At 44.2% G+C, this 135,308-nt stretch overlaps 1 protein-coding gene across 2 annotated transcripts; it reads left to right on the forward strand.

The window, feature by feature from the left end:
- The first annotated feature begins 21,810 nt into the window (after nt 1-21,810).
- Nucleotides 21,811-118,375, forward strand: Osbpl6 (oxysterol binding protein like 6). 2 transcript variants are annotated; one of them, XM_032903530.1, is made up of 25 exons: nt 46,098-46,252; nt 61,412-61,504; nt 67,092-67,214; nt 69,598-69,651; nt 70,654-70,767; nt 70,875-71,045; nt 75,490-75,622; nt 78,392-78,495; nt 79,260-79,352; nt 83,297-83,371; nt 87,947-88,112; nt 91,034-91,167; nt 91,920-91,943; nt 99,442-99,549; nt 101,323-101,460; nt 106,251-106,338; nt 106,794-107,047; nt 107,951-108,088; nt 108,564-108,627; nt 110,459-110,537; nt 112,254-112,398; nt 113,513-113,657; nt 115,203-115,329; nt 116,516-116,638; nt 117,671-118,375. In XM_032903530.1, the coding sequence occupies exons 1-25, from the start codon at nt 46,151-46,153 to the stop codon at nt 117,777-117,779; spliced, it is 2,904 nt and encodes a 967-aa protein (XP_032759421.1). In that variant the 5' UTR covers nt 46,098-46,150; the 3' UTR covers nt 117,780-118,375. The 2 variants fall into 2 exon arrangements, with proteins under 2 accessions (XP_032759420.1, XP_032759421.1); XM_032903529.1 differs by lacking the exons at nt 69,598-69,651; nt 70,654-70,767; nt 70,875-71,045; ... (17 more) ...; nt 116,516-116,638; nt 117,671-118,375 and adding an exon at nt 21,811-22,387 and having other exon boundaries at nt 46,001-46,252; nt 67,092-68,040.
- Nucleotides 118,376-135,308: the final 16,933 nt, after the last annotated feature.

Genomic DNA, 135,308 nt, shown 5'->3' on the forward strand with positions numbered 1-135,308 from the left:
TCCAGGGTCTTACCCATCACTTAGTGGGGCTAGAGCTTAATTTAGTCGGTTTTATCAAATAAAAAATACGAGGTATTAAATTAAATTTTAATTTTAGACAATCATTTTTGCAATACATGCTGAGTATTAATGAAGACATTTAAGCTATAGTAAACAACACATAAATGAATACCAGACTGTCAGAATATCCAGATAGCTCCTACTTTGCTTTCTTTTTTTTTTTTTAACCCCCTCTCACTTTGTAACCCTGACTGTCTTGAACCTTGAGTGTAGAGTGTAGAAGAGGCTGACCATGAACTCAGAGACCGCCTCTATCTCCTGAACACTGACTTTTGCCTTTTTTTTTTTTTTTTGGACTATCAAGAGCAGGTCCCTGAATGAATGCAAGCTCTGTATTTGAACAGTATTGACTAAAGGTCTGTATAGTCTTGATATAATAATGTCACACGTCTGCCCATGGCAGAGTGCTCACCCAGCATTTCTGAAACCATGGGTCTGATTCCTAGAGTCCCCAGTTATCACCCCAAAGTGTTTCCTGTAGCTGGAACGTCTACACTTAGCTGCGTAAACGGATGGGATGGCTGTAGGTTCTTCCTTGTGAAATTATCTGTTCATATTTCCCGCATTGAAGTCCATCTTGGCTGGTACGAGCTTTTCAAAATTGTCTTCCACACAGCGCCTTAATCTTTTAAGATCGTCTCCTGTGAACATCGTTTAGATAGGTTTTGCTTTTGCTTTAGAATACCTTTCTTTTGAGGAGGAACAGAGTCGTCCCACATAGCGTAGGTTGGCCTTGAACTCAAGATTTCCTTGCCTGAACTTCCTGAATGCTGGGAGCACCACCATGCCCGACTTAACTTGCTAATCCTATTAGAGGCACACGAGATTAAAAGTTGAGGAGAACGAGTTACTGGTGAATAGAACACACTGGTTCCCAGATCCCAGCACCCTCTGAAGTAGCATATTAAAAAAATACTAGGGGGGTACTGGTGTCTTTACACTGCACTCCCAAGTGACTATGGAAAGGCATGGTGTTGTTCAATATGTTCAATCATTGTTCAGTTTTCTGGAGCAAAACTTCTCAAGGAGCTAGTCCTGTGTCATCAACACCATCGTCCTTACCCCAAGGGGTTTGCTTGAGATTTGGTACAGCTGTTAACTTCGGGGTTATCTTCATTTCTTGCCCCTCACCATGGTTTGTCTTCATAGCACAGTGTGTCATTAGGTTATAGGTTTTAAGGAATGCCAGGAACAAACTTTGTGAAGAGAAGTGACTTGGGGAGGGAAGTAATAGAGAAATGGCGATTCCAAATCTTACTGTATTTCCTTCCAACTCTGGCCGTTCATTTCAACAGTGCTTGCTTTCATTGTTTCTCAATGGTAGTGTATTAGGGTTTGAAGTGACCTTGGAATTCATTCGCGTCTTAGTGCTCTTGCTGTTCAAGGTTTGCCCTTGATATTTGTGAGGTTTGTGCTACAGGAGGGGACAGATGTGCATCTGGGATAGACAGTGAAGAAGCTTTGCTCCTGCTCCCGTCTCCTGACTCGGGCGAGAACACAGACAATAGTGTATTCCGTGGGCTGACAGACACCCGCTCCTCTTTGAAGGCATGGAGGTTGCAAAGCCCTGTGATGAATTAGAAGAACAGAGTAAGAGATGATGCTCCTAGAGAACACCACACATGACCTCTTAGAGGGAAGAGCCCTTCCGTGGCTGGGGCATGTGAGACTGTAGAGGAAGTAGGACTTAGAATGTAACTTTATGATTTTGTGGACCTGGAAGGCCAAGACTGTTAAGAGGGTGATAGCTGGAGTGGGGGCTTTGGCTGGCAGCCTCGAAATGTCTTGTCGTTCCCAGGCCTTTGTGCGGTACTCTGTAATCTCTTTTATAACAGCACAGGAGCAAGCAGTGGACAACTTCAAACACCTTTTGTTTAGTAACTTTCCGAAGAGCAGCTCAGATGGTCTTGGGCAAATCCTGGTGCGGGGGTGTTGAGCCTGAGCATCTTAGGGAAGTCATGTGGAAAAGAATGAATGGGACATTTGGAGCATCGTAGGAAGGAACCATTCATAGGATCGTTTCATAACAGAGCTGAAGGGCCAGGTCAGAGTCATGGTACAAAGACCATGCTCCCCCAGACTGGACCGGGAGAGCTGAATACTGCAAGCGGGCGCTTGGTGCAGCTGTTGTTGGAAGAAGACAAGGCAGAAGAATTGATGCAAGTGTGTGTGCATGTGTGTGTGTGTGTGTGTGTGTGTGTGTGTGTGTGTGTGTGTGTGTGTGTGTGTAAGATTTTGAACTAGAAGGTTCATGTTTGAAATATTGACCTTAAACTTGAATGCTTATTCGGTTTAAAACTAAGGCAACAGTAGCACACCAGGCAGCCCTGCCAGAACCCCACTGTATTTTGTGGTTTTTGCACCTGATTAAGATTAACCAACCAAACAAGTTTTTAAAACATAAAGGATGGGCCACGTGTTTACTTTGTCTGGGTTTCTTTGAATTGAAATTGTGTGTGCCTTAGTTTTGGGGCCAAATATCCAGCACTCCCATTTCCAGTTGTTAATCCAGCCCTGTTAAGAATTTAATGTCTCTTATCCCTAATGTGATTTGAAAATACGGATCATGACCATTATTTTGACTAGCCGAGCTTTGGTGGGTTTTATGAGGGCCGATTCTTAATTACAAGCTGCAGTTTATTCGTCTGACTTAAAATCCTGAGCACCGGCTTTCTTCCGGAGTGTGCTTTTAGGCACCGCCTCCTGCCTATCAAGTGTGTTGTATGAGCGAAGATTATGAACTCTGCTGAAAGCATACATGTTTGCATTATTAGGAAGTTATGGTACAAGAAACATGCTCCCCATGACCGGAAGATGAATCACACAGTACACTTCATAAGGAAACATAGGTACCATCGCCACCATCCATATTTCTGACATATGTTCTATTGCTGTGTTCTAAGCAGGGGTAACTGAAAAGTAGATGGACACTGTGAATACTGGAAAACAACATCTGTGATATCTTCAGACATGGACCCTGGTCCAATACAAATCTTCACTGGTATGAATTTGCTGTATTTATATAATGCTTTATTTTTTTTTTTATATCCTCATTGACCCATTCGATTCCTAATATGAACCTAGGACTGTTCCAAGGGAGATGCACCAGAATTCATTATCTCAGATTTGTATGTAAATGAAATGAGTTCAGAAAGGTAACGTGTGGCCTAGGGAACCGATGACTGTTAAGGGGTAGAGAGAGGAGTAAGCCGTGGAGTTTTTGTTTGGTGCTGGGATCAAGCTCAGGATCTCACGTACACGTGATAGGCGAGTGCTCTGTTACTGAGTGGTATCGCCAACCCTTTAAAGTTTCAAGAAACCCTTTGATGATGGAAACCTTCTGATATAAAAGTGTAACAATAGGGGTTGGGGATTTAGCTCAGTGGTAGAGCGCTTGCCTAGCAAGCGCAAGGCCCTGGGTTCAGTCCCCAGCTCCGAAAAAAAAAGAGAAGAAAAAAACAAACAAACAAACAAAAGTGTAACAATACAGTCAACCTGTCCCTTAGCTGCAGCATTTCTGAGTCTATGCTGCTATGAATTACCTGTATGTGTTTACCTTCTCTCACTCCACTCAACGATGGCAATTTTCAAGATGGTTTATTAAAAGTAGTTTTATTATGAAGCACATTAACCTTGGCTGGGTAAGTTTTGCACATGGCCACACCCGTGGAGATTGCTCCACGTCCTGTGAGTTCTGCCGTCCCCAGAGAGTCCCTCATGGTCTTTCTAACTCATTTCTGCCTCTTTAGTGCTGTCTTGATTTTTTTTTTCCACTTGAGACAAACTGCTTGGTCGTGCCCGTCCCATGAATGTTGTGAGCTTTTGGCTTGCAGCTTCTTTTGTTCAGTGCAGCATCCCTGGAGCGTCAGTCTTTGGACCCAAGTTCAGTGCTGTTTGTTGAATGTAGCGCTCCATCTGTCCTCATCTCGTAGATGCAGAAAGATGATTTCATGGGTGGTGAGAGAGGGCACTCAGCCCGTCCTTGCCAGGGCCCACTTTGAGAGATTGGCCATTTTCTTGATGGAGACTCAGTCAGTCTGTGCAGTGACCGTTGATTCTGTTTGAAAGGCTCCTGGAGGAGATGTCATGCCACAAAATAATTTGCCTGTAGCTCGGTGAGTCATGGCTTCAAAGAGAGGATCACCACCTTTGTCCTTATCGATTGCCCTTAAGGTTGCTGCCTGTGTGCTTCAGAAGTGTCTTGCTCAAATTCCCTTGGAAAGGGTACAGATACTTTAAGGTCAAGCACCATAAATTACAGCATCCAGAAAGCCATTTACCTGTCTCCTCCTTCTTAGTAGTATTACACAATGGCTTAGTTTGCTAATTATGTGGAGGAAAAATGATCAAAATAGTGGCTGCATTACTGTATCCTGAGCTTGAGTTTAATTTAATTTTGTTTAATTTAAAAGAAATGGGCGAGGACTCAGCAGTAGAATTAGATCTGATGTTTCTCTTTGTAGGGAATTTTGTTTGGAATTCTTCAAGTCAATTATCTCTGTTTTAGCTGGAGAAAGTAGAATTACTCTTACGTTTAGCGTTTAGAGCAGAAATATATAAGAGCATGTACAAGAAATACTCACGGGCAGGGCAGTGAACCCAGGGATGAACATGTTCATACATGCCACGGGCTCCTTTGGCAGGGAGCAGTTTTCTTTCCAAGGAAGCTCACATATTAATACTGATGAGTTTCTTTAACTATGTGTACAGGAGAGCCCAAAGAGCAAACTTAACTCTTACTGTATACCCCTTTCTGCTTGCAGAACGTTCGAGTCCAGTTTGTTTCCCCGTATGCATTTGTTGAGGTTGTGAGCATTCTGGTAGCATCAGTCGCCTCCTGCCAGCAAGTGACGGTCTAGGCCCTGATCCCCTTTGTTGATTAGGAGTTGCAAACTGGTAAACTTTTAATTGAAACGTCCTTCTACTCTTTTGGCGCTAAGAATATTTCTGTAAGCAATAACCATTTTTGCATCACGGCCTCAGTTACCTGGGGGAGATGGTGTGTAATCAAGACAGCAAGAGAAATACTTTTCAGAATGAGTCATCTGACTGGCCTCCTCTAAAGTTGAGCAGTCATATTTTTTAGATCATAAAACTTACAGGTTTGCATGTGTTTGAAGTGTTTTGATCCTTCTTAGTCTTTTTAATGACTAAATTGTTTCATTTCTATAGGAGTATCTTCTATCCATCTCTAACTGATATGTATGTATATATATATGTGCATTATTGTTTGTGGTAAATACACATCTGTGTATCTTTCCATTTATCTTTCTATCCAGTGTCTTTTTATTATTTCATGACGTAGTATTCCCAGCACTCACTACTAGTGTGTGATAGGCAGGTGCTCTTCTCTCCCTCTATCTTTTGTCCCCAGACCTGGAATTGGCCATTTATTTAAGATGTGCTGATTCTTTTGATGGCAGTAGCTTTTCAGACAGGAGTCTGAAATGCCAGGCATGAGGTGTGGTGGTCACAACATTTTTTTCTAGCTCTTTTCGGAGGACAAAGTTAGCAAATGTTACCTTGAAGCAAACTGTTTACCAGTTCATACTGATGCCCCTGATTCAAACAGAAGAATATAACTTTTTAAAAATTTAAATGAATCTGTTTTCTTTAGCTCCAACCATCTTTCTTTTTTTTTTTTTTTCTTTTTTTCGGAGCTGGGGACCGAACCCAGGGCCTTGCGCTTCCTAGGCAAGCGCTCTACCAGTGAGCTAAATCCCCAACCCAGCTCCAACCATCTTTATTCTTTTCCTTTCATGTCCTAAATGCTGGCTGTTAACGACACCTTTATTTGTATTTTTTTTGGGGGGGTGGGTATAAGCAGCATTCACATTAGAGACTGATGCTTACCTTATCTGGGGTAGAACAAATCTTGCTGATGGCAGAATGGCAAGCCAGCCGCGGTGATGCATGCTCATAATCTCAGCACTAGGGAGACTGAGGCAAGGAAATGGCAGTTTGAGGCTGAGCTACATCATGAGGTCCTGCCTCAACAATGAGGCAAAATAAATAAATCAGAATGCTGCTTTTTGAGAATTCTTGATAGGAAAGCTAAAGCTTTCTATGTTGATCTAGGTTATGGTCACATAGCCATATGTGTTTATAAAACATCCCCATATCTACCTAAGAATGGCTTAGAATATTATTCTTCAAGTGTTATAATTCACTAGAATAATTGAAGAAGAGATTCGTGAGAACTAACCAAAGAACAATTAGTTTAAAGTGAGTAGGGGAAACAGTCAAGGACCAGGAGGTCATAAGGACATAATTATAATTATAAAATTGTAAGAGATGTAGCTGCCAAGGGATCTTGGAATAGTGCATATTCTATTTTTCCGTGCTTACCTTTGTCCTTTTACAAAAGTTACATTTGAACAAGTACGAATTGAGAGCGGTTCAGCAAGGTGAAATTCAAGAACTAGTCACTGGCTGCTGAGTGCAGGGCTGGCTGCAGGCCTTGATGCAGAATATTTTGTATGAAGTGAAGAGATCAGAAAGCAGATGGCAGATTCTCATGGGGAATTCGGTGTCGAGCGAGTATCAGCTTTGTTTGACTGTTCTGCAGTTGCTTTCTCAGTTTGAGCAGGGTTTGTTTGTTTTTTTATTACTTTAGAGAAAATATTGCATGTCTAGAAATGAGATCATCAGACTGGGGATACAAGACAACAGTAACTGACTATAAGCGCCCTCCCGCTCATGATAGTTCCCTTCCTTTATGGGTAAGCAAGCTCTGGGCCATTATCTTGGCCTGACCAAGACATTGTTGTTCTTTAAGGAAATGGAATATGTGAGACATTTTGACTTAGTTTTTAAAATCAAGCCAAGTGGGAACACATGTATTCCATACGTAATTAATAACCGAAGTGAACCTTACATGGGTGTGATGTGGATAGTTGGAGATGCGGATCAGAATCATTTTGCTGACTTGATAGTGAAATTCAAAATGAAATGCAGAGGCGAATTAATTTGGAGGATTGCTTGTTACAGCCTTTCTCGTTCTACTTTTAAGAGGCCAGTCTCGAGGGATGTTGGCTTTTTTTTTTTTAAATGAGTATGTTAAACATGTTTTGAACTGTTTTGAATATTAAAATTACCATCAAACATATTTCAAAGAAATGAATTTTTATTAGGAGATGGAAAATTACCAGCACGTTAGTATTGTATAAAAATGCTAGTAAGCGTCACGTTGTCCTTAGTGTTCAGAATCTGTCTCCGAGGGAAGCCGTTTCATGAATGAAAACAAGTGAAATCTGAGGATCCACTCCGCTTACTTAACCTAAAATTTATTTTTAAAGAGAAGGAAGGGCTGCTAACATTTTGTAATAAAAACACTGAAATGCTTTGCGGCGAACGAGCTGAATTCCTTTAAATATTCTAACAGCAAACAGCTTAATGGCTTCCCTCTTTAGGACGCTGGGGTCCCATGGAGATCTGTAAGGGGGAAGCTGAGAGCGGTTGAGTTTCTAAAAGTGCCTGCTTACAGGTAGTGTCTGGGCAGCGGCAGCTACGTTCGCTGTCCCTGAGCTCTTCGTTTAATGTCAGTGTCAGAGGACAGAAGTTCACATGGATGTCCGTCGCTTGCAACTGTATGTCTAACATATCAAATATCAAGATATGTCTAAGCTGGATTGCTAGTTTTGAAAATGCAGGAGGTGGCTAAGGAACCCAGTAAGGGTTTAAAGTTCACAGGTGAAGAAAGTGTGTCCGGTTCCATGTAGTGCCCAACCCCCATGCCCTGAACGTCATTAATCCTTGTCCATACCTCTAGCATGGACTCCCTCCTGAGACAGGGTGCTAACGTGATGTGAGGCGAGAAGAACACGCAGAAAAGACCGTCGCAGCCCTCTAGCAGCCTGGCATCCTTGGTTTACAGATAAAGACCAAACCTCATGACACAGTTTCAAATGGCAGTCAAGGGTAGCTATTAGTCTGAGTCAACAGAAAATTGTAAACTTATACAAAACATTTGATTCCCCCTCCAATCTTTTCATAACTCGATTGCATGATTCTCAAGCTTGAGCTTTGTGTACTCTGCTGCAGTGTCAGGACTGGACTTATCTGTCTGACATGAACTCGGGGAGCTGTCTGCAACAGGTCCCCTCGTTAGGATCACAGTTGGACTGGAACCTGGGATTCCGGCCTCACTGTCTTGGTGAGTTCCCGCTTCTTTGCTCAGGAAGATCTTCCAGTTCTGCAAGTCATCTAACCAGGGGGAAGTAACGCCCAGAGGCATGAGAAGTAAATTGCGATTGCTGGACTTGAAGCCTCATCTTCTTATGCAAATGTCAGAGCTGATCGTTATAATTCACGCAACCCTGTCTCTTCAGCATCTCCTAGCGTTGGTGCATGAGTCTCCACGCATTCCTCCAGGTACACTGGGTTAGGCAGCATAGCCCTTTGCGTGCACCACACGTTTCCTAGTAAGGTTGGAAACAATTTTGGCTCAGATGAGAATAATGAGGTTGCATTTAGCAAGTGGGCCTCTCATCAGCTTAGTAGGAAACAGGACCAAACTATAACCAGACTCCAGGCGGCATGACTATAAACTATTTGGATTATGGGGGCCCCATTCTACATGAAAATTAGCATCGCCTTCAACATGGTAATAATGGAGGTGATGGATTCAGTGCATAGGGGTGCTTGCCCTCTATGCTGCACTCTCAGGTCCCTCGTAATAACTGTGCCCCTTCCAAGGGCTCCTTGGCTTTTGCATTAGGAATTGCCGATACAGACTTCAGAGACAGCTCAAAGGAGACCATCAGGATAACAGGGGTTTTTCACCAATTTCTCTTAGAGTTTTATACTAACCTTTGCTTCCATTAACATGTGCCTGTTTTTCTAAAATGACTAAATGCAAGGTTAAAGTGTGTCCAAGATCCTTAATTTTACTTTTATTTTAGGTTCCATTTCCAGGCCTGCATAATTGTCCCTCGGCTACGGTAGAGGTCACTGACTCTCTGATGGTGGCTTTGCATTGGAAAGCCCTGGCCAGCCCTTGGGCGCATGGCAGCCTTTTGGTATTGAAAGGACTCTGGCATGAGACGCTCTGCCGTCAGTTGGCTCAAGTCTGACAAGGCGGAGGCACGGACTCCATTCTGAAGCCTCCCACCTCTTTCTCATTCTTGCTCCCCACTTTCTCCTTCCCTTCCTCCCCGCTTCCTTGCTTTGTTCTGCTGGAATGCCCTTGCTGGCATACTCCATGAACACCATGTAGCCTCGAGAGGCTTAGACTAATGGATGAGCCGTATGCCAAAGAGAGTTCCCCGATCTCTAATCGCCAACTGATAAGTGCTATGGTTGGAATGTAGATGCCATGAGACTGGCTAACAGAAGAATCTGGCCCAGCCTGCAGAATCGGAGCGTTTCCCTTGAGAACTGCCAGTGAGAGAATTGAAGGTAACCAGATTGGAGAAAACAAAAATAGCAAAGCAAAACAAAACAAACAAAATAAAATTCCAATACAGAGTGAGTTCCAGGACCTCCCGGGCTGTACAGAAAGAGAAAACCTGTCTTGATAAACAGCAGCAGCAACAACAACAACAATGGACATAGAAATTAACCATACGACAAATAAAAGAGGGATTTTTCAGTCAGATAAAATAGAAAATGCTTAGAAGTATAGATTAGATTATATGGTATGGGATCAGGCCAAGAGAAGCAAAGGCAGATCACTCCAAAGTTTGAAGGGTCTATTGGGGACATCGATTGTCAGCCCTGAGCACCACATTGAGACTAGTGAGGTGTCATAGTCCTGTGTGTGTATTTCTGATTTTCATGGAATAATACAAACCATGTGGGCCTTACTGACTGAGTTAGTTACTTTTCTGTCACTGTGATAAAACACCACAGTCAGTACAACTTAAGGAGGAAAGTGTTTATTTGGGCTTACGGTTCCAGAGAGATAAGAATCTGTGGTGGGGCAGTAGAGGAGGCACGGCAACCAGAGGCAGGCATGGCAGCCGGAGATGCAAGCTGAGAACTCACGTCTTGAATCTCAAGGACAAAGAACATAATTTTGCCACTGTTATGAGTTGTAATGCAAATATCTGATACGTGATCCTTATGAAAGGGTCGTTTGACCCCACCAAAGGTATTACAACCGACAGATCTAAAGTATTTCTGGTACAATGGAGGGTTTTATCAATGCCTCTCACCATCTGACCCCCCTCTCCCAAGTAATTGCCATTTTTACTGCTGTAATAACACATTCATTTAGTCTGTCTTTGAGGTTCATTTAAATGGAAACATCCAATAAAAACAGAAAACTTTATTTACTTATTTTCGTATATATGTATTTTACCCTCATGAATGTCTGTATACCACATATGTACCTGGTACCCACAGAGGACAGAAGAGGGCATCAGATCCCCTGGCTCTGAAATTCCAGCTGATTGTGAGTCACCATGGGAGGGGGGCTGGGAATAAAGCCTGGGTTCTCTAGAAGATCAGCCAGTGCTCCTAACCACAGAACCCTCTCTCCAGCCCCACCATGGTCTTTTTAGGCTGAGATGAAGCTTTGATGTTACTTGTTTATATTGCTGGGATGGTTTGCATGTGCTTGGGCCAGGGAGTGGCACGATTAGGAGGTGTAGCCCTGTTGGAGTAGGTGTGTCACTGTGGGTGTGGGCTTCAAGACCCTAGTCCTAGCTGGCTGGAAGTGAGTATTCTGATAGCAGCCTTCAGACGAAGATGTAGAACTCTCAGCTCCTCCTGCACCATGCCTGCATGGACACTGCCATGTTCCTGCCTATGATGATACTGGGCTGACCCTCTGAACCTGTAAACCAGCCCCAATTAAATGTTGTCCTTATAAGAGTTGCCTTGGTCATGGTGTCTGTTCATAGCAGTAAAACCCAACTGTGGCAATTGCCTTCACTAATACACATATCGGGAAGGCACTCATAATTTCTGTGGATTGCTACTTTGTTTAAATATTCAATAATGTCCACAACATTCTGCTCATTCATATTTTTAAATATAGATATGTATTCAGTCTCATAACCAGAACACTTGAAGCAGAGTCATGCTGGATAAGTACAGTGGCTCAGAGGTGGCCTCAAATGATCTCTCTCTCTCTCTCTCTCTCTCTCTCTCTCTCTCTCTCTCTCTCTCTCTCTCTCTCCCCTCCTTCTCCTCCTCCTCCTCCTCCTCCTCCTCCTCCTCCTCCTCCTCCTCCTCCTTCTTCTCTCTCTCTCTCTCTCTCTCTCTCTCTCTCTCTCTCTCTCTCTCTCTCTCCTGTCATCCCCAGTGTGCCTTCCATCTTGGGACTTGTCAGCATTGTCCTACAGTGGCCCCCAGTGCTTGCACATGAACCTCACGGAACCTCAGTTTTAGCCTGTGGGTCGGGAGACATTGCCCTTTTGAGATGAATCCATATTGCTCCGTGCAGCTCCTGCTGCTTTACATATGCGTATCAAGAGACTGTGTTATAGCTCTGTCATTTAACTCTGCAGAGCTGTGTTCCTGTATATCATATAGGGTATAAATGAGGAATCAATAGATGGATATGATGCAAGAGGTGGCTGTGATGGTGGCGTGCCCAGTGCATGCTACGGTCATAAAATCTCACTAGTAGACACACCTTTCCCAAGGCCGCACAAGTAGAGTGATCAGAAGTGAAATTAGGTTTCACTTTGTATCTGAGTCTCACAAAAGTTGGCTGTTTGACACGGAACTTTTCAGTGATTTTTTTTTTTTACATGTAATTTTTCTGAGTTGTCAAACTCATCAGCCAAAATTGCATGGTTTTTGTAGACGTGCTAGGTCTTACTTTTGAAAGTCAAAGGTTTTAACCTCATCTCTGTTGACCTGTATAGAACGTCTGAGTTGCTGGCTTTGGACCATGTGTTATGGGTAGCCTGTTAACTCTCCTTGAGCATGTGCTCCAAGAGAACGGTCATTCCGCAATTCCATCGCTATAGCACTGTAGAGCATGCAAACAGTATAGTGTGTGTGTGTGTGTGTGTGTGTGTGTGTGTGTGTGTGTGTAGCCTATTATTGTTCCTATGCCCATTATGAAGAAAACAGGAGAGCTTAAGTCAAGCATAAACTGAGACAGTTAAGACATATAGTTAACAGGAGTGGTTTGAGGCTGCTGCCCCTTCAACAGCCTGCCTTGAGGTGAACCTTGTAAGTAGGGGTACACCTGAACACTAAAGAGTATAGTATAGTAAACACATGAGCTAGCAGTTGATTCATTTATATCACATGCATGCCCTGTGCCTAATTACAAGCTGCACTTTTGAGTGTCAGCACCCTCGAGCCTGCGTAGACCATCATCCCGTAAGCACATGAGTGACACATTGTACCCTGACTTTCCCATGGCTCAACACCAACCAGATTATCCTTACATGACAGTGTTGTGCCAGGAAGCATTTGTGACCCCCAGAAAACCACCACGGAGCTGATTCTGATGCAGTCGAGTTAGGGTCTTTATTTACAAGCTTGGGCCACACTGCATTCTCAGACCTTGGAATGGGAGGGTACAGCCGGAGCTCTTAAGGGGACAAGGCTTTATAGGAGTGGTGAGCAAGCGCCTGGCAACTATCTACTTGAATAACTATCGTACACTGATGGGTGGGTGCTCTGAAGCAAGACCTCGTACAATCACCAACAATCATAAAATGTCTGAAAGAACATCTGAAACAATCAGACTGATCTTTGATTAACTGTTGCTAGGAAGCAGCTAGGGACTAACTCTGGCCAGAGACAAGCCATGGGGGGCCACCCTGGTATGTGGGTGTAGCTTGGGTTCTTGAGCTTTTTTTTCTTCTTAAGATGGAGGCTGGTCCCATGATGGAGTAGTTTCGTCCTCTCAACAGGATCCTATCTGTAATCTCTAAAGTCACTAAACCCCATTCTGTTGATAAAGAAACTGAGGAGCAGCAGAGAAGAACCTCCCCTGGGTTTCGTAGCTGAAAGCGTCCACACTGGAATTTCTGTGTCATTGTCGTTGTCATCGTCGCCATCGTTATTGTTTAACTCCCAAGCCCATGTGCTCCTCTCGTCATACTCTGGGCTTCTGCTTACACCCCGGACTGGCTCTCCTTCATAGACTCCCCCACAGACTTGTTCCTTATCAGTTTATAGCATCAAATTAAATTTCCTGAACAGCTTTGCATTGTAATGGACGGCATTGTTCACTGCCCGAGATTCTTTCACGTTGATTCGATTCTATTGCTCCCGCAATGTGTCTTAATACAGGAAGCTTAGTCATAAGAATCCCAGCATGCCAGATTTAGTCGTTAAATTTTGATGTAGTAGAGTGAGGAAAAAAAAATAACTGTGGAAACCAGATAGGAAACCTAGACAAAGAGAGGTGCAGCTGGCCAGGGAAATGGGACAGTTTGAAATAATGACATCTAAGTAGCTGAATAATAAAGAGATGGACGTAGAGATTTGGCTAAGATTATTCAGTTAAGACATATATGAAAAATATCACCGATTGGGCCACTTTATGCTCCCTTTGTATCGATCATACAATTTCAAACCTAGCATAACTCATAATCTTGCCACTAGATGGTGTCTACCGAATATATAAGTTTTAACATTATCGTTACCTCAGCTGGCATGGGGCAGACATGTTTATAATTTAAGCAACGGCTGTATGATGCTCTAAAGGCTCACTCAGAAGACGTAAGGGTCTCCTGACTCGTCCGAGGATTCTGTTGTCACTGCAGGAATCCAAGTGGCATGAGGGGTGTCATCTCAGAGACTGAACATCCCAAATGTCATTGACACGAAAGCTGCTCCAGCTGGATCACCCAGCGGAACATTTCCTGTCACTGCAACTCTCAGTCAGGAAGTACTGAAACCATCCACGTTTCCATGTGAATTCGGGGCCTGAGTCGTCTACTGTGGCTTAGTTTGGACTTGGGAAATTCTCTCAGACCCGAGAGTGCGTGTTAAACTCATTTATGTCATAGTTTGTGGAGGGAGAGGGCAGCGAGATATGGGTGGAGGACCGAGACAGTGGGAAGCGGGCCCGGGATCTGGCAAGTGCACAACCCTGGAGCCTCACAGAAGAGTGAAGCTGGTCTCCATGTGGCAACCCAGTAGTCACATCAGTAAGTGCCCAGGGGCCATGTTAGGACCACCGGGCGCTGCCCAGGGAGTGTCAGGCAGCCAAGGTGCAAAAGCTTTCTCGTTAGTCTTTGTTTCAGCACTGGTGGGCCTCGTGGCATGCCAAAGTCATGGACTTTTCACATCTGGAATAATTCAGGCACGTTAAATATGATGATTGGAACGATCATTTGTACACCCAAGTCTTGAGATCGCTTTATTGGAAGCCCAGAGGCAAGCAGCATTTTGAGTCTATGTTGGTGAAAAGAGAAAACTGTTTCCTGTGACTTCTCTAACTTGGGGGGCGGTGTGCTTATCCGTTACATTAATGAGGAAGACACTTTTTAATAGACCACTGAGTTGCAGGCAAATGTTTGATGAATACAGTGACTAATGTAAACCTTTCCCTTGTTCATGAAAAGACAAATTTTGAAAAGCCAGGGTTTATTTGAATTTCATTCTGTTGTATGTGCGTGGCTGTTTTGCCTGCATATGTATGTCTCTGCACACTGTGTGAACGCAGTGCCTGGAGGACTGAAGAGGGCATCAGAGTCTTTAGAACTGGAGATAGAGAGACGGTTGTATGCCACTGTGCGGATGCTGGCAATCAGACCTGGGTTGTCCAGAAGAGCAATCAGTGCACCTAACCACTGAGCCGCACAGCCACCTCACATATACTTTTGAAGGAAGCTTCTTCAGCAAAGGTCTGAAGGCATGTGGTTGTGCCTGTGATTGTGCCTGTGACGTAAATGATCACTCACGATGAACAATGTCGGCGCCTTTCTTGCATATTCAACGAGAAGTCTGAGTGCCCGTGGTGCGGATGGATTTCCAGAGAAGGAGCAGATGTGGACACAGCTCTAAAGAGGAAGCTGGGTATGCCAGTCTTGATCAAGAGGCACTCTGAGTCCAAGGGGACCGAGCAGGGATTATAAAACTCAAGAATCTGGAAAAGGGAATCTGCTGGGGAATGATTTCACACCGTATGGTGTGAAATAACGTTTAAGATGGATGCACACTTTGGAGCTGTGAGAGGAAGCCATCTAGGCAGAGGAAACACAGAGTGGGCAGAGAGCAGATATGATCAGGGTAATTGTAGGAAGCTTGATGTGCTTGAAGCTTTTATGATGTGTCTCAGATAAGGCTGGAACACAGCCGGGCTTGGGGCATGTGCTGGGGGACTCCAGTAGGAGGCTGAGAACAGAGCCGTTTCTCCTCTCCTAGGTGCAGTTTTAACCCTGATATTGATGGTCAGAGCATAATTGCACTAAGTGAGAACACAGTGTTCCTTTTGGCAGTCCCTCAGGGAACAAAATACTGTTCATTCAACAGAAGTAGTCAAGGTGTGGGTCACAGTGGTCTTTCAGACCAAACATTTTGACAGAAGCTGCTGCATCTGCCTTGTTCGAACAGTTCACACAGAACTCAGCCATTGCATACTCTTTAGCGTATCTTGATTTCTCTTTGCTTGGGTGATTTTAGAATTGATTCCCGCTCCCCTCTTTGGTCAGGTGTGTGTACTCAGGACTAATTCTCCCTTTCCCTGGCATCAGATGAGGATTTGTTTGTAGGCTGAGTCATTAAGGGCCCTTGTGTTTCTCCTCGGCTTCCTGTTTACGCTCCTCCTTTTGAATTGGTCTGGTTGTAGGCAAGGGGAAAAGCTATTGATTTTCTTCTGTCTGAGAAAGAGCAGCCCTTTCCCGTTTAAAGGAGTTGTGTTACCGAACCCATGGTGTGCATTGGGATAATTCTCCCGTTGATATTTTTAGCTGTGGAAGGTTAGAGAAATACTTTCAGTCAGTAAAGATTTTAGTGGAAAGGGCCATTGTTAGGATTGTACCTAAATGATTCTGTTGACTAACGCTTAAGATGCATGTGGGTAAAGCCAGTTTATTTTGATCTGCAAAGATCCCCTGCAACCTGTAGTTTCTGCTTTTAATAAGCTGTAAGAACGTGGCACTTACTGAGTTTTAAGTGTTTCACATATGAATCAATTCAGTTCTCAGACCATCTTAACAGGTTAAGGGTGCCTTGGCGTTCCTTTATAGATTGTGAGGTACTGAGAAGCCCTGTAAATTACTGAGTCATGTTACTGGTAATTGGCAGAACTAGGATTTGAACTAACTACAGTTTGGCAGTAGAATTTTTAGCCCTATCTCATTTAAATCCACATACTAGTAAACATGTCTCTAGGCTTCATTAAGTACAGCATGTACCTAGATATTTTTGACTGTAATGTGTAGTCTGAAGCTTTGAATATGGGAAATTTTAGACTGTTGAACCATATAGTTGGAGGAAATCTACTTAGCATTTCCTTTGTGGTTCATCTATTCTCTTTTAAAGTTACCCCAGACTTCCTGTCTCCTTGAATCTGTCTGTCCCTTGTTTTAAAATGTTATTTTATTCCATGTATACTGAATGTTTTGCCTGTTTCTGTACCCCACGTGCATGCAAGGTGCCAAGGGACACCAGGAAGGACATCAGTTCCCTTGGAGCTAAGTTACAGATGGTTATGCATCACCATGTGGTTGCTGGGAACTGAACCCGGATCCTCTGGAAGGGCAGCCAGTCCTCTTAACCACCGAACCATCTCTCCAGCCCCTTGTTTGCCCTTTTATCCATCGCTAGCAGTGAACATTTCCTTTGGAAGAATTGTCTTCTCACTTTATCAAACTATGCACGTTATGGAGTGGAGATAAAAAACAAACAAACAAACAAAGAAACAAACATCACCCCTAGGTTGACAAACTGAGTGTCTGTCAGCCGAGGATTAACCACTGTTCTTCCACAGGGCATTTGCTTGTTTGTTTGTTTTGAGACATCGGCTTGGGCTAGCCCTGAACTCGTGATCCCCCTGCCTTAGCTTTCTGAGAGCTGAGATTACAGGTGTCTGCCACCACACCCAGCTTGTTCGGTCACTGTGGCTGCATTGTTATTGGAACCTAGCCATGACCATGCCTTTGCAGTTTCTGTTTGTCTGCATCCTCAAAGGCATGGGCTTGAAGAGCTGAATGACGTAGTAGACTGTTTGGCTCGCACAACTTAAAAGACTCACGGATCCGAAGGTTGTTTACAGAGAAAATCTGCTGACTAGCTCTAGAGGATGCACCGTCACAAGACCGGAGGATGTCTGGAGCATGTGCACTGTGCTTTATAGCTAATGAGATTATCAATGGCTTTGTAACATTTCATTCAACTGAACTGCTGAGCACTTTCTGTAATGTTTATTTTGAGATGTAAGATAGAAGTTAAGGAGGAAATAATAACGTTTTCGACTCCCTTAAGTAATCTATAGCCAGAATTCCGATCTGAATTTGTGACAAGAGTAACAAAATTGGGGGGGGGTCATTTGATATTTAATAGGGCAAGATTATTTTTCTACTTGGTCTTTAGGATCTGGAAAACATGAAGCCCCTTCCCCTCTAATAGAGAAACATAATTCTGGATGAAGTTAGATGCAAACGAGAAAAAAAGTTGGAAGAATTGGCTAGCTTGTGGACATAGAAAGGATTGAGGAGAGGTGCCTTCGTGTTGAGTGAACTGTGTGTGCCTTATGTATCGAACCATCAAACCCTTGGGTTCTGCATCTGCAGAGTCCATGAGCTGGGTTGCATCCCGGCACCACAGAAATGAAGCAGTGGGGAAGCAGTGGGGGAGGGGGACGAAGTCAGTGAGGATACAGCCTGCGACTCCCCTCTCAGCTGTTAAGATCTCCTGTCCCTCTGTCCTACACCCCAGAGCTTCCATTTCCCATCTGGTTTGCTCCTTTGGCCTTCTGAGACCATCTGCTATCTCTTCATCCACATAGCTGTTGGGTCTGCCTTCCTGAAGCAGGGTCGTGGGATCCTCTGCTCTGAATTCCACTCCTGTACTTTTTAGCTTGCCCAGTAAAATGCATCTTTCACGGTTACTTACAACCTGTGTGGTCCCCAGCCTCCTGTGCCGCCCCTCCCCACTCCCCTGCCTTCCACTTCTGAGAAGCAGCAAGTCCTGGACGGCTTCTCTTATCAGCCCTTAATTTTTCTGTGCTGTTCACACTGGTCACGCTGCGTGAAGTGTTGTCCATTCATCCCTGCCTGTCTGTTCCTGCTAAAGTGTACCACTCTTCGAATGCCTCTTTTTTACTATTATTATTTTTGTAACTTTCTCTGTCTTCTCGTTCAGCCCCGCATACAAATTCCCAGCTAGAATTTGCATTTCCGTGCCATGAATATCACAACACATTTTCTGCTTTGTAGCTTAAAAAGATTATCCGCCCGCCTTGTCCTGTGATCTGAAGTTAAGTTCTTTTTCACTTCTAACTCCTCTTCCTTCTGTGGCTTTTTCTATAAATAACTACACACGGAGACTTACTACTGAGTGGGTCAGTGAGTAGTATTTAATGGCAGATGGGAAAGCTGTGGTGTGTTCTTCAGTTGGTGAATTTTAACTCCTGGGATACATAGTTACATTAATTTCCTAGCTACATCTCAGCAAAGCCTACCTGTTAGGTAAAAGTTACAGGATTTGTGTTTTTCATCTCTGGGAAATCACCATTTATTTCCATTAAAGTTACTGGATTGTTTACTAGTGTGGAAACCCTTTGGTAGGTGGAGAAAGGATTTGTTTCTTTTTTTAAAAAAAAAAAATTTATTTAATGTATATGAGTACACTGTCCTCAGACACACCAGAAGAGGGCATCAGATCCCATTACAGATGGTTGTGAGCCACCATGTGGTCCTAGTTGAACTCAAGACCTCTGGGAGAGCAGTCAGTGCTCTTAACCCCTGAGCCACCTCTCCAGCCAGGGATTTAAGTTTCTTATCAAGACCCTGCTGTGGTAGAAAAAGCAACATGTTGATCTTATCCCCTGGTTTCAGTTGGTGGTGCATCAGACAAAGCTACATAGCCAAGTAAGGTCTTGTAGATTGTCTAGGGGGAAGCAAGACAGGATGTTTACATTGAGACCAATGTGTCCTTGTGGAAGTAAAGCGGACATTGAGCTAAAACCCATGACCGCACGTTTAGAGAAAGCAGTCAGAGTCGCAAGTGTCCTCATTTTGTAGTGAAATGAACTTGGCCTGTAGATAACTGTGTGAAGCCCTTTCCTGCCGACGGTGATGGTCGATCGTTCTAACTGTTTTTATGAAACTTCCCTTTGTTATTTCTCAGAGTGATGGATCCTCCTTTCCCTAGTCTCCTTGTGTTGTGTTCGCTTGCCTAGTAGTTTCATGGTACCGTCTAGTCTTTGATGGAGTTCATCTCTATCCCTGACCGGTGCAAATGAGAGATAAGAAGAGTGGAGAATATACCGGACAAGGACACGATGTCTGGTGGGCAGAGTGCAGGCTGTGGGAGGATTAGTCACTGGGCTAAAGGGACGATGCTCATCCTTGGCTTCCTGAATGAGCCGCTCAGAATCATTGCCAAGTCACCAAACTCCTTGATGGGATCTCCCAGAGACTCCTACTTGAGTATCGGTTGGTGTGGGAGATTTTGATCAAATCAGCCTTTCAACCTTTAAAACTTACAGTTAATGACAGTCTCAGGAGGGAGGTGTTGGGAGCCCTTTGGTACCACAGAAGTTGTTATTAAATTAGAAAATGATTCCTCCTGTCAGTGTCGGTAGATAAAAAGCAAATAGGCTGTTCTTGTTAAAGCATCCGTTGGGATCTGCTTGTATAAAGAACCAGTCTTGTCTCTGCCTTTGGCATATTTCTTACCTGAGCTTTAAGAATTAATCTCCCACAGGTGCTCTCACAAGGAGCAACCAGACTCAAATGCTCTAGACTTCTCACCTTTGGACTTCTGCCCTGTGTGCACTTTCTGTGCACATTGAGACTGTGGGCAGGGCCTTAAAATAAAGTCGACTTGTCACTTAGTGAATAATTTAAAAAATAAAATAAAACAAGGTATTAGAATCTTGGGGATTTAGAATGCAGATGTTACCGGATAGCTCTGGCTGTTCTTGTTAATTAATATGTATGACCATAATAGCCATTCATTTGTGGCTCTCAGAGCTGTTTGTTTATGTCTGAAGTGTGCAACAGTTTTAACCCAGAGGGCTCAGTCTCCTGGAAGGTCACAGCAGATGTCTACATGAACGCTAGTAACAGTCTCAAAACAAGCCAGAGCACCTCCATCTTGGCACTGCCCAACAGTACAAAAGCCTGCCCTTATCACAATGGACAATGATAGATTTCATGCCTGTATAAGGCACATGCAGATTAAAACCTGGTAACTTTCCATTTTGAACTCTGGACCATGCTGTGTATGTGTTGGGGTGTGGGTGGAGTATTTAAGAGCTGCTCCCTGCTTCTGAGAGTGTACTCTCAGAACAGAAGTCACTCCGAGACCAGGGTGACCTCACAGGAGGAGAATAGATCAAAAGCCCCAGGGGAGGGGAGGGGGGAAAATCAATGAATTATCCAGGGACTGAGACTTAGAGTGAGATTTTGAAGGGCGCATTGGCCAAGAGGATAGGAGAAGGAAATGGAGAAATGGGAAAGTGTTCCTTGGGCCCAGGTCTGTTTTGCACAGACTGAGAGGATTCATAGAGGATGTGGGGAAGAAGGAATGTTCTTAGTTGGGGGCCCCGAGACTCACTCTGCATCACCCTCTTCTCTGCTGAATTTTAGTGGTGGGATGGAGGGAAGGGTCAGAAACCCTGTCTGTATCACATGATCCTCTCTACTTCTTGACTATTCCACTTTTGGGACAATAAGAAGTCGGAAGGAATGTCTAGGAAGAAGATGGGGTAGGGGAGAGGAAGAGGAAACTGCCACATAGCCCAGGACTCTATATACTTGACAGAATCCATCACTGACAAAGGCCAGGAGAAGGCGGCTAGTAGAGTTTCTACTCTGAAAATTTAGATCTCACCATCTGCCTACAATTAATTATGTGAGATGAAAGGGCATGAGTGGAATCCTGTGTGCCAATAAATAAATAAATAAATAAATAAATAAATAAATAAATAAATAAATAAATTGCCATGCCTCTCACAGGAACAATCTTGGTGGCTATCAACCATACTCCGTTCTTGCCGTCAGCGTCATCTACTGCTAAGTTTGCTTAGATCTACAAAGCATAGCACATATAATAGATTTATTTTTGATGCAGGGGATGGAGAGAACTTTGCAAGAAATGCTTTGGGGCAGAAAGATATTAAGCAATCAAGAGGAACATGGTGGCTCCCTGTAATGCCAACACTTAGGAAGCTGAGGCAGGAGGATCTGCAGAAGTTCCAGGCCAATGTGGACTGCAGAATAAGACCCTGTCTTACCCCCACTCGCCCTTAAAAAAAGAATAACCAGTCTACCCATAGCATTGAGGGTGGGCAGGGCTCTTTTGAAGTTAGAGTAGGCCATGGTCTGTTAGAAAGGGGATAGGGACTCACTTTCAAATAATTAAACCCCCAAAATAGTTTTTTTTTCATTTCCTTTCCTTTCCCCCAAGACAAGGTTTTACTCTACAACCCAGGCTGACCTCTAAATCAAAATTCTCCTGTCTCAGCCTCCCAGGAACTAGGAGGACGGATGTGGATCACAGCATCTAGCTTGATGAATACTTTTAGTGCTGTGTTGTGAAGAAATGAACTTGCCAGAGAGGGGTCTGTGGCTTGAGGGGAAGGCCTGCCTTTGTGTTTCAGGGTCAGAGGGTACCTGGTGTCTGTGATAGTACCGTCCGGAGCAGTGGGTCTACTCTTGAAAGGCAAATTGGAGACGACCCCTGGGTCTTATCAGGAGATTAACGAGCTCACTTGACGATCTCGGTTCACGTCTGTTATCTCTACAGCACTGCCTAGTATTTATTCAGGTTTCGTCAGGAAGCTGAGCTTGCTTCTAGACAATGGACTACTGGACTTTGTCCTCACTGAGAGTATTCGCTGTGTCACCTGAAGGGTTCTACTCAAGACTCTGGGCAGCGTGCAGGTGTGAATCAGCAATGCGAACACTGGGGAGGTCAGCGGTCACGTCTTCGCAGTCGGCTAAGACGGAGCTGAGGCAGTAAAGGCCAAAATGGCTGTCCATCCAAGCCTCCTCATCCAGAGAGCTGTGAGGAGGCATCTTTCTGAGGGTCACTTGGACATTCTGTGGAAACGCCCTGTGTGATTGTCCTTGTTCTTTTCCAGGTTCTTACTGGGAAGCCAATAAAAGAAGACAGTTAAGGCACCAGCAGTGCCAACGGGGCTGACAAACTGCAGCAAAAGGACAGAGGCCAGGCCACTGAGAAGCAGTTGTAATGGTACAGCCAAGCTAGAAGACTCTGACACGAGGCAAAGGTGAGTGTGAAGAACACACACGTCCAGCAAATGCAGGGTGGGTCAGGCAGTCTGAATAACACCAACAGTAACGGCGCGTCACCACGCCATAGCGAGGGGCTTCTTTATAACCTCTTGTGTATCCGATCTTAAAATAGTGCATCAAAATCCAACGTGTAGTCATCTCAGGAAAAAGTTCCCTTTGGCTTTCTTCTAAAGGAAAGGACATACATGTTCAAAAGTGTTGGTTAACTTTTATATTTCTATCTACAATATTATGGGGAAGCAAGACACTACCCTTCACTTCTTGAGTGTCAGCTTCCAGACCTCAGTATAAACATGGCTGCAGTGTTACCTATGGTTTCCTTATATGGTTGCATGCAGATAGCACTGTATGAGCACACGTACATTTCTGGTTTTTGTTTTGTTTTGTTTTGTAAAGAGACTTGGTTCTGCTTTTGCCCATGAGACTAAAACGACGAGTCCAGAGCCAGCCGCCATTTGATATATTAGGCCGTGTGAGTTTGACCTTCAACCTTTGGACACCCCCCTCCCCCGCGCCGTCCATATCCACAGCACGCTGCCTTCCCCGTGTGGAAGGCTGTGGTGCTAGTGCTTGCCCTTGGGGGAGGTTTGCATGCTGCATACCCTCCACTCGCACTTTCTTATTCTGGGTGCAGGCAGCAGCTATGGTAGCAATGATGATGATGATGTAGACATTTGTGATCTGCAGAGCGTTAACATGGATTATAATACCGCTCTGCTAGTTCCTTCTTGGGAGCTTAGGATCCAAAGCTAGGAATAGTGTAATCATATAATGTGAGGAGCTTTCTGCTCATAGGCACATCAGTTCAAATGACAGCTTGCAAACTAATAGGACGCAGGTCAATTTTTAGACCATGATTTCATATATAATTTTTTTTTTAAAAAATCAGTTTACTACATATAATAACCACTTCCCGTAAAAAGTCAGAAAACCTCTATTAGAAAAATGCACAATGTGATCTCGTTACCACCCTAATGATTACTATCGGATAGTCTTTAGCCTTCCATCAATATTTAATCAACTAGTTCTACAGATCGATGGTACCTGCCAGGCATTTACTTGAAAGCCAGGCTGTTTAAGAGCTCTGCATTTTTTCTCTTTCTTCGCGTGAGCTCACGTCTGTGAACTTCAACACAGCTGATTGTCTTTTTTCTCTGCCATTATTTTAATGTTTGCTATTTTATATCAAACATGAGCTTTGAGAAGAATACCCTTAGGGACTTACTAAATTTACCTGGAGAAAAGAAAGCCAAGGTACGATGGCCCACTGATCTGGAGAGATGATTAGCCCAGGGATGCAGCCTCAGTTGTTTTATTTACACACGGTGTTGGCATCTTTTTGTTTGTCTTTGTTTTTGATTTTTTTGAGATGCGGTTTCTCTGGGTAGCCCTGGCTGACCTGGAATTTACTCTGTGGACCAGGCTGTCCTTGAATTCAGAGATGCGCCTGCCTCTGCCTACCACTTGCTGAGATTAAAGGTGTATGACCCAACCACCAGCTCAGTGTTGTCATCTTAAAGTTGGGTATTTTATGACGTAAGAGTTCCATTATTGGATTTAATTGTCACGCTACCAGGATGTAGAAGCAACTCATTGATCTAATTCTTCTTTGAATGACTTCTGTAGGGAGTGAGAGTCCATTTTCTAGCTGGCACATCTGGGCTTAGGGGTGATTCAGTGAGCAATTTGCTGTGCCCTTTATCTGTACAACAATGTAACAGTGAGAGATATTGCCACCAGAATGCACAGTGTGATGCATTTAGTCAAGACTTGCCCCCCAACTTGATCAATATCCTGTTGAAAATTGAAATTCATTCAGCAATACTTCTGTTAATTCGAATTGGTCTCAACTGTGGGTCTTTGCTGTGGAATCCTTTTACTGTGAGTCATTGTGGGCAGAGCACTTCCCTGCCCACATTAGCTAAACGCAGAGGTGGAAGACTGAGGTGCTCTCAAAGCAAGGCTGAAAGAAAGAAAGAAAGAAAGAAAGAAAGAAAGAAAGAAAGAAAGAAAGAAAGGAAGGAAGGAAGGAAGGAAGGAAGGAAGAGAGAAGAAGGAGGGAAAGAAGGGAGGAAGGAAGAAAGGGAGGGAGGGAGGAGGGAGGAGGGAGAAGGGAAGAGGGAGGAAGGGAGGATAGATATAGATAGATAGATAGATAGATAGATAGATAGATAGATAGATAGATAGATAGATAGATAGATAGAAGTTTCTCCATGACTCATTTTGATTCTGTCTCTTAAACCGATTTTAGAACTAGGCTGTTCATTTTCAAATATTGACACAATAAGGGAAGAATAGGACTATACTTTTGAATGTAGCTTGGGGTCAGGGTGCTAGCCCATTTCTTAAGTCAGTGTGTCTACTAGAACTCGACTGCATGCACAAGCGAAATGCCTGCGAGTTCTCTTAACTATCAGGTTTAGATTTATGGAGATAAGGTACTTGGGTGTTTGTTTCCACATGTTGGCTGAACAGCGACTTAACTAGACAAGGAACAGACTCTGTCAGGGGAGACTCAGGCCTGGGGAGATGATTCAGTTGGTAAGGTAGGTGTTGTATAAGTAGAGGGACCTGGGTTCAGATACCCAGCAATGCATGTAGAAACTGGCTCTTCACATCTGGATCCTAGCTCTGGAGAGGCAGCGCCTGGACAAGCAGTGATCTCTGGCTCAGTGAGAGGCCTGTCTCAAAGGTTCACGTTTTGTTTTTTTTTTTGTTTTTGTTTTGTTTTTTTTTTTTTCCGGAGCTGGGGACCGAACCCAGGGCCTTGGGCTTCCTAGGCAAGCGCTCTACCACTGAGCTAAATCCCCAACCCCAGGTTCACGTTTTTTAACAGAGAAACAAAACTTAATTCATTTGATTTTTTTTATTCATTTGATTAATTAGTCTCTTGACTTTTCTTTAGGATACCCCTCTCCCCTTTTTTCAAGCCCTTCTCTTATTAAAGAAGCTGAACTACCTGGACAATAGAATGTTCCAGGTACCGAATTCAGCTGTTGTAACTTTTTACTCTGTAATCTAAATTTATTACAACTCGGACGTGAGATCTTGGTTGGATTCAGAGACGGGAGCTCTGCCTCTCCCATGGCGTATGCCTCGGGTCACGCCTCCTGGGAGGTGCGTAGGGCTGGGCTGACGCTGCAGCTTCAGGGAGAATATCCCGGCCTGCCACTGTGATCAGGTTTTGTCAACCTACAGATTTTACTTACCGAGATTTTTTTTGCCTGAATACATCATTCCATTAGCACTGGTAAAAGTGGTGACTCTTCCTTCCCACTTAGCATTTCTTCCATACCTACTTTTGGGATTCATTAACAAAACCCTTCTCTCCTGGCTAATGGTTGCTGACCCTGAAGTAGTGTATTAAGGAACAACAGGATAGGGACTTCGATTTTTTTCCCTTATAACTGACAATTTCAAAATTGCATCAGTTTCTTCCAAGGTAAGAAATGGATGATTTTTTTTTTTTTACTAAAAAATGGTTTTTGGTTTTTTTGTTTTGTTTTGTTTTTGCATTTTTAGGGAGAGTTCTTTCTTTTCAAAAGCGTAATAGCAAATTAACGGATTTTTGGTATTGTTATATCGATATATATCAATACATATTTGATCTGTCGAAGTGTTTGCTGTTAGTGATGACCTCCGTTGATGATGCTTTGTTCTTTGGCGCTCTTCAGGTTGGCTCCCACGTGTATGGATGCAAACAGGAGCCTGTTACACCAAGCCACACTGAACTCTCTCATGCACAGCACACTCAGCACAAACCAGTCCCAGCCCACAGCGAGTCCAGAGCATCCCGGAAACACACTTGATAGCTTAGCTTCCTTGGCTTTATTTTTTGTTGCCTCAACTTCTCTTGAGTGTGTGCACTCACTGTTCCTAGGAACCTTGGTTCCCCACTCCAATAGAGGGATCAGAGGAGAGCCTTACCTAATCTGTGCTAATACTTAGGCTGAGCCCAGAGTGTTTCTTTCCCTGTTCTAACCGTACCTAGGCCAAGGCCTGAAAGTTTCTGGTCTCTGTACAACGAATCTTCCAAGCCGACAAATTCAATCTGACTTCTCTCAGCTTCTGACTGAATTTCTCTGCTTAGCCTCATGCTAGCTTTAGTAATCATTTCTAACCTGGCTTCTTCTCATTCTCTGGTTCATTCTGTCTTTGCATGTGTCTACCTTGTTCTTCTGCAATCTGTCTCTGTAAAACTGTCACGGTAAAACTGCCACACACAAACACAAGCCACTCCACACATCTCCCTTCCCCTGTCCCCCCTCTCTCTCATCACCTCTTTTTCCTGTACTGTTCTTGTGTGCGTTGGACATGTCTGATCTCTGACTCATTCTGTCAAATTTTTCTCTGATTCATCACTTTGGCCACTAGCAAATGCATACATTAAAATTAAGAATTTGTATGGGTTTTCTTGAGTGAGTATTGTGGAATTTTAATACATTTTAATTATATATTTCTTTCCATTGTATAGTATTTGGTTCAAAATAATATGAAATAATTAGCTTATTTTTGTTATATAAAACAGTTACAAATTAATAATCTTAGCCTTAAGTGACTAATCATTGCTCTCCTTTTTTGTAGAGGAAGAAGTTTATTGTAAGAGTAGTTTTTTTTTTTAAACATTTGTTAGCATTATGAGTGCTTTCAAATTTATATATGGAGTCAGGAGATGAATTTTCCCTTCAACCCCCTTTTGGTGTTAATATTGAACGTGTTTTTGGCACTGAGAGTTATTCTATTAAATCTTTAGTTTGACAGAGAATTTTAGGTGTTTAAACTCACTGCATCCTAACCTGGGGATGTTCCAGGAGGGACAGCAGGCTCCTTGGACTCTTGGGATCAGCTTGTGCCATATTGGATGCATTTGTTAGTGTCCACTCACCCTCATGGGTCAGCTCCAAAGCGAAGAAAGAGTCATTCTCCAAGTGTAGTAAAGAATTATAAACTGTCCCACGTTCACCCCCATGTTTGTTTTCAACTGATAAATCAATAATTTAGTTGGTTTTTCTGGAATGATTATCTCTCCTTTGGATCAGTCAGGTGATCAAGAGTTTTGATTCCTAGACACATTTTATCCCGTTTGATGGTGGGAAAATACAGGATTCACAGAAAGCACAGGGAAAGTAGTCCTTGTTTCATGCTCTTTTCATTCTTTCTCCAACCTGGCAGTTCATTCCTTGACCTTTCCTCTCAGAGGCCGGCAGTGGGAGTGAGGAGAGGGGTCGATGCCTCATTCACCCGCCGCCTTGTCATCGTTTAATTGGCCTTCTCATGTTCCCTTGTTCTGAATCACAGCAGTGTCCGATATTTGCAGATCTTTTTTAATACACTTTTTTACAGAGAATGATTCATGTTTTAATTATTCTAATTTGGAGCGTTATTTAAACTTTATGTCATTGACTTGGCGTATCGAATGAGTAACCAGGAAATACTGTTCGAGTGAACCAACACAGAAGCACAGGCTGACTGAAAGAGAGGGCGTTCAGTGCAGCCGTTCTAAGTGGCGCTCCTGTGAGCGATGACGCTGTGACTAACACGCAGGCTTCCTGCGGTTCCGCTGTGTACGACTGGTAACAGAAGGTTAGACTGTGAGAACTGCGAGTCATCTCAATGGATGCATCTTTTATTATGCATCCCCTAGTACACACACACACACACACACACACACACACACGCGCGCGCACACACACACACACACACACACACACACACACACCACGATTTACTCATCCTTGTAAGCATCCATTCTTTCTTTCATTTTTACCAAAGATTACCGAGTATTTCAAGCACTGTTCTGGATCCGGGGGCTGTGACAGAAGCATCGAGAGGACAAGAATTGAAGCTACTGAGGGTAGACAGTAAGCTGGCGCCCCGGGGCGTAACCACTGAGTCAGGTGCTGTGGGGGAGGTGAAAACAGTACTGAGCTAGAACATGGCAGGTGCTGTGCGCATTCAGAGCTCGTGTTAGAACTGAGAGCTAGACGGCACTTTGCTGACTAAATATTCATACTTCTGAAATTGGGAAGCGTGGTAGAGTTTTTACTTCGACAGTAACCTGCAGGCGTGGCGTTTGAGTTTATTTCAGTTTCTGAAGACCTGGTGAAAGCTGGAGCATGTCCTGGGAGACGGGTACGTGGAATGTTCTGGAATGCTCTTGAAGCTTTCCTGCAAATCCAAAGTTGCTCCAAAATAAAACACTTAAAAAGAAAAATTCAAGCGAAGAGATGCCAAATTTTTATATCAAATCAAGTCGAGTGTACCTCAGGTTTACATACATGAAGAAGCCACATGTACACCGGAAGGTTGAGGAGAGGATGGTGGTGGATGTTGGGAACTTGTTATTATTGATTTCTAGATTTGGGTCCCATTGTTCACTAGAGAGAGTCTATTTCCTTTTTTTAATGATCTATTTATTGTTTTTTAAGTATGTATGTCAATATATATGTGTACATGTGTATATGTATGTGTGTATGTACGTGCATATGTATGTATGTATACTATATGTATGCAGTGTCTGAGGTGATCTGGCTGCTGGGAATTGAACTCTATCAGCAAGTTGGGGGTTTTACCCCCTTTTGCACAGACATTTGTTTTGTTTTGTTTTTTGAGACAGTTTCTCTTTCTGGCTGCCCTGGAACTCTCTAGTCAGACCAGGATGGACTCAAACTCAAAAACCTACCTGCCTCTGCTTCCTGAGTGCTGGGATTAAAGGTGTGTGCCACCATTCCCAGCTAGAACATCCTTTTCTCAACAATTTAACCCCCCCCTTTTTTTTCCAATTTCACTTTATTTTATTCACATAATTTAACGAGTACATTTTCAAAACTTTCCCATGAATATGGTTCTTATGGTTGGTTGTAAGAACTTGCTGCACCCTTAGATATAAAGTGTAAAGACGCCCACCCCATCAGGGCCAGCTCTGCTGTGCAGCCCAGGCAAGGTGCAGGGCTGTTCTCCAGAGAGCTGCAGCCTTTGAGGGGCTGGGCCAGCTCTCCTGCTTTCATGACCTCAGGGACAGCTCTTCTGTCTGTGGGAAATAATAATGAAGTCTTCAAGGAAAAAAAAAAAGAATTACCAGCATTCACCTAGACATCATGGCCAAGATTTCCTGATTTAGTTTGTATTTTCCTTAATTTTTTTCCTGTTGTCTACACTGGGTTGGAATAAATGTATTGGTTTATTCCAGGAATATTCTTACCTCACAAAATTTTAAACTAATCAAAAGACAAACAGGTTTTGGAACTAAGCATCTTTGAACAGGTATATTTTCGGATGTTATTTCAAAGGCAGAGGTAAAGCAAGGGGAGCAGTGTTTATGTTCCATTCAAATAATAATGCATGTCATTCTCTCCTTCCACCATGTATGTCAGAGGTCAAACCAGATTGTCAGGCTTGGGCCCAGGTGCTCTTACCCACTGAGGCTTCTCTCTGGTGTCCAGTTCATGTATTTTTCTAAGCACAGTTGTGGTGTGTGTGTGTGTGTGTGTGTGTGTGTGTGTGTGTGTGTGTGTGTGTGTGTGTTTTATTTTTAAATACTATGTTGGAGAAGATAGAAAAATCTGATATTGGCAGGAAAAATTAAAACCGTAACCCGTTCCATAAGTGAATCACTCGCCGTCACCCGGCTGCGCCCCATCCTCAGAGGTTCTTATTCATGAGCCTGGATGAGCTGAGGAACTTGCATCGCTGGGGTGTGCTCGGTCGGGTACCATATTTGTCCTGTGCTGCAGACGCTTTGTGGCAGGCACACGTGCTGTTTCCCGAACTTTGGGGTTTGAGGGAAAGTAGCCCTTTCATCCCGATTCAGCATCAAGTGACATTTCAAACTGTCCCTGAGCTGCTTCTGTCACTGTCTCTGTGACAGGATATTCTCATGGCCGAATCGTGCTCTTACCACTTTAAAACATGTATTTCAATTTTTCAATTGATCAAATAAATAAAATATACTTCCAGCTCCCAAATTCTGTGGCTATTGTCTAGTCTTCTGGCTCCTAGGGGATTTTAACTTGAGGAAAAATTCATTCCCCTTCTGCACTGTCAAAGGAAACCTATAGATTTATTGTAATTTCCTTAAAGCTCCAATGGCAATTGTCTCAAAAATAGAAAAAGAAAACCCTAAGATTTAGGCAGAAGCACAGAGGACTTTGGATTGCAAAGATAATCCCTAGCTAAAACAAAACAAACCGAAATGAAAAGGACGCAAGAGTCCGACTCGCTGATTTTAAGCCAGATTACAGAGATGTAATAGCAGAAATAGCATAGTCTTGGCACAAAGCAAGACACTTAGATTAATAGAATAGGATAAAAGACTCGGAGTTGGGCCTACACAATAATAACCACCTATTTTTTTCTTTTACAAAGATGCCCTAAACAGATAGCCTCTCTGTGGTGGTAATGGCCCCCATAGGCCCATGAATACTTGGTCTCCAGTTGATGGAACTATTTGGGAAGGATTGGGATTTATGACCACACTGGAGTTGGTGTGTCACTAGGGGCAGGCCTTCGAGGTTTTAAAATACTACACCATTGCTAGTTCCTGCCCCCTGGTGCTTTTGGATCAGATGTGAGCTCCCAGCTGCTACGCCAGCACCATCCTGCATCCCTGTTGTCTTGCTCCACACCATGATGGTTTGGGACTCACCCTCTGAAACTGTGAGCCCCAAATAAAGTCTTTCCTTTTTAAATTGTCTTGATCATGGCACTTATTCACAGCAATAAAAAAAAGTAACCGAGACATTCTTCAACAAATGGAGAGCTGTGTGAGCAAAAATGAGCTGGACCTATATCTTCCATCAAATATATAAATATCAATTCAGAATGAATCAGAGCTGACAGTTCTGTGGGGGGAAAACACTTGAAGATGAAGGCCCAGGGAAGGTTTTCTTGGAAAGGATTACAGAAGCTCAGGAAATAAAGCCAGGATATGCATGGAATTAAAGCAGGTCTACACAGCAAAGGAAACGATCAATCAACAGAAGAGACAGCTTTCAGGATGGAAGAAAATGCTATCTTTACATTAGACAGAGGATGATTACATAGACTGAAAGAACTGAAAAACCAAACACTAAAAAATCCAAACAACCCGACCTATAAATGGGCCAATGAAACAACAGCTCTTAAGAGGTTAAGTACAGATGGCCATAAATATATGGATGTTCAACAGCCATAGCCATCAGGGAGATGCAAATTAGAACTCCTTTAAAATTCCATTTCAACCCAGTTAGAATGACTGCCAGCCACAAAACAAACAGCAACAAATGCTGGCAAAGATGTGGGCTCCCTTGTAAACTACTGGTGGGAATGTGAGTTGTGCAGCCACTGCAGAGCTCAGTGTGCAGGTTCTTCCCTAGAGTACAAGTAGGGCTAACACATAACCAGCACACACCCAAAGGAATCTAGGCCATGCTGTGAAGAGACACCATGACCAAGAAAGCACGCATAGAGGAAGACATTTAATTGGGGCTGGCTTCCAGTTTTAGAGGTTCAGCCCATGATCATCCATGCAGGAAGCATGGCAGCATCCAGGCAGACACGGTGCTGGAGAAGGAGGTGAGAGTTCTCCATCTTGATCCATGGGCAGCAGAGGGGACCGTGTTCCACACTGGGTGGAGCTTGAGCATATATAAGACCTCAAACTCTGCCTCCGCAGTGACACACTTCTCCAACAGAAGCACACCTCTACTCCCAGTAAGGCTACTCCCTATGGGGCAAGCATTCAAACACATGAGTCTATGGGGGGCACACCTATTCGAACCTCATACCTCACAGGCGCCTACATACCATGCTTATTGTAGCAATCATGACAACTAAGTCATGGAATCAGCCCGGGTGTCTATCAGTAGATGAGCACATAAAGAAAGTGAGGTCCACAGTGCAGTTATAGTCAGCCGTAAAGAAGAGTGAAATCATGCTTTCTTCTAGGAGCTAGCTTTGACTGGAGGTCATCATTCTCACTGAAATAAATCAGATATATATGTGTGTGTATATATACATATACATATATATATACATACACACACACACACACACACACACACACACACACACACACACACACGAGAGAGAGAGAGAGATATAGTACTTGTAGGCTTAGGATTCCAGCAATTGCAGAGGCAGAATGATCACAAGCCCACGACAGCCAGGGATGTATACTAAGACCCCATTTCAAATAACAAGGACAACAACAAAAGAAGAACAAAGAATAAGAAGACACATCTTCCATGTTTCCTCTCATTTGTAATTCCCTACAGTTCTTCATAGGTACCATTCATGAGCACGTATATACGTGAGGCCTCACAATGAGAATGCAGAAGGGAGGCTTGGCAGTGGAGAGAGTGAGGCGGGACTTTGAAAGCGGGCAACAGGAAGTGCATCAGTATCCGCAGGGCACGTACCATACTGTAGGATGCCCAGCACTGTGATGATTATACACCAATAAAAATAGTTTAAAACTTTTAAAACCTCACTATTATTTGTAATTAGTTTCAAAATGAAGTCAATTCTCTTTGTAGCTTGCCAGCGTCTCTGCGGCATCTGTGTAGAATATGCCTTTTAACTACTTCACTGCTTCTCTTTCCCACAAAATCTCTTCAGTTCAGCCAGGCACGGAGTTCTCTGGACTGCTCAGCATCGTCCTGGAGATGCAGGATCACGTCATGCCCCACTGGCAGAGGCAGGCAGGAGATTGAGCCTTTTAGGATTTAGTTCGTTTGAATGATAGCTTACTATAGGGCCAGCATTGTGCCAACCTCATTCACACATAACCAAACTACCAGAGCTCCATTCTTTTCCTCTTTGGTGATATCTCAAGTTTTGATCATAAAATAACCTTTAAGGTTTTCGTTTTGTTTTGTTTGGGGGACATTTGTTTGTCTGGTTTGGTTTTCATGTTTCTGAGACAGTCTCATTAGATAATCCCAGGCTCACTCAGTCACTACTGTAGCCTAGGCTAGTTTCAAACTAGCAACAGTTCTACCTCAGCCTCCCAAGTGCTAGGATTACAGGTGAGTACCATCAGACTCAGCTTAAAATAACCACAATTAATGTGGTATTTGATCGTTCTTTTGTCTTTTATTGATGTTTAGATCATATTTCTAATGCAAGTTGGGATTACTTTCATAATCCATGAGGTTTTTTTAAATGTAGAAATAAAATGGCAGTGCAAGATATATGGACAGTATAGTGCCATGCAGACTGCACCCCACCATGAATAATTTCAGGGGTACCTCTAAAGCCTGAGTTGAGGGGATCACACAGTAGTAACTCAGCACTAAGTAGGCACAAAGGTTACCATTCCCTCAGTTAAATGAGTTCATGAGGCTGAGAGATGCGGGCCCTTGTAGTAGACCTCATATGCCAGCCCTATATCCCTGACCAAACAGTAGAGAACGGTAATCAAAAACGAACATTCATGCTGACTCCCCAACTTAGCACTGGAGACGCCATGACATGTGCATAACAATCAGCACAAATCTTGTCATTCTAGAAGGGTGGCAGTTTCTCAGAATCCTGACCACGAAATGTCTGTGATTAAGCAAGATGACGGGCAGCAAATTAGCAGGTGGCAGGTGCCACAGTTCCATTCAGCCGGGCTAATCTATCAGCCTGATGCTGTCATGTGTTCCTGGTTCCTCGTGGGTAACTCAGCACGAGAAAGGATAAAACCTAATAATGCCCTGAGGCCCCTTGGGTTCCATTAGTAGCCTGGCAGCTCTTTTTTTAGGAGTTTTCTCTTGGGAAGGTTGAACTCTGTAGTCTTTTTTCTCCAATGACTTCTGAACAGATATGGAACCGGAGTTATAATTCAGTTGAGCCGTTTCGAGCCATCCTCAAGCTGATGCAGTAATATGGAGGAATTGACGTGAGAGTGGTTATCTGCAGACAGCTTGTGTGCACAGTCAACTGTGCTTAATGGGTTTAATGGAGGAGCTGGAATCTAACTGACGTACGTGATAAGCTCAGTGCACATCCTGGGTGGTGTTCGTGGCTCATGACGTATAGCCACGGTGACAAAAATCATATTGCCTCTTCCCTCAGGGGTCAGATAAACAGAGAGCAGAACATGCGTGGGGACATGTGGAAATGGGGACAGGACGCAGGCAAGTCTAATAGGAAAGATTGCATGATGATGAAACCTGGCTACAAAGCCGTGTGAAATAGTACCTGTGTGGTATAAGGGAGCGTAGCTGACATTCTGTGTGTGTGTGAGGGGGGTGATGATCTCACACACACATCACATCACGTGTAATTTACAAATTCTAAGTATGACGTGTCGTGGCACTGAGTGAATTCACACTCACCATCCATCCCCAGACTGTTTTCATTTTCAAAATTAGAATTAGAGACTCAGCCTGGTAAGCATTAGCTCTGTTTCCCTCCCGTGTTCTGAAAAGCCCAGTAACCGCCACACCTGGTTTCTCTCTCACTGGGATGACTCTGGATCTCTGGTAGCCATGGGATCATGCAGCATCTGCCCTGTTGGCTATGGCATGTTTCGTGTAGCATGATGACTTCTGGGCTCATTCTCCATTGTGACAACTATTCTTGGTTGTCAGTTTGACTCTATCTGCAAGGAACTACAACTTGGATATGGAGGGCAAACCTAGGAGAGATTTTCTGCTTGACTTGAAGTGGCTGAATCCACTTCTAGTTCAGACTTTTGAGGTAGGAAGACACACACCAGTTGATCTGGATCTTGAGATGAGGCGGGGTTTGGGGGGAGAGGCACAGCCCTTTAATTCTGATCTTGAGGAGGGAAGACACTCGCCTTTAATCCAAATCTCCAGGCACACCCTCTGATGGAATTCTAAGGACCTAGAAGATGTCCTTTTGCTCTTTGCCTGCTTGCACTCGACTTGCTAGCACATCCATTCCTTCACTGGCATTGAGGCCTACTTCTTTGGAATTCCAGTGTTTACAGAAGACCAACTGAGACTCCTAACCTATGGGACTGAGCAATGATTAGATTCTTGGACTTTGTATTCACAGCTGGCTATTGTCGGAGTGGTTGGACTTCAACCTGTAAGTCAAATGAGAGAGAGAGAGAGAGAGAGAGAGAGAGAGAGAGAGAGAGAGAGAGAGAGAGAGAGAGATTTTGAGAGAGAGAGATTGAGATTCATTTCAAAAGTTCTATGACTCTAGAGAACACTTATTAATACATCAATGTTGTCATGTGTGATGGTTTGTATATGCTTGGGCCAGGGAGTGGCACTATTAGGAGGTGTGGCCTTGTTGGAGTAGGTGTGTCACTGTGGGTATGGGCTTCAAGACCCTAGTCCTAGCTGGCTGGAAGCGAGTATTCTGATAGCAGCCTTCAGATGAAGATGTAGAACTCTCAGCTCCTCCTGCACCATGCCTGCCTGGATGCTGCCATGCTCTCACCTTGATGATAATGGACTGAACCTCTGAATCTGTAAGCCAAACCCAATTAAATGTCATTGATAAGGCCTTGATCATGGTGTCTGCTCGCTCACAGCAGTAAAACCCTAACTAAGACATTTCGCGTGTTAGAATTTCCTTTCTCTTTAAGGCTAAGTATATTCCATTCTATGAACACCCCATACTTTCTTTGTCTATGCCTGTGTCAGTGGATATTAAGGTTGTTTCTACATTTTGAGATTTGTGACACTGGATATGAGTGTACAGTGTGTTGCAGCCATCAGTTCTTGGGGGGGGGGGTCCCCTTACCTACAAATCAAACTATTCACGTGGTAACAGTGCTTAAAAATGTTTAAGGAATAGTTGAACCATTTGATTTCTACAGCAGCTATGCCATTTTTATTTCTGTCAGCAGGGTGCAAAGGATACTCGAGAGAGATTCATAACTTTAGTCCCATCAGCAACCCTCAGCTCCAAGTGGAGAACGGTTGTTTTGACGGAAAATTCCTTCAGAAAATAGGACACCTTCAAGGCCACCTGCTGCTTGAGTAAGAATTCATACAAACTTGACAAGAATTTATGAATTTTAAGGTTTCAGAGTAGAGGGGAAAGTTTTTGTTTCCTGTTTTTGCCTGTTCCCATCATCAGGAACTGTTTCTCAGAATTCTTTTTCCTGTTGAAATGCACACTGTGGCATTGTTCAGTTCTCCCTCTTAACGCGCTAGCAAAGGTCAAAAGCCAGTGATGAATGAAAAGTGACAGACCAGCCTTGAAAATTAGTGGCCAGGGGATGGTAACAGAGTGGCCCAAGTCAGAAGGGCCTGTGGTCCATGCGCCAAGCAGAGTCATTGTCCTGTGATGCCATTATGTTAAATACGACATGGTTTCTGTTCTCAAGGTTTTCTCGGCTTAACCAGATAGCAGTCGGTATTCGTCAGGGTTCTCTAAAGTCACAGAGCTTTTGGAATGCCTCTCTATATTAAAGGAACTTACTGTAATGATTTACAGTCCGCAGTCTGCAACTACACCACCAGCGGGCAGCTGTGAATGGAAATCCAAGAATCTAGCAGTTGCTCAGTGCACGAGGCTGGGTGTTTCAGCTGCTCTTCTGCAGTAGCTGGAATCCTGAAGTAGGGTTCCAACAGATGCGCTGGCAAGTAAGTGCAAGCAGGCGGAGAAGAGTGAGTCTTCCTTCTTCCGATGTCCTTACCTAGGCCTCCTGTAGAAGGTGTGGCTGAGATTAAAGGTGTGTGCCTCATGCCTGGATTTGGAACTTGCTCTGTCCCAGGCTGGCCTGGAATTCAGAGATTGCTTGCCTCAGTCTCCTGAGACTAAAGGCGTCTATTACCTTGCCTAGACCTGAGGTTTTCATGTCACAATGCCTCAAGATCTAAATCAACAGCATGTCCCATGTCAAGATTCAGGTCAGACGCGTGTGTCTTGGAGCCTCAGGATCTGTATCATAAGTGTGCCCTCCATTTCTGGATTGTAGTGCAGTACAGATGTAGGCAAGGAGACAACCAGGAAAAGCCCTCAAACAGTCCTTTCAAAAAGGTGAGTTCCTATAGAGGCTCTAATAGCAAGCAGATGGACACCAGAACTGAGCATTCACAGACTTCCTAGGCCCCGGTTTCCTCATTTACACATTAAAAGTGCAGTGTTCCTCCCTGAGAGAAGAAGGTGTTGGGCAGTCACCTCACGGGTGGTCAGAGCCTGTCACTCCCTTCACTGCCTTTCCCTTGATGTGACAGAGAAAACTCATGGAAGGAGGTGGTCTTCTCTTTTAAAGTTTCTGACCTCAATTTTTTTTTCTTTAATATTATTCAGTTGCTTCAAGCATGGGATCTGAGTATGTTTTCTTGGGTTTTGTTCTTCTGTTGTTTTGTTTTTGGAGACAACAGAGTTTCTCTGTGTACCCCTGGCTGTCCTGGAACACGCTCACTTTGTACACCAGGGTGGCCTTGAACTCACTGACTTCCAATGCTAGAATTCAGGGCATGGGCCAACAACGCCCAGCCTCTGTTGTTGTTTGGAGACAAGGCTGGCCAGGAACTCACTATGTAAACTATGCTGGCCTCAAGCTCAGGGACATCTACCTGCTTTTGCCTCCCAAGTGTGGGCTTAAAGGTGTGCATCACCACACCTGCCTGTTCTCTGTTTTATCTTGAGATAAGTTGCCTTGTAGCCCAGTCTAGCCTCAAACCTGCAAATCTCTGAATGATTCAATTGCTACTGTGCTCAGCCCCAGGAAAAACTTTCTTTGTGTTATTTTTAACTCATTGAGAAATGTTTAAAAGGCAATGTATGCTTTGTTGATTATAAAACTTACAGCCATCTAGAGAAGGATTGTCTGGGGGAAGGGTCTCAGAGGTGGTTTAAAGTAAGAAGTCCTTCTGAATTCTCCCCATCCTAGTACTAAGATCCTGCTTAGCTTCTGAGATCAGGGGAGACTGGGTACATCCAGGGTAGCGTGGTCATAGATGCCTCCGCGTCTCCCTGACAATTATTTGAATTGTCACAAATTTCACCTCAAGTAGAAAAATTAAATTAGATTGAAAAGAAAATACAATGATTAGATTTAGGGCCATTGGCCCACTTAATAATGCATTAGTTCAAATTACAGTTTTCAGATAAATACAACATACTGTAACTTCCCAGAGATTTGTTATTACAAAATGACATATTTAAGATAGTGTTCAGAGACATCCACACGAACAATCACAAAGGAATAATTAGAACAACGACCATGTAGATCTTTGGGGGCTGACAGTGGTTAGAAGGACTAGAAGCTATGTAGGTGTGATGGCATATGATGAATCCCAGCACACAGAGACTTCTGCAGGAGGCTCTGGAGTTCCAGTCTAGCCTGGGCTACAAAATGAGACCCTATCTGAAAGCCCCAAACCAAACCATAACAACCAAACGGAGAGGCAATGTAAGATAAGGGAAGAGAAAGCCTTTGTTCTTTAGCCTTTTTACTTCAGGGAAGCCATTCATAGAGTGGAACGAGGAATTCGTTTCCTTACTGGGTCAGATCTGTTTGGTTATTTATGTTACTTCCTTTGGGAAATCTTCCATTCTCTGTCTACTTTGTTATCATTTTTACCTTATTGATTTGCAGGAACTTTTTAGGTATTAAATACACTAAACCTTTGTCAAATTAATATTTTTTTTCTAGTTGGCTTTACACTGCCTTAGATCATTTAGTTCCCAAATAAAAAATACAGAACCTTCATATTTATAATAATTCTTTTTTTGTTTTTTTTTCATCTTTATTAACTTGAGTATTTCTTATTTACATTTCGATTGTTATTCCCCTTCCCGGTTTCCAGGCCAACATTCTCCTAACCCCTTCCTCTCCCCTTCTCTATGGGTGTTCCCCTCCCCATCCTCCCCCCATTACTGCCCTCCCCCCAACAATCACGTTCCCTGGGGGTTCAGTCTTGGCAGGACCAAGGGCTTCCCCTTCCACTGGTGCTCTTACTAGGCTTATAATAATTCTTACAGGCACTAGTGCTAGGCAGACCCCAACCCAGTAGGCTGTTCTGTCCACTTTCCTGTCGGTAATACCGAGATATCACTTGCCACGTTCAGCCTGGGCTGCTCCTACTCCAGCTGGCCAGCTCCCATGGCCCTGCTGTCAGGATCCACCTTCTCCATGGTAACTTCTTCCTTCTTCCTGCTCTCTCCTCGAAGTCTCTGCCTCAGACCCCCAGGCCTGGGCATCAAAGTTCTGCCTACCTCTCATCGCCCATTTTTATGAACCAATGGTTTTAAATTGTGGAGCAATCTTTGCATTAATAAAGCTGGCATATGTGAGAATTCACTCATCCTGGGTCAACTAGACCTTGGGATACAGAAGTGAACATTACATAGCGAACAGATCAAATCTTGACGTGGGGTGAGGGGTTCAACTACCATTATTAATAAGTTAGTTTTCTACTCCAGCGCGACTCATGTTTATCTAAAGCTTTTTTCCTGACGTTTTTATGGGACTTATTTTACCTTTAAAAGTTTGAGTCTCTCACAGTATATTTGGCTCGAAGCAAGACATTCAGCTTTTTTTTTTTTCCTGATAGCTTGATAGCTCGTTGAAAATAGTATTCTCACTGATTTTTTTGTTGGGGGGTGGAAGGATCTTAGCTTTATTCCACTGCTCTGCCTGCATGCCCCGAGCTGCTTACTAGTTTGGATGTGTGGCTGACTAGAGTTTTTCTTATTTTTTAGAATAATTTTCTTCCTTTGTCTTACATGTTAGCTTTTGCACGTGGACTTTAGAATATTCCTATTATGATTCTGGAAGGTTTATATTAAGGTGTATCAACGTGTGGCCAACCAAAGGTTTTATAGTGTTTAGTTCAGTTTGAGAGCGAATCTAAATGTAAAAATCCAGATTCTTGCTCTCATCTTCTTCGCTTCCCCCCGCTTTATTCTTTCCCAGCCCTCCAAATTTGAAAGCCCAGAGCTGAGAATACAGCTCAGAACAGAGCGCTTGCCTGGTATGTGCAAAGCCCCGTATTCTGTTCCCAGCTCCTGTACCCCCATAACAAACACAAATATGAAGGCTGCACACAGCACCTGGCTGCGGTGTCCTGGAACACATCCCTCACTTTCCTTCTGAGCGGACACACTGTGGGTCCCTGTGCGGCAATGTTCGCACGCTGCAACCACAGCCGGCTGTCTCGTACCTTCTGGTCTCGCTTGAATTGTTCATACAAAGAGGAGTGTGCGAGCATTGCCTCGTGCTGGTGCTGAGGTCATTAACTGAGTGTTTGTACAGCAGTCAGAACAAAGCTGAGACATGGAAAATGCATAGTGGTAATGGCCACTTCTGGGAATCCGTATGTGTACTCGAGAGATCGCTCCTGGAGGTCCTATATAAAGGTATGGCTTTTTATGCCCTTCTGAATTGTCTTGTTTGGGGAAACTTTGGTTTTGAGACCGGATCTAATTTCAGCCTAGGATGACCTAAAACTCATTGTATAGCTCAGATGACCTCAAACTCATGGCAATTCTCCTGCCTCTTGAGTATTTGGAGTACAGGTGTGTGCCACCATACCGTGCTTTGAATTCCATCTTTTAACCACACACACAGCCTCTCCCTACCCCGGCAATACTGAGGACTGAACCTTGGGCCCCATGCCTGCTTGGCAAGCACTCTACCTCTGCATTGCAGTCTCAGCCCTTGAATTCAGTGTTTACACAGAGAATGCTCCTTAATTTCCAGCACTGCATGCTTTGGGTTTCTTTCTGTGTGTGTCAGTGGGTGTGTACTATGTGTGTGTCCATGGAAGCCATCAGCAGATGGGTGAGTGTGTACTGTGTGTGTGCTGATGGAAGCCAACAGTGTGTGTGTGTGTGTGTGTGTGTGTATGTGTGTGTGTGTGCGTGTGTGTGCGTGTGCACCAATGGTGGCCAGAGGTCAGTGTGAAGCTGTCTTCCTCTGTGTCTTATTTTGAAACAAGGTCTCTCACTGAACTGGAAGCTCATAGTCACACGCTAGAGTGGACCACTAAACCCCAAGTAATTCCTGCCTCTGCCCTCTGGCACTGGGATTGCACAGCATACCTGCCTTCTGCGTGGGTAGATCCTGCTGCCTGCACAGCAGATGTCTGACTCACTGAGCATGCTCCCCGGCCCTGTTTGAGCATTTCAGATGGACAGTTGTGCTATGCCACGCACTGGCAAGCACGTTAAGCAGGCAAACTCCAACATCAGTGAGTTGATGTCAACAAGAACAGTTTCACCATTTGCTGTTAAGCCTGCGCTGGATTGGTCGACTTTGCGTGTGGGGGTTTGTTTTGTTTATATGTTTTTACAGAAATACCACCAACTTCTAAGGACATAGTCTTACATTTCCTAGCAGCTTTCAATATTGGTAATGGATTCTAGATGAATGGACTTTGAGTCTACTAGGAGGGTTCTAGAATATTTTATTCTGACTTAGTCTTATTAATAAGCTTGTTATAAACTGTAACCATGGTTTCTCGGATCTGTTTTTCGCTTTATTCATTTATTTTATCTGCCTGTAGCTCTCTCTCCTTGTTATTGGTTAGTCAGCACCCTTTTGTTAATTTAAAGAAACGACCCCTGACTTGTTAATTGAATTATTTAAGAATACTCAGTTATGTATTCATTCTCTGGATATCTCTTCTAATTTTGTAAGCTTACAAGTGCAGGGCATTTGCTTTTATCCGATCACGTTTAGGTGTGTGAATGGCTAAGGCCGTACTTACACAGGGAAGTCACGCCACCGTATGGACAGATGGAGGAGGCTGGGGGTAGAGGGCAGGGGCGAGTGCTGTGGGTTCTGACTTTTATGTTTCCAAGTAATCTTTAGTATCATCTCTCGTTTTCTTCAGCCTAAGAGGTGCTTAGAAAAGCGTGCTTTCAGAGCCCGTTCTCGCTCTTACACTGTGATTAATTTTTAATTTATTGAATTGCTTCCCACAGTGCTATCTAAATTCAGTAATTTCATTGGGGTCTTGTTTTTGAATTATTTTTCTACCTTGTTTTCCTGTTAAAGTGTGATCAAATTTTCATGTTTGGAAACATTTTGGAAATCATTCAGCCATTGCTCAGGTCGTTGTTATCTGTAGATCTGGATGAATTCACTCCTGCTCACCCCTTTATCTCCTGGACCTTTTGTTTGCAGGAGGAGTTCTTCAATTTTGTTTCGTTTTTTCCTTCCTTCCGTCCTTCCTTCCTACCTTCCTTCCTGCATCCCCCTAACTTTTTTTTTTCATTCTGTCTATTTCTTTTTTTGGTAACCAATTCTAGCATCTTTTCTTTTTTTCTTTTATTGAAAATATTTATTTCCTCAGATAATATATAAACTGACAATGGTTTCTCCTAGTTTCTCCCCATCTCTCCTCCCATCTGGGTCCATCCCCTTTCTGTCTCTCATTAGAAAACAAATGGACTGCTAAGGGATAACAGTAAAATATAACAGGATAAAGTGTGTTTGCTGAAGAACCATGCTGCATTACATTACATCCTTTTAATTAATTAATTTAATACATTAATTAATTAATTAATTTAATACATTACATCCTTTTAATTACAAAATTCCAGTTCTGATGCCATAGCTTCAAGGTCTTAAACTGTATCCCATTGTCCCCAAACCTTAGCTCTGTCGAAGACGCTGCTCTTCTTAAGTTTTGTGAAAAGACTTGTGTTCTTCTGCAGCTCCCTCCTTTTATTTTAAATAAACTTTCTATTTTCTTTATGTATATTGATTAATTTTTCAAAGATGTTTGAGACATACACAAGAGAGAGAGAGAGAGAGAGAGAGAGAGAGAGAGAGAGACTTTGATTTTGTTTTCTTTATATGCGTCCTGATCTTTGCCAATAGATTATTTGTGTCAATTATATTTGGTTCACACTCAGATTTGCCTTTTCAAATTCATCCCGCTGGAATTTTGTTTGGTCCGATCCTCTGCTGGTTTTGAACTGACTCCGCTGCAACAACTAAGGATAACCCTTGTTAATATTTTTTTTATTCTATTTTAACCAAACAATGATAGGAACACTCAGTAGTATGCTGCTTTAAGTCAATAATATATCATCTAAGCGTTTCGTATTTTTCTTTATATTTATAATGAAATTATTCAGGTCAGATTTCCTTCATCTCTCTCAGGGAGCTGATTTCACATAGCACGCACCTGAGGAGGGCCATTTGACTTCCTTTGAACAAGGCATTTGAGTGGCACTGACTGTCATCTCTCTTATCTGCAACACTGTTAGACTCTGTCAAGGCTGTGCGCTCCTCTTTCATGGGGTCTGCTGCTCTGTCGGGCACAGTGCAGGGATTCTGAGTACTTGTATTCCCAGCCTGAAGGATGTGTGGATCAGCAGGCAAGGAGCCCGATGCTTACTCACACAGCAGCAGTGAGCTCAGGCTAAGTCCTTTCCTTTCAAATGCTTTTTTGGTCACATATAATTTGTGATGCCTATGAACAAGTTCTGCAGGTTTCCCTGATTTGGTCCTTGAGTCATAAATTATATAAATCTGAATTGTTTATCCCTCGGTGTAAATACATGCAAAAGCCACAGCACTTTATAATGCTTTCCCTCCTACATGCATGAGGGGAAAATGGGAGAAAGATGAGGGTTTCTGCTCTCATATTACTGTTATTTTCAGTTATAGTGGGGTTTTTTGCTGAATATAATAATTGTGTTGGTGATGCCTTTAAAGTGTAAGATCTTGGGTTTATACCACTGTTTAGGCAGTTTCTGAAAATGTGCTTCACTGGAAATGAAATAAATCATTCTTAGGTCGTAGTAAATTCTACACTTCAGGAATAAAGAACTCAGAACAGAATTTAAAATTCCTTTTGCAATGCATTAAAAATAGAGGAGCTACTCAAACCTTTGACTGATGCCTGGTTAGAATGAGATGTAAAAACCATTTGAAATTGATATTGGATACTTGAAATGCTTTTGTTGGGGGGCACTTTCTGTCCAAGTGAAACATTCCTTCCTGATAGAGGTTCCTTAAGATCCATGAAGTAAATAAAACTTACAAGTCTCAGGAAGTTCCTGCAGCTTACAAGATTCACCAGGCCCTTCCTCAAGGTTATGTCAGCAGTAACCTTCGTGAGGAGAGGAGACTCCCATCAGCCAAGATGCCTGGAAGCTGTACAGGGTGCTGGAGGGATCTAGTTTTCATAAACGTCATCCATGCTAGGATGGGCTTTTCGGGGGTGCAGTTGCTTTGGGTTGGTCATTTGCCTTTATGTAACTCCTCACCCATACTCCTGCCAGTAACCCCAGTAAACTCAGTTTACTTTTGACCTATCATCAGTTCCTTAGCTGAGGTGAGTTGTTCAGATAAACCTTGAAAAGTCCCACAACAGCTTTTGTTTAAAAACAAAAGAGATTCCAGACTTATAGATATCAACAATAACCTCATAATCTGATCTTGGGATGTGTTTAATTATTCATCCCTTGGCTTTCTTTTTCTTGAATATTTGCATTCATAATACAGTCAGACTGAGCATGGGCCCTTTTGTTGCAAAAAAAGTTATCCTGGAAATGCCATGTTAAATTAAAATAAGATATTAGCAATAGTATTAATGAAGACAGACAGATATGTAGATAAGTAGGTAGGTAGATTATAGATAAATAACAGATGGATGGATAGATGGATGGATGGGAACAGAAGAAGAAAGAAAAGGAGGGAACAGGAGAGGTGGGGAAGGAAGGAGGGGGGAGGTGTGTCAGAGACTAACAGAGGGCCTGAAACTTGGATTGAATTTACTTCTGAGTGGATAATGGTTTAATAAGTTGGGCCTTTCAGCCTCGTCCCCTGGGGCCCTTGAACACATCACAGAGCTGCCATACTTTTGGCTCAAGTGTTAGCATCTACTTGTAAAATATCTTGGAATGGAAAACAAAGTACTTTGAATCCAGGATCTAAATAGCCTTCTCACTTTCCTGCTTCCAGGCACCAGGGATTGGCTTCAGGGTCTTCATTCACACTTATTAGATTGCCTTCCTTGAATAGATTAGACAATCATCTTGTCAGATGCTGGCTTATTTAACTGCCTTTTGCCAGTCAAAGATGAAATCTCACTGCCGTTGAACAAAAGAGCTTTTGGCCCTTTGAATTCGTGATTTACAAAGGCTAATTTTGCTCTGAGACTTAGTGTTATAATTTGGATGCTAAGCAGGAAATTTAAAATTCTAAGAAAGCATTACAAATTTCAGTCATCAGAATACCCAGGTTTGCAGGTTCATAAAAGAAATAATTCTCTTAATTGTTGAGATTGTTCTCTTTGAGCTAATAATTAATTAACTAAATTAATCTGGGTTCAGATTGAACCCCGAACCTTGCTCCTCCTTGACATGGGCTCTACCACTGAGCTACCTGCCCCGCCCAAGGGATTGCTCTTTGATTATTGTCTGTAAATAGGTGATCACTAAAATTCTAGTGAACACATTCAGGTTCATGCGATTTGTTGGCATAATCTTAGAAATTCAATGCCTGCGGGCATCTACCAAATTCCGTACACACACAGAAATTTCAGAATCCGTGTGCGAATCATCCTAAGGATCTGTACCACCACCAATCACAGCTTGCGTCTCCAGCCCAGAGGTCTCAGAGCCCCAGACCTGCACTCCTAAGTGTGCCTTCTTCCCTCCGTAAATGCAGATTAATTCCCCCCTAATACGGTGATTGCTTTTTCTATTTGCTTTGTTTATAGGAAGTTTGGACACATCATCAGTGGCCAGAGCTTTCCGAGTCTCGTCCGATCCGAGGGAGATGGACTGAAGCCACAGACTGTCTGGTTCTTTGGGAGTTGGAAGGAGGATTGGGATGATCTCACGTGCACATCCCTAGACTAATTGCAACCATGAGTTCAGACGAGAAGGGCATATCCCCTGCTCATAAAACATCCACTCCGACCCATAGAAGTGCCTTGTCGTCAACATCTTCTCAGAGGGAAAGCAGACAGGTAGGAGAAGGTTTTAGTGTTTTTTTTTTAATCGTTTTCTGCCAACAGAGCCCCATTTGGATGGCATGGATGGCTGAGCCTGAAGGTTTGCTGTGAAGTGCTTGTGCCACAGGTCACTCCCTTATTTTGTGTAGCTGTGCTTGATAGTGAGAAGCTGTTACACTGGCTTCTCTGTCTTGTTTTGTTCTGGGTGTTGTTGTTGTTGTTGTTGTTGTTGTTGTTGTTGTTGTTGTTTTGGATTTTCTGGGGGAAGGGAGAGGGATGGACTTTGGGAGTGCAGACCATAGCATGGAGCAGGGTTTCTCCAGGAAGCCTGGTGACCTCCTCACTGTGGGCATCTGGCTGTGGAGCCAGCATCAGGACCATCAAGACTGTGATGTTCAGGTCTCTCTTCATGGACGTGCAAAAGGACCCCAGGACCATCAGGAGACTTTCTGTAAGACTGACAGTGCTCTACAAGCCCTAACCCCTGAGAGGCTCTGTGGAACCTGGGCTCTGTCACACTCAATAATTTGTAAGCAAATAAAATCGTAGTATCCGGGAACTGTGAGCAGCATGGATTGAACAGTTTTTAAAGGCAGCAGTGGAAGCGAGGTGTCGGAACTTAATTATGGTAGAAAACACCTACTGTCTCCTCTGATCCTGTCTGTAAAGTTCCTTTTGTTGGCAATTGCTGCGTTCATGTTTTGGGGACCACCTTGCTGTCAGGGTTGTGTGGGGATCCGTCATATAAATGCTGGCCACTGACAGAACAGTGAGTGGTATTTCGGCGAGCACAGATAGGATTAATGGTTTCCCATAACAGTGTGTCTTGTGGTAGTAATTTGTGGAAATTTACAAGTACGTTGTCAACCTTTTATGGGACTTTTCCTTTGTGAATTTTTTTTTTTTTTTTTTGCTTTTCCTTTTTTGTTTTCGTATCTCACGTGCCTGGTTGGTCTGGAACTTTTTGTAGACCAGTCTGGTCTCGAACTGTCAGCCTCCGGGTGTTAGCAACTACAGGTGTTAGCCATGGTGCCAGACTGTGCATCAGCCACCAGTAATTCTCATTGTACATGCATTTTAAATGGATAACTCAGATATGGATTCACAGCAGTGGGAATGCATTTCTGTGGGTGCCATTGAGAGAACCCCCAACCTCACAGCCCTCTGAGCACACCCCTGCCAGTTACAGTGAGAAATTCTGGGGCAGCCTGTACAAGCCGGTGATTTCTTATGTGTATATTTTTGACAGACCCTAATGCAGATATCTCTCGTACATGGTCCTGGGAAGTTTTTAAGGATACCCATGTACTATGTCAGAAGTACTTCTGTCATTAACTAAGCCTGTGATTGCCGGCTGCTCTATTATTTAGTGCTATGCATTTGTCGATTCTCGTAGACTCGGAGTACTGTGAATGAGAACGCTTTGTGCACAGATGCCCTCTGTATTGGCAAGTCCACCCTCTGCCTCTCTGTTCTTTCCTGTTAAGGACTCTCCATTTTTCTCTTCCTCCGAGCATTTAAACTGAGAAATCGTAAGCCCGCATGGCCTTCGTGGTTGCTAAGGGGCAGGAAGGGATTGATCCAGCTCACCCTGGAGACCTGTAGTAAATAAAAGAAAGACTAATGACTGCTACAGAAACAGCTGTCAGGCCTTGTTGATCTGCCTGCTGCACCTGCGCTCCAGGCTTTGTATGCAAAAGACCAGGGACACAGGAGACCCTGGCCTGGAACCTAAAGGTAGAAAGGATGACGTCTGGTGGGCTTGTGAGTGGAAAGTCCAGTGATGAAAAGAAGGTGCGTAAACTGATCATGAATTTTAGACAATAGACACTATACCAAAAAAAGGCTGCTTTTGTTTGTTTGTTTTGGGACAGGGTACCACTATGCCACATGCCTTTAACCCCAGCATTCTGGAAGCTGAGGCAGGCAGAGCTCTATGAGTTCAAGACCAGCCTGGTCTACATACCGAGCTCCATGCTAGTATTAATTTTTCCAGGTGCCTACTAATTGTGAAGGTGACAGTTTACTTTTGTCCCTATGTATCTCAACAGGTGGAAACACTCCCAAAGACATTCTTCTCTCCTTGCTTACTGACTGCTATTTTGTATCTATACATCTCCCTCAAAGAGGAGGATGATCAGGAATAAAGACAGATCCCTCTCCCCCTTGTCTCAGTCACTACCTAAAACTCACTGTAAATGTCGAGAACGTGGAAGTTTGACATGTGCAGTGGTGTGGTGTGGTACTTCTTACATGCATCTATGTAGTATAAGGACCCAGAGAAAGTGTCATAAATTGGTCTTCGCTCGATCTTCTCTTCCTCCTGGTTGTGAGCCTTGTCTTTAATGGCTGAGCCATCATCTCTCCAGCCCCTGATCTGACTGGCATCTATGCAGATACTGCTGTGTCGCACAGTCCACCTGTCTTTCTCCTAGTCACATGAGTGAACGATATAGCACACAGCAGAGAATGCAGTAGTCCTTTAATGCACCTTATTTAGTTCACAGGTTCTAGGTGCAAACTGCTGAAGGTCTGCTTAAACATTTCTGCTTAGACGTCCCACTCTCGGACTCTGACATAATCCAACATGTGTAAACCAGTTTGCTATCCTCGGTGACGTGGCATTTACCCTATGCCTTTCTCCTTGGCTTCACGCGCAGTCCATAGAATTAACTCCATAGATTGTATTCTTCCTGTAGAGTATCATTTCCTTTCCTTCCTACTGTCCACTCCCCAGCCCAGACTCTGGCCACCTCTCTCAGCCACTGCTAAGGTCACTGGCCTCACCAGCACCTTCAGGACCTCATCATTTCAAATTCCTTGAATATGGCAAAGTCATGAAACCCTCCAGTGGCTTCCTGTTCCCCACACAGGTAAAGCCAGATTTCCTTAGAGGTTGGATGTCCAGAGGAGACTGTAGTCTGGTGCAGCCCCATTGCACAGCACTTACATCGCCTGCTGTAATTCGGAACTCTGCCCCATTTGTATCTCTTTCTGTCTCTGCCCCATCTTCCCCCTGAGCAGAGTCCTACCCCCGCCCACTCCCACGCTCGAATACTCCATTGGGATCAAAGACTGGCTCATGGGACATTCTCACTGGCCATTCAGAATGACTTCCCTGTCTCCTCCACTGACCTTGTCACGAGGATTTTGGTGGTTTGCTTTGTTGATCTGCCTGTTGACTTTCATCGTGTCGTAAACTTTTCTAAGCGGTGTTTTTGAAGACCCACATTGATATTAGTCTTGTCCTTTTTTTAATTACAAATTTTCTACGCCAGATTTATTTGCCTTCCTCTCTCTTCTTCCAGGATAAATAAAACAGAGAACATCTGTGCAGAGTAGCACTTGGCTTCCTTTCCTGCCTCTCAGTGCTGTAGTGCAGCAGATGAAGGATGAAAGGCGCTGGGGACATAAAGAGACACAGTGTCTGGGCTTTTGCTAAGTGTTTCCTGCTCCAGTGAAAGGATCAGGGCTCCACTTAGTCCTTAAGAAGCTTGAAGCCGGGGTTGGGGATTTGGCTCAGTGGTAGAGCGCTTGCCTAGGAAGCGCAAGGTCCTGGGTTCGGTCCCCAGCCCCCCCCCAAAAAAAGAAGCTTGAAGCCTTCTGTACCTTCTCTGCTAGAAGTTCTCCTCCACTCTGTTGCTAGATGGTAGGACACCTAATGCAATTGCCTCTGTGTGTGTGTGTGTGTGTGTGTGTGTGTGTTCAGCCATATCTCACAAGTGTCACCAGATAAGCATGCCGTGAGACTTAAAAATGCCAAAAAGATTAACAATGGAGTTTATTAGACATCTAAGGCTTTCTCATAAGCGAACCTTCTGCAAATAAAACTTGACCCTGGAGGTGTATGGAAATAAAGGTTTTTCTTATTAAGTAATGAGAGAAATGCTAAACAAAATTTCCTTGGTGCTGTAGTAAGGTTACTGTTAAGTTCTGAAATAAAACCTCTAGATAGTCGAACACTTCTAGTAGATCTCAAAACTTCTTTTTCTTAGAAAAAGCACCCAGATTCTTATAAACTGAAAGACATAAAGCCCCTGTGCCCTGATCAGTAGTGGCTTCTAGTTTAGATGGGGGCATTTTCTACCCGATCAGCCAGAGTCCTTATCTGTCAGTTATCTCAGTATTTATTCTTATGGACTGCCTGGTTCCTGAAAGATCTGAAATTTGTGGTCTTTGACCCGGATGTCAGTAGGCCTGTTAAGTAACTTACTTAGGGAGATCCCCCATGATGCTAATGGATCTTAAGGGGTCCCAAACCAAATTTTTCATTCTCCTCTCAAAGCTGCCTCTGTCCAGTTTCCTCCTCAGGAAATAATGATTCTCATTTCTATGGATCTATCCCGACTCCTGGAAATATCTATCACTCATCTGATTCCCACCAACAGAGACCACTGAAGATTTTCCTTCCCCTGGGGTCTGGCAGCCGCTTTCCCCTCCATTCTGGTCTGAGCCGCCACGTTTCCTCGTCTGGATTGTTTGCCGCAACTTGGTCTTCTGGTTTCTACCCTTCTCCCATCACACGGGGCATTCTTTACAGGATAATCAGAATGTTCCCTTGGAAAACCCTTCTCCACCCAGCCCTGTAGGAAGTATGTATGTATAGAGATGTTTGTATGACTAGGTTCTCATGTGAGTATGCATGTGGACTTTCGGTGCAGGCATACATGTATGTTTCCATGCGTGTGGATGGAGGTCAGGGGTCAATGCCGAGTGTCTTCCTCTGCTGCCCCACACCTCAGTTTTTGAGACAGGGTCTCTCACTGAACCTGAAGCTCACTGATTGGCTAGACTGGCTGGCCAGCGAGCTTCAGGGATGTGCTTTTGGCCTCTCCCAGCATTGGGATAACAGCCACAGGGCGGGGAACTTATTCTGCTGTAGCTCAGAACTGAGAACCAAGAGTTTCGTGCTTCTACAACAAGCCCCTGATCAACAGAATCCTTAGATTAGCTACCTTTCTTGTTGCTAAAACAAAATCCCTGACAAGAGGCAAGGTAAGAGGAGAAGGGTTTATCTTGACTTACCGTTGTAGGGGAAGAGTTTGTTATGCAGAGAGGAATGGAAGGTGCTCTTCAGCTTCTCTCTATCAAAGACTCCATGGATGGGATGGTGCTGCCCACAGCAGAGTGTCCTTCCTTCTTCACTTAATCCTCTGAACACCCTTTAACAGGCCTGTAAATGATTCTAACTCCAGTCACACCGACGGCGAACACTAGCCGTCACATATGAGCATCCAGAATTTTCTTGTGTATTTTCAAGAGCAGAATATTTCAAAACCAACAGGAGCCCTTTCAGTTGGTGCCGAGTGGTGATGTTTGAGGCCATCCCCAGCAGTGAGCCAGCAGGGCTACACGCTGCTCTAACCGGGTTCTCAGTAAGACTCTGTCCAATAGCTGAACCAGCACCTTCTGCCTCTGTGGAAAGGCTCCTAGAACCTAAATGTACTGGGTTTTCATAGCATAGGTTTTCCTCTTGGACAGACAGAATGATAAAAACATCTTCCTTTTTATATGTGAATGTGTTGGAAAATGTCTCTTCTGACTATGTCCTTGGAGCATCTTCCGTGAGGAAGCCAACTTTCTACTGGCAAACATAGGATGCCTCTTTTATAAATATGAATCTTGTTTCCATCATTCAGTTGTGCAAAATATAATGTTATCTCAAGCTTACAAATGTTCTAATCAAAAATATTAACATTTGTGTGGGATCATGTATGAAGGTGTGTGTGTGTGTGTGTGTGTGTGTGTGTGTGTGTGTGTGTGTGTGTGTGTAGGTACATGCCTATGTTACTGTGCGACATGTGTGGAGGCCTGAGATCAGCCTCAGGTGCTTTCCTTGGGAGCCAAGCATCTTGATTTAGGAGACAAGATCTCTCCCTGGAAATTGGGGCTCCCTGATTAGGCTATGCTGGCTGGACAGTAGGCCCGGGACACCCTCCTGTCTCTGCCTCCCAGCACTGGGATTACAAGTGCACACCACGCTGCTAAGCTCTTCTCATGGGTACTGGGAATCAGTCACAGGCCACCATGCTTGCACAGTGATTGCCTTACCAACTGAGCCGTCTGCAGCCGCAAATGTTGTTTCGGGGGAGAAAACGGTAAGGATTCCCACTTTGACACCTATCCTCCAGGTTAAGCCATTTCAAGTCTTATCTGTGGGGAACAGTTTAACATGAATTCTTGCACCTCTGTAGCATACAGTGGCCCTGCGGCTGTGCAGGTTGACCCTGAAGCCCACTGTCTGGACAGAAAGATCACAAACCTGATTTGAGAATCTATGCTGTCCTCACTAGAGTGATGTGAAGGACTAAATCTTTAGTACTGAGTGTTAAAAAATTCTTGATTTTCTTCCTATTTAAATTTAGCCTTTTGTGATCTAGGTATTGTGTGTTGTTCACTTTCTAGGATTTATGACCAGTATCAATAAGAAAGTGGCATTTCTGTTTATGGCCACAATGCCCAGTCTTACCTGATCTTAGATATTAAGATGGCTTGGGCCTGGTTAGTATTTAGTTGGGAAAAAAAATATTTCCTTTGTGGCAGTTCATTCTGGAGGCAGGTTTTGGTTCAGGTGCCTCTTGGTGAGTTGGGAATTCTGGAAAGTCTGGATGTTCTGGAGTGAGGCAGTGTCCGAGGAGGTAGCACACCTCCACCAGGCGATGCTGCATGGAAGCTCTCTGTGGGGAGGCTGGCCCTGAGGACCTTTTCCAGAGAAATAAAACATGGCACAAATAGTACAAAAAGTGAGTGGTGAAGACAGGGTTCAGTCTCTGTTGGCCTTGCTCTGGAGGCCCTACCCTGGGCACTTCATGGTTTGATTGGTCTGTTTGTTGCAAAACCAGTCAGGATGGATATCCAAATATTAGAGAAGAACTGTGCAAGCAACATGTGTCAATCACCTCTGGGTTAGTGTGCCCCCCCCATGTGTTCTCCTAAGCATCAGTGGTGATGTTCATATCTTCTTTAGCCTAGTAAACTAGATTAACACTCATAGGTGTCATGAGCATAGCTGTTCTAGAAAGGGAGTGCTACTTCCTGAACTTTCTGTATATTGCTAAATTAGCTTCGGAATGCAAACTTTTGATCATTTGCTTGTTTACTGAAAACTGCAATTAGCCTTTTTTTTCCCCTTTAGAACTAATGAGCAGCCCCCCAGCTTTCTCGTCCCCACCACTTGGAGATCCCCACCATTGTCACATGCTGTTTACCGCACACGTTCAGTACATATGACACGTGCTAAAACAGAGACCACTGGGAAGAAATTTGACACCTGGCACGCAGCCGCTCAATACCCACAAATGATTCAGAAATCATCATCACTGGGTAAGGGGCTGCTGCTGTCCCTGGCATGCCTGCAGGGCCCTGCTGGTCCTTCAGGTCCGCCTTTCCCTGTTTTCAAGTAGCCTGAGCTCACTGGTTTCCTTTTTACAGCAGCAAATCCACCTGTCAGATTCAAGGTTAACATGGCTTGTTAGCTTCTTAGGCAGAGCACCAAATAGATGGTGTTAGCGAGTCCCAGAGGGCCCCTCCGTGGAGGTTAGAAAGGCCTAGCAGCCTGCTGTTCCCCGGAGACTGCTATTCACTGGGGCTGGGAGTCAGAATATACTTTGAGCTGTTTCATTAGAACTATCAAGCATCATACGGAAGGGCCTTGGGTGTGTAAACCTGCTTTATTTTGTTTAAGGAACAAATGTAAATCTTCTACCTCCTTCCACTGGCTTCCACTGTACCTGCCTAACTATGGGGTACAAATCCTGTGCACACACTACCGCCTGTGCACATTATCTGGTCTATATTCCAAGCACCAGACTTACTCACCTCGAATCCTAACTACAAGCTGATTTTGTGGCATTCGTCATGGTGAGGTTTTGTGAACATGTATTCTTTTGCTCGCTGCCAAGCTTGTGCATTGGTTTTGTGGGTTTGGACCTGGCAATGTTTATAGAAAACCTTTAATAAGATTATATCGTAGAACCATTAATTTAGCTTCCAAACAATATATTCTAAAGAAATAATGAAAGTTCCCTAGGAGGGGTAGTGATCTACACTGTAATCGCAGAGGAGAATTATCAAAGGTTATATACTGATTTTTTAGTTTAATATACATGTGAATATTTCTGCACAAAATATTTTCTACTGATGAAAAATTAGAAACTATTTAGTATTCAGAAATACGGAAGCAGTTAAACAGCATTTCACAGTCATCCAGTGAGATCTTGCACGACTATTTAAAATTTTTTTTGGAAGAATATCTAATCCTGGGGGAAAGTTAATTGAAAAAAAAAGCAGGTTATTGAACTGAAATACAGTACAGTTCCAATTTCGGTTTTAGTAATTGAATGTGCATTGAAAAATAAAATATGCAAAAGTAGTTGAAAGAATTCATTGCTTAACATGGCTGTTTTTCAATTTTGTTCTTTCTTCCTTTCTTCCTTTCTTCCTTTCTTTCTTTCTTTCTTTCTTTCTTTCAGGCATATAAGGGGGTTTCTCGTGTGTGTGTGTGTGTGTGTGTGTGTGTGTGTGTGTGTGTGTGAGAGAGAGAGAGAGAGAGAGAGAGAGAGAGAGAGATTTTAAAGCAGTATAATATTGGCAATATTATAATTATCATTAGACCACCAGCTTTTTTATAATCATATTATAAGCCTTACCACCATAAATTTAAACCTAAAGTTAAATGAAGATGGAAAAATAGGAAGAAGGATTGTGGGCAGATTCCTAAGGGGACAGGAAGACCAATGGTGTCAACTAACCTGGACCCTTGGGGCTCTCAGACCTACCAACCAAAGAACATATACAGGCTGGACCTAGGCCTCCCTACACATGTGTAGCAGATGTGCAGCCTGGTCTTCATGTGGGTCCTGAACATCTGGAACAGGGGCTATCTCAAAAGCTGTTGCCTGTACATAGAATATGTTCCTTGAGGCTGCCTTGTCTGGCCTCGGTGGAAGAGGAAGCACCTAGTCTCACAGAGACTTGAAGGGCTAGTGTGGGAGGAATACTCAGGGGGAGCCCCCACCCACTCAGAGGAGAAGGGGAGGAGGGCATGGGGGAAGGATTCTGGGAGGGGCCCACTGGGAGGGGGCAGTGAGTGAGATATAAAATAAACAAGTAAAAAGTAGAATTAATTTTTTTTTAAAAAAAATAAAGTTAGGATACCTTTAATCAGTTAAAAAAATGAAAATGAAAGACATACCTTGTGGAAAGTAGGTAATTTTCTAAACACACTAAGGCATGAGCTCGGCCAGCTCTCTCATCTTTATAATGGCTATTCTATCTCCCGGTCATGTAGTCATGCTTGAGCGTTAACTAAGACATTGCCTGTATTAGCAATCTTTGTTCCTTCTTCAGCAAATATTTATGATACGGACAGACATACCATAGGTGTACAGTCTGACTTCACACGGAGGACTGAAGTAGTCCAGTTGTGCCCGTAGAATACATTCATAAACCTTGAAAGGCAGTTTTTCTTACATAGCTAGCAAAATCATGCGAGTGCCTATCATACTGGAAACCCTTGTGAGAGCTTGTGACGGTTTAAGATCCCAGATGAACTCTGCTGTCTTTTCGAGCCACGTGGGACTGCTAGTCCAGTTCTCTTTCGGAACAGTCTCTAGTACCTAGGCTGGCCTCCATGTTGTTACATCGCCATGTTGCTATGTAACGTGTTGCTAAGTGTCTAGAATACAGAGTTGAGCCCTGAGGTGAACAGCGTGTTCTGGTTCTGTGTTCTTAAGCCTTTGTCCCTTGGTAGTCAGCTGGGTCTCGGCTGTCGGTGCACAATACAATACAGAGATGTTGACAAACCGCATTGCTTTTCCATGAAGCTCTATTTATTTCTATGTGTGCGAGTGCTTTGCCTGCCTGTAAGTATGTGTGCTGTGTGTGTGTGCCTGGGACCTGGACTGGCCAGAGAAGAGGCATAGGACCCCTTGAAACAGGAATTACAAATGCTTGTGAAGCACCGTGTGGGTCCTGGGTCCTCAGAAAGAGCAAGTGCTCTGGACTGCTGCGCCACCTCTCCAGCCCGCAAGCTGTGTTTCTTAAGATGAAGGGCTTCCAAACACAGGCCACGTGAGTGGGGTCTGGAGGTGTGAATGCACAGCGACACGCTCCTTTCCACACAGGAGCCCAGGCTGTGCTAACATTGCTTTTCTCCCATGGGTTCTCCCACTGTCCTATGGGACCTTTTCTGGACACTGTTTAGCAGAAAAGTATGTCCACTTAACTGTCACTTTTAACAGGCTGCCGCTTTCTCAGTGTAGGAAGGACAGTTGCTGCTAACTCGGTCAGTATGGCCTTGTGGTTTTGGTGACCCCAATACACTGGTTCTTAACCTTTGGGTTATGACCCCCTTCAGGGTTGAATGGCCTTTTCATAAGGATCACCTAAGACCATTGGGAAACACAGATATTTATTATATGATTCGTAACTATCAAAATTACAGTTATGAAGTGGCAACGAAAATACTTTTATGGTCAGGAGAGAGATCACCGGTAAACGAGGAGCATTAGAAAGATTGAGAGCCACTGGGCTAATGCTTTATGATATGGCAATGAAAAGCGTTCCTTGGAATAAATTGATTGAGATGACATCAAGCAAGTACTTGAACCCCTACTATTTCAGGCATTCAGGAGGTCGCAGAGTCTGCAGGACACTGCTGTGATTGGCTTCCCTTTGTGAGTGTGTATGACATTTGCCTCCACTCATATTAATAGGTTGCACGGTGAACTCTGATACACCAGTCATGCCGTGGTCCTGACTAGCGTGACAGCTCACTAGTAAGTTAGCACAGTTGTGGGCATCCTCCTATTTCCAGAGGAATGCGTGAGCTACCTGATTGATGGTGTAATGTTTATAGCAAGATAGTGGCTACCATTGAGTGTCAGCTGTGTACCAGTGTCTGGGCAGTGCATTGTATACACTAAGCGCCAATGCTGGGTCCTACAAGGAGAGCTGTTATCTCCACCTTACAGGTGGCAGACTTGAAGCCGAGCCCGGTTAGCGGTTCTGTCTGGCATTCGGTAAATAGAATGAGAGGAGCATCCTGATCTAAAAATGTTTCAGCACTCGCTCCGTGTCATCATCCATGGTCCCACAGCTAAAGTCAGCTGACTCTGCCTTCTCAAAATTAGAAACTGGAAATTGCAGGACCTCAAGGTTAATTTCAGGGTTGTCCAAGAAATTAACCTTGAGGTTGTGTGATATTTCAGAGTTCCGGGACCTTTCCCTTTCCTTGTCACTCATGTCTACGTCGGAATCCAGGCGAGGTTGTGTGGTAGAGGGAGCCCTGCCTCGTGTTGTCTGAGAGGCGGGGTTATGTCTTTGAAGTTGCTGTAACTCATGTCATCCAGTATTCGCGTTGACGTCAATAAGAGATAATATTTAAAAGCATGGGCCCCTGGATCAAATCTCAACCAGCATTCCAACCCCAGTGCTTACCGACCACACCGATCTGGCTCCCTGTCCTCACCATCCAATTAGCCATAAAATAACTTTGTCAGTGTACAAAGGCTTGACTACACGTAAACAGTCCATGCAGAGATTGGGAATGGCGACCTGGGAGGCACACATGGGAATTCACTTCTGGTTGGTGGCTGCACTACCTAATTAGGTCACTAATATGACTGACGTACTGTGCTGGGCCAAAATACACCACCACACTTAGAACGGAGTCAGGACTGGTAGCCAGAAGAGTACTCCAAAGAAACTCTTTGGAGATTTCTGACTTATTTGGATACTCTCCTTTGAAATTACTTTGTATAAACTGTAAATATAAATCTATCTTCGAGGGACTGAGGAGACGGCAATCCCAGCACCAGGACCTGAGTCCCGGCCCCAGCGTGCATGCAGAAGGCTGGGCACGGGTGCTTTGCAGGCTTGTGGTCCTGGCCCTTGAGTATGAGGCGAGGTGGATTCCGGGGGCTGGTGGACCGCCAGCCTAGCCCCACTTGGTGGTATCACATACTACGGGCAAAGGCACACACACACACACACACACACACACACACACACACACACACACACACACACACAGAATAAGTAAAATAGTATGGTGACAGTTTTGGACAACTTGACATAAACTGGGGACTCTGCAAAGAAACCTCTGTTGAGGAATTGGCTGTATCTGACAAGCCCGTGGGCATGTGTGGGGGCATTTGATTAATTGGTAATTAATAGTTGGTGGGGCATGCGGCCTCGCGGGCAGCTGGTCCAATGGAAGCAAACCAGCAAGCAATGTTGTCCCACGGTCTCTACCTCAGATTCCGCTTCCAGGTTCCTGCTTCTTGTGCTGATTTCCCTCAAGGATAGACTGTGACACAGACGCGTAAGACAAATAGATCCTTTCCTCCCTACGTTGATTTTAGGCAGTGATTTCGCCGCAAAAGAGAAGCAAATTAGAACAGAGAGCCGGATAAGCAGCTCAGTGGTGTTGACATTCAGATAGCAATGGTCTGCTTGTCTTCATTCGTGCCCTGGACTTGGATGAAGAGTGAGTCTATACAGGAATTGGTAGCCACGGCCTAAAATATTCCCAGATAAAGATAAACCTCACTTTTGTGTCTTTGAAATAAAATTGACTAGATAGAAGCCCTGACCAGCAGCCCTTTGGCTCAAGCTTTTCCCCGGGTGAGTTGTCCTGAGCTGTTGACCTATTGTGCAGAGTCTCATTGTCTGTTTACAGACGTGGAGGAAACCAAAGGACACAGTCATGGAGGCAGATTTCCTCTTGCTGCCCAGGAGGTGTTGAGACCTGTGAACTCTAGCCAAAAGAGCAGACTTAGCAGGCTGGAGAGCTACAGGCAAGGTTACATTCAAGAATCTTGGCCTGAGTTCTATATGCATCAGGTCCCTTTGAGCAGGGATGGGTAGGTATTTCCACCAGTGTGTGTTCTGAGTGCCTGAGGTGGCTGGGGGTGATGCTTAGTAAGAGTTAAGTCCTTGCCTCATGTTCATAAGGCCTGGGTCGCATCAGATACAAATGAGTACATGCGTGCACATACTCTCGCACGTACACACACATATGTACACACACATACACACATGTATGCACGCGTGCACACACATGTACACATACCACACATACACACCACACACCACACACACCACACACCACACACCACACATACACATACACACCACACAAACCACACACACACCACACACACACACCACACACACCACACATACCACACACACCACACACACCTCCCACACACACACACGATCTGGAAATTAAGTAGTAATTTTAGGATTTGAGGGGAAGCTTTTTTTTTTTTTTTAAAGAATAATGAATGTGCTTATGTAACCCTCTATTTGTGTCGCTTATATAACGTGCTTAACACCTTCAGTGTAGTGTATGTTTCCCAGCCATCGTGAAAGGAAATGAGAGTGTCGAGCTGGTAAAAGAAGGAGGGGACAATGACAGCAAAAATGATGATCGTAAAAGAAACGATATGAAAAGATCTAACTTTGTATCTGCAGATTTAAGGACAAAGTTGATGATTCTCTACTGACCTGAGCCTTCCTTTCAGTAAACAAGAGATGGGAATTTAAAAGTTAAATTCATTAAATGTTGTCAGATGTTCTGTTGTCACAGAAATCTAACTTTTACAGTTCCAAAAGAAGGTATTTAAACACCCAGCCCCATGACAGAGCTCTAAAATGTAAACAGAAAACACTGAAGAAATTATCTTTAAGAACCTTTTGCCCCCCTTTTGTGGTGCTGGGAATCAAATCAAGGCCTTTATGCATGTTAAAAACACACTTTTCCACTGACCTTCCACACAGCTGTGTGGGGTTGGGTGCGGTGAGGTGAAATGGTGATTCTAAGCACAGAGGAGCCAGCCCTCCCTCCAGGAAGCAGTCTGGCAGGATCCTGAGACTAGGCACATAATTCTCAGCGTTCATAGCTGCTCGCACTAAGGACATACCATTCAGGACTTTTCCCTTATGAAAATGAGCAGTGTACGAGTGCAAACCTGAAGGATTTGCTTCTTGTTTTAAAAAAAAGAAATGCGAATTTGAAGCCAATTCTGGGTATTGAGTTGGGTTAATTTTATTCTAGGATAAACAGTGTTGTTTGGGTTCTGATAATGTGCAAATCACAGAATGGATGTTTGTAAGAGAAGTGTTGTTTTCTTAGCATACTGGAGGGTAAAGAGAATAGCTTATTTTAGAACTTAGTTACCAATTACAGTACTTGGTGTCAGTTGGCCGTTTTATCAAGCATGCTTTCATTTTTTAGTACTACACGTACATGTGGAAAGTCTGTTACTGCGTCAGCAAATGTTTTTTTTTTTAAGTCAACAAAATGTGAGGTTTAGATTCTTTACTCATTTTAGTATGTACTGACACTACTGGCATGTAGTGAATATTGAAAGCAGATAAGGTTCTCTTCTTTTCATGATAGAAAAAAAAAGTCGAGAAGAGAAGAAATGGATACGAGTTCTCCAAGCCAAGCACACAGGAGGCTGTTTTCCAGATGCTGATACTGAGTCCCATGGTGATTCTCCCTTCTAGTCCACAAAATGGAGTCAACATTTTAACAGTCTGCTGCTACCTATAGATGCTGGACTCACATGCATTGGACTTTATGCCAAAATGATCTCTCTCTCTCTCTCTCTCTCTCTCTCTCTCTCTCTCTCTCTCTCTCTCTCTCTCTCTCTCTGTGTGTGTGTGTGTGTGTGTTGATGTGGAAATTGGAGAATCTGGTTTCCCTTCTGTGCTCAAATAGCTTCAGTTAATTCTTCATGCCCTGTGTATGTGCTTACATGCTACATAGTTGGCAAAGTTTCTCTGTCGCCTTTGGCTTCTGACTACATTAGGGGCCAATGAGGGGAAGTTGGTGATGTAGATACGATGTTGTCTGTCATCAGACATATTCAGTGTTTTTCTGTGTCCTTCAGGGTTCCTTTTTTTTTCCAGATAGACCCCTATGATTCCTTCAGTAAGGTCGAATCCAGCACTCGGGAAGAGGTTCAGCATAGAACCTGTGAGAAGAAAGACCTGTGCCAGTGTTGTTTTTCCTCCATGCTGCTGCTGGGCTTGGCCTCGAAGCCACTCGCCATCTCCTGGCAGCTCGCTCTTCTGCTGGGCTCCGTGTGATCTTTTCCCTTTGTTCACTGATGTGAGAAATGGGGCTCTAACCCTAGCTGGGTTTCTGATCATTTGCAGAGCATCCACGTTCTGGAGAGAACTGCTTCATCCAGCACGGAGCCCTCCATCAGTCGGCAGCTGCTAGAGCCGGAGCCCATCCCCCTCTCCAAGGTCAGTGGCAGAGTGCGATTTCTCCCACAGCCAGCCCAGTGCCTGCTCTGGGGCCAAGTGAACTGTGAATAGCTTTGACACTTGACTCTCTTAAGGTAGCTGCCACGCCCACTGCGGGCTTCCCTGCTGCTTTTCCTATGTCCTTCGCAGAGAGTTTTTTTCTGCCTTGTATGAGGGGAGAAGAAAACAAAGTATATTTTCCTTGGACTTCCAGGGTTTTGTATGAAGGGAAAAAGAATAAGGGAAGACAATATTATCTCTTCTTAGAGAGAAGAGCAGATAATCCTATGAGAAATCAGTGCAGGGAAGGAAAACAAGCCCCATGAGGTATGGCAGTCATTGCTGTCCAGCAGAGCAGGCACTGTACGAGTGCTTGAGTACGTCATCACATCTAATACACTTTTCATAAGCCGTTCCCTGACATATATGTATTTATTACATTTAGTGGATCAGGAAACCCAGAGTTAGCAATTTGCCCTAAGACAACAGAGCACACGGCAGGGGGAAGCACAAGGAAGATGCGCCCCGTTCTGTAACCTAGGCTGTCCATCTCTGCCTCACCTCTAAGGTCCAGTGGTACCCACACCCAGTGGTCATCGCACATAGTGACTTCCGGTCTCCATCTAAGGTCTACCTTCCAGCAGTGACTCCAGAGAGAGCAGACTCTTTCTATATCGTGGAAGCCAGAGGTTCCTTCCTCTTCAGCCTGCTCTCCCTCAGGCGTGGGAAGCATCCGAAGGTTTTTATGTCTAAAATTCGGAAGGTCTTCAAGAAGATAGACTCCCTGCTCATCCCCACCTCTGTGATGTGTTCTGTGGGGTCAAAGAGCTGGTTCCCTGACAGGAAAACTCTAAGAAGAGAAACATGCAGATTTCAGAGTCACATAAAGACATCTTTATTTCCTGAAGATAATTAGTTATAAATGTGTGATCCAGACCCTTGACTTTCCTGTATAGAGCATAGACTTCAGAAAAGAACATGTTCCTACACATCCCTATTATTGTGGCCATGCATACTTGCATGTTTTTTACTTTAAAGATGTTACAAGCTACAGAATTTATTCTATTGGGCAGGAGTAGAGGAAAAGAATTATTAAACTATAAAAATAACTCAGAGGGTAGCTAGAGAGATGGCCCAGCAGTTTAGAGTGCTTGCTGGTCTTGCAGAAGACAGCTGCCTGTGACTCCAGCTCCAGGAGAGCACATTCATCATCTCTGGACACCTGCACATAAGTGGCATGCACACACGCACTTAAAAATAAAGACAAGCTCTTACTTTCTTCCCTCTCTGACCTTCTCCCCATTCCCCTCCCCCTTCTCTCTCTCCACATGTTCATGGTCAGCCTCTCTCTCTCTCTCTCTCTCTCTCTCTCTCTCTCTCTCTCTCTCTCTCCTCCCTCCTCAACTCTCTTACTCCTGCCTTAATAAACCCTATTAGATAGATAGATAGATAGATAGATAGATAGATAGATAACCCAAATCTTTAAAAAACATTTTTTCAAAAGAAAAAGGACAGACCTCCATTTGACCAATAAATAGATACTACATACTTGGTCAATATAATTGTCATATCTCTTTGAAACATCTCTCCTCTGTACCCAGTGAAAAGATGAAACATGAAATACATAGATGAGTGTATGACAGAAAAGCTAACATTTACTGAACACTTATTTTGTGTCGTGCATTCTCTGGGCCAGTCTTCAGATGGTAAAAGTGGGCACTGATTTTCTCATTTTCCATTGACTCCCAGCATATAGATCTAATCCACTCCCTATGGCTTGCAGGCTCACACAAGCTGAGGTGTTGGCCTAGTGACCCAACAGAGGGTCCTTGCTAGGAATCCTGACAGCATTCACTATCCCATTGCTTCCCATTTAAATCTTGTTTATGCATTAGAAGATGTGGACAAATCTTATAAAATGAGTTCATGGATACACACAGGTACCACTGCATCTCACCCCTTCAGACCATTTCGTGAGAATACAGGTTCTGGTTGGGAGGAGGATTTTGAACAAGGCATTGCCTTGGCTTGGGATTTATTTAAATTCTTAGATGTTTTTAGCTCCTGAGACATTTTTACCTAATCCACCCCACCCATAGACTGTCTTGTAATTTTTATACTTTGAAGGCATTACAAGATACAAAATTTATTCCCTCTGGCAGGAGTAGACTTCTAGTCCATGGAAGAATTATTCAACGGCACGAGAATTATTAAACTGTAATTTAGCAGGCGGCTGGGAGATGGCTCAGCAGTGCCGATATTGGTCAAGCACCACATGATGTCTTTGGGGCTCTTATTTCTGTTTTAAGTAGACCTCGGAAGAGTGGAGACTCCTGAGCTGAAAATACTGAATGACGTTTCAGGGGAAATACACTCTTTGATTTTTAGGAAGTTATTTTAATTTTCTCACAACGTACCTAGTCCACTAAACAAGAAGGAGGAATTTCAGCATCATGGAAAACAGAACGCAGAGGGTTCTGTCTCGTGTAGAGATGGGTTCTTTTCCTTTCCTACATATTTTATTTGCAACCCTATCGTTCACAGCATTCATAATTGAGATGGGTGGGGTTATTATCTGCCATGCTTTTGTCCTTTGCCCCTTGTCAGCCTGACAGCCTGTCTATCTAAGTATTAGAACGAGTCAGGCTGTTCTGTCCCTTTCGCTGGACTCAGGAGCATTGCCTCGGAGTAAACGGCACTGCTGGTTCGGAGTACAGCATTTCACTTAGGAAACAGAAACTTTTGGCCTGTCCTGCCTTCCCTCTTTCCTGCTCCCCAGTCCCGCTCCCCTCAAAAGGAAAGAAAACCACTCTAACAGAACTAAGACGTGGTAGCTACAAAGAGATGAGATTGTGTTTTCCCCGACTTTAATTAGTAAGGGGGAAATGTATTAGGATTTGTTTTTTCATCAGAGAGGTAGGGTGGGGAGAGAAGGGAGGGACAAGGGAGGTGACTATCCTTTTAAATAGGATGTGACTAGAAATATCTTTAAACTCAACTCACAGGTTACTAAGAACAGACGTCCAGTGACTATATTTACACACATACGGAAAGTTGTTCTCCCTTAATTTCTTAATTGTATCCATCATTTTTATGGAGTAGTCACTATCCCAATGAGAGCTGAAAGTCCTTGACTGTGTCAGAACTTACTGCATTCTGGTATGATCTTTGCACTTTTCATAAGTGGAGTTCTACTCCTGAGCTGCAACCCAGTATTAAGAAAGGACGCCAGATCCTCCACGTGCTCCCTGGGGTCACATGACAGTGACACATGTGCTTGTATGAGTCAAAAGCCACGATAGTCTATAGAGCCCGAAGCTGTCTCATCAGAACCATTTTTTACATTTAAGTAACAGGTCAGTCACAACGTTATTTGTCGTGTTGTTTTGAGACAGGTTCTCACTGTGTGGCTCTCCTGCCTGGAACTTGCTATGTAGAAGAGGCTGGCCTGGAACTCATGGAGATCTGCTTGCCTCTGCCTCCCAAGTGCTGGGAGTAAAGGTGTGGGCCACCATATGGAGCTCAGATCAGCCACAGTTTCTGGCAGAATTATCTTCAAGCAGAAAACCATGTCTTGAGCTGTCGCATGTACTTGAAAGAATGTATCATGTTGCCAAATGGACACACAGGTCATTTCCATAAGGTCCGCAGCTCATTCCTCAGCAGTGACTGTGGATATAAGGAGATGGCTTTGTCCTGAGATGGAGTTAGATTTGTAGGCTATAGACTCAGTGCCGGATTTAGGCTTTTCAGAGAGACAGGACCGTCTCTGCATTTAAACTCCTGATAAAAGAGAAAATTCCACCCTAGATACCCATTCTTTCATTTAGCATAGATTAGACTTGGCTCCAAAGCAAGCAGCTTCTGGGTTGAGGAGGAAGGGAAGAAAGAGATGGTGGCTCCCGCCTTCTTCGTCCGTGCCACACCCCACATTAATGCCCGATAATGGCACCTCCTCCCTGAGCCTGTCAGAGCCCCCACCCCCAGCTGCAGGTTTGGGTCTACCCTGAGATACAGCCTTTATCCATTCTCTGTCCTTCCGTAGGGATCGAAGTGTAAGTTTTCAGAATGCAAGTACCCAGCGAGCTGGGGGTGCGGCACCATGCAGTGGGCCTGTCCTGGTCCCCACCCACCTGAGGCTGCGGCTGCAGAGCTGCTCACATAGGGAGACTTTTCCTCCCCTCATGAAAGTTCTGCGAAGAAAGTGAGAAACTTCTCTCTGTTAAAAGGACACATGGTAGTTCTGGGCGCCATGCCAAAGCTCTAGAATCGGGCATGGCAAGAATGTTGCTAGATCTCTGATCACTTAGACCAGTGGTTCTCCACTTTCCTAATGTACCTCAACCCTTTAACACAGTTCTTCCTGTTGTGGTGACACCCCAACCACAAAATTATGTTGTTGTTACTTCCTAACTAATCTTGCTACTGTTATGAATCATAATGTAAACATCCAATATGTGATCCCAGTGAAAGGCTCATATCAACCCCAAAGAGGTAGAGAACCACTGATCTAGAGGATGTGGGCCCATAGCAATCATCTGGTCATGGGGTCAAGAGTCAAGTAGATTTGTCAAGAGGAATGGAGTGGTGGCCACCATGGCAAACTCAAGCCCAGCACTGTTTACTTATTGAGTTCGGTGTCACCAAGAGTTTACAAGCTAGCAGAAAATCTGTTTTGTAAATGCTGATGGTTTCTTAAAAATTAGTAGCATATATGAACAAAGCATGTTATCTAACAGGTGGGTAAGAGTAAGACCCTAGAACCAAAGTCTTTATTTTTTTTTTAATTTATTTTTGAGTTTTATTCTTGCCTCAGGAAGATTGAGTCTAGGACCTTTCAGTATGCGAAGCATATGCCTTACTAATGATCAGGGACCAAGGATCTAGGATTTAGGACCCGGCTCCATTCTTAGCCTGATAGCATCACTCTTTCCATGGGCTCCCCAGGGAGTGTTCCTCCTTGAAAGCCTGGACTTCTTGGCTGTTGAGTGAGGTGCATACTTGGAGAAGCCCAGAGCTGCTGTGGAAGGAAACAGGACCACAGCTGTGCTGCGGCTCTGCATTAAGAGCCCGCAGCACTGGGCTCTCTGCTAACCGCCCTACAGCACGGCTGCGGCACCGTGCTTACTGCCCCTTACTTCTGCGTTCTGCGTCAGACCTCTGTAACCTTCCCATTTGTACACAGAAAGCCCGGGCGACACACTGACTGAACAGTTGTCACCAGATCTTTAAAAACTTAACATTTTAAAGCGCCACTGTGCCCCAGGATCATCATGGGGGCCGGGGGCATGCATTTTAAACACTCTTAAGTGCAGGAAATCAAAATTCCGTTCTACTGCTGAGCAAACGGAGTGTCCCCAGCGTGCCTCTCATGGAGTCTGCGTGCCTCCGGGTTTACCTGGGAAACTCCTAGGAGCTTCACTTGAAAGCCCATGGCTTGTTTTGATGCCCCAATTAGCTCCAGAATGTCACTCATCCTAATGGTGGGTAAAAGCGAGGCATCAAAGGTGACTTTCTGCCTAAGAACCTTCGTAAGTGTGTATCATTATGCGCAGAAAATAAATGATTTGTTTTTCTTTTCTCTCAGGAAGCTGACAGCTGGGAAATTATAGAAGGGCTGAAAATAGGCCAAACCAATGTCCAGAAACCAGACAGGCACGAGGGATTTATGCTGAAGAAGAGAAAATGGCCTTTAAAGGGCTGGCACAAGGTAACATTGTAATCAGATTGGGGCGGAGAGCATCTGCATAGACATCTCACTTGCTATTAGGTGGGTAACAAAGGTCACTTGAGTTTATGAGTGTGAGACCTTGTCTCTAAGACAAAACAAATACAAACAAAAACCCAGAATAGAGAGGAGTGAGGAGGACGCAGAAGACTCCGAGGAGGGGAGGAGAGAGGAGGAGAAGCAAAGCAAATGTTGTGGCTCTGGGAGAAAGCTGTCTTCCATTCCCTTTTTGTTTGCCCGCAGTGACTCACATCACTGCCAGAATGGCTTCTTACATTCACCACCTCTGCTGACCGACATCACCTCAGAGTAGAAGGGTTTGCTAACCAAAGGCTTGGGTAATGGCCTCCCCCAGACTCAGAGCAGACAGGCTGTGGATTACAACATCCTTAAAGAAATGGACAGACAGGAAATGCTACCCCAACCTGTCTCCAGAGGATGAAGCCAGCCAAAGGGGCTTCCACTAATGCATCATTCCCTTGTATCCCTCAGCCCATACGAGTCCCCCAGTACCAAGGACTGCCCCTCATTCGTCATTCTTTGGACCTGGATTTTTGTCCAGCAAGCGATCCCGCCTCTTTTCCCACCGCCTTTCCTTCATCTTGTCATCATTAGCCTTACTTAGCGCTTTCCTGTGACACCTTGGACGTTATTCCTGGCTAAACTTCTTTAATAGAAACTTAAAATTGGGAAAACTGGCGAAAACCACCCTTTCAAAAACGAATAGCTAGGTTCAGTTTATCACTCTGGATTCCTGCTTCAGCAAAATGGCGGTGGACTCACATCCTTCTGGACTGTGCACACTTAACACGGACAGTGAGAGAGCAGTCCCCAGAGCTCTTTCTCCTCTCCCTAACGCCATCACATACTGATTAAGCACCAGCCCATAGGAATGCCCAAGTCACAGGTGGTTGAATTGTTTTTCAATGTAGAATTTTTTTGATTCTGGTAGGAACCTGTTGTTTTCAAGAGTCCCAAACAAAAGGATTACAGTGTCCCTTTGTGAGTTTGAGGCAGGATGGCTTTGGGGACCTGATATCCTGCTGTCTCAGCAGCTATGTGTTCTTACGTCCCATGGAAATGGTCCAGCAGAGTAAATTGAGCAACAGAAAGACTTTCCACATGTGCAGAATGAGCAGGAGGCCCATGGTGTCGCTGGCTCCTGAGAGCTGTTTAGATTTTTTTTTTTTTTGAGTGGCCCACAGAAAGAAAGCCAACATTAGAGAGGTCTTCAGTGTTTGTGGTTAAAATATAGCAAACCCATTTAGACCGAACCAGGTGACACCAAGGGAGACAATTGTCTAGCCACCATCCCTTTTAGTTTCTTATTAAAAAATAAAATATTCATTCTTTGAGAATTTCATACTCATATACAGTGTATTCTGATCATATTCATCATTTCTTCCTCAGTTTCTCCCAGAGGGCCTCAGCACACCGCCCTCTTAACAACTTCATGCCCCCTTTTGTTTTTTTTTTGTTTTTTTTTTTTTCTTTTTTTTTTTTTTCAGGTTGGGGGCCGAACCCAGGGCCTTGCGCTTACTAGGCAAGCGCTCTACCACTGAGCTAAATCCCCAACCCTCCCCCCTTTTGTTTTAATGTATGTGTGTTTCACCAGACTTCCCCCGTATTGCCACGTGCACCCATTGGAGCCATTCGCCAGCACATGAGCAACCTGCCAGTAGCCACATCCCCAAGGAAAATGAGCAAATCTTCCTTCCCTGGTAGCCACCAACGGCCAGCTAGGGGAGGGGCCCCTTGTTCTTACCGTAGCTTGGGAACAATATTTAATCTCCTTTCCTAGTAGTAGAACACAAGCATATTGCCCAGGCGAGTTATGTGCATATTGCCAAGGTCACTTAAGCCTTGTGGGTAATTTATTAGTAATGGATCTGGTGTGATGGCCTCTGCAATGGCCATGAGAATTTTTAGAACGTATCCACAGGTGTCCAGGGGAAATTCAGGGGTTGGTTTAGCTCCGGGGTGAACACTTCCCTGGAGAATGGTTGTAGAAGTGTTTAGAGTTGCCATAATCTTTCCAGGTTATTTTTTTTTTCTTGCCTTTACAATGTCCTAATGCAGTTTGGTCATGAAGCATAAGCTTCAGGTCCTTATTAGATCTCCACCTCTCGAAGACAAACCGTCGAGAACAGGGATTCATCCCTGGTGTGTGTAAAAGCACCCTCCTAGAACTCTGCCCCACTTACCTCACTTCCTGTAACTGACTGTGGCCAGATGCCCCGAAATCCATGTATCAGACCCATCAACCATGCTAACTGCTGATGCCACGTGACTCTGCGACCCGCACTAGTGAACGCTTCGTGTAATTCAGAGAGCAAGCGGTAACTGGGGTGTTTGGTTCTTACAGCGCCTCTTTGTCCTGGATAATGGAATGTTGAAGTATTCAAAGGCGCCACTTGACGTAAGTAGCTTGAAGGGCGTGTTTCTCATTCTGCTGGAAGGTCGTAAACACTGTGGCTATGCGAACTCTGTGCCGTGGCCCCCAGCTTTCTGCACGTCTGTGCCTGGAGTATTTAACAAGCTACCCACTCTGCGTGTTCTAGAGAAGGGGTGCTTTAGGGTTATACTCAAGATAGCATAAAAATCTCAAAGTACTGCATGAATATTTAACTATTTTTTTTAAGCAGAAGCTTCAACCGGAAAGTGACACATTAGTAAAATCAGCCTTTCTCTCCTAGAGAGAAAACCCTGCACTTTTTTTTCTTTTCACCTTGAAATACATTCCATGATCTTTGCTTTTTTGAGATTTAAAGCCCTCCTTGTTCTTGTCAAAAAAAACCCCAAAACTGTCTTTTGTACTTAATTTGTGTTTCATTCACTTTTTATCTTGAAAACCCCAACTCATAAAAATTATTCCAAACTGCTTTTGCTTCATGTCTAAGTAGTAGTTTGCATGCAAATCTCCAAGTTTCTTCCTTCCTCCCACGTGATGTAGGGAGATGACGAAGGGCTTACACGTGGCTTTGTCCGCCCCTCTGCCATGGAAGTAGCCATGTCCTTGCTCAGCCAGAGGAAGGGGCCGACTGATCTCTGATCTCTGGTCTCAGCTGCCCAGTTCTGCCCCAACAGCTGTCCTCCAGCTGATTCATGGGCGTTCTGGGTCACGGTTCCAAAGTTGACTTCAGTTATTTTGGGCATCCTTGGCATTGCCTTATGGAGGCGATAGAAGCTAAGCCGTCTGGACCTAGGGAGATCTGAGGTTACTAGTCGGGCCCCAGATAGGAGTAAGATGAGCAGTGTCGCATGCTGAAATTGATGTGAAGTCTTGGCAGCTCCACGTGTCCTTAGCTCTTAACCGTTTTCTCTTGGTTAAAAAGACTGTAGTCACCCACTTTGCATAGGCGAATTACGGTCTACCCTCCCCCGTGCCCTCCCAGCGAGTTCACCGATCTGTTGCTTTCAGATCCAAAAAGGGAAAGTCCACGGGAGCATAGATGTAGGACTGTCTGTCATGTCGATTAAAAAGAAGGCTCGGAGAATAGACCTCGACACAGAGGAGCACATCTATCATTTGAAGGTGAGATTGTTTCCGGCATCTGGCCTTAGCAGGGGATGTGATTTGCCTGCACCGTTGACAGCCAGGAGACCGTTTCCACAGCTGTCTTCTGTTGCTTCCCGTTGCAGGTGAAATCCCAGGACTGGTTTGATGCCTGGGTCTCCAAACTGCGCCATCACAGGTTGTACCGTCAGAATGAAATCGTGAGGTCGCCGAGAGACGCCAGTTTCCACATATTTCCTGCAACGTCAACAGCCGAGTCCTCCCCAGCCGCTAATGTCTCTGTCGTGGATGGAAAGGTATGACTTTGCCTGTGCCGGGAGAAGTTGGCCTGGAAATTGCTTAGAAAGTTATCCCTGCCCATCTCTCTGTCTCCTTTGGAAACACCAGAAGGAGAAGAGTTTGCTTTTGTGATCTTACACCCAGAAAAGAAGCTATGTTGTCACTAGCGTTGAACACAAAGATGAGACGGATGTGTGAGAGAGCTTCTTTGTCATAAATGGGACGCGTCATTTTTGTGGGGATTTTTGGGAGGATTGGGAGGTAGAGCAAACATGTTTGATGGGAATTCTTGGGTGACCCCAAAGTTCTGAAATGGAAACTTTCCTCTTTTTTTTTTTCTTTTAATTTATTCTGTAATCTTTTTTTTACAATCCAGATTTTATACCCCCTCCTGGTCCACCTTCCAACTGCTCCACATCGCACACCTTCTCTCCCCATCTCCAAGAGTATGCTCCCCCACTCTACCAGACCTCCCCACTCCCTGGCTCCAAGTCTCTTGAGGGTTAGGTGCATCTTCCCTGACTGAACCCAGACCCGGCAGTCCTCTGCTGTATATGTGTTGGGGGCCTCCTATCAGCTGGTGTATGCTGCCTGGTTGGTGGTTCAGTGTCTCAGAGATCCTAGGGGGTCCAGGTTAGTTGAGACTGCTGGTCCTCCTCCAGGGTCCCCCTCCTCCTCAGCTTCTTCCAGCTTTTCCCTAATTCAACCACAGGGGTCAGCAGCTTCTGTCCATTGGTTGGGTGCACATATCTGCATCTGACTCTTTCAGCTGCTTGTTGGGTCTTTCAGAGCGCAGTCATGATAGGCCTCAGTTTGTAAGCACACCATAGCCTTAGTAATAGCATCAGGCTTTGGGGCCTTCCCCTGAGCTGGATCCCAATTTGGGCCTGTCGTTGGACCTCCTTTTCCTCAGACTTTTCTCCATTTTTGTCGCTGCAGTTCATTCAGACAGGAACAATTCTGGGTCAGACTTTTGACTATGGGATGGCAACCTCATCCCTCCATTTGCTGCCCTGTCTTTCTACTGGAGGTTGATTCCTCAAGTTCCCTTCTCCACTATAGGGCATTTCATCTAAGGCCCCTCCCTTTGAGACCTGAGAGTCTCTCACCTCCCAGGTCCCTGGTACATTCTTGAGGGTCCCCCAAGCTCCTACCTTTCGAGGTTGCCGGTTTCCATTCGTTCTCCTGCATTCAGGGCTTTAGCCCTGTTCCTTCCCAATACCTGATCATGTTCCCCTCTTCCTTTCTCCCTTCCCCCTCCTGTGGTTGCTTTCTTCTCCCTCCCAAGTGGGATTGAGGCGTCCTCACTTGGGCCCTTCTGCTTGTTAACCTTTGTGAGGTCTATAGATTGTATCCTGGGTATTCTGTACCTTTCTGGCTGATGTCCACCTATTAGTGAGTAGATACCATGCATGTCATTTTGGGTCTGAGTTACCTCACCAAGGATGATATTTTCTAGTTCCATCCATTTGCCTACAAAACTCACGATGTCCTCGTTCTTTTTCTTTTCCTTTTTTTCTTGTGTTTTTAAATTTTATTTAATCTTTTTTTTTACACTCCAGATTTTTATTCCCCTTCTGGCCCACCCTCTGACTTTTTCGCATCCCATGCCTCCTCCCCACACCCCTGTCTCCATGAGGGTGTCCTTACCCCTTCCCCAGCTCCCACCCCTCACCCCACCAGACCTCTAAACTCCCTGGGGCGGGCCTCCAGTCTTTTGAGGGTTAGGTGTGTATATTCTCTCAGTGAACCCAGCCCTGGCAGTCTCCTGCTGTATATGTGTTGGGGGCCTCATATCTGCTGGGGACGGGGTGGGGGGAGGAACATGATCTGGTATTGGGTGTGGGGAAAGGACTGAAGCCCTGAGGGCCAGCAGAAAGAATGGAAACAGGCAACCTCGAGAGGTAGGAAGTTGAGGGACCCTGTAGAATGTACCAGGGACCTGGGAGGTGAGAGACTCTCAGGACCCAAAGGGAGGAACCTAGATGAAATGTCCTACAGTGGGGAGAGGGAACTTGTTGAGCCCATCTCTAGCAAAAAGACAGGGCATCAAGTGAGGGATGGGTTACAATTGTTCCTGTCTGAAAGAACTGCAGGGATGGAAATGAAGAAGGTCCAGCAGCAGACCCAAAGTGGGATCCAGCCCCAAGGCCTGACACCATTACTGAAGCTATGGACCAGTCACAAAAAGGGACCTATCATGGCTGCCCTCTGAAAGACCCAACAAGCAGCTGAAAGAGTCAGGTGCAGATATGTGCACCCAACCAATGAACAGAAGCTGCTGGCCCCTGTGGTTGAATTAGGGAAAAGCTGGAAGAAGCTGAGGAGGAGGGCGACCCTGTAGGAGAACCAGCAGTCTCAGTTAACCTGGACCCCTGACGGAGGTCTCTCAAATACTGGACCACCAACCAGGCAGCATACACCAGCTGATAGGAAATTTATTTTCTCGTTTTGAGCTATAATGTATACATACATGACTCGCTTCCCTCTGGAGTGAATGCCAGTCAGTCAGAGAGGGGACAGCGGTATCAGTGGTGTTCCAGGGAGCAAGTACATTAGACATTTGACAGTCATTCACCTCTAATCCGTCACATAGCCAAGTTCGGAGACTGTGTTTGCATGTATGCAGGTGACACGACCATCCCAGGATGTGACCGCACCGCAGCTGCCAACATCAGCACCAGACACGAGGTGCTGCAGGTCCTTAGGATGTAATAAGATTCATAGCCGGTGTTGCAGAAAAGCTGGAGGTATTCCTCGTCTGAAAGTCAAGGTTAGGAGAACAGGCAGGGAAGCAGCTGTTTCCATGGTGATTCAGTAATTGGGTTGCATTGCACGGGGCCGTAGCAGCTTTATCCTCCGTAGCCCAAACGGAGGTTGGAGACAGCTGATCGGGCTCCAAAACATGGCAGCGAAGAGATTCTGCCTCCTCTGTACCTCCTCGGGAGTCTACACAGGTCCCGGGATCACACAGTTCCCTCTCTGCATGGCACTGGAAAACTTGACTGGGAAAGGGAAGGCCTAGCAGATCAAACTTACTGGAATGTTGCCACACTGAGTTTTTGTCATTTGATGGAAAGTAGTGTATAAGGTAAACCCCATTAATTATGTTTCGTTGCGGCCTCATTTCTGCTAAAGACTCTTTAATTACCCTTCTCCCCGGAATTGGGTTGCCCTAAATACCAACCAGTTCTGAGATGAAAGCGAATGAGTCAGGAGGCCAGAGAGATTGGGGATTTGGGAACTTAGAGGTCCCCCCCGCCCAGGTAGTCGCCATATTTCTCCAGGCCTCCTGAGTCTTCGCCAGAGGCTGGAATGAATCCCAGTGTTAGTCCAAATTAAATGAGAACTATATCTCAAATAGATCTTTAAAAAGAAAACATAAATTTTTAATTCTCTGGTTTTTCCAGCTTCTGCCTGTATCTTTGGCACAAAGCACTGATAAAAGATGCATTATTTCTGTCCCTTGCCTGGCTTATTAAATAACGTGGGTGATATCTGAGATTGGGGGACTGAAACCAAATCCTTCCCCACTGTTTTCTCTGGAATAAGAAAAGTCTCCAGCTCTAGTTTCCACAAAAGGTCCATTTCTCTGGTTGCAAGTGGCACAGCCAAGAGCGCAGACTCTGTGGGGCGACTTCCATTACATTTAACAAAACTCAGGAGAGAGCCTTTGTCCTTCTTCCTACCTCCCACATATCAAATTATGAGGCTCCTGAGTGTTAATTGGTTTGTGGTCCTGTGTGGGTAATAAATAAGACTGGGTTTGCTAACTGTGCATTATTTATTTCTTAATAATTTATAACATAATCAGTTGTAATTGAGTATTAGCGTCAAATGCGAACTTTTAGAGTCATTTTGGGTCCCGGGGAAGGACGTTTCTGTTTCTTTTGCTGTTGACCGTGCACATCAGCATCCTCACATTTGGTTCTACTCTATTTCACATAAAACCCTCCTCGTGGAACACCTATGAGCTGTGGATAACTTGACAGGAAGGCCCTTTATATAATCCTCAGGATGTTTTCGAAGTGTTATAAGGCTGTGTGGTGGTGGGTGGTGAACTTCAGGATCACACAAGGGTAATGAGATTTTTGAGTTGATCCTTAGGGCACAGAGGGCTCCTGCGAGAAGTCCTTAGCTGTAAGCTAAGGGGACTGTAGTGAGGATACTGGATCAAGTACAACTTTATGAGGAGTTTCAGGACTGGGTTCCTGAACTCTTGGGTCCTCATGGATCTGGACTATTATTATTGTTATTGTTATTATTATTATTATTATTATTATTATTGAGTCTGGGCCATTGTTGTTATTGTTATTAATATTACTACTGAGTCTGGGCCATTGTTGTTGTTACTTTGAACGCCATCTCGTCGGGTGAAGGAGGTGGTGTTACTGGAGTGCTGTGACTACAGGAATCCAACCTTCGCTGTGTGAGTCAAACGCTTCATCTCCTTGCTTGTAGATGCAGCCTAGCAGCTTCCCATGGCAGTCCCCCTTACCATGCAGTAACAGCCTCCCTGCGACCTGCACGACCGGGCAGAGTAAGGTGGCAGCCTGGCTGCAGGACTCAGAAGAAATGGACCGGTGTGCGGAAGGTTAGTTCCTGCCCCTGTGCCTTCTCAGAATGAGAACCCAGAGCTGATGATTCAAGGAAAACACTGCAGCTTCCAGTCTTACCACCCAAGGGACCCGGCCTTTCTTCTTTCTTACACTTCTAGATCCTTCTCTGCTCTGTAACCCTGGCTTCTTAGCTGCCAATTCTCCCACCTCCTCACAAGTGGATCTGAGCTTCTCCCCAGCCATGGCTTCTACATCTTCAACCTTTTCATCTCTTTATGAGTTCTTTCTCACTGCCTTCACTTGGGACCTAAAGATTCCCTTGGGATCCAAAGAACCTTCCAGTCTCATTCTGGGACTCTCTGGGTGCCTTCCATGCTTCCTTCTCTGTGGCTGTGTTGCCCATGGATCCAGATATCCCATTGCTATGTTCCCGATAGCACAGAAGTAAACATTAGGATCTAGGGTGATGTGTCTGGAGTTCCGTGTGACTGAAGTTTCCTTGTGGCTAGGCCTTTCAGGATTCTGACTAGTCCATTCCCTGGGCTACTTAATCCATTACTTTCTCCTCCCCATCAAAGCCCTCTGGCCCACTTTATCCACTGGCCATTTCCATTCTGAAGCAGTTTCCACTCGGCCCACAAACCTGACAAAGGCAAGGACAATGTAGACAGCATTCAGTAATTCTCAACTGATTTTTCTTTTTAGATGCTCTTCAGATACTGTAAGTATTAATTTTGTTCTTTTATGGTATTATAATTAAACAGATGTTATGTAACTTTTTGAGGTCTTCACTTAGGCAAATAAAATTGATGATCTGTGTTAATCCCCCCATACCCTCACCATTGTTTTAATTCCAAATTTGCATTTTCGAGACACCAAGCTCCCGAACTTAATCCACTCAGGGAACTATGATTTAAAAGGGATTTCACAGTCATAATCCTGTCCATTTGACATCTACCTAGAGTGTTTTCCTGGAATGTGTTCACCACGTACAGCTTCCAGTTTTGGAAGGAGACAGATGACCTTCAGATAGCACTGTAAATTCCTGCCTTATTTGGAGACCACCCAGGCTCACCTGTCGGAAGGCCAGCTACAGAGGCGCTGCTTCCCTTAGCCCAGCACCGAGCACCTATCTGAATGGGGTGCCCTGCCAGCTCCTCTGAGTTCCCCCTCAGAACTGTACGATCACCTGGACTACATGTACTTCAGTGCTTATCACGTCTAACGAAGCCAATTTGAGATCTTGTCCTATCCTTTCTAACATTTCATGATCATTCCTGTCTTCCTGACCCAGACCCACCATTCCTCTTGTTTCTGGTGGTCACACAGCCTCTAACTGCATTACTCAGTGTCCTGTACACGTATTTCATCCTTCTCAAAGGTTCATGGGAAATGAGTACCTGTGAGAAGGTTTGCAGGCCCATTCCAATGCTTAGAGCTGATATTCTGTTGTGTTCAGCCACGAGACATAGGTACTGTTAACTTTCTGCACTTTGTGGATGGAGAGAATGAAATGCATAGAAGTTTAGACATTTGCCCAAAATTACAGAGCTGCCCTGGTGTGGGGGTTGGGATTGCAGCCAACTGGCAATTGATTAATCCCCGGTGCTTTGTTCACTACAGAATGCCCTCTCAAGACTGGGAGTCCTCAAAATAACTGTGTAAACCGCCCCAGTGGCTTTTCCCTGGCTCTAGGGTGTTTCACCAAAATGCTTATCCCAGCATTTAGCAGCCAATGTGTTCAGGAATCGGCCCTACCTAGCCTTTCAACCTTACTCACTGGGGGAGACTCGACAACTGTCGTTCTGTGTGTTTTCATATGCCCACCTGTGAGCCTTTGGATAGGCTTTTCCCAACACGAAGTTCCCTCTGTGCCCTTCTCCTCTGCCCTTCTCCACCGGTCTGTTTGGCCAAAACTTTTCTGTCAATCTTCTAGACCCCGGTGTGTGTGATGGTGGTGGTGGGCTCTCTCTTGTAAATCTGCCCTCAAACCATGAAACAAGGAACACCCTCTCCTCTCCTAGTCTTTTTCTGCACTTAAAAAAACCTATACTATTCACTTGTCATAGAACATGCCTACTACTGAGATGGGTTTCAGTTCAGAGAAAGGGAATATTTCATATTTATTTCATTGGTTGAATTTCAAAAAATGTAACATTTTTTGGAACCCTTTGTATGTCTGATTTATAGCTTCAGCAGTTAAGGTAGTTGTCTGTTTCAGACTTGCATGAATCCAGGTCTTAAATATATCGATAAATTGCTTGGCTCTTAGAGCATACTTTTCCATAGAGATGAAATTTAAATTAGTAAAACTCTACAGCAGATTTTACAGGAATTGTTCCTTGCCGCACAATAAGTGGGCCGGAGAACAGATGCGTTCAACCGATTTTTACTCTTCTGTTTCTCTGAACTTGACTTTGCCTCCACCCAAACTCCACACCTTGTAAAGCATTTCAGAGGGACAAGTCAACAGGACCCTAGGAATAAAACCACAAGCCTACCAAAGCCCCCAGAGTGTCCATGAGACGAGAGCTGTGAGGGCGGACCGCAATCCCACAACTGGGAGTGTTAATGGTACCTCCTCTCAGAGTCATAGTTGGTAAGAAAGGACTTGGAAACAATCTCACTGCCAGTAACTCCCCTGGCTCTGACCCAGAGCGAGGTATGCTCTGTGTTACCTGTCAGAGTCACCATCATGTAAACATGGATATCCAGTCACATGTGCACACTACATTGTTGACTAGGTCCCCTTTATTATTGCCATCTCCATTTCTATCCAACTCGAACATTTTTGTCTTCATTAGATCTTGCACATTGCCAGTCAAACCTTGTGGAACTTAGCAAGCTCCTGCAGAACCTGGAGATACTTCAGAGAACTCAGTCGGCTCCTAACTTCACCGACATGCAGGTAAACGTAATGGCCGCTGGTAACACAATTTCAGATCCTAACTTCAAACCTTTACTGGACTGTCCTATGAATATGCAAGGTGACACTTAAAAGGAAGTTACTATTCCCAGGCTAACATTACGCTATTTATAATAATATATAGTTGATATTCTGGGGTTACTTATTTAACGTGTATGCATGCTTTGCCTACTTGTATATGTGTACACCGTATGTGTGCAGTGGCTGTGCAGTCCAGAAGAAGGCATTGGATTTCCCTAGGAGTCGTAATAGATGGCTGTGAGCTGCTTTGTGGGTGCTGGGAATCAAACCTGGGTCCTCTATAGGAACAACTGCCGAGCCGTGTCTCCAGCCCCCGTGGAATTACTTGTAATACTTTGAAGTTTGGTTTTACATTTAAATACATACAGACTCTTGCAAACATATTTGTGTCGACTCCCAGTTCTCTTTTGTGTTAACTATGACAGCTTTGAAGTTTAAGTTCTAGAACATTCAAAAAGTATAGCTGTCTTTAAAGTAGCAAAAAAAAAAAAAAAAAAACCAGTGCTCACAGCCTCTAATCTTGTTCTCATTTTTGCACACTAGAAATATAGCTTTCACAAGCGAGTTGTAGACGTCTTAGCTGTCAATGCCTTTCTCCCTTGGCTGGTTCGCTTTGGGGGTTCTAACGATTCCTTACTAACTTTCTGGGCTCTTTGTACTTAACGTGTTATCATCTGTGTGAACTTAATAATCCTTTGTTGCTTTTAACTATTTGTGTAATGTAGGCTAACTGTGTAGATATTTCAAAGAAAGACAAGCGGGTCACAAGACGCTGGAGGACAAAAAGTGTCAGCAAAGATACAAAAATACAACTGCAGGTACCGCTTTTGCTTTGCCTTTCTTTGGGTTTCCCTGGAATGCCCTCTGTTCCCGTTCTGTACCCGCCCCTGGGTGTGAGATCGGAGGGATAGCTTCACTGCTTGAAAGACTGTCCTTTGGAAGGGTCGTGCTAACTGTCGAATTAACTGTAGTTAATTGGGCATAAGTACAAACACCGTGTAAATGATCCAGTGAGGATTTCCGGCCTCAGTGCTAACCTTTGAAATATTAAAACTTAGAGAGAAAGCCACTTTAAAATCAAAACTGGGAAGCCCATGGACAGTAATATATGTTCCTTTCCAGAGTCTCGGGGCTAGAGGGCTCTTTTATATGAGTGAACTTTGTCCACGGTTTTATCAAGGCCTTGTAGGTTAAAGACCAACACACCCGGGTGTTACTGTGATCACTGCTTCGCTGGCCTCGTAACTTAGACGTTTCTGTTAAGCTTTCTGGACTTCATTTGCTCCTGCTCAAGTTGCAGAATTAATTTAATGATCACCGAGTTCTGTCTCAACTCCAAAATCCTATAATTACAAAGGTAAATAGTATCTGGCCTACAACATCATTCTAAAATCGGAACCAAAATCTCCATAGCTTGTGATACATTTACTTGAAATAAAAATTTTAATTGCAATAAATAGCCGTATATTTTCAAGTATGACCCTCTTAGGTTATTGCATTTCGATGATGCAGGATGCCTAAAACCCATGTCATAAATCATATTACTTCCAAATCTTGACAAGAATCTTTAGCATTCTTATCTTAGCTGTGTATGATTGCTAACCTGCCAGTTAAAACTGCTCAATCTCATTCTTCAAAGATTATAATGTTGGTGCATTTAGATCTTAACACAAAGTAACTGTGTCCCACTGTTCTTCCTTTTCCTCTGAATGATTAACCAAAGTAATCCTTCCCCGATTCCAGCTGCTTTAATGGCGTCCTTTGTCTTCTCACTCTGAATGTGTCAATAATGAACTGTTAGTGTGCTTCCTAATCTGATGTCATTCACGGCAGTTTTTATAAGCGCTAAACAGCGGTGTTTCTACTTAGAATATCTGTATTCCATGAATGTAATTATGTGTGTTCCTCTGAGCGATATAGTTTCCTGTATTTTTCTCATTCGGTTCATAAAATTAGTGCTGTAGGGAAAACGAGCCAAGTGTTTTGTTTTTTTTTTTTTTTCACAAGAAACCAGTAAGATGGTCATTTGTTTTGAGCTTACAATTCGTCTTCAGCTTTGTGTTCATGGGTAGAATCATTTTCGCAACCAGAAGCTTTCCTTTAAATAAAAGAATTGGGGAATGTTAGCGTCCTGAGAGCATACCTGTTGGTGATAGATACTGCTTTAATCTGGTTGTTTAAGGCATGCCTCTGGACATATTCCTCTCACAGCCATTGTCTTGAGCGGACTGGCTCTTCACAAGCCTGCACACAGCACCCCTGGCTGACTGTGGAGCCAGGACTCCTACCACAAGCCCCATGGTCCATCTTTCCCCTGGAGGAAACAGAGTGCAACTCTGGTTAATAGATGTGCAGAGAAATCACAAGGATTGTTTGAGTCATCAGAAGACATTGGTGCCAAAGCAGGGAAATCTTTTGAGTGTCTTCTTTGAATATCTCACCATTGTCTTGCTTTGTTTGACTTAGGAGGGACACAAGTGACCTGGTGATTCTTACTTAGATGAGGAATCTGAGATTACCTCGTCCCTGCAGTCACTTTACATTTTCAAGAGGAGCTGATGCAGTTTTGAGTAGAAACGTAGACTTTGGATAAGCTTGTAGTCGCTTCCAGAGAGCGTTTACTTCCGCTTGGACTTGGTGTGTATCATTGGCTGGAGGGCTGCAGGATTGGCTCTCCGTCCCCTTGCACATTTTCTGCCTGCTGAAGGCAGCAGGTCTTCAGGAGTCTTCAGGGGTCTCTCTAACTGGAACAGGACTGAAGCTCCTTCAACATGCGCACCTCATGGGGATGAGGAAGTTCACCTAGCAATGTCTATGAACAGCAGGAACATCCGTACTTAGCAGTCTCTTGCCTCCAAAAAGTCCCAACATTTATTTTTACCAGAGTAGATTAGTGACTTCTTACCCTAGCTGTTTTCCTTCCTGTGCTGAAAGCTGTTTGGTTAGGAGAATTCCGTCTTACTGCTGCCAAGTATTTGTTTTGAGTTCCTTGTCATCTCACGTTCCAGGATGACCCCTATCAAAGCCAACTTGAGAGAGTCTAGCATCGTCGTAACTTGTTTTTCTGTTGCTTACCATCTAGGTCATTAGCCAGTTATGAAGGAAGCGAGGCTGTGTGGCAGTTGCACTTGGCTGTTGATCATTATCAAGGTTGATATTGTGTCATTGAGTTTTGCATCCACCATTCTTTAGTAGTTGTCATTGTGAAAGAATTATGAAATAAATTATTTTTTTAAAAAAAATGACTCCAGGAAGTAGAAATGAAACTAGAACATGAAACATGTGCTATACCAGATATTTGATGACTTCTTCTTGTATAGGGTAGATTACTCACCTTACTGGACCATGAGGTTAAATGTTAGACTCATCTGGTCATATTCATACTAGATGCCACTGGCTTGCTTTCAGAAATCTCTTATGTAACTCATGGAGTCAGCTTCTGTCTGTGAGGATTATCTTTAAAGAAGATAGGCATCCCAAACTTCATATTTTCTGGTTCTAATAAAAATCTAAGTAAAACTATACAGTCAAAATTGCTGTAGGAGAGAAGGACTGTGTCCCTGTGTCATTCATAGAGCAAATTAGATAATAGGCCCTAGATACTGAAGAGATCAGATAGTGGGAAAAGTACATAGTAGCTGATAAAATTACCCATCATTCACAAGAAGCTTCTGCCCTAGTTCCACATCCCGCAATTACACCGACATGTGAAAGCAAGGTCTTCCTTCATTACATTAAATGTAGAGATTTTGTGTAGAAAACCTTTGTAGAAAATAAATTATATGTAGTGGCATATATAAATATGCAAAAGATTTGTGAGGTAATTTGAAAAATTTGAGAGCATCGGAGATGTGAGAATTCAAAAGATTTGTCATTCCAAACAGATGAGAGTAGTCATGATGGATTTTGCATGTGTGTGTGTGTGTGTGTGTGTGTGTGTGTGTGTGTGTGTGTGTGTGTGTGTGTGTGTGTGTGAATCATTGGGTTAATATAAGAAATCTCCTGGAGATGGAAGTATCGTCCCCAGCTTGAAGTCTATGACACTGAGGTGTTGGAAGATGAGAAAGAAATGCCATCACCTTTGGGTTTGTGCAGAGGTACAAATCACCACATAAACCTGTGCTCTTGGGTGTCTATAACTGCTATTGTGAGGCATTGATCCCACACTCTGTAGCACGTGAAGGCTCTCCAGCTCCCCCACAGCCCCAGTGTAGTAGGACTGACCTCCACCTTGGGGAATTTTTTTTCTAACACTAAGCCCCTGCCAGTAGACTTTTTGGTAGAGGGTTGAGTTGGGGAGTTAAAGAGCCCCGTTTCTCTTCCTTTTATTTTTTGTCTCTGAATATGATTGTTTTTGCCTTTATATTTTTTATAATCACTTTCCCCAGAGCTTGCCTATTTTCTTCTCTGCCATTTACTGGACACCTTCTGACTTAATGCAGCGTGTCCTCACAGTTTTAAAGAGTGGCGAGCACGTCCGTTTTACTTTAGAATGGCAGGCTCCCCATTACTTCATTAATCCACAGGATTAATGTCTGCTCTTGGGGTAGGGATTATATTCAGGAAGTGTTTGGGCAGTCTGCACTGAGAAGAAAGCTCCTTACCTGTGACATGAGTGTCCCTCTGACTTGTCTCAACGCTAAGATTTACAGTTAAAACTCTTTTCTTCTGTCCGATCATCTTTCATTCCCCCCACAAACCCCCTCGTCTTCATCCCTACCCCATGTTTTTTACCCCCTTTTCTTCTCCCATTCACTGTCAGGAAGGGCCGCCTGCGAAGGGCCAGTTCAACGCAACTCGGCGCCGGCAGAGGCTAGCGGCAGCGGTGGCTACAACAGTGAGTGGATTTCCATCTCAAATGAGGAACTGTGTGCAAGGGTGACCCTGTCGTGATGGTGCCATCAGCGTGTGGTAGATCACCTATGGCCTACCCCGTGGTCATCACTTTCAGATGACCTCTGGCTGTCCTCGCCTGACAGGGATTGGACAGTGGGTGCTGGGTTTAGCAGAGGAGAACTAATTCGTGATCCTCCTCTTCTACTGTTATTGGAAGAAGGGTCAAAACTCAAGTCTGAGTTTGAGAAACTGGTCATGAGGCTCCGAGACAGGAGGATTTTCTTAAATGGTGATATCTCATTTATTTGTTTTTCCATACTGATGCCTGAACCTTTGCTAACTAATTTTTGTCTTTCTAAGAAGTGTCCCATGACTACAGAAATAAGTTGCACTCGTTTGTGTGTAGCAGTATGACGGCTTGAGGAGACAGCAGTGAGAGGCTAGAAAAGGTGGATTTTGATGTCATCTCTACATGGCTACCTAAAGTCCATGTAGCAAGGGAAATCATGTTATAGAAAGAGTGTTGGCCTGAGAACCGGAAAATACAGTGTGGAAATGAAAAAAAAAAATGCATGAAGTTAGATAGTATATAATCTATATGTAGACAAATATTTTTTTACTCCTAAGAGGGGAAAGGATAGATAGAAGGGTGTAGGTGAGAATCATGACTGTCCATATACAATACGAAGTAGAATACAAGATAAAAATAAACCATAGTATCAGTTCATCCCGAGATGGTGTTCACTTTTTAAAATATAGCTTCTCGAGTCTGTGGTAATCATGGATAATAGCTTTTTGTCTAGTACATGATTTTTATGAGTTAATAACAATTTTACCTTGCTAAAATTAGGGTATGCTTCAAGGTTAGACTGTCTAAAAATAACGAAAAGGGTTTGACTGCACGGTAGAAAGCTCCTGCGTGAGGTCTGCTGGATTTTCATTTCGTAGCCAGCCCTGGCGTGCTGTGTGTGTCTTAGCTACACTACAGGATAGAATTACTTATGATTATTGAAACAACCAGTGACTTGGAATTAATTAGGGGACTGACTCCGACACTCATAGTTTTACAAATATTTGAACCAAGTCATTACCGAAATTGCGTTTATGGTGCAGTGGATCTATTCAGATGTAACTAAAGGCAACTGCCTCTGGGTCAGTTAGAGATTCTGACAGGAGACACCTCGCCAGCCAAAGGAATAAACTGAACAAATCCAGATGGTCTTTAGAGAAGAAACAGTATCAGAGTCTGGGAAGCAAAGATCAGTTTTCTTGTGAAAATCCTAAGGCTTCCTCTAATAATAAACTCCCAGAATACCATGCAAGGAGGCGATGGTGTTTTCCCTGGGCTCAGTTTTTAAGCTTTGCACACAGTGAAAATAATAAAGTTAGGATTAGTACCTGTTTGCATAGAGTAAGTTTATATTTTCTTCAGTTGGAAGCAGAGGAAAAGACTTGTTAAAACAAGAAGCATCAATGTCCACATCCCAACGCCACTATGACCACAGAAACTATAAAATTAACTTAGATGATTCTAGTGAAAAAGGGTATGGTCAACAATTAAAATAATTACAGGAATAACTGGTATTGGGCGGCTACTGCCCTTTGGGAGCTGTACTCTGACTCCATGTCTATGAGGCATGGAAAGAATCCACCTCTGACCCCTGACCACCATCCTCAGCCCCAGTGGCCTGATTCAGCCTCCCGGTTTCTTCCAGTGTCCCTCCTCTTCCCACTGAAGTTATCCCACATTTAAACCTGCCTCCTCATCCTAGAATCCTTGTCAGTTTTATTATCTTCCACTTAGGCATCTGGGGTGACTGGGTTTGATACCAAAGAAAAGTCTACCTGGGGAGATATTTCCAAAATGTGTTCTTATTGGGCCTGAACACTGGCACTCAGAATGGCCAACTTTCTCCACTAGCCAAAGCGTGCAATACTTCAGTTGGGGAAACACCCAAACACCAGCCCCAAGTGCAGTAATACCCAGTCTCCCCAAACCAACAGTACCGCAAACGAATCCTTGAATGCATACAGCAGGATACTAATGGGAATTTTCACCCTGACTCTTAAGACTTCTTAAGCTTAATATTACTGGACACTCCAGGGTATCTTCCTGGTGACCACTGCTACATTTGGAGGCCAGCAGTTCTCCTCACAAACACCCTTCTCTTCTGGCTTACTTTTAGGTGAATTTTAAGGGGTTCCCCTAACATTTACTCCAGCTACTGGTATCAGAATGTTCCTGAACCATACTTCCCCGCTGTTGTAGAGCTTCTAGAAAGCCTTGAGGTCCTATCCTGAGCAGAGAAGCGAGGCTCACACTCAGCACTGAAGGTTCACAGCTCCGAGTGGGGGTGGGGTGGGGGGAGGGTGGCAGCTCTCATTCCAATCCTCACTGCTGACAAGAAACTGGTTACCACTTAAAGTGTTTTCTATCCAAATGATGCCCTGTGTCAATGAATGAAAACTGAATGAGTCCCCAGGCTAAAGAAATAGTCAGTTAGATGAATACGTCCTGATTTATATTCTCTACTTTACAAATTCCTCGATTAAAATGACCCACTCAACACACTTCTCCTAAGGAAAAAAAGATAACTATTTAGTTCGGTTGAATGTGTATAAAAATAGTTTCCATCTTCCCAGGAAACTGTCTGGTTGCAATTAGCTTGGAGTATTGCGGAGTTCGTTCCCTGTGGGTCATATACAAAGCCACCCCTTCAACTGTGTTAGGGAGTCAGTTCAAAACTCAGTTATGTTCAGTTATAAATTTGTAAATTGTGTGTTTCTGATTCAAGTATTTAGTAGAGAGGCTTTTGTCGTGCACAAATATGGGGTCTTCTTGGACTCCTCGGGTTTTTACAGTGGCTCCTCCACGGCACCTGCTAAACTAACGTGGCCCCCTCCCCACACACTCAGAGGAAACCCCCACGCTGGCTGAATGCTTGAAGATTTTTGAGTGACATGAAACTTTCCCATGAACCTCAGTGTGCTGTCTCCCAACACCAAGCACCCATGTTTGATTTTCTTAATGATCTTTGGTCCACCTTTAGTCGCTTTCTACACAGGGGTCCTGTTTTTCTCTTAGTACCCCCAAAGCTTCTCTGTCATCACTGTAGAGTCCCCAACATTAGGGAACCCCAGCACTCCATTCTCTCACAGGACTCATTTGATACTTCTCTGCCTCGGATCTGGGACAGAAGCAAGGTTTGAGCCTAATAAGGTAGACAGCCATTGACATCTCCCAGCACGGTCACTGTTGTTTCTACTGAGGAAAAATGATGATGACATTGATACCTCTGAAGGCCTCAGAGAATGTGCATTGACCTGCTTAGTGTAGGTGGCATTAGTAGGGGAAGTTTCCCATTTTCTTCCTTCCTCAGCAATATCTTCTTCCCTTTGATACCTTCCCAGAGAAAGTACTAACTATCAGAGCTGAACTACGTCAGTGGGGTCATCAGTCAAGTCATGGCCCATGGGCCAGATTTTTTTTTTTCTTATTTCTCTCCGCTTATCTGACTATATGAGCAAGACAAACAGAGAGCCCTTTTATTCTATTCTTTCTTGTTTATCAAATTCATAAAATTTAAAAGAAAAACCTATTAAGGAAATGAAGTGTTTTACACGCGCGCGCGCGCGCACACACACACACACACACTTCTCCCACACACCAAAGTATTGCAAATTAGTCAGAGAGAAAGAGTCAGCGCTTCAATTGTAGAAAATACAGCTTCTGTAGGGTCTATATTATGGCTCCTCAGGGCAGCTGAGAGAAGATCTGTGTTAGCTTCCGGGTTAGCTAGAATAGTATTTCCATTTCCCAAGAGCGATTAACCAATAGCACTTGGAACCCTCAGGTTGACCCTCTAAAAAGGACAAGAAAGTGCTTTGCCCCAGCCCAAGCCTAGTCCAGATCCAGTCTGGACAGGACAGTTCCTATTGCTACTGGGGAATGCTCTACACTAATGTGACCTTTTCTACTAATGCCTTTCAGTGGTGACTGGTTCCTAAGCCACAGTCATCCAGATGACAGGGACACGTGTGATCACAAAGGCAAATGGCAGTGACTCACATAATAGGTTTCGTTTGTGAATATGTTAATCGGTATATTTTTAAATGACCGAGTCTCTTTAGTTCATTAGTGTATGTACTGTAAACTTGCTTTGTCCAGTGGCTATAGACCAGGCAAATCTTTAGGTGTATTTTTATATTTTTATTAAGATCCTGCCTAGGCTCAAAGAGAAGTGACTATAAATTGCATTCTGACTGTGCGAGAACAGGTCCACTACAAGGTTCGGGGTGCTCTCTTCCACCAGTTACTTCTAGGGACAAGTGAGGGTTCAGAGGTGTGTAGGCATTGTTCTCTGTAAGCAGGGAAACCCAGTGAGAAATTCTGGAACTCTCAGAAACAAGAGTAACTCCTCCCAGCCCACAGTATTAATGAATGAGGGCTGAGGCTTTCCAGAGCGCATCGTCAGAAGGGAGTGGGTTGTTGTAGTGGAAAGGAAGGGCCCTGGCTGCAGAGGAGACGGTGGTCAGGACGTGGTGACACGTGAATAATGTATACCTTCCCTTCCAGGTTCCTTTCAGCGCCACCATGTCACCCGTGCGTCTGCACTCCTCCAACCCCAACCTTTGTGCGGACATTGAGTTTCAGACCCCTCCTAGCCACCTCACCGACCCTCTGGAAGGTTCCACGGATTATACCAAGCTACAAGAAGAATTTTGTCTAATTGCACAGAAAGGTAACACTACAAGGTTTTTGATGGCGGGGAATTTGACGAGAGATGCGTTATTTTATCTTTGCATAGGTGAGGGTGGCAGAAGGATGGACTGGTTAATACATGGGCGGAGCTCTGTAAAAATGCGGGATGCGCGGCCGCCTACCAGGACAACCCACAGCGCAACCTTCGGTTTTGACTGAGTAACCTGTCACTGGAAAGGAAAGAGGCAGAGAAGCAAAGAGGGATTTGTTTCCTAGGCAGCCCAGCAAGATACTGTCTCTAACCATCATTTTCTCAGTGTCTATGGATTATAAGTTACCTTATAATCCATATTTACTTAATTGTAGCCAGGAAAAAAAAACTCCTTTTCCAAACAAGCTTCACTCTTGTTGTTTTCAACTGGGTGAAGCTCGGCTGTGAGCTGCCATGGTTCACTAACCGGGCTCACCCGATGGCTTTCTGCTGCAGCCTGGGCTGAGAAAGGGACTTCTACCGTGTTCCTTGTACATTGACGGCACACCCGGAAGGCTGCTCACAACCACACGGTTCCTCCTGTGTATGGCCGTTTAAGGCTGAGACACCAGGAGTAGATGCTGCCAGACTCATCCTAGAACTGGCGAAACCTTGTGCCTGTTATACTGCCCTTGCCAGAGCATCCCAGGCCGACTGAGGTTTGAGGGCCGGGACGTCAGTCACACTCTTGAGTCTCCACTGTGTATTAAGTGTTCAGTAAGAACATGAAACATGGTAGGTTTAACAAGTATGCTGGGTTGTCATGTGTAGGGAGACCTGAATGCCCACTTGCTATGTGGTATTTAGCTTGCAGGAAATGACATTCGTCTTTTGGTTTAAGGGGGCAGTGTCCTTTTTTAAAATAACCACGAGGGAGACACACCCTGTGTGCCTCCTCAGCCCTTTGCACAGCTCATTGTAACGTATTTCACCTGAGGCTGCTGCTGGTCCCTACGTTTGAAAAAATCCCTGAAAAGCTGTGTGAAGTGGGACGTGTCCCGCGAAGCCGCTACAGAAACCAATGTGTAGATGACACTAATTATTGTGAACTTTCCATTTTTCCACCTCAGTTTTAATCTGTTGAAAGTTACTAATTATTATAAACCGATTTCTTTTCCCATAATACCTAGGAAACCCGTTATTGCTTTTCTGCCTTTTCCCTTCCCACTGACAAGTTGGTTCCTCGGTCAAAACTAAAGGCAGTGCTAATGGGTTGTACTGGGAGGCAGGCAATGTAGTTATCTTATAATGTAGCTGCTTATTTGCTTAGAGTAAGAAGGGGCGAACATGGAGAACATACCTGGAAACTTAGCAAATACTGATAATCCTAGACTGCCAGCAAGGTTAGGCTGTGGTTTTCGCTTCCCTCGGCATCCAGATGGACTTACTCTCTTTCACTGTGATGCTCCTGAGATATTTACAACTCGGTCAGATAGCACACCAACTTCATAATCCTAAAACAACCATCCTCTGATGTCTGTATGGATTCGTCGATCCGCGCCATCTCCTCCCGCCGTGCGAAGGCGTTCTTCATTGCTCTGTTAAGTTGGAAGCTCATTTGGTGATGGGGGCCGGTGGTATTCCACGTGGCTCAGGTTCATGGGCGGGACTTTTGCTTCTGGGGACAGTTGGCCGCAGTTGGAGAAAGAGAACACATAGGTGAGCACAGCACAGGGAAGGGATGAGCCCCATGGCAGCCCCAGGGGAGCTTTCTCACAGTCCCCAAGCTGTTTTAAAGCTTGTGCTGAAACTATGGGTTTTGTTTTTGTTTTCAGAAGACATCCAGATGTTCCACACAAGAGGGACAAAATGTACAGACCCAAGCCTTGACTGGACTCTAGAAAGACATTATGAGGCAGGCACCTCAAATCAACAGTGGGATTAATTCCAGCTGTGAAGTTGTCACCTTTCAGCGGTGGAACACTGCACATGAGTTAATAGGCTGTGCAGCGGGGGTGTGGTTCAGCAGTAGTTGGGAACCTACCTTGCTCAGGCTCTGGCTTCCTCACAGCACTGCAAAATACAGACAATTGCGGGCCTTATCTCTGAAAGAGATCATGAACTCTTTAGGTCCCTGACACCTCCCCAGGTCCGCTCCACCCACCTGCCACCTCCCTGCTGTGTGTGGGTGTGACTACCTCTACATATAACCCTTTTCAAATAGGGACGTGCCTATATTTGAAGACTTCCCATGCTTTTGATACATGCAAATTCGACCTCTTGTGGTTCAGACCACAAGACTGTCTCAGATTGTACCGAGCTGTTTGTTAGCCGTGTAGGAAATAAGGGAGAGGTGCTGTCTTCGCTGTTGCTTTTAAATGGAAGCGCCTCTGAGACGGAGGCATTTATGGCTGAGAAAGCAATGAGGGAGCTGTTTTTAAAGCCGAATCATTTCCCACTGCAAAGAAACCAGTCGACACTTCTGGATCCGCTGACTGTTTAATGTTGACAGGACCCGTAAAACGTTCTGTTTGGAGGTGTATGCTCTGTGGAAATAACAATAGTAACTCTTGAGTCACATGATAGCAGAACAGCTCTAAATATTATCACCCAACATGACAAGCCAAACCTGCTTTCTTTTTCCCTCTAGAGATGCGGGTTAATGTCTGAGTATTGATGTTAAGAGTTGATGTTGATGTTTTGGATGTTGCTTCCAAACTATGTTGGCTCGGCTGGTATGAAGTATAAAAATTTCCATTTTAATTAATTACATTTGCCATATTTGTTCTGGGTGTAGATGCTCAGATTCTATTTAAGGCTAGTTTTATTTTTTTTTCTACATGCTGGATTTGTTGTTGTTGTTGTTGTTAGACTATAACCTAGTCTTTCTGGAAAGTGCCTGGATATCAGTTAGGATGCACAGACCTTGGCACCCCGCATGGTCCTTGGACTAGGGTGAGTGTTTATCTCTCTCTTCTCTCTCTCCCCAGTGCATTCTCTTCTGAAGTCTGCGTTTAACAGCATAGCTATAGAGAAGGAAAAGCTGAAGCAGATGGTTTCAGAGCAAGATCACAACAAAGGCCACAGCACACAGATGGCCAGGCTCCGACAGTCGCTGTCCCAGGTAAACCCACGTGTTTTCGTATGCATGGCCAACAGAAGATGCTAGGCGAAGGATGAGGGCGGGCGGAGGCCAGCGGTGCGGGGATGGCGTGTTCCTCTGACATTCTCCCAAGACATTGCAGAGTCAGAATCGAATCTTATTAGTTTTCTCCTCTAAACATGTTGAGGTAAGGGTGAAAAGGAACAGAAGTTGCTGAGTACATATAATTGTTTTTCTGACTACTTGAATTAATGTCTGGGGTCATTGGTCAGCCCCTGATTTTATAAAAAGGCAAAAGAAAGCCCACCAAGCATTTATATATACATGGCTTACATGTTTAAGGAACATTCCAGAGTATATTCAATGCAATGGTAAATAGAACGAAATCTATTAGGTCTTCCACGCTTTATGTTTTCCCACTCAGATTTTAATCTGTTGGAAGCTACTGATTATGATGAACCTGTTTCTTTTCTGATTTGCTCTCCTGGGGTTCTCTTCTGTCTGTTACGCTCCCCGAGTTTTAGAATATATTATATTTTATCTTACTAATAGCTAACGCACCCCCATGTACCTCAGAGTTGAGGTTCCGGTTATCGGTTCTTGAGAGCCGCACACTTCTTCCTCTGTAATAAGCCTCTTCTCCAGTCAGTCCTTAAATGCACTCAGTTTGATTCCTTTGAGCATGCAATGCTGTTCTGTGATTTTTTTTCCCCTGTGTGAGAGAACTCAGTGTTTATATAAAATATTGTTCACTTCCTGGTGCCTTGGATCAGAGTGAAGGAGCCGGCAAATCCTGGGTAAGTGGTTCTCCATGTGATCCGATCCTGCTTGAATATCCCTGTAGTCCTTAACAATGAGATGTGAGCTACTGTCAGTGTGGTTTTTGTACCTGATCTGTCAGTGTTTCCAGTATTCAGTCTCCTGTAATGAAGTACCAGTATCTATCCTCCACATCCCCAGCAACACAAAACGCTATCAGCTGAGGTACATGTTCTGCCTCCAGGGCCGAATCAGGGCCTCAGGAGCATGTGCATCACCACAGCACCTGCCTGGCAGCCGGTAGAGGACTTCGCTCCTAGCCTTGCAAAGGTTCTGACATCTGCTCACGTCAATGAATCTGCTCATGTTCCGTGCTCTGTTGACACTAGTTGATCTTCTGAGTCATTGTTGTGAATGCACCCTGAAGCAGAAAGATCAAAATAGCCGTCAAAGGAACATGTAGGTTCATCTTGAAGGCATCCAAAATATACCCTAACCCCCAAAGTGTTACAGTGTTTCCTCTTTAGTATATTTGATGATGAAAGCTAGTGGCAGAAATTGAGGCTACAGTGACAACAGTAAGATTTGTTTCCTTGCTTGCCGCTTGCTTGCTTTCCTATGCTTCTCGTCTAGACCAAGACTGGGCTGGAGATCTAGGGGTATACTAGGCTGATCAGATGCTTGCCTGGCATGCACAAAGCCCTAATTTCAACCCCTAGCACCACATAAAACAGGGCAAAATGCCACATGCTTTATAATGCTAGTGTTTAGGGTGGGGAGGCAGGAAGATCTGGTGCTCAAGGCCTTCCTTGGCTACCTAGTGAGTTTTCCCTTTAGATGGATCTAGAAATGACTAGGAAGAGAGGTCGCCGTGAGAGAAAACCCTTTGCCCTTTTGTGTATGCATGTAAATGGCTAGATGTCATGCAAGATGTGGAATATCTTAGACCCGGTTCCTCAGGAGCTCATGATCTCGATGTTAAAAATGAGCATTGTGAGGGAATGAAGAAGGATCCAACACTAAGGTGAAGGAGTGAAGTAAATCAAGTATGTCAGCTATGTCAAAGGTGTTCACCCTCTGAGCTCAAGTACTCCCATTGAGTTAAAGTACAGCCCATTGAGAACTACACAAGGGGAATACAGATTCCCTCTTGAGAGAAACTTATTTGCAGCTTAAGTCAGGACCTCACTAGACTTTCCTTGTGTCGTTTGGTTTGGGGTTTAGATTTTCTTCCTAGCCCAAGGGCTCAAAAGATTTGAAATTAATGTTGACCTGTTATGACTGTTGCTCATGGGCCACTGGAGAATCCGATGCTTACACTTGTGTGTCGTGGCTTTTGTCTACATTGACGTGTCTATATATGTACATTCCCTCATATGAGCCAGCCAAGCACTCACTGGTCACTTTGCCATCACGGCTGAGGTGGGAGTCTGTTTTAGAAGCGACAATCTTTGCTTGGGCACAGTTTACTCTTTTTGTAGTGAAGTGATGCTGATGTTTTGAACACTAGAGAATTGGTGAGTGGAGAAATTCTTCCATGGGTAGTCATTAGATGATAACCAGACCATCAGGGACTACACAAAGAAATACAAGTGCTATCAATGATAAGGAAGGCTTAAAGAAATTTAACTACCAGAAATTGAAAATATTATGACATTCTGTATGTATTAGAAAGATTAGTCAGGTATAGTATTTTGGAAAAATGGATAAAATGAAAGCAAAAGCAGTTGGTAAGATTCATTACTTTAGACTCTTATGACAGGCGAGATAATATTCCCAAACCAAAGAGGTTTCATGGGAGGTGGAAGAAGGACTGAGTTTGTGAGATGCTATGGGATCAACATGGCTTAACCATCAGCTGGACATTTGACCTAAGTCCTGCTCGACAGAATTGTGATGATGATAATGCTGAATTTTTAGTAAAGCTTCTATATATCATATCAACTCAACAAACTCCAGCACCCTCCAACAGGTGCCTGGCTTCTGAAGTAGATGTGATGAGATTCCTCACTACATGCCGGGCAGAAATTGTTATCTTCCTTGTTGAGTAAGTAGGAAGAGAGGCTTACTCAAGGCTGGAGAGATCAGATCCTCTTCCCTAATCTATATGGACACAAACCCAACATAATTTTTATACCTTTACCTCCGTGAAACATAACTTTCACACCCATGACAAGCATAGATAGATACTAGACTTAACATGTGTGGGACAGGACATTTTCTTTGGCATCTGTCCCTTATAGATGATCTCGTCAGCTTTCATTTTATGATCACTAAAATCAGATCATGTATTATAAAACTAAGGCTGCTTGGGCATCTTCGATTAACAGAACAGTCAGTCACATATCAGGGTCCACATGAGCCTGTCTGCACAATGGTATGCTCCGGTTCTGTTGCCGGTTTGGTTTCTCGGCTCAGAATTTGTACGCAGCTCGCACTGACGAGTGTGTGAATTGAATCTGTATAACTGTGAACAGCAGCATATGACCATACTCCAGCCAGGACGACACTAAGTCAACACGCCACAGTCATTAAGCGAGTCATTATCTTTGTGCATTGCTGAGAGGGGTGGGGGGATAAGAGGGGGGCGGTTCCTGTGAGTTGAACTGACAGCAGGCTTCAGAGGTGCATGCTGTGGGGGATGTGTGCGTGTAGAATTATTGAAATATTTTGAGAATGAGACTATAAGCCAAATGTTTGCTCAAGGCACATAATGGCATAATTTAAAATCCCAGCTGTAATATCTGTCATCTTTCCTGTCCACAGCATTGCACATACTGTAAATAAATACTTTGTGGTAGGAGAATTCCAAGTGTATTCATTTGTCCCAAGTTCTACAGGTAACTGGGACTCCGTCAAACTTAGAGGGTATGAAGATGTTTTCCCTTTACATTTTTTAAGCTATTGTCTCTGTGGGTCTATGAAGATATCACAATGTATTTATTATAATAAAACTTAGTAACTATCTATGTGTCCAATAATACAAAACCATTACTGACTGAGCAGCTATCTAAATTGTGTTTATAATGGGGTTGAAGCCTGTATTTGTGGCTATTGAATGAAGTGCAGGTACGGAGTGAAAGCCACATACCTGGGAAATAATATAAAAGGGGCATAGGAGGGAGAGGCTGGAAGACTGACACACTGATAACAGCAGTGGAATAGTGTGGTATGAATTTAAAAATGTTTTATACCGGGGTTGGGGATTTAGCTCAGTGGTAGAGCGCTTGCCTAGCAAGCGCAAGGCCCTGGGTTCGGTCCCCAGCTCCAAAAAAAAGAAAAAAAATGTTTTATATCTTTTTTCATTTTCTAAATATAACAGTATTTTTTTTTCTTTTTTTTCGGAGCTGGGGACCGAACCCAGGGCCTTGCGCTTGCTAGGCAAGTGCTCTACCACTGAGCTAAATCCCCAACCCCAGTATTTTTTTAAATTCAAAAAAAACCCCAAAAACAAAAAACAAAAAACCAAGAATATTTGCCCAGAATTTGGGTTTGGGCCATTTTTGCATTAATTTTTCTCATTCTTTTGAACCAGCTTTCCTTTTACTCAAGGGATTTGATTTTGATTACATGAAAATTCTTGCCCAGTAATAATAATCCTTTCCCAGCTCCGGCAGCCATGTTCTTTCCCCAGAACCCACAATTCCACTTAGTCAAACGATTGCGCCAGTGTCCCCCTGAGTCCAGGGTGACTTTCTATCCGTTGTCTAAAGAAACTGGTATGTTAGGATCGGTTGTGATTCGGAACTTCAAATAGTAACTGTTTGAACAGAGCAAACAGGAACTGCTTGCTGAGTGTGTTAGATGCTGGTACATTTGAGGACAGGAGGCAAGGGGGTGGGTGTGGTCTGTAGGGCCCCACACAGCCCAGGTTCACCAGGCAATGCATCCCTGTATGGCTGCTCAGAGAGGAACTGTAGGCACACTTAGTGCTAGTACCACAGTGCTTCTCCCTGCTGGCCTTGGCCCCTTTTACAAAACAAAGTGGTTCTCTTTCAGGCAGGCCTCTGTGGTTTCTCTTGCTGGTAGCCTGTGGCCGGCCCCTGTGGCAGGGATCTGCCTAGCTCTGACCTGTTTACTCTCCTTGAGTACATTCCCAACATTATTTTGTACCCTCTTCTGGTTCGGTTGCCACTGCTCTCTCCATACCCCTGTTCCTCAGTAGCTCCGGTTTCCACGATATCATTAGAATAGGTGGTGCTGGGCCCTGCTGAGGAACACTGGGTCCAGCTTTCACGCACTTGGCTTGTCACAAGCATACTGATTATCGGGGCAGAAGGAGGAATCAGCCTGAGGAAGATGGCTGGGACCCGCTGATGCATGTCTGGTTGCTGGCTTGAGTTTACGGAGTCACTCACTTCTAACTCTCTTTGTGCCCTGTAACAAGTCTTGTGTCTACCACTACATATATATTCTCAAAGAAGTTATCTCTTTCCCATATTTGCTCCGAATGCCATGTAGGTGATGTCTGTTTGATTTAGAGTAGGATCTAGTTTAGGTTTGGTTCTGGGTTTGTTAGAGCCTTGAAGTTTTGGACTAGTAAAATGCATTGTGCTATGCTTAAAAGTGAAATCAAGTTTGTCTTCTCTGACATGGTGTCAACATATTGGCGACCGATTCCTGTTATTCACCACGTAATTTAACACAGATTCCTGATCTTAACAATTAGCAATAATTTCAGGAATTTTACTTTTGAAATTTGGAAAGGTTAAAAGTAAAAGCAAAACAGAATTAAGAACCTCCACCATTCATTAATTATCTCAGTAAGGAACAAGCTTAAGATCTTCTATTGGGATGGTACCTGTTTGCCACCTAACTGAGGAGAAAACGGGGGTTTAACACTAAGAAAATTAAAGATGTGGGTTAAAAACATGTCTTTCCAGACCATCCCAATAAATGTCTAAATAAACTACACACAGTGGGAAAACACCATGGTCGTTTTCCTGGTGGGCAGCCAGATGCCGGTCCGGTCGGCCCTTAGTATGGAAAGCTCCTACACGCCAATGTAAATACCAGAAAACCCTCCAACCCAGAACCACTTGACACTCTTGGAGGTGAGCACTTGTTCCTCAGGAGCACCGTACAAGATCTCAGCTTGGCATTGTAGCCAAATTTGAAATGAGTGACAGAAGTTACCCACCACACAAAGTCACAGCCTGTAGCCAGGACCCAGTAATCCCAGGAACTCGAGAGGCAGAGGCAGGAGAATTCCAAGTTTTAGGTTGCATGGGCTATACAGTGAGACTGTATCTCAAAAGAGAAGTAAAGTGGGGGCAGGAGGACCCAGGCCTGCCGAGAGCTTACCTACTTGGTCTTAAAATCAAGAAAAGCTCATCTTCCCACGCCCAGAATCTTTCCCCTTATATGCCAGGAAAAGAAAGGGTTACCTTCACATTTAAAAAACCACATGAACCATTCTAACAGCTCACTCAGCTCTCTTACTACTGATGTTACTGCTTAAGGCTTCCCTGTGAGTCTTTTCACGTGTCTGTAGGCAGGGTCACATTTAATGGAAATTGACTAGGGTGGGAGTTTCCGTGAGCTCTCGGTGTTGTTAAATATTCAGAGTAAGTGCTCGAACAATATTCCTTGTTAACGCCAAACATGTGTTTTATAACATTCCTCCCCTCAAGAAGAGCATTACCTACTCTTGTGATTTCATGGGGATTTGATCCATGGACCTGTTCCAGTGTCAACAGAAGGTGTGGTCATTTTAAAAAAGAATGGATGGTCAAGATTTATGTGAAAACCTCAGGTCGAGACTGACTCTGCCAGTCAGCTCATCAGATGAGAGCCCTCCCATTTACACGTGGCAAGGTAGATTCGGCCCGAATATTTCAGTAACTGCATATACTTATGGGCAAAGACAATGACCACGTAAATAACCGGTAAGCTAGCCACACTGGATCAGCTTGAAGCAACCTTTTTTCCCCCAAATGTTTTGTGAGATTTTGCTCCTATTAAAAATGCTCTGAGGAGGCTGGAGAGGTGGCTCAGCAGCTAAGAGCACAGGCTGTTCTTCCAGAGGTCCTGAGTTTAGCACCCACGTGGTGGCTCACAGCCATATAGAATGTGATCTGATACTCTCTTCCGTATGACGCCCTCATCTGTCACGCAGGCATATGTGCAAATAGAGAATTCATATGCATTAAGTAGATTAGTAAATACTTCTTTTTAAATGATCTAAGCACTTATACCAGATGACAAGGTATTAGAATTTTTCCTTTTAGCTACATGGTTTATTTACTCACATCTCTTGCTTATGGTTTCCTAGGTAACCAGACATTTCCTCCTCTTCCTACATACAATGCTGTTGAATTAATATTCACCTTCAAACTACCCATTCTTGTCATACCAGATCCAATGTGTTGCTTACTATATCATACAAACTTGTTCTAAAGGCTTTAAACAGAAGCTGGCCGATGCCCTTTAATTGGTATACATTGTCTACTCTTAGAACACCCATGTCCATTTAGAAATTCCTGCTTTCAACAGGAAGCAAGGGGGTTGACTGTTCTTGCACAGGCCTTGTCCTCACAGAGCCATTCTACCAAAAGCTTGATAGAATTCCAGTGAGCTGACTCCTGACACAGAAATGGACTGTATCCCCACGCATCAGTGTGGAGGGCAGAAGGCTCCCTGGGCTTCACACGCAGGAGCGTGAGAAGGGACACGCTTAAGGAAAGCTGTTCTGTTCTTGTATCAGACGCAGTCGCTGCATGTGGGAGGCCGTGTAAATGGTGTTCTGTGGATGATAATTTCTGGGGTATTCAAAGTACCGTGATGGAGGTAAACTCGGAGTCCGTTGCTGTTGGACTTATGTTCTTAGTATGGTTGTTTGTGTCCGTACTGTTTGGCCGAAGCACCTTGTAAGTTGCTTTTGTTGGTTCTACTGTATTTCCAAGAGGATTAATTATGAGCTCCTGAAAAAAAATAAAAACAGCCGTTTCCTTTCACCAAACTGTACTGAAAGAAAATTTTCTACACTAAAGCCAATTCATTAATTATCCCAAGTATTTTTGAGATGATGACTTTGAAACAAATCCTAAACTTTAGAGAATAGTCAAAAAGAAAATAGAAAATAATCTTATCATATCATTATTTATATTATCATATGTTATATAAATGTATCATATGTTATATTTTATCATCTATCGTATATACAATATATCAGAGATATCATATATAATCATATCATCCCAGGCTGCACAAAGTAATATATATGTGGTGGTAGACTGTTCTTGGATGTAATGGATCTGCCTCTAAGGAGGAGAAAAATCCATCGGTCACTGTTATGAAGCCCATTAAATATTTCAGTGCACTAACCTACTTAAACAGTGGCCTTATAGTACAAAACAATTAATGTCATAATCCTGAGCCATTTATTTCCTTCTTAACCTTCATGGTCCGGCGCACGGTAAGACCCCCAGAATCAGAGAACTTCTCCGAATTTGCTGTCTCGCGTTGTCCCTTGTACCTGCTTGTAACACTTGCGTATCGATGTGCAGTTACGGTTGTGGTTTCTGTTACTTTAAGGCGCTTAACCAGAACGCTGAGCTCCGGAGTCGGCTGAACAGAATACACTCGGAGTCTACCATTTGTGATCACGTTGTCAGTGTAAATATTATCCCTAGCCCTGATGAGGTAAGGGCCGTTATTAGTGGATATGGAGTTCCTTTTCCATGGCCTCTAAGTTATTGCATATGTTTTCCTATTGTAATCAGTTATTTTCTGTTAATAATATTCTCTCTATGTGTTAGAGACAGCTCAGTAGTCTTTGAAGTAAAAAGACGTAGGTGAACTTGATATCATTTATTCTCAGTGGTTACTATCTCTCTTGTTTATTTCTATGTTCACCTGATGTTGCCAAATATTTAATTTATATATCTATCCCAGCTGGTTAATTTTCTACGTCCGTCTTGTCCTTCATTTAACATATTCATTATCAGCAAACATCTGATGAAATGTTGAAAAACATTTCAGCTGAGAAATTGTCACATAAAAAACTGCTTAAAAGCTTTCTTTGGAGGGAGTTGTGTAGGGATAGAAGCTACCTGTTCTTGCTAAAATCAAAGCTAAGGGTACTGCAAGGCCCCTTCACGATGAATGACGCAGACAACGAAAGCCAGCAGGGACTGGAAGTGTGGTCAGTGGTCCGCTGCTTGTCTGGCTCACTAACAGAGGCCCTAGGTTTAGCTAACGGATGTGAAGCAAATGCTCACGGTGTGCACTGAGCAGTTCACATCACATCACGCTGTCATAAGTCACTCTCAACACCCTCCACAGTGCTACTCATCGTTTATATTGAAGAAACGGCATGGAAATAGGAAAACGTTAGGAATGCAGGCTAAAATGCATGTGCGCTTTTGTCGAGTTGCTGATTAATGCTCGCGAGCTTCGCGCACAGTGATGGATCTAACGAAACGAGAGTCTAAACTAAGGCTAAGGCCGTGTTTGCACAGGAGTCGTAATATTTTACTCTGAGTCCGTCTCAAGTGTTCTGCTTGAAATAACCCAAGGCATCTTACCTTTGGCTGAAGTTGCCCATTCATCTTTGGGGTCCCGCTGAACTGGAATCACACGTATATACACTCGATTGCTCAGAATCTAGGAATACTTCTAAAATTTACCACTTAGAAAGCATTTAGCGCCAGCGAGGTGAGTCAGCAAGTCAAGGAGGGCACCAAGCCTGACGGCCTGAGTTCAGTCTCAGGGGAGCCGCAGAGCAGAAGAAGAGTGGACTGCTGCTGTAGGCTGTCCTCAGACCCCCTCCCACCATGCACGTGTGTGCGTGCCCCATACGTACACCCAATAAATAATTGAAAATTTTAAAATTACTTTATAATCCTTAATTGGACTCTTCAACCTGAAAAGTGAATTGGAATATATATAGTCTATTCTTAATTTTTTTCTCTAATAAAGTTTGGACCATTGCACTTATAAACAATATTTTACTTGAAATGACATTCAGTAGTCTAGACGCATTTCATTGGTTTAAAATTCATGATTTAACTGGAAATTTAATTGTATATATAATCCTATTTCAGAAATGAATCTTATAAATTATCTGTTTAGTAGTCTCTAGAAGTTTCTATAAATACTTCTTGAGGCGTAATTTACCGCTTAGTCCATGACTGGTAATGACAGGCCTAAGACTACAGTCGGTTTACATTTTTAATGGAGGTTTCACCTGTTAAATTCCATTTGACATCGAGTTGTAACATCACCCACCGTCTTTCATCTCTGCCTTTCGGAGTTTGTAGACACGGCAGATGGGATTGTGCATGGTGGCAAGTGAAACTGTCACCAGTGTTAACAGACAGTTTGGCAGTCTCTAGAAATCTAATTCATGTGGCGGAATAGCAATGCTTACAGGAGGGAAAACATGACTCTGTCGTCTGCTCCTGTCTCCTGTAGCCTGGTGAGCAGATCCATGTCAACCTCCCCCTGTCACAGCAGGTGGTCAACGAGAGCCGCCTCTCCATGTCGGAATCCGTGTCAGAGTTCTTCGATGCCCAAGAGGTGCTCCTGTCTGCAAGTTCATCGGAGAATGAGGTGGGTTCCTGGCTGTGTCCGTCTCATCTGCTTGCAACTGTGGGCGAGCCCATGAGACTCTGGGACTCTGAGCCGTCCTGTGGGTTTATGTCACAGGAAGATGCTCCCATTCAAGCAGCACCAAAAGTGTGTAAGCCACAGTGCTTCCCGTTCCCTGGGCACATGAAAGCATTTCTGGGCTGAAACTCTGGGCTCTTGACTTAGATGAATAAAGGGAAATGATCAAACATATGTACCAAACCAATGGTAACTGAGGTCATTGCAGGGGGCCGTTTGGTAAGGCAGAAAGGATGTGAGAATTAGAAAACCACTTTCTGTTGGGTGATTTAATAATTCTATAAGACAAATCTGAACACGTCCCAGTCCCCAGTATTCTTAGAATAACAGTTTATCTGTCACGCAAAAATGCTAATAATCTGACCTCTGTACTCAGGTGTAGCTTCGTGTTCCTTTGTGTTCTAGATCCTTCCATCAGTCAAAGGCGTGATCCCTGGAGTTGTCAGTTTGCTAAAGACACCGTATTGTCTCTTGTTATAACAAAGAGAAGTAGTCTTTTGTGTGACCCACACTGGAAAGAACTGGACTGCGTACCTCCCCTTGTGCCCTGTGTTTTAGAGGTTTTCAAAAAAACAACTGCTTTAGTCCCATCTTCTTCCTTTACCACAATACTCAGGACTAGGCCAAGAAATAAACTCAAATGATAGCCACCATCATGTTCTCAGAGTTGTCACTTCCTCGTCTGTTAAGGGCTTGCTCCTGGATCAGTCTAACCGGCTCCAGTCTCTTAAGTGTCTTAAGTGAGAACCATCTAGAAAGCTCCTCCAGCCTTCACACTAACACACTTGGCAAGCTCACCCCGTGAGTCCAGCATTGGTGTGTGAACTGCAGTCACAGCGGCAGAGTACAGGCAGCTGTGTTCTATGCTGCCGTGGCCAGCGGAGATAGGGTCCTCTGCACTTGGCGCCCATGCTGGCTGGAGGGTTTCTCCCAGAAATATGGATGCTAGAGAGTTTCTCCCAGAAATATGGATGCTAGAGAGTTTCTCCCAGAAATATGGATGCTAGCTTCTCCCACATGTACAGTCTGATTCCTTCCTCAGAAGCCACCTTGATAGCTAGCCTGCCTGCAGTGGAGTGTTGTTTCCCTCTCTCCCCTAGCCCTTGGGACGACTTGTTTCTTTTTCCCTCCCAGTTAGCACTCCCCAACATAGTTTGTTTCCTCTATTTCACCTGCCGTTCGTGCGTTTCCACCTCTAGAATGCAAACCCCATGGTAGAGACATCGTCACTGTTATGTCTCTAGGACAGTCCAGCGAAGTCACTAAGTCTTTGCTAACTGAATGGAGGTGTTCTTTCAGGCCGTTCACCCATGATGCTTCTGAGAGGTGTTCACACCAAAATTTAGCTGACTGGGGATATGGTAGCAACCAGTGCATTTACTTAACCAGTCCTCAGAACCTTTTCAGAAAATTGTCTACTAAAAGCTACATCATTTTTTTTAATAAAAGATGGCCAATACTTTCCAGAGTGATCTACCAGCCTAGTGTCTGCTTTAAGACTTGTGTCTGCGGGGACGTGCCTAATCACATTTAGAAAAGGAGTTCCTGATTTATTTTTGAATCCTGAAGTTCAGAACCAAAATATTTGGCTCCAGCACTTTTAGTTCGCAGGGAAGACACAGGTCTAGGTAACGGCCCAGGATCTTGGTCTGTGTGTAGGACACGTGAGAGGACCACAGCAAACAGCCCAGCCCCCCAATGCTGCCACAAACAAACGTGGGATGTATGTCCTTCTGACCCATGTCCGTGGTCACTGCAGAATTCTACACAAAAGATAATGTATCATTTATGGCACAGTAGTTTAGGACAAATCAGAAACCGAACAGTGTGCTTAAGCATGGCAGTTTCCTTAACAAATGCTAACAATGAACAAGATTGCAATATACACTTAATTCTGGTAGGCACTTGTCTCCTTGGCTGCAATTAAGTGAGATTAGCCTCTTTTAGTGCAGTGGTTTGAACTACCCTTTAACAGGGGTCCCATATAGATATCCTGCATATCGGATATTTACTTATGAAGTAGCAGGGACAGTAACTTGGGAGGTCGCCACACCATGAGGAAGTGTATTAAAGGGCCGAAGTGTTAGGAAGGTTGAGAACCACTGTTTTAGAGAAATTGGGTGGAAGAGATTGATTGGCCTCTTTTTCCCTACAAGCTAATGAGCTCAGCTTCCCTGGGCCCAGTCATGTTCCCTCTGGCTCTCTTGCAGCCTGTGAGAACTGTGGAGACCAAGTAGAGGGCAAACACATGAATCAAAAACAATATTTTTTCCTCGATTTGCCATGTCTATAAACCTCACATGCAAAAGCAAAAATCCTGTTACCTTAACCCATATGTACAGTCCTGTGAGGGTGTCATCTGAAGTATATGAACTCTGGAAGCGAATATGTGAACTCTTTTCAGCCCTGATATTTATTTACTGTGTGTGTGTGTGTTCTTGTATGTGCATGACTTCCGGTGTTTCTTTGTATGCATACACATGTATGTATAGAAGCCAGAGATCAACTTCCAGTATCTTCTTCAGTTTCTCTCCATCTCAGTTTCTGAGACGCACTCTCCCCCTGAGCCCTGGTGTTGACTTCTTTAGGCTGCCTGAGGACTCTGTTTCCTCCCCTCCATTTCAGCTACATGCACCACATCCAGGTTTTACATGGATGCTAGGAATCTGATGTCAGGTCCTGCATGCTTGGACAACAAGCACTCCGCTGACAGATCGGCCCTTCAACCCTAAAAGTCATCAACAAATATGGAAATATGTAAAAATTAAAAATGAATTAAAATATTTTAGCAGTACCAGAGATCAAGCCCAGAGCCTTGTGTGTGCTAGGAACAAACTCTCTTCCACTCAGCTGTGCCCTCCGCCCCCCGATAGTTCTTATTTTATTTAAATTTAAAACTTTGAGTAGCAAAATGTTGACACAAGCAAGTTTTAAAAAAGAGAAGTTGCAAACCAGGAATTGCAGTGCATAAGATAACAGAAACATGTTGAGAGACAAGCAGGTTTACAAAGAGCATACCCGAACATTGTCTGTAATGGAGGCACCTGCGTGCTGGTTCGTCTCTGTGTGTCATCAGTGAGCGTCGAAGGCGCTGCCCTTCCCAGTGCAGACGAAGAGCTTCATCTCTTGTAAGGCAAGATGTGTTCAGGACACTGCAGAACTAGAGACCCAGACATGCTGAGCATAACCGCAATCCCAGCATTTGGGAAGCACAGGTAGGAGGCTCACCGCAAGTGGTCCAGCTTGTTCTGCATATTGAATTCTGGGCTAGCCAGAGCTATGTAGCAAGACCCTCAAGGCACCAAAACGAATGGTCAAACCAACCCTGACCTCTTTGCTAGTAGTGAAGAAACATGCAGCATGTGTCTAAGTTGGGGGGATGAGACCTACCTGAATGGTCCTGTAGGTGATGGCAGTGCAGGTGACTTTTAAAATCTATTTGCCCTCCCTCGTGGACTTGCTAATATTTTTACAGGAGGGATGTTTTGGTTTTAAATGCCACCGTTTTCACTTTGAAGACAGTAAAGAGCGTTGTTTTCCTGTCTGAAGTTGAGACCTTGGCTTCCCAATTCCTAACTGTCCCAGTGCCCTTACTTAACTGCCCGGACTCTGTACATCACATTGCTCCTTAATTTAATTTTGCCCTCAGTTGGGGTTTCACTTTAGGTTTTTGTTCACTTGTTTTCGCAGTATTGAGGATTGAACTAGGGCTTACGCACGTTAGGTAGACAGCCCACCACTGAGCTGTAGCCCTACACCTGCTGCTTTCATGGTTGCTCCATTAGTTTTTCTCAGGAAGAGAATGACTTCATGTTTGATCTCTCTCCATCCTCCTACAAGTTGTCAGGCACTAGGCTACTAGGACTTGTTACCGGAACCTGTGTAGCATCTGCTCATCTCAGCTCCCTAAAGGAAGCTGCAAGCATCTTGTGGATCACTTAAGTCTGACTCTGTGTGGACTTCCTTGCAGCTTCTTGGATTTTAATGACCCTTCAGGCTGTCCGAAAAACCTATCGTCACCACCTTCTTGTCTCCCTGCGCTTGGCCACAGACACTCTTAACTTCCCAGCAGTCCTTGGGAATGTCTCCCTCATTGTTCTTACCTGTGCCTCTCCCTCCTTCCTGTGGTGCTTCTCTGTCTCACGGTGACTGGGCAACTCCTGTTCTTTCTTTGACATCTCCCACACCCTCTGCTCAGTAGCGCTACTCTGGGCAGCCTATCTGGAATCCTCTGGGTAGAGGCCCATGCGTTCCTTCATGTATGTGTGTGTGTGTGCACTGTGTTTTCCTGAATTAAGCATAACCACCTCCGCCCCACCCCCAGCTTCCCAGCTTGGCTAAGATGGGAGCTATTTTTTGTTTTGGATTGGTTTTTGCTTTTTTGTTTTTTCGAGAAAAGTTTCTCTGTGTAGCCCCAGCTGTCCTAGAACTAGCTTTGTAGAGCAGGCTGGCCTCAAAGTCAGAGATCCTCCTGCCTCTGCCTCCCAAGCGCTGGGATGAAAGGCGTGTGACACCGCCACGGAGGAGCTACTTCAAAGCAGCGGTTCCTCTCTAGCATCCTGTAGAAGCCACCCAGGTATTCTTTGAACGTATCCAAGTAGACTTTCCCTGAGATATCTGCCGCTCATCTGAACAGGAGTTTGCTACTTTTAACCCTCTGGTGATCTGAGCTCTTGAGGCAAGAGTCCTAAGAAGCGCTCTCACCACCTCCTGGCCCTTCCTTCCTTCCTTAGGCTTCCGATGACGAGTCCTACATCAGCGACGTGAGTGACAACATATCTGAGGACAACACCAGTGTCGCCGACAACATTTCTCGGCAAAGTATGCATCGTTTGAGTGGCCGGGGCGATCTATCTGCGGGCCACATTCTAACCGTGGTGAATGGGTAGCCAGCCATCCCCTCCTTCCCCTCAGCAGTTATTCATAGCTTCTCTTTTGCATAATCTATTCAGGTGGCAATTATAAAATCTGTTGGGTATGTGGTTAAAGGTTTACCTCTTGTTATGAAAAAGCCCTCCTCTGAAACACGCGCTCACACACACACACACAGGACTTTGCTTTCTTAAATAGTATTTGAGTACATTTAAAACTTTGCTTAAAATCCTACCCTGACGCTTTGAGCACTTGCTCTCAAATTTATATAGAAATCATCCTGTGTATTAATGTGATTAGATGTATTACAGTCAGAATCCCATGAAAGAGTTCTCTCTTCTGCTCTGATGTTACATAGCCAGAATGGGGGAGCATCACTCTCTCTGCTCTTCTTCCTCTCCCAGTCCTGAATGGGGAGCTCACAGGAGGCGCCTTCCGCAATGGCCGTCGAACCTGCCTGCCTGCTCCTTGCCCGGACACTAGTAACATTAACCTGTGGAATATCTTGAGGAACAACATTGGCAAAGACCTGTCCAAAGTCTCCATGCCCGTGGAGCTCAATGAGCCACTCAACACTCTGCAGCACCTCTGTGAGGAAATGGAGTACAGTGAGCTCCTGGACAAAGCCTCGGAGACCGACGACCCCTATGAGAGGATGGTATGGTAACAAAGAACAGGGCAGCGCCCCCTAGAGGACATGAGCTGACACAACCATCGTGTGGACAGCCTTGTTCATAGAACATTCGCACAGTATATAGGTTTAGAGAAGATTTGATCTGCGCGAATGACTAAGCAAAGCCAGGAACTTCTAGACACTCTTCTTGGAAGCTACTCGTGTTGTGAGGTTTCCACAGCCTGTTCTCCCACAGTGGTGCTCAGCCCTTGGCTTTGCCATATGGAGTCAATTTACAAACGTGTTGGGCCTCATTCAGAGCTATCCTGAGGTGCATGTGTGACCTTGAGCTGCGTGGGCGTACCTGCTGGCCTAGAGCGTTCCCTAAAGTTTTTCAAAACTCTCCTACTCCTTAGAGGTTAAAGCATGCTGGGCCTTGCTTTGTCAGCTCATCTTGAGTGCCAGGAGAGCCCATCTGTTCAGGAGCACAGCCCTGAGAAATCAACTTGCTGTTGCTACTTTATCCTCTATTCCATAAGGCCGGAGGACTTGACCTCTGCTCTAACCAGCACCAGCAGCTACTCCTGCATGCCTGTGAAATGGCTTACAGGCTGGCCTTCGGAACCTCTGACCTCTCCGTTATTCAGGAAATCGGGTGGACACATGAGTGTAGAGGACGTGGCTTCAGTTGCCTGACGGTTCTCACAGGAGTAGTTTAACTTAGCCCTACCAGTGTATTGATAAAGATCCAAATAACTGAAAACACAAGCAGCATCAAGTCAGGAGACCCACACACACGCGCACACACACACACACACACACACACACACACACACACACACACACACACACACACACACACACGGATGTACCCAGTCTGTAGAAGTAGAGGCAAGCAGACTTGGGGTGGTCCCTCCCACATTGCGATTCTTTCCTGTGACCTTGCAGGTTCTCGTCGCTGCCTTTGCAGTCTCAGGGTACTGTTCCACCTACTTCAGAGCAGGAAGCAAGCCATTCAATCCGGTCCTGGGGGAGACCTATGAGTGCATAAGAGAAGATAAGGGGTTTCGGTTCTTCTCGGAACAAGTAAGTAAGGTTGCTGTCCAAGGTAAGAGAACGGCGCAGTGACAAGGAAAGCCTTGATAACTGTGTATGGGACAGGCTGGTTTACCAGTTAACAGAAAACACACATAATTCAACTGCACCCTTGTCCCCTCGAAGTGTGTGTAAGCTCTCTGCGTTAAAGCATGATGATAAATATTAACGACTTACACTTTTGAGACGAATTTACTATTGGAACTGGATTCTCTAGTTTTGTTGGGGAAGAAGGATTTTATTTTTTAAAAAACACCATTGATGATCTAGGTATTTGCAGTGTATCCTGAAATCCCAGCGCTTGGGTGGAGGCAGCAGGATCAGGAGTTCAAGGCCAGTCTTAGCTATGCAGGAAGTTTGAAGCCAGTCCAAGCTATGTGAGACCCTGTCACAAACAAACAAAGAAAACCATCCTGTATACGAGTTGGAATACTAACATGACTGCCTTTTTATTTTTAATTTCCAGGTTAGCCATCATCCACCCATTTCTGCCTGTCACTGTGAATCCAAGAACTTCGTGTTTTGGCAAGGTTTGTATTTCAGTCAATTACAATCGAGAGTCAAACAGATAAGCCTGTGGACATTTTCTAGCTACTAAAAGTACACTGTGCTCAGTTTTATCTCTGCCTTGGGAACTCAGAGCCAAGTAGTAAGTGTTAGTAGGGATCAGCCTGAGAAATTAAATTTTCCACTTTAATATGAAACTGTGTCGTCTTGGAAATGAGATGCTGAGCCATGGAGCTCACACGCTGTCCATCACACTTCAGAACTCCATGCTGCCTGTGCGGCCTGGAGCCATCGCCTTGTCTCACGGTGCCATGCAGGCCTCAGTGCTGTCTGTTGCCCTCTTGCTTCTCCTCAGAGTGTGTGCAGAGATTTTAATCCCAAAGGAATGCTCAATGGCACCTCTGTCTAGACATCTAGTCAACCCAAACATGACTGCGAGCATACGTACCAGCCTAGATGGACAGCCCTCAGACGAACTCTTTAGACTGAACGCATACCAATAGTTTTCTTTTATCCCACAAGAAATGGAACACTAAGAGCTGTTTACAGAGGATTGACACTTTATTAGTTCTTATAGATCATCCAAGGATAATTCCAAGTACATGAGAGCAATGCATCTTTGACATGCAAGTATCTTGCACTTTTTATATAAGGAACTGGAGCATCTGCAAACTGTGTGTATAGCACATAGATTTTCTCGAAGAGCCCCCTCCCCAGAGGGACAATGGTCTAAACACTGAAGTGACTCACTGTCTTTTGACTCTTTGGAGCGTGCATTTTGAAATGAAGACTCTCTTATTTAAGTCCCGTTGCTGTGGTATAATTTCAGTCTTATCTAAAAGTTTTAAAACCCCCTTAGGAAAGTAAAGAGCTTATCTTCTGACTTGACTATTAAGTGTAAAATAATTCTTTGTGTGTGGGAGGCGCTTCCCTGCTCACGGGAAGCATTACCTTAACTTGAGAGCACACCGTGACAGAGAGCTGTAAGTGTACTTTATGACAACGTTAGAAAATAAGTTAATTCTTGGTTATGACCAAGGGTCAGAAGTCTTATAAGGACAGCCCTAATCATTTCTTTTTTAGTTTATCCAGAGGGACCAGGTGATTATTACAGATTTGCCGGTAGATCTGAGTCTCCATGTGGAAAACGTAAAGCCATCAATGAGAAGGAATGGTGGCCCTCAGGCTGTGCCATCGCCAGTGCAGGAGACATGTTCATTAAGTTCATCCCACGTGCTCATAAATCTCTATCTGTAGGGAAAGATTTTAGATTACTCATTTTTTTTATCTTTTGCTGTTCTCCTGAGACATATAACTCCTTCATATAGGGAAAAATGTGTTATGAGTCAATTAAATAAATAAAAATACTGCAGTTATTTTTACATTACTTCAGGCCCTGTATGTGTGTGTGCGCGCGCGCGTGCGTGTGTGTGTGTGTGTGTGTGTGTGCATGCATGTGTGTGTGCATGCATGTGTATGTGTGTGTGTGCGTGTGTATTGACTATTTTTACTGTTTAATCAGAACAGCATTTATTATCTGACGATTTAAGCACTATAGTCTCTAGGTTCATGTGCATGTATGAACACCTCTCGCATACGCATATTTTATTCCAAACTTCTGGAAACAAACAGGGAGCGGGATTATAGAGGAACAAATAATGAACCTGGGTAGAGTCACAATATTTCCACCTTAGCTTTTTCACAAGGACCGACAGGTCCTTGGGATATTAAATGCACACTACAGTCAGTTGTGATTACAAAATCTGCCTTGTAACATAGGGCATGGGTATTGGTTTCTACAGAACCGATCAGACGTGGAGCGCTGAATTTTTGTCCTCTCGCTATCTCGTTTAGATATCAGATGGAAAAATAAATTCTGGGGAAAGTCAATGGAGATCCTGCCCGTCGGAACCCTGAATGTCATGCTTCCAAAGTAGGTTGTTCTCCTCTCCTCTCAGGCTTCGTACGTTCTCTTACAGTCCAAGTGGGTATTCTGGAAGACTCCAAAGTCACCTCCAGCACAAGTATCAGAATGGATTCCCACAGCATACACAACCGCCTTTGTACCTACACCACGGCTTCCTGCTGCTCTCCTGGCGTCCCTCCTTTGGTCAGCCCAAAGCCACACGGGCCACACTCCCACCAACATGTCAGCCTACATTTTTTAAAGTTATTTACCAAAAACTAGCAATGCAGGGTTTTTTTATGATTGTATTCTATATTTAAAATTTTAGAAGACATAGACCATACAAACAAGATATTAATTTATCATTTGCTTGTTTGGCTGATCTGGGTTTTTATCTGTTTGGGTAGGATGTACTGAAGAGGGGAGCTGAAGAGGTGGCTCAGTGTATAAAAGCACTTCTCAAACACAAAGACCTGAGTTCAAATCCCCAGGAGCCATGTAAAAACAGGATACACATAGCATGCGTGCCTGTAATCCCAGTGCTGCTGTGGGAAGATGGGAGGTGGAGACAGAGGAATCCTCAGAGAGCTCTCAGGCCTGCAGGATGCAGGAGAGAAAAAGCACAGTGACCCCGTCTCTAGTGGGAAGGCAAAGACACCACCTGAGGTTACGCCCTGACCTCCACACACATGCCCTGCACCTGGGGTCATGCTTGTGCATACACGCACATACACAAACATACACACACGTGTGCGTGCATGTGCATATGGAAGCACAGAATATGCTGGTGAATTGAATATGAAAAAGATAAAAATAAAGAGTAAGTGTGCAATAAGTGAAAATTCATGATTGAGTTTTCCAAGTATCTGTAATACCCATATCACACCAGTGAGACCTTAGAAGCATTTTATTTCATTATGAAATACAGTTTTACTTGAAAATACAAGAAATGCTCAAACTTACACCTGATTTGTGGCCATGGCCTCTCATTGGTTGGAAGAAATATATTCATACCTTAGTCCCCAGAATCTGCATTAGATTCATGCCATAGATGGGCCTGCTTACTTTTTCCAAAAGAATGACTGCATCTTTCTTCTTAACTTTTATGCCAGTGTAGTTTAAGAGTGTTCTGAGAGTAATCTGTCTCAAACCTGATTAATTCTTCTTCCCTCCAACCCTGCCACCAGTATGCATTGCCTGCCTGCGAATACAGAGTCTTTGCTGGGTCATTAAATCCCTTCCCCGCCCTCGTCATGACCTGGAGCCCACTGTTACAGAACTCTGGATACTGTGGTTTTCCTGGCCCCTGTGTCCTACCCACCCCTTATACACAGTGGCCGCCTCCCCACCACAAAACCTACAGAGTCAGCCTCATCTGCTATGGCTTGCCCAATAATCCCTCCCTGTGCCAGAAATCTAAGGACTAAACTCCTCTTCTGTTCTCATCCTTTGTTCATTGGTAAATAGTAAACTGCATGATACTTTTTTGAGCATTTTCTTACACGCCACTGTACCAGAGGGCCAGAGAGAGGCACTGGTGAGCTTAGCCCCTTTAGGTTCAGAGAACACTTGATCACTGTGAGTAAATAAATGATGTCACGCATTTCTATGACTGCACAGAAGTTTTTCAAGAAATGAGGAGAAAGTAAGGGAGTAGGAGGCTTTATCCAAAGAATATTTTCCTTTGCAGGACATTGATATATCTGAGTCCGTGGCTTTTAACCAGTGCTGTGTTGTCTGTAGGTACGGAGATTACTATGTGTGGAATAAAGTCACCACGTGTATACATAACATCCTCAGTGGGAGGAGATGGATCGAGCATTACGGCGAAGTAACCATTAGAAATACCAAAAGCAGTGTTTGCATTTGCAAGCTCACATTCGTCAAGGTGAGTAGCGCTGTGGAAAAGGAAGGACTGTGCAGAATGCTTCCTCGGGAAGCAATCAGAGGAGAGCTGCCCTGAATCATGGCTTCTTAGACGTTTGGGCATTTTAGACAAGAAAGCACAACTGGCCTTGAGTCGCTTGAGAGATACAAGCTTCTGAATTTGTAGAGGTCAAAAATATCATGCCAAAGGAGAAGTGAGGTTATTTTCAAAGAATAACATCATCATCAGTAAAATTCTAGACCATATTCCATCCCTATACTGAGTGCTGTAGTGTCTATTACCGCCTGATGATGGCATGATATATGTAGGTGATCTTCTTTAGGGAGCTCATTCTAGAACAGCTGCCGTTTTCTGAAAATACTTGAATAGAACCATACAGATGACAGCTGCCAGTCATTCCAAACCCACCAACCCTTTCCTGGAGCAATCCAAATTGAGCCAAAAGAAAGCATTACCTTATTAACTAGAAAAAAAGGTTAGGGACAGAAATGCCAATGGAACCCCATTTCTCCAGTAACACTGCTCCGAAGTAGAATATATTACACCATATCCATGTTTCTTTAAGTATATTACAGGCTTGTCGATTATGTTGACATCATGTCCCGTTGAAGTTCATTAAGGTCCATGAGCAAAGGGAGAAAATCTGAAGAGAAAAATCACTAACCTATGAGTTAATATTGGGTTCTTCAGCTAGATCTGCTCTGGAGCTAGCTAGAGAATGGCATGGAGTAGGTTTGGTTTGGTTTGGTTTTTATGGTACTAAGAATCAATCAAATCTACAGCCTTGCCCATGGTAGCCAGTGCTCATGCCTCATGCCCAGCCCTTCGCTGCCCGTTTCAGAGAAATCCATCTAACCAGCTATTGTAGCACACCTCTAAGCCCAGCACTTTCGTCTGAGATAAAGGATTTTGAGTTTTGTGTCAACCTGGGCTACCCAGTAAGTTCCTAGTCAGCTTAAGCTTCCTTAGTGAGGCTCTGCTGAGACAGAGAGCAAGAAGGGCAGCCTTCCATACGGACGGAATGTGCTGAGCTACAGGCCAAGGGAGAAAACACTGTTCATATGGAGAGGACAGGTTGGTGTTGCTAAAGCACTCGGGGTTGCTTGTTTTCCAGGTGAATTACTGGAACTCCAACGTGAATGAAGTCCAGGGGGTGGTGATAGACCAGGAGGGGAAGGTGGTGCACCGACTGTTTGGGAAGTGGCACGAAGGACTCTACTGCGGGGTGGCCCCCTCGGCAAAGTGCATCTGGAGACCAGGTGAGACCACCTGAGCGTCCTGGTCAGGAGGCTGTGGGCAACAAAAGGGAGGGAACACGGGGGTGTACCATGGAGTCTGCCTTGCATTTCCTTCTAATAGAGACATCCGAAACGTAAATGCTCAAGGCCCTTGCTGGATACCTGATCATTAAAAACGGGCCGAATCACTGACATGAAGTCAGGTGACCTGTTGAAATCTGCCATGGGAAGTTGGCTCTAAACAAAACCCATGCATGCAAACAGTTCGTGTACTAAAAAAACTGAAATGCATAAGCAAGCCCTTGCTCATGTTTAGTTTTTACATAAAAGAAAAGAAATATAACGTCTCTAATCTACAAATCCAGGAGCTTGCTACAGTGATTCTTTTTCACTTGAGCAGCAACACTGTGGCATGCCGGCACTCAATAGAAGACATTGGCAGAGCCAGTCATTACCTTAGCGTATAATTGAATATCAAGTATGAATGGGGAAATATTGCTAGGGAACGTTTCCCTTCATCGGAATTTATCAGGTCACCTCCAACTTTTGAACTTAGTTATTGGTTTCCTAAAGGGCACTGTCAGGTGTTTATTTCCTTCTGGTAGAGTGGTTAATTCTTTCGTTCTTAGTGACTTACTTACTAAGTACTGACTGTGCATCAGCCTTGTTCTAGGTGGTTGAAAGGCTTCAGTGAGCAAATCAGACAAATGTTCTTAGAATTTCTAATAAGCACCAATAAGAGGTTGGGGGAGCTAATCAGTGGTTGGGCACTTCCTAGCAGAAGTGAGGCATCAAGTGACATCTTACCGCACTGTTAAGTGTGATGGTGAACACCTGCAGCCCTAGTGCTTAGGAGAAACAAGTACTGAAGCAGGAGAATTGCTAGAATTCGGGAATTCAAGACCAGCCTGACAGCAAAGTGAGACACACACACACACACACACACACACACACACACACACACACACACACACACACAGTTAAAAATTAGTTTTAGGGCCAGAGAGATAGATCAGTGGTTAAGAGTACTGACTGCTCTTCCAGAGGTCCCAAGTTCAATTCCAGCAACCACATGGTGACTCACAACCAATGGGATCTGATGCCCTCTTCTGGTGTGTCTGAAGGCAGTTGCAGTGTAAACCTGTGTTCCCACTTGAGTTAATGTAAAAAAAAAATAGTTTTTAAATGTTCTAATGAGGGTATACATGGCAGATGTTTCTGGTGAAGTGAAAATGTTTGTAGTTAACCATCCTGGTCTTTATAAAGTTACCTAATTGGATGTGTGTTCAGAGAATGAAGGCCATTGTTATAATGTAAGGCTTTATTTAAGGGCTGGGTTTTATTAAATATGCTAACCTTTCAGTGCTAACCATCCACATAAACCTTCTCACCTAGCAAAGGAGGATCAGTTTAATGACTCGAAAGGAGAGCAGTGTTGTGTTCATCAGTACAAACCTGTTTGTAAGCTGGGCTTTCGAAGCCCAGTTCAGTGCTCTTCCTGAGGAAGTCACTCGTTCCCTCGCTCTGAGCCTTTCCTTCTCACAGCTGCTCTCTGTCTCCCTCCAGGTTCTCTGCCAACCAACTATGAGCTCTACTATGGCTTTACGAGGTTTGCCGTGGAGCTCAACGAGTTGGATCCAGTCCTGAAGGAGCTCCTTCCTCCCACAGATGCCCGATTCCGGCCAGATCAAAGGTCAGGGCGCCAGGTCTCTGTGGTATCCTAGATAACAGCGCAGGTGTCAGAGGTGATCAGGATTATGTGCAACATCGTTTCTTTGCTCCTTCCTGCATTCTCGTTCCCTTATTCACTCAGAAATACCTGAGTTTCCAAATGTGGGCAAAATGGCATCTGTAGGGTCATTAAAACAGAGGCTTACTCAATGGCCAGTTATGTTGGGCACAAAGCTTCCCCCCCATATTTACCAAATGTCTGAAACCTCGGGTGGTGACTGTACAATTGCTCCTCTCCCTGTGTTTATAACCTCTTTACACACACTGTCCTGTAACACGAAGTGTCATTTAAACTGAAGATCAAGAGTGACAGGGCTCAAACACTGAGTTCCGTTTGTGTTATTTTTATATGCTCCATGATGTCCTCCACTTCTACAGAATTCATTTTCATTTTCCCTAAAATTCTGTCTGCCATCTCTATTCCATCCAAGATCAGCTCGCTGTTTCCTAGGTGTGTGTGCAGTTTTTCCCTCCTAAAATGTTCTTGGTGTGACTTTCACTGCATTCTGTTCTACGTATGATTCCATATACTGTGCTAAAAATAATGCAGTTTGTGTTGTTCCTGGGATGTGCATCTCACTGATTTACATTTAGTTCCATCAGTTAACTTCTACAGTATATATTGTAGCCACAGAGATAAACATTTACAAATCATCATTGAGTCTGTTGACCTCAATTCTATTTCAGCATACCTTCTTTTGCATCTCTCTGACACTTCCAGTAAAAGAGGAAAACTTGCTGTCAATTTGGTCTCTCAGTAGAGGACAGCCAGTCACCATCCAGCATCGCATAATGGCCTTAACAAATACATTTGGCACTATGAGGAAAAGAACCCAACTTGTGACCTCATGCCATTCTTCAGAAAAATCTGAGCTGACAGCCTCCCAGACAGCACAGAGAAGTGCCCAAGGCTAAACCAGTCACCTGCCCCCTTTCCATTGTGTTCCCAGTGGAGTAATTCAGTCCACACATACAGAAACTATATTAATTGTTGTACAGACTAATGGCACTTGGCCTGGAACAGACATGAAGGGATATCAGTAATGTCACCACGGTTCAGGGTTTTACCAGTAATCATCAGGTAATGTTATGCCAGTGTTTTTTTTTAAAAGGAGCTAACATTGGAATATCAACTGTATTCTGCCTAGATTTTTGGAAGAAGGGAACCTAGAAGCTGCAGCTGCAGAGAAACAAAGAGTTGAGGAACTCCAAAGATCTCGAAGACGCTACATGGAGGAAAACAACCTTGAGCACATACCAAAATTTTTTAAGTAAGTCAGCCATTCCCACAAGTTTATGTTTTCTGTTACCACGAACCATGAGGGACTCGTGGTAAAGAGAAAAAGAAGGGTGCAGAGTGTCTAGGAACTTAAGCAAATGTGGGTAACTTTGTATCAGACAGTGAGAGAACTGAATCCGATTTTGTGCTTGTAGAAGTTAGTGACTGTCACTGGCCAGCTCTTCTCAATGGTCTTTTCTTTCTGTGGACAGTGAAGGAGCTTACCAGAAGGCATTTCTCTTTTTCTGGACCCTTTAGGGTATTGTTCCCAGCAGTGGCTGGGGCTCTGCCCCAAGGGCACCATGACTTCATTAGGATTTGATTTTATTTCTGTCACACAGAGCTTGCCTTTGCTAAGATTTGGCCCCACTGTGGTATGATCAAAGACGATTACTCCAGGATTATTTAAAGGATTATATTAAACATCACACAGATGAATCTGTGGTTTCCAGATCTATGCCATCTTTCTGAGCATGCACAGAAAAGGGTGACAGTCTCCCCCTTAGACCTGCCATGTTGTGATCACCGGAAGTGCAGACCCACTCTTCAGAGGTCAGCAGTGTGAGCATCATAGGATGGCAGTGTGCCCCTCAGAGGGCTGCAGAGTGCCCTTCAGGAGGTCTACAGTGTTCTCTTCAAAGGGCTGAAGTGTGCCCTTCAGAGGGCTGCAGGGCTGCAGTGTGCCCTCCAGACATGGGCTTCACAGGCCTTTGCAGCTACTGGTGTTGCACTGTTCCTGGGAGGTAGCTCTTCCTTACAGTGCTTACCGAGCTGTGTTTTTGGGCCTCTCTACTTTCTCCCCTTGCCCAGAGGTGATTAATGGTCATTAGTTCCTGCCCTTAGTCCTTTTCCTTCTTTCTTTTATTTCAATCATTTAGTGATTGAAAACAGTTACTTCCATTGTCGACGTATCAACTGTCAGCAGATAGGACACCAATTGTATACGACATGCATGTGAGAAAGAACTCAGTTCAGGTGACCTTGACGTTCCTTGTGGCTAACACTGACTTTCGTATTTTCACAGAAAAGTTATTGACGCAAATCAAAGAGAAGCCTGGGTTTCTAACGACACCTACTGGGAACTTCGAAAGGACCCTGGGTTTAGCAAAGTAGACAGCCCTGTTCTTTGGTAAACTGGAGACGTAGAGCTAGCCAATACACCACACTCGGAATGAATAACTATGCACAATTATGTTTCTTATAGCTACGCGTGGTTTCTGGGTCGACTGAAAACCTCCCATTTGCTTTTCTATTCATCTTTATAATGGATTTTCAAAAGTGCATTAGACAAGGCTCCTAACCACTTTTGGATCCTTTCTGTTTTGCTGCAACCATATTCCTTAAAACAAACAAACAAATAAATAAATAAAACCCATGCCCTCCTCGGAAAGCAGACTAAAAGAAGGAGAATATAAAATCCAAAGTCGGGAGAGCTGGAAAAGAAGATGAGAAACCTGTACTGTGTGCTTCAAGCGGACCAGGAGAGTCTAAAACAATACACAGACTACACGTTCCGTCTGCTGTCCGAATGCGTCATCCCGAATCCCTAGGAGCTCCTGGGCCATAGTGGGTTAGTTCAGACTTGAAGTGTGTTCTTTTGATGTGGTGTGCTTGTTCTCAGCATCGTCAGAATAGACGTTGATGCTTCCCGAAACCCATCCCATCTTTACCACATTGTTCATGCCTTAAGAAACGCAGAGATGTACAATAAACTGTTTTTTAAATGTGTGCTCATAGGTGTATGTGAAGGGCAGATCGTTAGAATCCCGGCATGACTCACTTTCTTGGTCAGAGCATTGATTCGGCTGATATGAGGACTAAATGGGGAAAATCACGCTTTCCCTTGCTAAGTCAGTTCTGGTGTGGTGGATCTGAGGGGCAAGAGGGCTAAGGTACTGTATATGAAGTAGATCTCTGTATCCGGGTCGTTCTTTGAGTTCCTGTCCTGTGTCCAGACAGTAAACCATCCCTCCTCCGTCTGACCTCACAGTGTGCCCTGGTATTTGGCAAAAGTTGTGTGTGATTTGGACACCGGTAATCAGTGTTAAACTTCAGTAGGAAGCAACAGACACCAGTTTCTGCCTGGGCTGGGTGATACCATAACGTACCATTTTTGAGTGGCACCCAGGCCATGCAGCACATCCCTGACTCATGCCCAGCGTTTGACAGATTCCACAGAGAACAAAGGCTTGTTTGCATTTTGTAAATGGATCCTATGCAAAACCATCTTCCTTTTTATTTTTTTAAACCAAGCAGTTCCATATGTTACACGGTTACGTATTAATCATCTACCTTGCTAAGAGCAGATATATAAATCTTAGGCTTAAAAAAAAATTATCCATCCCAAAGGTGGGGGCAGGCAAGATGTGTTTTGAATCCTTCGAGTTTTGTTTTTCCTCTACAGGCACACAGACGCTTTTGTAGGAAGCCTGCATTGGCATTTTTAAGTTCCTGCATGTACATGACTATATAAACGCCTGTACGTTTAAAAAAAAACTCTCTAGGGGGCTTCCTAGTGAATTAGAAAATTACATATATTTTATCGTTAGTTAGAGTTTTATTCTTAGATTCTTACCATCTGAATTTAAGTGTTACTTTAGACTCTGATAACAAGGTTAGTGACATTTTCTATTTTGTTAAGAGGTATAAATCTTGGCGTTATTTCTCCCCCCACAAAGCATTCCTAATAATGGCTAACTCACCATAGAGCCCAAAGCTGCTGCGAACATGGAGGAAAATTCAGAATTTCCCCAAATTCATCTCCCCTTTCCCGTAAGTCTGTGCACCATGCACACAGCTGACAGTCACTGGATTGGAACTTCACTCTCCTAAAAAGTTCCCTAAGGCAGAGGCAGAGGCAGAGGCAGAGGGAGAGGCAGGCTTTGGGCTCACCCAGCTCTCTCCTTGTGCTCCTAGGTGGCTCGCCCTGCAGTTGTAAAACCTCCTCCCTTGTCATGGACGGCTTTTTTCTCTGTTCAACTGATGCTCTTTTACCTGTGCATCTCTAGTTATGTCTGATTTTATATTGAATTAGGACTTAATCACAACCTTAGGGACTTCCTCACAAAAGTCGGTTCTCCTCCATCAGATAAGGCTTATGGTATGATTTAAAGTAGGTCTCGCCCTTACTTACTAGTGTCTGACTAAACGGCCTTACAACCGCCTAAGTAAGAAAAGAATCCTGCGGAATAGAGAGACCACAAGGCGGAAGGTGCTGTGTCTGAAACACAACAGGAGGTGTCCTTTAGCAAAGGGCAGAAGGCCCAGGACTCAGCAGGGAAATGACCACAGCACCCAGGGTTTGGATTATCTGAGATGAAAGGAGAGACAACAGATAAGGCCTTTGTAGACAGATAGTAAGGTTAAGATGACTGATGAGAAGGGTAGATGACGGTCATGTCTACCATGAAACTCTAATTAGGATTTCAGGATGCAGCCGGGAGAAGCGTTGCGTTAATTACAATCACATGTTGTGGCATCCTCCACTTTGAATCTGTGTGGAGATTCCGGTTCCCCAGGCTTGGCCATCCCCAGGCTTGACCATCCCCAGGCTTGACCATCCCCAGGCTTGACCATCCCGTCACTATGGCGTCTCAGTTAGGCTTCAGATCCCCCACTGCACCTGATCCACTCACCTCGGTTGGAGCACTTACCCGTGTTGCTGCCCGGGCCTCATCCTTTTTGTTCACACAGTGGTTATAAAGTAGGAAGGCAGAACCCTGTTGGAATTTCATTTACATGACATTTAAGCTGTTAAACCTACGGGACCAAAGGGTGGAGTGTTCTAGCGGATTCTCTTGATAAAAAGTGATGTGTTCCTTGGGTTTCTACCTAAACCACTGTATTTGGGAGGTATTGTTTTTTCCTTAAAGGGCTGTAGGAAGGTCTGGTATGTCTGTGTTCTTTTTCCAGGCTTTATTTTCAAGCTCCCTCCCTCCCTCCAGCAAGGTTGTCCTGAGAGTGATAGTAAACCTTAGGGTGATTCCAGACTGGACTGATCAATGGCACAACCCAGCATTTGCAGAGGCTCACCAAAAAAAAAAACAAAAACAAAAACAAAAAAAACAAAACAAAACAAACAAACAAACAAACAACAACCAAAAAAAAAAAAAAAAGAAAGAAAGAAAGAAAAAGAAAAACTGGTCATTTTTCTGCTGAATGCTGTTAACCAAGGTGCAAATTTACTCTTCAGTGTTGCTGATATTTCTTTGTACTTTTAATTGTCGCCATTTTTCGTGGGTTATTTTAAAGTGCTGTCCATATTATCTCCAGGTAGCTGTAAAATAAATAAACTCCGTTTAAGATACCCTTTAGTGGTACACGTCAGTTGTATGCGATTGCAGGGCCAAATGTCATTTTTCTGGCTGAGGGAAACCAAGGGAGTTTTGGTACAGAGGATATCAACTTGTCAATTTTCCAAATATTTTGTGCTTAAGCTTGATTCTTCTGGCCTTGTGTTTTTCTGCATGAGCACATATCAGTCATTGGGTCCTGTCCCCAAGGAGCTTATAGAGGGAGAGATGTTCTAGGGAAGAAAACCTGGTTAGCCTGTTTGTTTTACTAGTAGAGAACATTTTCGTTATTCTCTCGTGCGTTTACTTCTCCGTCTTTTCTAATACTGTTCTCTGTCATCCTGGATGAGGAAACACTTGTGGGAGCAGGGCTCACACAGCAGGGGGCGTAACAGATGTTTGCACTTGGCTCAGTATGTTATGAATGTGGCACAGTAAATAACGTTTGTGTACAAAATATTAAGTTTATTTCTATGAGAGCAATTATGTTCAGGATATATAAAATGTATCTAATTAAACCATTACGAATCTATTTTGTGCTCTAGAAATGTTCTTTTGGGAGGGGGAGATGTGTCAGTAGAGCTAAAAGTAAAACGCTGATGTGCGTTCATGGGTTTGGTTTGGTTTCCCAAATGCTCCATGGCTTTTGGGAAAGACTCCATTTCACACCAGGACTCTATCTTAATTGAGTTTATTTTTTGTAAACATTTATGCTTTGAAAGTTGTGTGCTGTGTGGCTTTTTCTCTGAAGCAGAAACTGGCTTTATTAACATCATCTTCGGTAACTCCACCGTTATGGAGATGTGGACCCTTTCTGTATCGGCTGCTTTTAAAGAGAATGGCAAACCGCATTGGATGGATTTGGCTTCATTCTTCTAACCTGGGATTTAAAGGATGAATAGACGCTGTGATGAAGAAACATGCCTGACATCCTAAGTAGATCAGGCCCTTGGGATAGACAGACAGACAGCTGCCAGACGCCTCGGCTGGAAGAGGTGTCATACTCTTGAATTGGCTCTTCAAAAGGACAAACTTGTCTCTCTAGCCTCTGGTCCTTCCGCAACAGAAACATGTTGGGCGCCATGTCATTGTGTGTGAAATGGGCCATATTTATGTGTAATTTCAGTCATTCGGGTTAGAAACTATTCCATTCACTTTCCTCGTGGACACTATTAATTCTTCATGAGTTAAAAGTTTCCTTATACACACATATATTATTAGTTATTTTCCAAACTGATAGAAAAAAAAGATAACCAAAAGTTTTGGTTTCCATAAATTTTGCTTCTATCTGTACCTTCCTTCCCAAAGTGAGTTAGTTGTAAAGAAAAGGATATTAAAATTTTTGGTAAAATAAAGTGGAATCCTATATGGGTTCATCCGTGTCTTCTCTCAGCGAGATCAAATGAGGAACGGAACTGAACGCTTCCAGGCAGAACGATGCCAAAATCCTTTTATATGTCTGCTCTCCCTTAGTGTTTCATCTCAGGCCTTCAGGAATTAAAGAGTTTGCTGTGCTTTTTAAAAAGCCGGATATAAATGTTATATAATAAACATCACACATTGAAACTGATACAGGACCTGGTATGTGTTGACTACAGACATGGTGAGACCGATACAGCCACAGTGCAGAACATGTCCATCCCCCAGGGCTTTTCCAGGCCCCGGAGTAATCTTTTCCTTTATACCCAGAAGCAATTGTTGGTCTTTCTCTCTCTCTCTCTCTCTGTCTCTCTCTCTCTGTCACTCACACACACACACACACACACACACATTTAAATTTGCACACTTCCTTGCATTTACAACATTCAATATTTGGGGTGTGTGTAAAATAATTATATATTCTAGCTAGCCCGTATAAAAGACACACAAACCTGGTATTTTATTTATAAGCTATAAGCCTAGATTGGACAGGTTTTGAGCGGTTTTAACTTGCATCTCAGCCATACGTCCCTTGTTGCTTGCTGTTTCTCCTGGCCATGCACTCATGGTCCATCTCCTCTCAGTGCAGCCTCCTCTTCTCCATCTCCTTCCGCCTACTCCCTGGTCTCTGCTGAGACCTCTCACTGGATCCTTAAGTCCTGACTTTATTGTCCAATCATAGGCTCTAGCCTTTTATTAACCAATTAACCTTAAATTAGGGAGCAAGGTTTACATAGCAAAGGCTGGTTTACTTGGGAATTCGCATTTGAATGCCCAGCAGCCCTATGGGGGGTGCTGTGCACACCTGCCTATTCCAGTATTGCTATCATTAAATCAAGCCTCAAGACATTATGAGAGAAAATGATCCCTTTAAATTCTGGTTCTGGGCTAGAGAGATGGCTCAGCAATTAAGGGCACTTCTTCTAGAGGTCCTGGGTTCAATTCCCAGCAACCACATGGTGGTTCACAACCATCTGTAATGGGATCTGATGCCCTCTTCTGGTGTGCACAAAGACAGCTACAGTGTACTCACATAAATAAAATAAGTGATTCTTTAAATTCTGGTAGCCCAGTAGAAATTGTAGGTGTGCTTAGAAAGCTATTTTTCATATCAAAATGTCTATGTGCGTTAGAGGGGTAGTTTTCATGCTTTGAGACCTCAGAGTAGAGGATGAGGGGCAGGTAGAGGAATACCTGGAAAGCATTTCCCTCTGTTGAATAACGAAAGAAACCAACAGAGCCCTGGGAGTCCAAAATGGCCGTCTTGAGGTGATGGTTTGGTGACGGTGATGCAGGCAGAGGAGCGTCTGCCAAGGTGTCTATTATTATGATGTTATTAATAGTGATGTTTTTCACACAGGTATACGTGTAAGTTTTCAGGCAGGTTAAACAGATCTGTCTGCTCATTCACCATCTCTCAATAGTGGAAAATTTCAAAGCCTGTTCTTTGGCGTTATGAAACATCCCAGGCATTACTGCCATCTACAGAGCCTCTTCCCCGCTCACAAACATTTGAAACTTCCAGTGTTCGGAAGTGTGCGTCTTCTTACTCCTCCTCTGGAGTCAAAGAGCTAAATCTAAATTTTGGGAAGGGAGTTGAAAGGAAGTTTCCACCACTATTAGTCATCTTCCACTGGGCAGGCCCGAAGCTCCTTCCTGCTGTCCTGTCACTGGGAATTAGAGAAGTGTGGTGTGTAATTTTAAAAGCTACGGCCTTTAGCTGGGATCTGCATCTCTATTAGCCCCTCCCAGCTTCCCTTTTGCTTTACCCGGGAGGGTGACCACACTACTAGCCCCTCCCGAGACCCTTGAATCCCTGGATAAAAGAGACACACAGGTTGTTACTTTACAACTTGCCTTCTAGGCACAATTGCACAGATGTCTCCCGCCTGGAAAAGCGTGCCCGTGACAATTTATTATCTCTGTCTCTCCACCTTTCTTCAAGTGGTCAAGTGGCTAGCCCCACCTAGCCCCTGCCAAACGTCCTCGGCCACCCACCTGTAGCAGAGGCCACATACACGAGCTCTCCGGAGAGCTCGCGTGATTGCTGTGCTCTTCCTCTAAAGCATGGCAGAAAGGGTTCCTTTCCTTCCCTACCTCTGCCTTTTCTCCTGGGACCCGGAAGTCCACCCGTACCTTCCACCCAGCAACTGCCCTCCTTCCCCTCTCCCCGGTCTTCTTTATTGACAAGTCAAGAACCAATTGGGGAACAGGATTTTTAACTACAAGATCTCCCTCTACAGAGAAGTTTCCAGAGGTCATCTGATACAAGGTTTTTTGTTTTTAGTTTTTTAAAATAGCAACAACAACAACAACAAAAATGGCCTCACTATGTAGCTCTGGCTTGCCTAGAACTCATAGAGATCTGCCTGTCTGACTCCTGAGTGCTGGGATTAGTCGCGTGTGCCTCATTCCCAGCCAGTATAACATGGTTAGTATATCCACTGAAGAAAATGAGAGGGAAGCGGAAGACAGCAGAGAAGTCCACTTTCCTAAGTGGCACGGATGCCTTTGAGGGGTGTGGGTAAATCCCAGGTGGACCACATAGCATCTTGGATGTTTGTTTACAGATTCCTGAATTGTTCTCTGAAGACTAGGACTTGGGCTAAAAGGCATATAGTAAAGTCACTCCATCCCAGGAAGTTTGAGGTACAAGGAGGTACACACACACACACACACACGCACACACACACACACACACACACACACACACACACACACACACACACACGCACACACACACACACACACACACACACACACCACACCACACACAGGCATACACACACTCACACACACACACACACACACAGGCACGCACACTCTCTCTCTCTCACACACACATTACACCCTGCTTAGTGATGTAGGCACACACACACACACACACACACACACACACACACCCCTTATCCTTGCCCCTTTAACCTTTGTAGCTCTAACAGAAACACATGGGTGTCAGTGGGAAAGCCTTACTCAAGAACTAAAACCAAGATCTGAGTTGCAGACCAGGGTGTAGCACTTTCCTGAGACATACAAGTCCCTAGGTTCTGTCCCCAACTGGCCAATGAATGTAGGCCTGCAGGTGAGCAAAACACACACGCTCACACAAGAATAAGACTCTGTGGGCTGGAGAGATGGCTCAGTGGTTAAGGGCACTGCTGCTCTTCCAGAGGTCCTGAGTTCAATTCCCAGCAACCACATCTCGGCTCACAACCATCTGTAATGGGGTCTGGTGTGTCTAAAGACAGCTACAGTGTGTTCATACTTACATAAAATAAAGAAACCTTTAAAAAGAGAAGACTCTGCTCTGGTATTCTGTCACCGATGTCTGCCTGATGCCAGTGCTGTGGTAAGGATGGCAGACCTCTGAAGTCTAGAGGACAGTGGGTGGTAGAGAGCATCCGAGTGCACCCATGGAGATAACTGGAAGTTTATCCTCAAAGATGGAATCCATTGCTCTTTCTTCCGGACCTGGTATGCATCTCTAGGGACCTGCTTAGTGAACTCACAGGGTCTGAGCTTGGAGGAAGCTGATATCCTAATGGACAGTCTCAGTAAAGTTAACCATCTGGATCTTAGATGAGCTTCCTCCCTCAAGGGGCTTCCTGTTATGAGAAACTTCAACCTAAAATTGTGCTTATATCTGAAGGTATACTAAAAGACTCAGTGGTCTGGCGTCAGTTGTATTGTTAGAGGATATGTGGTCCCCTTCAGATTGGCCAGATGTTACAAATAGAATGCCAATCAGCTTCCAATAGAATAAAGATTTCCTAACCGTGGTAATTCACAGGGTTAAAATTGTCTGCCTCTTCATACGCAAAATGACAACCACGTCTCCTCAAAGCTGTGTACAAGAAAATTACATTTGGAACGGCCCAGGAAAATCAAAGAATTTTAAATAAATTACATAATTTTGTGTGCTATTCTGATAACCTTCCCACAAAATTACTATTCACTAAACCACTAAATTGGATATTTTCACCTCCAGCCAGAGATTTCAGCTACACTGAAGAAGACTTAAGTACTTACTCCGGTTGTATTCCCAGCTCTATTCATGGACTAACCGCACGCTCAAGTCAAATGCTAGCATGAGACCTTCTCCTGAAGTCTATACCTCTTTAGACTAAAAGACTTACTTGGTGGTCTGCCTTCAACTCTCCTTTTTTTTCAGATTGTAGAAGTAAAGCCAAACTCCATAAAGGCTGTGGGAAACTCAAAGTCTCTCGGGGGGAATGTCGTTCTCCTATCCTCAACTCTTGGAATAGCCTGGAGATGCACTTCTATATACCCAGTAGCTGTTCACTCGGAAAGTGGGTTTTCTTGGGGAGCATTTCCTGTCGATAGCAGAGCCAGTTCCCGTAAACCAGAGACAGCATGTCCTGCTCTTAATCTCCACACAGCATATGAGTAGTGACTGACCACCAAGGTTCCTTTCTCTGTTGTTATTTTATTTATTTACATTTCAAATGCTGTCCCCATCTCATCCCCCCTCCTCCTCCCTCTGTGAGAGTGCTCCTCCACCCCACCCCCGACACCCTGTCATCTCCCTACACTGAGGCATCAAGCCTCCACAGGACCAAAGACATCCCCTCCCACTGATGCCAGATAAGGCCATTCTCTGCTACATAGTCAGCTGGAGTCATGGGTCCCTCCCTGTGTACTCTTTGGTGGTTTCGTCCCTGGGAGCTCTGAGTGGTCTAGTTAGTTGATATTGTTGTTCTTCCTGTGGGTTTGCAATCCCCTTCAACTCCTTCATTTCTTCCCCTAACTCCTCCATTGGAGTCCTCATGCTCAGTCTGATGATTGGCAATCCAAGGCTCTTAACTGTCAAAGAAAAAAATAATGTCACAGAACGTCAAAGAACTCTGAGCCTTTGAATCCTGAGTGCCTCCAAGTCAGCTTCCTCCTCTGTCTCCTCATCTCACCCTCTTACTCTTTTGTTTACTTATTCTTATAGACAAGTCTTCTGTGGCCCAGGTTAGCCTGTAACTGGCGATCCTCCAGCACCATGCTCCCAAAGGTGGGAATTACGGACACGTATACAGCCAAGCCCCAGTAATCTGGCTATTTCAAACTATGTCAATCTTGATGGAGTGTAGTACATACCTTGGGGGCTTTCAACAGTCTGGCCCACAATAGTGCATGTATGGCCCAGTACCCAGCCTCATTGTGGTTCTGTCTGACCACCAAATGTGAGGGCCCTGTGGTGTCACTTTCCAGGGATAGTTTCTTTGGCTTCTGTCGAGTGGAAGCTTTAATGTGGGTGGCCAGTGTCCACAAAAGCAAGTCTTTATTGTGCCCTTTTGTTGATGTGTACCAGAATATCTTAGTTTAGAAGGATGAGGGAAAGAAGAGAGAGATACATGAAAATAACCTGAAACAAGGAAGAGGTGCCTTCCTTCCTGCTGCATGTAAAAGGAATGGGAAGTCCAATGGACTATAAGTCTATGGAACAGGTGAGACTTTATCATGCAGAGTGCGTGATCACTGTAGTCTCATTCTGTTGCTATAGGAAGACATTCTGCAGGCAATGTAGGGAGAAAAGGGCTTATTTCCTCTTACTCTCCTAGGACATAGTCCATCACTATGGGGCCGTCAGGGCGGGAAGCTTGGAGACGTGGTACTTGCTCCTAGGTTCGTGCTTAGCTAGCTTTCTCGTACAACCCAGGACCATGTGCCTAGGGAAGGCTGGCCTCCTGCATTAATCAGTAATCCAGACAACTCTCCACAGGCCAACCTGATCTAGGCAAATCCTCAACTGAGGCTTTCCAGTTGTCATAAGTGACCTTGTCCAGATGCAAAGTCATGCCAGAGAGCTAACGCTCGTACACACCCATAAGTGCACTACTGTAGTCCCAGCTTCACTGAACTATGTTGATCTGTAGGTAGCTGTTTCCTGGTTTAGGTTTATTTCACTGGCTACAAAATTAGATGGCACAGCAAAATGAACACGGTGAATTTGAGTCAACGGTCTGCTCAGAAGGAAAGCCTCCAGGTGGCCTGGGCTGAGCATTAAAGGAAGTAGATTGGCCAGACTCAAACTGGTTGACCAGGCCTTCTCCAAATGTGCACTGCTGTTTGCCTGTGTTTCCATGCAGGCTCGGCTAAGAGAACTATTGTCTTTTGAATACTGGTGTGTGAGGGTTCTCTAGAGGATCAGAACTGATAGAATGAATATCCAATACCTAAAAAGAATGAATATATATACATATGTGTGTATGTGTATTCGTGTGTGTGTATATGTGTGTGTGTGTGTGTGTGTGTGTGTGTGTGTGTGTGTGTATTCCAGATGTAGTCCAGCTGACAATCAAGAATGGCTACCACAAATGGGTTTAACATGGAAGGTGAAAGTGAAAACTCTTTTTCAGAGTTCTCTTGATCTTAGTAAGCAAGTTGCCCTCTGAGCAAACACTGTGAGATGAGTCAGCCTCTTTTCTATGTTCTAAAATTGTGCATCATTTTAAAATTTATCAAGCACAAACTTTCCCAAACTTTTTGTTCTACTCTTTAGAAATTCAGAGGGAAATATATGAGAGAACTCTTCCCTCAAGAGAAAGCAAAGCCCTTCATGGTCAACCATTCTTCTTCTTCCTCCAATTCTCCCAAATTAATTCTCCACTGTGTCTCTGACAGTTCTCTCACACCGTGACAGTGTTGGGGTTCTCTCACACCATGACAGTGTTGGGGTTCTCTCACACCGTGACAGTGTTGGGGTTCTCTCACGCCGTGACAGTGTTGGGGTTCTCTCACGCCGTGACAGTGTTGGGGTTCTCTCACACCGTGACAGTGTTGGGGTTCTCTCACGCCGTGACAGTGTTGGGGTTCTCTCACGCTGTGACAGTGTTGGGGTTCTCTCACGCTGTGACAGTGTTGGGGTTCTCTCACACCATGACAGTGTTGGGGTTCTCTCACGCTGTGACAGTGTTGGGGTTCTCTCACACCATGACAGTGTTGGGGTTCTCTCACACTGTCAGTGTTGGGGTTCTCTCACACCCTGACAGTGTTGGGGTTCTCTCACACTGTGACAGTGTTGGTTCTCTCACACTGACAGTGTTGGTGTTCTCTCACTGACAGTGTTGGTGTTCTCTCACACTGTGACAGTGTTGGGGTTCTCTCACACCGTGACAGTGTTGGGGTTCTCTCACACTGTGACAGTGTTGGGGTTCTCTCACGCTGTGACAGTGTTGGGGTTCTCTCACGCTGTGACAGTGTTGGGGTTCTCTCACACCATGACAGTGTTGGGGTTCTCTCACACCGTGACAGTGTTGGGGTTCTCTCACACTGTGACAGTGTTGGGGTTCTCTCACACCGTGACAGTGTTGGGGTTCTCTCACACTGACAGTGTTGGGGTTCTCTCACGCCGTGACAGTGTTGGGGTTCTCTCACCGTGTGACAGTGTTGGGGTTCTCTCACACTGTGACAGTGTTGGGGTTCTCTCACTCCGACAGTGTTGGGGTTCTCTCACGCCGTGACAGTATTTGGAGGTTCTATTTTAAGCTTCATTTAAAAAAAAAAAAAAAAGCTTGCACCTTAAATGCTCTCAATCCCAATCTGGCTTAGTGCCTCACGCCTTTAACCCCAGGACTCAGGAGGTAGAGGCAGGAGGACCTCTGTGAGTTTGAGACCAGCCTTGTCTACAGAGTGAGTTCCAGGACCATGAGGGCTAAATAATGACACCATGATTTAAAAGCAAACAGCCAAAAAGAAACAAAACCAAAACATCTCTCCATGGTTGTGTTGGTATTCTCTTTTCCTCACATAGCATAAAGCACTGTTATATATTATGATACATAATATATATTCCCCAAATAGCATAAAGTACTGTTATATTTATTATTATATTTATGTTGTTAATATTCCCTCTCTAAAAATCTGCTGTACAAGATCTCTGCAGATCAGCCATCCAAAGTGTTCAGGACGCATTCAGAGTATAGGAAGCTGGCAGAGAAAATTTCTGGGTTAACCTTCCTACTCTTTGGGACGGATAATAGTGCTTAACCAAGTGTTTCTCCACTCTTTTTGGCCATGGCATCGGCCCGTTCCAGTCTTTAGATTTCATCCACTTTCCTCTTTGGTGGCATGATTTAAACGGGGTCTATATAGCATCAGTTAAGATTAATTACACTTTTTTGCCATCAGCAATGTTCAGGTTCATACTAACCATCCATCCCGAGGAGTTCAAAGCCACTTTCTAAAGTATTCACAATTTTACTCAACATAGGCAATGGCATTGAATAACACTCAATGCTTTAAGAACAAAGAAAAAGGATGTTAGTTTACTGGGGGTAAGCGGAGGGTGTTTTCCGCAGTCAAGTTGAATTCATGCAAGCATCTGAGGCTAACATTGGTTTGGATGTCCCCTCCAAAATGCATGTGGAGATGTAATTGCCACCATACTAGTATAAAGACATGAGGGCCTTCAAAAGGTAATCCTGTCAGTAGGGCAAAGCCAAGGAAACTGGTTAATTAGCAAAGAGTGGATTGCTGTCCTCTAGGATGATGTCATTATACAGGAGAAGGCAGGTATAAGATAGAACGAGGCCTGTCATTGGACAAGAAGGAAGGATGGGTAGGAGAAAAGGTTTAGAGAGGAGGAGGAGACTGGAGCTAGAGAGAGAGAGCAGCTGAGAGAACATGGAGGCTGATGTTAAGATTCCTCTCTGCACATTTACAGGTTGTTATGATTATTCTTAAGGGATGGGTGTGTACAAGATTTTGTACGTCTAGATAGCAAATTATATCTTATCAATTGGATCAGAGGTTATTATTGTGTTGTGTGTTCTTTCATGTGGCGATTTAAATGAATTCAAGAGAGTGTGTGGTGGCTGGAGACACTGGGCCGCCACGGAATTGGGATGCGTATGTCTGGCCTGGTGGCAGCCTGCCTTGGAAACTAGACGGGTAGAGAGATTGCCAGGCTCAGAGAGTAGCCATCAGCAGTGTGATAAGGGATAGAGCAGAGTGGGTGAGGGGCTTTGCTGACTGAGATGAAGATGTCAGACAGATGTCATGGGGCACTACGGTGCGGAATCTAGTGCGGGTTAAAAGAAAGCATTTTTTATATTTTACTGCAACACTGTCAAAGCAACCTGGCCCTCTTTTGCTCTTGCGTCTGCTTCAGGCAAGCCAGCATGGAGGGACTCGCCACACGTGGGCACCTGCGAGCACCCCTGCCTCTGGAACTGTGACCAATTCATTTCTTTACATGTCCTAGCCATGGGTGGAAATGTAGCTCGATTGACTCAGCTAGCCCGGGTGTGTCCTTAGGTTCATCTCCAGAACCCCATAAACCTCTCGTGGTGGTACAGGCTAGAAACGCTGGCACTGAGGCAGTGAAGACAAGAGGATCAGAAACTGAAAGTCCTCCTCATCTTTGGGCTGGTGGTAATTCGATATTCAATGAGAATATTCGATATTCAATGTGAATATTTGCCTGGCAAAAGGGAGGCCTTGGGTCTTTGTCACCAGGGTTACAAAAGCAAGCATTATCCAGCCTCAGGCTTCTGTAGGAACAACACCAGGTGGATTGAGGCAGCACACCTTAGAGGCTCTTAGGTTGTTTTGAGAAGCCAGGGATCACATTCACCTGTTCACTGAGCATCTCACTGTTGTGCCCTTACTCTTCAGTTTAAATCGTTAGCACTTGAGACAAATCTCGCCAAATCTGTGGCTGTTACCACCGATGTTGTACATAGAACGAATGCAGTGGGAGGCAGACTCAGAACTGTAGCCTATTTTTTCCAAAATGCCTTCTGACTTTGATGACCCCAGAGCCACTGCAGAAGAAGACTCCTTAACAGCTTTTCTAGCCAGCAGAAGAAATTTGTAAAACTGTGGATTTTCATAAAAATTTCTTAGTGATTTTTTAAGAGGCTGGGGAGGTGGCTCAGCAGGTAAGAGATCTTATTGCTCGTGCAGAGAGAGGGCCTGAGTTTGAGGCCAGCCTGATCTGCACAGTTAGTTCCAAGCCAGCCAGGGCTAAAGAGTGAGTGAGACTTTATCTAGAAATGAAAACAAAACAGCCCATGCATAATGAACAATTAAGTGCTGTTTCCCACAAATGTCAATGAAGAATACATAATCCATGCAACCACTATTGGCAACGCCACCAGGTGAGTAGTGAAATCAAGTGGAGACAAGGGAAGACCCTCAAATGAGAACAGAGGCCATTGGTGACAATGTCTACTAAAAAAAAAAAAGAGGAAAAGAAAGAAGAGAAAACAAAAATAAAAATTGTCCTTCTCTCCCATTGGTAGAAACTCAAGCAAACTAACTAGAGGCAAGGCATGCTAATATGTTTGGTTTGAAGAGAAAATTTGACCTTCTTTATTGATCCTTAGTTAGAAGAGGAGCAAGGAAACGGAATGCAGCAGCCAAGTTAATGGTTAGCCATTATGACTGCTGCAGAGGGTTCTGATGTCTTCCTTGGGTAGTTGTAACTGAGGTTGTGGTTCAAATGTCCATTGTCATTATTATTAGAATTCAGGACAAAATCTTGGGTCTCCAAAGCAGAACAGATGTATTTATTGTGGCCATACGGGAAAGAATGACAAACAGAGGTCTGTCATTCCCCAAGTCAACTTTGGAGTACTGACAAAAGGGTTAGGTTTAAGCAGAAGGCAAGAGCTGAGCAGTCCAGGTCAAGTTGTGGTCTTGCCCATCACTAATCGGTCATTGTCTTAGCTCTAATATGCCCTTGGAGAAGCCTAACAATTTGTCAAACTGTATGAAATCTCACAGTTCTTTTTCTGGCTGGCACCAGGCTTAAGCCTGTTCATTCTTTTGATAAGAGTACTGAGAAAAAATTTAATTACCTGGGGTCTGCTGTTTGAACCCACAAGGTGGCTTACAGTTGTCTATAATTCCAGTGGATCTGGCGCCATCTCTGGCCCTCTTGGGCACTGCATGCACATGGTGCACATGCACATGCCCAGATAAACACTCATACATAAAAAAAAAATGTAAAATAGATAAAACCTGCATGTTTCTGTTTATATGAGATAATTAAACTAGTAACATCACAAAGACAAAGAGGAAAGGGAGATTCAAGGACCAGTGCAACATAGAATGGGGAGATGGTGTCTAATGGAGAGAGTTAAAGTTTTGCAAGAGAAATCAGTTCTGGAGCTCAGTTGCACAACAGTTGAGTTTGCTGTTTAGCCATAAACATAAAAATGGTGGTGTTCCTTATCTGTATTTACCTACGGTGCTGCACCGGGAGACTCTGGCTGAAAGTTATGGGGGACCACTACATTCTACCTTTGCAATTCCCTGTGAATCTTTGATTACTGAAAATCAAGATGTATTTTATAGTGTTTATGCTTGTGTAAAGAAGATTGTAATCCGATCACTTGGAGCAAGATAGCAGAACTTTCTGAACACAGATGATAGCATGGTCAGCCCCGGCCTGTCTGAAAGAGGAACTTTGATCAGTAAGATTCTCACAAGCTGGGTCCCAGCAGGACCGAGTCATCTAAGCATTGATCACTGCAAATCATAAACCTTTAGAGGATGTTGAATTAACAAACCCTCCTGTTGGCATACAGCCTTGGCAATGCCCTCCTGTTGAGCAGAGTCCCCAGCGTTAAGCTCCTTGCATGCCGAATGCCTCATTCCAGAAGAGCAAGCCATGAGATATAGCCCAGAGCCTCTTCATGTGCTGTCACACCCTGACAACAGAGTTGATAGTATGGCCTGGAGCTCATGCCGACCTCCAAATCCCAAGATGGGGTCCACCCTGCTCCTAGAAAAATATCAGTTTCTGCACTCCCAGTCACAAAGGTCCGCATAAGCTCCCAGCATTTCACAACCACCAACATTCTTTTTTTTCCCTCCATCTTTATTAAATTGGGTATTTCTTATTTACGTTTCAATTGTTATTCCCTTTCCCGGTTTCCAGGCCAACATCCCCCTAACCACCAACATTCTTACTTTAATAGTCTCCAATTTTTCTGTTCGCCACCTTACTCCATACAGAGGATTCTGATGATAAATTTGAATTAATTTCTTTTTACAACTTGCCATATGCGTTGATTTTTTACTTTTAGCACGGTATTTGTGCCAGTTCTTCCATAGTTCCATCCTACATTCCTACAGTGTAATTTGACTGTATGACCTCTAGTTCCTTCCAGATCTCTACCCCTTCAACTGCCCACCAGTCCCTCCCAACTCCATGTCTTTGTTGTTCTATAAATCACTGAGTCCAGTCTGTGCTGGTCACATACACATGGGTGTGAGGCAGCCCACTGGAATATGGTCAGCCTATGGGCCATGCCCTCAAAGAAAGGCCCTTTGGTTCTTGATCAGATTTACAGTACCAGGCATGCGTTTCTAAAAGACCCAATGCTGGGTTTACCAAAGACGAGTGGGTTTCATGTCTTAAAGGACTTCCTAGTTAATAGCAAGAATACCTAGGCCCTAAGCAAGAAATAAAAGGTACGTTTTTGACCAACTATTCTAAAGTTAAAACTGTAAGTCCTTCCGGAGCCATTTTAGTGCGCACTGTGAGAACAATTAGACTCTGCTCTTTGCACCTCCCAAGCATCATGGCCCGGTTAAGAGTGCTCACTACATACATGACAAAGACGGAAAACCTCAGCACCACGCACTCTAAGCACGCAGTCCAGTGCTTTGACAAGAAACATTCACAGCTCAGCGTGTATGACAGTGACAGAAACCTATTGAGACTGAGATATAAAAAGTGCAGGCTCAGAAGAATGAAGTAAAATTTCCCAGGCCACAAACAGAAAAAATATATTCAACAGAAGAAGCAGTGAAAAAAATAGGATTTTAAAAATTCAAATGAATATGGCTGAAATAATAAGAAAATCATAAAGGGCCTAAAGTTTTACATATCAACAACGGCAGTTAGCAAAGTATTGTGTTTTTATTGCTGTTACAACAAATTGCCACAAGCAGGAGCTTACGCTTTATTCCCGGACAACTCAGCTC

This window comes from Rattus rattus, chromosome 5, assembly GCF_011064425.1.
Source record: "Rattus rattus isolate New Zealand chromosome 5, Rrattus_CSIRO_v1, whole genome shotgun sequence".
NCBI classification, from domain to species: Eukaryota; Metazoa; Chordata; class Mammalia; order Rodentia; family Muridae; genus Rattus; species Rattus rattus.

Bases quoted from the DNA above. Each gene is read 5' to 3' on its own strand.
- Osbpl6 (XM_032903530.1), top strand. From the start codon at position 46,151: ATGAGTTCAGACGAGAAGGGCATATCCCCTGCTCATAAAACATCCACT. The intron at 91,168-91,919 runs GTAAACCCACGT...GCCTTGGATCAG, and splicing joins TCCGACAGTCGCTGTCCCAG to AGTGAAGGAGCCGGCAAATC. The intron at 101,461-106,250 runs GTGGGTTCCTGG...TTCCTTCCTTAG, and splicing joins CAAGTTCATCGGAGAATGAG to GCTTCCGATGACGAGTCCTA.